The sequence below is a fragment of the Mauremys mutica genome, chromosome 9, assembly GCF_020497125.1.
Source record: "Mauremys mutica isolate MM-2020 ecotype Southern chromosome 9, ASM2049712v1, whole genome shotgun sequence".
NCBI classification, from domain to species: Eukaryota; Metazoa; Chordata; order Testudines; family Geoemydidae; genus Mauremys; species Mauremys mutica.
The window spans coordinates 100,061,746-100,172,207 of record NC_059080.1 but is presented as its reverse complement, the minus strand read 5'-3'; the positions used below and the strand labels follow the sequence as shown (position 1 = coordinate 100,172,207).

The following is a 110,462-nucleotide window of genomic DNA, read 5'->3' as shown; positions in this document are numbered from 1 at the left end:
TAGATGCCAGAACAGGACCGCCGGCCTCATGAAACATTGGGCAGGGAACAGCTACCAGCTCATCCCTGAGCCAGGCTAAATTCATATCTGTGACCATGGAAAAATGTTCTGCCAACCCTGTAAGCCATCCACTTCCCCCAAGCTGTGTGGGATTTGAACTCTAAAGGAGGTAAGGGGTGGGCACTCACTGAACTGCAGAGATGAAATGATCCTCGAAGTTCTAGAAAGGAAACAGAAGTGGGGGGGGAATAGACAGCTGTGCACTTCTGGTATGGGAACCCTACAAGCGAAACCCACAAAGACAAACATTAGTGCCTCCTCTAGGAAAGTAGGGATCTGGCTGCTCCCTCAAAGGCGGCACCCCTGTGAGATGTTCCATCCCTGGGGGACACCCCACTGAGACGTGCTTCCTTTCCAACCCCTGGAAGCTGCTGTATTTCCAGGAGAGCATACTGCTGGCCCAATTCAATCCAGCCACGTGCAGGCTGATTCCTCAGTACTTAGGAAGGAAGGAAGCCACAGAACAACGAGATGCCAGAGCAAACTCAAAGCAAAACTAGAGAAAGCAAAACTAGTCAACAGGGAGGAAATGCAGACTGAATGTAGCCATGAGGCACACTCAGTGAAAGGCAAAGTTCTCAAATGGGGAAAAGATGGAGGAGACTTTCTGACAGAGGGAAATTTGAGAGAGGGAAACTGGTTAGGAGGTGCCAGCTGACAGCATGAAGGTGAACATATCCATAGATCCGCTGATTATTACTGCATAGGGCCTTCCAGTTTACTGCTTGTCCGGGTGCAGGGACGGAAGCCTATTTCTCAACTCTAGGTCATCATCATAAGCCCAAGTGGCCTTCAGTCATTATCCCAGTGAGACCCTCCGGTCCATGGCTCATGCTTAGCCACCTAGGGACAGGCCCAGCTTCGGATCCCAATGGTCCCAGGATGCCTACTTTGTCCCTCCATCCACGGATCTCAAAGTCCTTTAGAAACATTAATGAAGGCTCACAGTACCCACTTGAGCAGGGACGTATCATGACCACCCCTGTTCACCGGCACACGACAGCAGATTCCCAATCAGGATGAAAGCAAATTTGGAAAACATGGAAACTTCTAAACGACCTGAAAGCCCCTTGTTTCAGACCCGTCTAATCAGGAATAACTCCGCTGAAGTCGGAGACGGGTCGCCCAGCCAGACAGCAAGAGCCAAAGGAGGGGAGCAGGCAATTTGGTCACCCCGTAGAGGAGACCCCCTGTACTGGAGATGGGTGTGATGGCTCCCCCTGAGACCTACCAATGTAGGAAAAACTGAAGGTGGGGAAAATGCAGGGAGGAGACTGGGGTCATGCTGGGAAGGGGAGGGGGAGTCTCTTAACAAAGTCTCAGCTCGTGTTTGGCCAAGGAGAAGAGGGAGGTTCGAGGGGTCTTCATTGCAGTGAACCTGTGAGCTCAGCCCTAGCTGGGGGAAGGTGTTTATTCCAGCCGGTGGGACAATGACGCAGCAAGACTGAGTGTGCCTGGAGCTGGCCCAGTTGTCAGAGCGGCGCCAGGTATTGGTGGTCGGAAGTGGTTGCTCTAACTGACAGCCCAAAGTACACAGGAAAAGGAGAGCTGCTCTGGAGACCACACTTACCACACTGATGCAAACCTGTGTGGCAATCAGCGAGAGGAAGAACCAAGCCTGCCATGGCCCTGTGTGGAGCCAGGGCCGGATTAATCTTTTGTGGGCCCGGCACCAAACATATTTGTGGGCCCCCATGTAGTTGTTGTGAGCCCCTTGTGAGCATGGGGCTGGTGTGGCAGTGCCACTGGCACCATAGTAAACCCAGAACTGAATCTCAGAGACAGTTTTCATTTTGATCACACACCTCTGCAAGACTATTTGTATTGCCATACACAGCTCCCTCGGGCCCCGGTTTTTCTCACTGAGCTGTACCCATGTGGGTTTACCAGTGTCTGCAGTGAGCAGAACTTCCATAGTGATCAGGGAAAACTCCCCAGATTTCTCTCCTTCCTCCTTCAGAAGTTTGGTAGCCATGTGTCCATTACCGCCCTATTTCACCACTCACTGTCTGTGGTCCTGGCCTCAGCTCAACAAAGTTCCACAGCCAGCAGATACCTGATCAGTTACCCCCAGCCCCCATCCTGCCATCTGCGCAAGCTGCTTGCAAACAACATTCTCCCAACCCTGGTTCAGTGAGCCCTGAGCCTCTGGGAACCTGAAGTCACCAGCCTTCCTCCCTCTGCTCCCATCGACATGCTATTCCACTACGTGGTCACCACCACCTCTCCCCACACTTCTTTCCCTTCTACCTTCGACATGCTGCCCAGCCAGCTGGTCCTATTCTCCCCCTGCAAGCCTGACCTGCTTCCTCTTTCCCTGCTCCCCTTGACATTCCTTTCCTACTGGTGAGTGGAGCACTCGGGAAACACGAGTAGCCATGTACCGCTCCAGGGACCCGCTGGCCAGCACAGGGACACCAGCAGCTTTCTGGTGGGTGGGTGGGTGTTATTAGGCGGTGCAATAGTCTCCTTTGGGAAGTGGTGGAATCCCGTCTGCTCCTGCACACTGGAGAACATACTGTCAGGAGCAGGGCTTAATTTGTAATGAAGGAGGTGCCAGTGCTCAAGCAATTTTTTTACTTTCACAACTGACACGGCAAGCCCAGAGTTGCCGGACTATGAACTGCCAGGCCCAGAGTTGCCGGACGATGAACTGCCAGGCCCAGAGGTGCCAGAGCTCTGAACTGCCAGGCCCAAAGGTTCCAGGGCTCTGTCCTGGCAAGTCTTGGCACAAATTAAGCACTGGTCAGGCACAATTTTGCTTTAGCTACTGGCATTGGCTGGAGTGAATTCAATGGGGCCTGATTCCCCACTGATGTACCCGGTGCTTAATTTGTGCCAGGGCTGAGCCCTGGCACCTCTGGGCTTGGCAGTTCATAGCCCCGGCACCTCCAGGCTTGTCACGTCAGTTATGCAAGTAAAAAAACTGCTTGAGCCGCGGCACTTCTGTCATTACAAATTAAGCACTGGATGTACCTTTCTGTAGACCAGAGGTCGGCAACCTTTCAGAAGTGCTGTGCCGAGTCTTCATTTATTCACTCTAATTTATGGTTTCGCGTGCCAGTCATACATTTTAATGTTTTTAGAAGGTGTGACATGGTCAGGCCAGATGGCTACAGGAGAGTGTTAGAAGGCAGATATATTAGTCCAGATTAAGTAGATCCCTTTTCCCTGGGTAAGGTAACGGGGCAGTTCCAGAACAAGCAGAAACTTGCTGGAACCAACTAAGGCAGGCAGGCTAATTAGGACACCTGGCGCCAATTAAGAAACTGCTAGAATCAATTAAGACAGGCTGGCTAATCAGGGCACCTGAGTTAAAAAGGACCTCACTTCAGTTTGTAGTGTGTATGCGAGGAGCTGGGAGCAAGAGGCACTAGGAGCTGAGAGTGAGTAGGCACTGCTGGAGGACTGAGAAGTACGAGCGTTATCAGACACCAGGAGGAAGGTCCTGTGGTGAGGACAAAGAAGGTATTGGGAGGAGGCCATGGGGAAGTAGCCCAGGGAGTTGTGGCCGTCACACAGCTGTTCCAGGAGGCACTATAGACAGCTGTGATCCACAGGGCCCTGGGCTGGAACCCGGAGTAGAGGGTGGGCCCGGGTTCCCCCCAAACCTCCCAACTCCTGATCAGACACAGGAGGAATTGACCTGGACTGTGGTTTCTACCAGAGGGGAAGGTCTCTGGGCTGTTTCCTGACCCACATGGCGAATCTCTGAGGTGAGCAAATCCGCCAATAAGCGCAGGACCCATCAAGGTAGAGGAGGAACTTTGTCACAAAGGTCTCTTTCTATAAGTCTAATATATAACTAAACTATTGTTGTAAATAAGGTTTTTTAAATGTTTAAGAAGTTTCATTTAAAATTTAATTAAAATGCAGAGCCCCCCGGACCGGTGGCCAGGACCCGAGCAGTGTGAGTGCCACTGAAAATCAGCTCGCGTGCCGCCTTCGGCACACGTGCCATAGGTTGCCTACCCCTACTGTAGACACTAGACTGAGCACAGGTATAAATGTTGACCCAAGGCGTTAGTGGCAGCAGTTCTCCAACTGCGGGTCGGGACCCCAAAGTGGGCACGACCCTGTTTTAATGAGGTCGCCAGGGCTGCCATTAGACTTGCTGGGGCCCGGAGCCGAAGCCCAACCCCCACCGCCTGAGAGTTTTAGTTCTGGGTGGCAGGGCTCAGGTTACAGGCCCCTCGTCTGGGGCTGAAGCCCTTAGGCTTCAGCTTTGGCCTCCCCGACCTGGGGCGGAGGGGCTCGGGTTGCCTCAGGCGCGCAGTGATTTTTGTTAGCAGAAGGGGGTTGTGGTGCAATGAACTCTGAGAGCCCTTACGCTAGCACAATGGACAATCAAATCCACTGCGTTGTCGCTACCTGTAATTTAATGTTGGTGGGCCCAATGCTCCTCTCACTTGACTTACATCGGTGTGAGTTGGGCATAACTCCTCAGGAGCAGCGCAGCAACACCGCTGTAAAACTGCAGTGAGGCCAGCCTCCGGCCCGGCTGGACCACTGCTGAAATCCGTGAGGTGACACCTCACAGAGCTGGAGGTCGGTGCAGTGATGACTTGGGTTAGTCATTCTAGATGCAAAACTCTTTCTCCACAGCCGAAACCTAATCCCACCAAAACCACAGAGCCCACCCTCTCTTATCTCTGCTCCTAGAAAGACCAACCAGCCAGTTCAGCAAAGTGAACTTTCCTGAAAGGCTACAGGTCTCCCTGCTACCAAACTGCAGCCTGCTGGCATCTTCGACCTTTGCATGGTCTGTAGGCAGCTTCTGTCCCCTGGGAAAGCCAAGCTGGTAAACGGGGGTGGGGAGGTGGCTTTGCAGCATTAGCCTTCCCCCTCTGGAGGATCCACGACCAAGCTTGCCTTAGGATCACAAGTGAAAATGAGTTTGTTAGGGCTCAGCTTAGTGCAGGGTGGACACTGCAACTATTACCTGGTGTTTCAATACCATTGGCAGCCTGGACTATAAAGACCTGCAGAACTGGAACAGCAGGGAGGCACTGCAGGTCAGGCGTGAGGACCACAGGACTAGGATAGCACTGGGGGCTGCCGGCCTATCGTGCAAGGGCAGAGCTGTAGAGGTCCAGGATTGGACCAGCAGGGGCTGCTGAGGAGCATCAGCAGTGTTCTGCTCCTTGTCTTCGGGTGCCCCACCTGTGCTGCGGTTGCAGGCTCTCCAAAGAGATGTTTGGTGTGGAACCTCCTGCTGAAGAGCCATGAACGGCCAGCAGCTCTGCAGACAAATGGCCCCTGGCCCTGGGGAGCCCGCATGGAAAATGACAATATGCCTGAACCTACCACACTGATTGATTTTCTCAGTTTTGTGTGAAGTGGAGCTGGAACTCCCTGAACTAACATCCTCCCCCGAACAAGGGGACCTGCTCCTGTTCTGAGAACGAGCAAAGCCCCGTCCCCACAACCCCCTTCCACCGCCTCGGCCCTTCCTTCCCTTCCTCTTTCTCTTGTTTCTTTCACAGCCTCAACGCCCAACTGCAGGTGCAGCCCATGGCCTGGGAAGGAAGATTATGGGCTCAGTGCACACCTGCGCTCAGCCTGAGCGGAGATCAAGTCTGGGTGAAAGCCTAGGGTCAGATTGTGGCCTGTGTCAGGCGCAGAGCCGCACCGGCCCAGGGGAGCTCTGGGAGAGATTACCCCATTGGCAGCCCTTCTGGAGCTCCCAGACATCCCATGAGCAACCTTCCCCTCCGCCCCCCAAATCCAGAGCCAGGCACAACTGCAGCCCTGAGCTCAGGGAATGGTCCTTCTGCGTGCGGGAAGGAGCCAGGTCTGTCCAGCGCCCAGCATAATGTGGCCTCCCATCCCAACTGGCACCCGGAAACGCCAAAGTCATAGAAATAAGAAACAAGGCCACGGGCCCCTCCCACCCGCACCAGCCAGCAGAGCCTGCAGGATGTGCAGTGGAGAGCAGGTGGGGCTCTCCTCGAGGCGCATCAGTGAGGCCATGGCCAGACCTCCAGCAAAGATGCTGCTACCGGCAGCAAGTTCTGGAAAGGAGAGACCGCTGTTCTGAATGACAGCAAGGAGCACTGCAGGACTTTACCTCCCTGGGTGTCTTACGCCATCCTGCCCTGTGCAAGCAGGTTGGCTGAGGAACCCCCTGTGAGGGGTTGGATCATAGAAATCGCCTTGGGGCTGCCAACTGATGGGCCAAGACTCCTTCTGCCCCTGCTTTCCTGCTCTGGCAGCTTGGGACTTCAGTGCCCTGCTTGGTTTGAGCCAGACCCAGAGCCTGCTGCAAACCCAGACCCAAGTCTGAACCACGTCCTCTAACAGCTGTGGGCTTAACTGAAAGCAGCTTGAGAAGTGTTCCTGCCTTTAACACTCACATGCCCAGCTCCCAATGGGGTCCAAACCCCAAATAAATCTGTTTTACCCTCTATAAAGCTTATACCAGGTAAACTCATAAATTGTTCACCCTTTATAACACTGACAGAGAGATATGCACAGCTGTTTGCTCCCCCAGGTATTAACACATACTGAGTTAATTAATAAGTAAAAAGTGATTTTATTAAATACAGAAAGTAGGATTTAAGTGGTTCCATGTAATAGCAGACAGAACAAAGTGAATTACCAAGCAAAATAAAACACACAAGTCTATGCCTAATACAGTAAGAAAACTGAATACAGATAAAACCTCACCCTCAAAGGTGTTCCAGTGAGCTTCCTTTTACAGACTTGTCTCAGTCCAGCAATCACTCACCCCCCCTGTGGTTACTGTCCTTTGTTCCAGTTTCTTTCAGGCAGGGGTCTCAAACACGCGGCTCGTGGGCTGCATGTGGCCCATGGAGTTATTTGCTGTGGCCTGCCAAGCTCCCTGCGGCCCCCCGCCCGAGTTATTTCCTGCGGCCACCAAGCTCCCTTCACCTGCCACCCCCCTCCCCCTCAGCGTGCTGCATCCCCGCTCCTCTGCTTACCTTCAGGTGCTTCCCGCTGCCAAACAGCTGTTTGGCGGCGCTTAGCGCTTTCCAGGAGGGAGGGGAGAGGAGCGGGGAGCCACATGCTCAGGGAAGAGGCGGGGTGGGGGCAGGGATTTGGGGAAGGGGTTGGAATAGGGGCAGGGAGGGGTCGGAGTTGGGGTGGGGACTTTGGGGAAGGGGTTGGAATGGGGGCGGGGAAGGGGTGGGAAGAGGCGAAGCTGGGCGGGGCCTCATGGAAGGAGTGGAGTGGGGGCGGGGCCGGGGGCAGCAGGGGGTTGTGATGTGGCCCTCGGGCCAATGTCCTAGTAATCATGTGGCCCGCGTGGTCATTTGAGTTTGAGATCCCTGGGTATCCTTTGGGGTGGAGCTGCTATCTCTTGAGCCAGCTGAAGACAAAATGGAGGGGTCTCCTACGGGCTTAAAGAGACTTTTTCTTGTGGGTGGAGACCCCCTCCTCTCTCCTATGAAAAGTTCAGCTCCAAGATGGAGTTTTGGAGTCACATGGGCAAGTCACATGTCCATGCATGACTCAGTTTTTACAGGCAGCAGCCATTGACCACGTGCTATCTTGAATGTCTCCAGGAAGACTTCTTATGTGGATTGGAGCCTTCCAAGATCCATTCTTCGTTAAGTGTTTCTTGATTGGGCACTTAATTTGCACAGTCCTTTCTCAGGAAGCTGACCAAATGCTTTACTAAGGCTACTTAAAAATCAAGCAAGTACACAGCCAATCTTCATAACTTCGAATACAACAATGACACACGCATACAAATAGGATGAATAGATTCAGTAGATCATAACTTTTACAGAGATATGTTATGGCATATGTAGCCTAAAACATACTCCAGTTATGTTATATATATATTCATAAGCATATTTCCATAAGGCTTTATGTGGTGCACCGTCACACCCCCTGTTCCGCTGCTGCTGAAAGCCACACAAGCCCAGTGTCCTGTCCCACGCTAGTGGCTTGTCTGTAAAGAGGATAAGAGCCTACTACTGCTATTACTAATGGAGTTTCTCCTTTAGCTGAAGTAGTTGAGGCTTGTGCTTTTAGCGTCAGGGGAGCCATGATACTAGCACTTCATTCCTTGTGCCCAGAATATGGCTCAAACTTCCTTAAACTACCCCTGAGCTCTTGCCAAACACCCTTGTTTTCCAGGAGGCCATTTCTTTCTGGCCTCAGCCCCACCAGGCTGTGTTTTCTTGGCAGGTAGAAAGCACAGTGAGATGTAAACAAGCACCTGGCAAGGTCCATCCACAAACACACGTGTGTGCTCAGCAAACCGCAGCACACGACCTGCGACTGCGCGGCCAGTGACACCTTGAAGCTCCGATTCCTCTCTCTGCTATGGAGGCAGAGTGGAAAAAGTGAACCAGTCCCGAGGCTGCATCTAGAAAGTGTCAGGTCTTACGGGAAAGCGAAAAACAAAACTGCTGACTGAGTTAGCACTTCACCCCCGCTGCCTCCACATCTTCTGTGCTGTTCTGATGCACTCAGCAAATATCGCCTGGGCTCGCTATTAAAAGCAAATGGCTGATGCTTATCAGAGCTCTTTCAGTTTGGTGACTTGGCTCCAGTCTTCAGGTCTGCGCCTACAGAGCTTAGCTCATGCAAGAAGCCCTTCGTGGCTTGGCTCCAAGGAGGCTGTTCACACACACTCAAGTGGGAGTGGAGCAGCGTCCTCAGTCCGGTTTGAGATCAGACCACACAATGTTGCAGGCACTTTGGAGGACAGGCTCAGGATTCAAAATGATCTTGACAAATCAGAGAATTGGTCTGAATTCATCTAGATGGAATTTGACGGAGACAAGTGCACTTAGGAAGGAAAAAGCAAATACACAGCTACAAAATGGGGACTAACTGGCTAGGCGGATCTGGGGTTCTAGTGGATCACAGATTGAATATGAGTCAACAGTGTGATGCAGTAGTGAGAGAGGCTGGTACCATTCTGAGGTGTATTAACAGGAGTGTTATGTAAGACCCAGGAGTAATTGTCCTGCTGAACTCAGGACTGGGGAGGTCCCAGCTGGGGTACTGTGCCCATTTCTGGGTACCACACGTTCAGAAAGCTGTGGATAAATTGGAGAGAGTCCAGAGAAGAGCAACACAAACGATAGAAGATTTAGAAAAGCTGACCTATGGGGAAAGGTTAAGAAAACAGGGCATGTTTAGTCTTGAGAAAAGAAGACTGATGGGGGATATGTTAAGGGCTGTTCTAAAGAGGATCAGCTTAGGCACCGCAAGCCTGGGAGGCGGGAGAAGTGAAGCAGCCACGGCGTGATCGGGGAGGAGGCAGGGCAGGGGTGAGCTGGGGCGGGGAGTTCCCCTGCGTGCTGCCCCCCCTTACTTGCTGCAGGTGGCCCTCCCCGTGCTCCCCTGCCCCAGCTCCCTCCGCCTAAATGCCAGCGGCAACCAGGGCGGCTGAAGATCCGGCCGCCGTGGTCGCTGCCGAAGAAAATGCCGCCCCCCAAATCCTAGCACCCTACGCAACCTCCTAGGTCGCCTAAATGGTTGCACCAGCCCTGAGAGCAGCCCATTGCAGCTAGCTGGTGGCCCCCCATCAGCTCCCCGCTCCCCTAAACTCCCTGTGCAGCAGCTGCCTGCGGTTCAGCTGTGTCCCTCCCCGCACTGCCATATGCTGCTCCTCCCCGAGACTCCTGCTTGCTGTGCCGGGGGAAGGGGGGAAGAGGAGGCTAATGTCAGGGTGTCTCCCCCTGCTCCTGTGCCCCACTTACCTCATCTTCCATAGAGCAGGGGAGACACACGACATAGCTGCGGTCTCAGGAGGTCTCAGCAGGCTGATTTAATGAACAAGGCAGTGTACTTAAGCCTGGGTCAGCTACTTAAAGGGGAAATGCGCATTTTTTCTCTCACGCACAGGGTGTGTGTCTCTGTCTGCCCTCCCTCCTTTCCTGCTGCCTCGTAGAGTGTTGTGAGAGTTAACCCTTGAAGGCTCAGTCAATTGCTAGTTCATTTAGCAGCAAGGCATTCCCTGGGAAATATCCCACCCTCTGACTCCTCCACCTCAACCAAGCTTCACAATCAGCATCGCTGTGTACCAGTATTATATACTTATATACATATATATAATACTGGTACACAGTGATGATGATTGTTATATATATTCTTTTGTCTGGTGAAAAAAAAATTCCCTGGAACCTAACCCCCTCATTTACATTAATTCTTATGGGGAAATTAGATTCGCTTAACATTGTTTCGCTTAAAGTCGCATTTTTCAGGAACAGAACTACAATGTTAAGTGAGGAGTTCCTGTATTAGTCCAGAAGCAATAAACAAAACTGAAGATAAAGTTAAAGCTTCTTTTTATTCACAAAGACCTTCGACCACTTCAGTGTAAACTCCTGGGGCCTGATCCCCCTGTTGCCGAAGCTAAGGGCAAAGCATCCACTCAACAGGATCAAGCCCTCAGGTTGACCGTGAACCCCAGGAGCGACACCTTCCTGCTCCGACAGCCCCATTGATTCCGGCAGGGCTGGTCGAGAAGGAAGCTGCTCCAGAGTGCGCGTCACAGCTTCACAGTCTCTGTGCCTCACTAGAATCGCTCGGTGTTCTTGCCCTCTCCTCCACCCGTGCACGGCTCGGATTTCCACCTGATTTGGTTTCAATCCGGCTCCATCCACCCGGAGCTCTTAAATTTCAAGTGCAATTATGTGACACTACAGAAGAAAAAAACCACATTACAGTACATTTCCCATTAGTCTTTTTAAATAAACACTTACATGCAATGCAGCTTCTCACACAAAGCTAGGAGAAGCCCCTAGCTCGGTACAGTACAGAAGGAGCAACCTTCTCCTGTCCACTGCACCCAAGAAGACCCACTGATTTCAGCTGGGTGCTGCAGCTCTCGTGACAATTAGAACCCACCAGAGCTGCAATCTGTTTCATAGTATCCTTTTACACTGCAGCCACTGGCGTGCATTCACAAATTTCTCCCAATGTTAAGATTTCTTAGTAGGGTCAAACCCAGCAGGAAGTCAAAAGAGGCAGGTTTGTGCTCCGTTTGGCATGGCTGGGGAGGCCAAGGACTGAAATGTCAGTGCTGCATTAGTTTATCTGTGAGGTGGCAGCTTGTATCCCTAGCCCGTAAGCAAGGCAGAACTGGGCTCTAACGGTCTGTGGTAGCGTATTCCAGCAGATGCCCCTGCATCCACCTTCTAGCCCTAAATATCCCATCCTTTCCCACCGGTTTACCTTCTCCCCATCCTTTAGACCCAGCTTTGCCATCACCATCCTAATGAATGAGGAGGACTGGCAAGGCTTCTCTTTGGAGCCCAGCATCACTGGCCAATAGGGTAACTGCTGAGTGACACACGACTCTACCTCTTTCCCTCGACCCCACCCCCAAGGGATGGATCATGCTGCCTCCTGCAGCGCAAGAAACCAAGGACCGGGAATGAACGTGGCTCTCCACCACGGCAGCACAGGGCTCAAACCACATGTCCGTTAGTCCAGACCCTCAAGCGTGTTCTGACTGCACGTCTTCCTTAGCCGCAAACAATTGCTTGCGACCTGCTGGAGGAGGGAAGGACCCCGAGGAAGGCTGCCGTAAAATGTCAGTCATTCGAGCGGCTGTCTGATACGGAGAAGAAGGAGAGTGGGGGCTGCCGTACAACCAGGCGCAGCGTGTACAAATAGTGCAGATGCTGCCACCAGGCCTTCCTGCCCGAAAGCCTCTGAGAAAGCTGTAGAGAGACGACAAAACAGAAGGAGAAGCACGATTGGCCTCCTGACCCATCAGCGGGGCTGCGCTCAGATTTGACAGGTCCTCTGGTGTTTCGTTTTCTTCCCCCTTTCTGGGGTGACAGGCTTCTCTTCAGGGAACACGATGACGGCATATTCTGTGTTGTCAGGTGGGTAACTCTCCACCGGAGCCTCGGTGTGCTCATCCTGCTGGAATTCCAACACGCCATAATCCACCGTGTACGTCGTCACCTGTTCTTTCTGCTGCGCAAACAACAGGAGGGAGCGTTTTTACTAAGAGTCACAGCCTCACACGCCTGGCTTCTCTATGTACCCCACACGCAGGCACACACAGGCACACACTGGCACACGCAGGTGCACTAACACAGATTCAGACCTTTTAAGGCCACTGTGACCGGCCATTCTGACCTCCCATAGAGCACAAGCCATAGGATCTCAACCAGTAATTCCTGCCTCAAGCCCAGAACTTCTCTTTGAGCAGGAGGGTATGTTTTTAAAAGCCTTGATTTACAGACACTCTGAGATGGAGAATCCACCACCTCCCCAGGTAGATGGCTCCAGTGGTTAATGACCCTGAATTAAAAACATGCACCTGGCTTCTGGTCTGGATTGGTCTAGCTTCAGCTAAGTAGGTACTTACAGACCGTGATCAAGTTACCTCTTAACCTCCTCTTGGATAAACTAAATAGACTGAGCTTCTTTAGTCTCTCGCTATAAGGCTTTACTAGAGAGCAACCAACTCTATGAAACCAGCATGGCCGCAGCCAAAGCACCTTGCCCTGTAATCCCATCAGCTCTCACCAACTCAGAGGATTGGACTTGGCTAGTAACTGGACGGGGCGTCTGCAAGGGACAGGGGGTGCTAGTGATTTCACAGGGAGCTCTCCTCTGCGCGTCAAGGCTGGCCCAGGTGCCCCAGCGTGGCAGTCGGACACACCGTGCACCGGGGGGTGCCACCCTTGGGGCCTGACATACAATCAAGGTCCACACACCCATGGCCCTTTCATCAAAAGGAGGGACGTTAATCCAGTTGTCTCGGCCCAGCTCCAGCTCAGAGAATTGCTTTCTCCCCTGGCTGTTTCCAATGCAATATTCTGCGCTGTGCTAGGGGGCTGCTGAGCACTGACACCACATTAGCGATCCGCATCAGAAGCGTTTGTGTCACTGCTCAGAGTGCGTGGGGGCTCTTTGGGGACAAAAGGGGCCATATAAATAGACAGTCAATCCATTACGATTATTGATATTAATGATACATTGGCTGCAAACCAACGTACTTTGGCTGCATCTAAGAGCCTTTCATTCTGTTTCTTTTCTCTCTCTCTCGTTTCTCCCGGTGGCACTGGCCCTTGAAGGACTCGGACTGGGCTGAGGAGCTGTGGCATTGTGCAGTTCTGCCTGCGGCCCTGGCATGGATCTGGGCACTTGCTACCAAAGACCTGACAAGCCCAGGTTCTTTCCCGCCTGGCGACACTCCACAGTAGTGCAGCCGCACGTGAGCGACGGGGAACTTACCAAGAGTGCGTTTTCACGTTGTGGTTTCTGCTGCCCTGCAAAGTAACACCTTTGGTTAGACCAGGCACAGGAGCTGGGCTGCAGTGAACATCACAGGGGGAGTGGGCGTCAGAGTTAGCTTCGCTTCCCGCAGCATTGCAGCTCCCTGCAATCGACTCTGGGGCTGCACAGACTCCACCCCACACCAGCCCCTTCCCCGAGCAAGATCCCACTGGAGGGTGTGCCAGCATCCACTGATCCAGACATAGGTCCCCAAAGCTCCCCTCAAAGCCAGCAGGAGAGTCACCAGCACACGGACTGCAGGGCTGGGCCCGGCGTTCTGGAGCAGAGGCCCACTGTGGGGAGAATCGTGCCCTGTTTTTCTACTCCAACGCTCCGATCATGAGCAACTGATCACTAGGGCCAGACCCTATTATGCTCTATTCAGGTTCTTATCCCATGAGCATGAGTGAGGGAGCTGAGCTCCTGGATCCCAGCCACCAGCCCAGGTATCCAGACGGGAAGAGCTTTGCTGGGACTGGCGGGCTGGAATCTCCTCACAGGTCTCCGGGAAGCAGCCGGGCATCTCCCTGGCCACACTACACCTTCAGTTTCTGGTAGCCAGCAGCCAGCGTTCTGCCTGCCACCAGCCGGTGGATACACAATAAATACGCCCCCGCTCTGCTAGCCAAGGCTGCAGCAGGCTCATCAAGTCCAGCCACCGCTGGACGGGGACAGAGCGCCGCACCGAGTGGCTGTGGGGCCGATGGACCGGCCAAGCCTTGCCTGGCTCTGGCTGAGCCGAACATCTTGGGAGCCTGCACTCAGACAGCCCTGCCCACCGTGGAAGGGGAGCATGGAGGGGAGCTCTGGGAGGCACGACCCCCACTCCAATGGGAGGGCACCCACCACACCTTCCCTTGGGACCACACAGCCAGCTTCATAGGCCACGGCCCCACCCAACCCAATCAGGGAGCCGGGCATGGGCCTGCGGGGCTGGGGGCTAACTGCCCTTTATACGGGGGCTCCAGGCAGGAGGAAGGCTCCTCAGACCCTCCGCCCCACTGGCCCTACAATGGGCCGAGCCAACCTAATGTGGGGCTGGGGGAATGTCAGAGATTTGGGGCCCAAGCCTGGGAGGCGCTGAGTGGAGCCAGGGGGAATTTCACCCGAGTTAACATCGTGGAAGGGCCTCAGCGTTCAGCCTGCCGAGCTCAATGGCACTCAGCACCTCTCGGGATGGAGGCAGAATGGCCGAGCTAGCCCTCCCGTCCACAGCGGCCCTGTCGGGTCCGTCTATACCAGCCTCTGCTCACCACAGGCCCTGAGCACCCCTCCTGTCCCCCACCCCTTTTTCTCCAGCTAGCCCTGGCTATCCCCCAATGGAGGCACCGGTGGGGAAGGGCTACCGACTGTCAGGGCCGCGCTCGCCCTGCCACGACGCACCTCCCGTCCGGCGCGTGATGATGAAGAGCACGTAGGTGATGAGCCCAAGCAGCACGGCCCCAGCGATGATCAGGCCAATGATGACTGGCACTTTAAAGTCGTCCACCGGGTCGTCAACAGTCACGCTGGGAACAGTGGTGGGAATTCCTTCTAGGGAATTGCAAAGAAAAAAGAAGAAACGCTACAGTCTCTGTAAAATACAAAGCAAACCAGGTCCTCTCCTCCAGCACGACAAGCCGCCCACTCTGCCTCCGCACAGAGGGGCCACGGCCCCGCCTCAGCACCACTGATGTGTCGCTTGCACCCGTGGCTGGAGTTAACAGCTCTTAGGGGAGCCCTACACCCGTTGAGTTTCAACCTGTGGCGTAAGCAGGACTTAACTGGTGTTCCCGGCTCGCACCAGCCGGCTGGACAGAGGTGAATTTCACAGTTTGTCAGACCTGGCACTGGTGCTGTCGTCACACCGTGGGGTTGTGTGACGGGACTGCCTGTGATAGCGGGGGAATGGACTCAATGACCCAGCGTCTCCCTTCCAATCCTGTCTTCCTAGATCTCTGATTCTCATCTGTACAGAGCCACCCAGTCAGTCCAGGCCCCCTGCTTAGCTCCAGCTTCTATTTCATTTGAGCAAAACAAAGGCAAGGGGAAACGTGTGTACTCAAAATAATGCAGTGCCCCCTCCCCCATTCGATCTGGTGGTTCGGGGTAATAGGGTCAGTGGGAAGAGGCTCTGGCTGAGTGTAAGACTGTGTAACAAACTGGTGGCCACATATGTACAGGCACCATCCGTCAATATTAGCAGCCAAACCCAGAACCTTTGCACCCAACACACATCTGTATCAGCTGAGATAAGAACATAAGAGCGGCCACACGGGGTCAGACCAAAGGTCCATCTAGCCCAGTATCCTGTCTGCCGACCGTGGCCAATGCCAGGTGCTTCAGATGGAATGAACAGAACAGGGCAATTATCAAGTGATCCATCCCCTGTCGTCCAGCTTCTGGCAGTCAGAGGCTTAGGACACCCACAGCATGGGATTACATCCCTGACCATCTTGACTAATAGCCATTGAGGGACCTCAGAGATACAGGTGTAAACCCATTAGCTGTGTGTAAGTAGGAGGCTGTCAGAGTCACTTGAGTTGTTTGCCAGAGGGGCACATAGTCACACGGACTAAGGCAATTACAACTGCTAGATTTGGGGAGTGGGGGTGGGGGATTTAATTCACAAAACAAATTGAAATGTTTCCATTTCGCAGGCTCCAAATGGCCTCTTCTCTCTCTCTCTCTCTCTTTTTTTTTTTTTTGCAAAAACTTTCATGACATTTTCAAATCAAAAAGATTCCTGAAGTGGTCGCTGACGTTGTTTACTGACAAACATGCTTTAGGTGAGCATAAAAGTCCCCCCATGTTTTGACAAACAAGAGAATGCTTATAACCATTTCAAAGACCGTTTCTATGTTTTCCATCAAAACCATCACCAAAAACGGTTTTTCACAACATTTTGCCTTTCTTAAACAGGCCACTTTTGACCCCAAAAAATGGGATTGAAAAGTTTCATCCAGCTCTAGAGTAAAGGTATTGCACTCTGACACGGCAGGGGGGCTGGAACAATTTGTACAGTGGAGGTGCTGAGAAACACTGAACCAAACTGTAAACCCTGTATATAATGGAAAGCATTTGAAGGCAGGGGGTGCAGGGGGGCTGCACACACACACCCCCGCAACCCTAGTTCCAGCACCTATGTTACATGGTGAGCTCTGTGGGGCAGGGACCAGCTTTTTGATCTGTGTCTGTACAGCACCTAGCACCATGGAGTCCTGGCCCATGATGGGGGCTCATCCGTGCTTCCATAATAGAATAATAGTCCCTGCTCATCCCATGCATCTTAGATCTCCAGGAGTTCAAACTCCACCTGCAGTACCCTTTTCTAGTACAGATGCATAAATACAGACATCAGGGTTGTCGGGGGCATGAGCCTTCGGCATCCAGAACATGCAACTTAAAGGAGCTGGGCTTTAGCGGAAGGGCGAGAGATGCTGACGGACTCGGGCTTCCACCTCCCTGGTGACTGTGCTGTCGGGAAGTATGCGGCCATGGGGGAGAGGCCCTTACAGCGGCAGCAGATAATTAGCTGGGGTGGGACAGTAAAATGAGAAAACAGCCCTGGCCGAGTGACCGCTGCCGGGGGAAATGCCACGGTTTATTATTTCTGCAGCACCGTCACTGTGCACCGGGTGCTTGATGTGGGTCAACTCTCCCGCACCAACTTGCTTTCAGTTACCCGCAGGGAGCGCAGTGGGGCCTGCCCCAGCGCAGATCTGGCCTTGATTCAGGTCAGCTGCTGGAAATGTGGCCGTGTGGTTTGTAAATGTCACACCAGAGACCGTTACTACTTTCACTCTGGCCAGGAAATCACATGTTAGTGTCTAGCCCTGGGGGCCGAGGTGCCTTTGGGTGCTACCGTAATATATTGGTTGGAAAGAGGAGCCCCGACGTAGGCCCTGCAGAGCAGCAGGCGAAGGCTCTGGCTGACCACCAGCAGAAGCGAACTCTGCAGCCAGAGATGCTGATTGATTTGAGCAGCTGGGAACCGCCCAGTCTAACCTAGCTCCTTAGGGCATCCGGGGCGGGGTGGGGGGGATTCTGGACTGGAAATATCAGTCAGCCCACAGGCCAACAGAGCATTGTAGCAAATCTTCAGCCCCTCCAGCAGAGGGCTGCAGCAGACACCCATACAAGCTTCAGAGGGGGAGCCGTGTTAGTCTGGTTCTGTAGAAGCAGCAAAGACTCCTGTGGCACCTTATAGACTAACCTGTAACTTTGAGCAGGGACGCATTGCTTTCCACCACTTTACTGGGCGAGGAGAAAGCGATCAGCCCGCAGAAGTACTCGCCGCTGTCATTCTCGTTGAGGTACCGAATCTTTATCTCAACAGAAGAGGTATGGTTGACAAGGAGGAATTTCTCTTGGTTTTTATGTTCATTCCCATTAAGCTCGGCAATTTTTTGTGTGTGACTGGAATTGATCTTTTTGTACCAGTTTAAACTATAATCAAACTGAGGGAAGTTCGCCGTGGAGATATTGCAGAAGAAGCTGGCTGTGTCGCCTGCGGGCATGGATAGGGTCTCCGGGGAAAACGTCACTGTTTCAGAGAAAGGAAAGAAACAAAGAACAGGACACGGTGATCAGCAGGAGCCAATGCACTGATGGGCCTCGCAGGCACATTGCACAACCATTATTATTTATTTATTCTTTGTATTACCGTCGCATCCAGCAGCCCTAGGGCTGAGCCAGGCCCCCCTGCACTGGGTGCCCTACAAACGCAGAACAGACAATGATTGATAGCCTGGTAGCCCCTAGAGGCTTCAGTCAAGGATCAGGGCCCTGTCGTGCAAGGTGCTGTACGAATGAGTAGAACAAAGGTCGTTCCTTCCCTGGAGTGTTTGGATCTTTGGCCTTTCCCAATCCCCCCACCACTAAAAGCAGAGGGAGGATCCAGCCCCAATGTATGTGCTTTCTGACAGCCTGAGGAACCGTTAACCATGGGTATGCTCCAGCGCAGCAAACATTGCTCCCCTTAGACAAAAGGAAATTCAACCCCTGTCCCTGTTGTGCCTGTCTCACAGGGACTGGGAAGGTCTGTGCAGTCCTTGCTGGGGATGCTGCATTCTCAGTCTATGCCTGAGCCTCCTACAGCAAAGGTGCACAGAGAGGCAGTGTGATTCAGTGGGTAGCGCTCTAGACTGGGACTCAGAAGAGCTGGGTTACATTCCTGGCTCTGCCACTAGTGGGTTGGGTGACCTTGGGCAAGTCACTTGCCTCAGTTTCCCCCTCTGTAAAATGGGAATAACGATCCCTCTTTTTAAAAGGGCTTTGACACCGACCGATAGAAGAGTGTTGTAAAGCCTCGGGAAGATGAAAAGTGCTGCACAGGTGTAATTAATTGGTTAATTTATTACTGACTCATTATTATCAGACAAAAAGGTGTAGTGAATCTAAGAGGTGATTACTGCTCTGTCTCCTCCATGCTGTGTGTGCAGAGCACAGAATTTAAAGCTAAAACATTTAGCATTGATTCTTTTCCTTGTTTGTCAGCAGTATGCGGCCCACGCAGAGTCTAGGAAATTTACAAGGGCTTCACCTTCCCCCGCCTCATTGGCAACTGGCTGTTCTGAAACCCTGTGGGCACGGAGGGCTTGGAAACCTCCCAGAGAGCTCCGTGTCCTGCGGAGTTCCCGATGAGTGGGGCACACTCGGGTGTCTCATGCCAGGCCCTCAAAATCTCTAGTCACTGTTGCAGATCTTTGCCAGAATTCAAAGGTATGTATTACCTGTTTGTTGTGTCTACCTTCTCAAGTGGAAGCTCTTTATCTGTATGTACCGCAAAGCCCTGCTGGCCTAAAGCCATTGAAATCAATGGGATCTTGACAGCAAAGGGTCTGGTATTGGTGCTAAATATCTAGCTAATGTTTGGTAATAACTGTTCTAATAAATGTTTATTCGGGGCCTGACTTGGCTCTCGGTTGCACCCACTTGACCGCAGAGGAACTTCCAGCTGTTTCATATGAAAATTAGGATCTATTTTTATACCAGGTTAGTCATCCTTTCTGTGGCTGATTTTGCCTCTGAAAGCCAGCAGGTGAAACTGACGCAGAGTCGATTTACGGGGTGGGATGGGGGCATAACTGATTGTGTGCCTGATTCAAATCAGGGTGCGTGAAGTTATCCTGCCTGCTCTGAGAAGCCCGCGTGGCTAGTTGGAAAGGTTCTCGTGTTGCCTCATTTGTCACTCTCTGTCACCTCTTCTCTTAGCCGGGTGTTGAAGGGGTAATAACACAATCAACTCTGTAGCAATGGACTGATGCCCTAACCTCCGAATTCTGGGTCGTAGCGTATCTGTGCTTGGCCCGTGGTCGTCAGCTGCATGGACTGGGCCAACGATTGAGGGGAGAGCGTGGCCTGTGGCGTCACCGCAGGACTGAGGCAAGTGATGACTCGAGGATGCAGAGAGGCAGACAGTGGACTCTAGATCATACCCACAGACCCCCTAGGGCCAAAGCTTTCTCAAGTGAATAGTTATTTTAGGCGCCCGACTATAGACACCTTCAAGGCACCTGATCTTCAAGTATGGAGCAGCCCGACGCAGAGAACTCTCATGCGGCTGGCCACGGCTGTGCCTCAGTTTCCCCCTCAGGTAACCCAAGTGCTCTACGCCAGGCTCTCTTGCTTCAACTATACCCGTCCTTGGGGACAGTTCATTAAAAAACATGATGCAAATAAGCCCATAACCTCCAGTCCCAATCACTATCCATTTCCAATACGCCGTATAAGCCGTCTTTAAAACTCAAGAGACCTTATCCCTCAATGGCCACCTAACCCCGGCCGGCATCTTGGACCATGGCCGGACTCTCTGTAAGTCCTTGTCTTTTCCTCTGGCCTGGGACAGCCACCCCAGTCCTTCTCATCAGACTGCAACCCTGCTCTTCCCAACGGGAACCCCTCCCTCTCCCAGCCGAGCATCCGTCACTCCCCCTGACCCTCTCCCAGTTCCTTAGGGTCCAGCGCTCTAGCCCTGGAGAGAGCAACAGTCACCTCCTCCGCTGTCTCCTGCCTTCTCCCAGGTCCCAAACACGCCGTCTCTGGCAGCTCCCATCTCCAGCCTTTCTTCTGCTGCCTCTGTCTCACCAGGTCTCTCTGGCACCGGGACCATCATGCCGCAGTCCCAGGGGGCTCTAGTAGTCACTCCCAGGGATCTTCCTGCTTCTGGCCTCTCTCTCTATACCCAGCGAGTACCCCACATCTGTTCTCTCCCTGCCCCCTTTCCAGACTGACTCTGTGCCCTGATTCACCCAGAGGCCCCACGGGCCTCCTCTTATAGCCCATTGGGGCCAGCACTGGCCCAGCACAGGTGCACTGGCCCTGCTTCTTAAAGTTGCACTGGCCCCTTCACCCCCTCCCCAGTCTTGGCCTGTATCCATTCCTGTCACCTTGCTTGCCTCACCCACCCACTGCTTCTTGCCTCAGCCTCAGTAGTGAAGTGTCTGGGGCAGGAGCTGTCTTTCCACTGAATATTTGCGTAGGGCCTAGCAGAAGGGGGACGTCTCTCTGACTGTGTGTTTCTAAGCACTACTGCAACCACAGCGACACCAATCGTAATCATCACAATCATTCTAAAATATCATTTTAAATAAAGTGTTAACTGGCCCCATCTGCCCCCGTCCCCTGCGATCATTAATAACCTGTCTCAAGTGCCTCAACCCTGGAGGGATCGCCCCAAAGAATCAGAGCAAGAGCTGAACCTCCCGGGGAACTGCAGTCCTCAGCCACTCCCCTGAGACTGCCGGCAACTGTGTCAGACGTGCCCGCCAGGCCCTGGACTGAGACCACCAGCTCCTTTCCCTGAGGCCACCCAGCTGCTGGCGGACAGTGACCAGCCTGTGACTTGAACTCACTGCCTAGCAGAGAAAGGCTCCATCCCTGTGGGAGCTCCCCTGTGACAAAGTGGGAATTTTTTGTAACATGAAGCCTATGTGTGCCTCAGTTTCCCCCTATGTTAGGCATTGCTACCCAGCAAAGGGGAAAGAATTAAGCTGGCTCTCAGGACAGACTTAGAGACATAGGTGTCGCTGAGCTGCCTGAACAAACTGCATGGCTCATTCAAAGAACTGGCCGAGGCCAAATCAGATCAATGGAAAATGCAAGAAGACAATGGAAAACCCCAATGGGCAGCATACTCACACCTAGCAATCAATGACCCAGATGCTCCTGTTCCCTAAATATGAGCGATACCCACCCGTGTGCCCATCTGCATAGAGGTGCCCATTCTGGTCTTGGCTCACTAGTGTTTATCGGCAGGGCATCCGTGCACAAGGGCTGTGAACTCAGCATGGCCTGGCCTGGAGAACAAAGGGCTGAGGGATGACTGGCAGGGAATAAAGAGCTGGTTTCTGGCTCTCTGCGATGCTGGCAGACCAGGTGCCAGCTCATGCCAGGATCCCCATGCCTGACAGGTACAGGGCTGGAACCATCACGCTCCCCTGTGTGTTAGGAGCGTTAAAATAGGTGTAAGAATTATAAGAATGTGTTTCGACTTTATTGTATGCTGGTGAGGCGCTGCCTGCATTAATCTCACTTATAACATCCGCACCCCATAGCGTAAGGCAATATTTGTGTTGTGAGCCTCTGGGGCTGTGTAAATCACCAGACAGGAAAGAGACATGAACTAGTATAAAGTGCTGATCTCTACAGAAGGTGTTATGCCCTGCCCAGCTTTTAGCATTAAAAAGGGCAAAAGACTCAGTTGTCCTGCTCTTCCCCCCACACCCTGCATGGCGAGGAGTCATGCAAGGGAATTCCTCCCACCAGCAGAGTTTGCAGCCCCGAGCTTATGGCAGGAGGGGGAGAAAAACCCCAAAGAGAAGGAACTGACTATCTCCATGCTGCTTGGGCTCTGGGGGACAAGGTTTTTAGGCACAAGCAAGAGATCCCCAGTGCTTAGCCTGGGGTAGCCATAAAGGACATAGACAGCTTGCTTTTACTATCTTTTGAAACTTAAGATCGTAACCCATTTGTGTATCTATGTTTGCCTGCTTTAGCCTTGTAAAAAACTCTCCTGTTTCCTTTACATGGTTAATAAATCTGTACGTAGTTTATTATGGGATTGTCTTTGGTGTAAGATCTAAGGTGCAATTCACCTGGGCTAAGTGACTGGCAGGGCCGGCTCCAGGCACCAGCCCAGCAAGCAGGTGCTTGGGGCGGCCAAGGGGAAGGGGTGGCACGTTGGGCTCTTCAGCGGCAAGTCCCTCTCGGAGGGAAGGACCGGCCGCCGAAGAAGAAAGCGGCGCGGTGCAGCTGCTGCCGATCGCGATCGCGGCTTTTCTTTTTTTTTTCCCACCGCTTGGGGCGACAAAAACCCTGGAGCCGGCCCTGGTGACGGGTCGTTTGGGTCAGAAAGTAACCTGAATGTTGCTGTGATTCTTGGTGTAAGGGACCATCCATCACAAAGGCAGGTTCACCTGGGTGGCGAGACAGATCGGAGAACCCCAGGGGACCGTCTGTGATTCCATGTTAAGGCTGTGATGGTGCCTGAGGAGTTTACACTTGGCACTTGGTTGGTGAAATCTAAATATAGAACTCACAGCCAGTTTGGGGTTGGGCCCTGCTTCCTGGCAGTCTGCCCTGAGGTTGATACTCACGCTCTCAAGTCATGGCAGGCAGCCCTACACTCTCTCCTGGGACTGACTAAGGAAGTCAGAAAGAGACAGAGCCTGAAAATGGAGCCCACTACAGCTTGGCTGGGGAATTGCTCTGGCTTGACCAGAATGGACGACACTTTCACCTCTATTTCTTTGCGCTAACCCAAGGATTTGGAGTGCTGTGTCCCAGGTGACTAATAAATCCTCCACTGCTTGAGCGTCCCTGCAAACACGAGGTGAGGTGACCTAGTCCCTGAGGAGGGGAGCAGTCCCAACCAGGTGGACTCACTGAGCAGAGTTCCTCAGTCTAGGAAGCAGTCAGGCAGCCTGGCCAACTCTGAAGGAAGAGTGGGACCCTTGGGGGGTCTGGCACATTAAAGGGGTCCCTCCCAGAGACTGTTCAGAAGCTGGGACAGCGTGTTCAACGCACTCATGCAAGGATGCCCAGCTGGTAAACACCAGTGAGCCAAGAACAGAACGGGCACCGCCTTGCAGACGGGCACACTGGTGGGCCGTGCTCGTATTTAGGCTACAGGAGTGTACAGGGCTGCAGCCATTTGCAGCATGTCTCTAGGGACATTAACGTTAACCCGGCCATTAATTAACATTTGACATGGCCTATTTTATGATCGTATTTTAACTGCTTATGAGCATCATTGGCAAAATGTTGGAGAGGCAATGGCTTTATATACACAAGTCCAGACTGTGAACCCTTTACTTCCATTGACTGAAGCCAATGGGGCTAAATTCATTGGGAGGAAGAGATTCACAGTCCACCCCACAATTATTGTCATTAATTACTGATAATAAACGTCTTGGGCGCTTTCCCCAATAAATCTCTCTATCCAGATTAGAGCCGGTCTTGAGCCTGTCTAGATGGCAGTGTTTGAAATCCAGATCTAAATCCAGATTTTTGACTCGAGTCTCTTACTCACACAGCTTGAGAGACAGACGTTAAATTAATGGTCTTTCTGATTTCCCAGGAAAAAGCAGTAACAGGGCGTTTCTCTCACAGATTACAAGAGCCAGTGATCCGATCTGACAATCCCCTTGAAAGCCCCAGAGATTAATAAATATATAAATCCCTTTTATTAAACACAGAAGATCAAAACTTCCTGGGTCCAATCCTGAATGCTGGCACACAATTCCCTCAGCTTCTATGGAAATTTCAGATAGGCAAGGAAGTTTACAGAAGTTATGAGGCTTCCTTATGAGATAGGAGATTAGAAGGACAATTGGTCTGTTGTGACACGGCCTATCCCCTGGTTATGAATAAATGACTAAAGACGTTCACATGAGAAGAGACAACTGCGGAATCATTGCAGATTCCCAGAGTTGCTCTTCGAGGCAAGGGCTGTCCTTTTGCTCTGTGACGGGATACTGGTCCAGGACTGTGCGCTAGTGCTACGGTAACACACACATCAGCAGGGGCGGCTCTAGGTATTTTGCCGCCCCAAACACAGCTGGCAGGCTGCCTTCGGCAGGCTGCCTTCGGCGGCTTGCCTGCGGGAGGTCCCCGATCCCGCGGATTCGGTGGCTTGCCTGCGGGAGGTCCACCGAAGCCACAACCTGCCTGCTGCTCTCACGGCAACTGGCAGAGCGCCCCCCATGGCTTGCCGCCCCAGGCACGCACTTGGCATGCTGGTACCTGGAGCCGCCCCTGCACATCATAATAATAATTAATAAGTAGGCAAAGGAGTTTGTTTGGGTTTTGCACGGGTCAGTGTGTTTTAATTTGTGTGGTTGGATTTTATTTGACTTAGAAAATATTAGGCAGGTTTGGGGTTGTTTTTTTTTACAAAATGCAGCTGTTTGTACTGAATGCAGCAGGCAGAGGACTTTATAACCCGACCCTGCTTTTTTTTTTACTAGTTCTAAAACAAAATCCAGAAAGTGCTTGTTTCCAGAACTCATTTTACCACATTTCGAACCCACTGGAGTTCATTTTGGCTCTGCCAGATGTGATTTCTGTGCTTTCGCATGCCTTTGATTTGATTTCTTTTTTCCTTAGCTCGGCCTCGAAGCCAGACAATGACTTTCAGGCCAGAGTCTTTATTGTTCCCGTAGCACAAGGTGCCAGTCACTTACACACGCAGATTTTTGTTTCATTTTTCTCCTCGTGGCATTTTGACTGGGCTTGTCACCTATGGATCTCAGAGTGCTTTACAAATGTGGGTACATCTCGTTAACCCCCTTTTACTGATGGGCCCCCCGGGGCACAGAGGCAGGACGCAGCCTGCCCACACATCAAGTCAGGGACAAAGCAGGCACAGAATCCCAGGTGTGCTGACTCTCAGCCCCATGCTCTGTACCAGCCCATGCCATGTTCCGTTTTCAGAAGATCCCCTGAACAACAATGGATTAAGGGCCTGAACCCCAGAGATCAGACCCTGAATGAAGGGGGCTGTGGGGGGCAGGGGCAGGGACACGGGGGGAAGCTCCAAAAGGTTTTGCCAAACCCAACTTTTAATATTATAACACATCCAGCCGTTCCATTGCCTCCCCTCCGACCATTTGCTTCCCCTTCCACTATTCTCAGGCTTCTCCCTTCAAACTGAACTGTGATGGGGGCCGGATCGGGGCCCCGCATCCACGCCAAACATTTGCGTTTGTTTCTACCCTGGGGGCTCTTCCCGGATGCTGGCAGCCTGGGCATTTCAGGTCCAGCATTTGGCTTTCCTGTCTTCTCGCTGCCAGGGCTGTTTCCACCACTCGCACGGCTCTAAGCCTAGCCGACGCTCCCCGCCGGGCGTAAGCCGCACCGCCTTTGTGTTCAGGAGCACCGTGAGCGTGTCACGCCGCCCAGATACATACCAAGCTGGGAGAGCAGCAGCACTGGCCTGCAGGTCAGCAGCAGCGCACAGATGCCGACCACGATAACGAGCATCGTCCCTGGCGTCGCCTTCGAGGGACCGGGAGCTCTCTGGGGGTCGGCTTCCTCCCCCGCACGTGCGACGCACCAATCAGGATCCAAGCTGCTATGCCTGTGCTGCGTGGCGGGAGGACGCTCCGGGGGCTTGCGTCCTGGCCAGGCCACCTCGTGCCTCGTGTCCCAGCGGCACTGTTCCCCCGGGGGCTGCACGGTAGCCGTCGACTGACTGCAGCCGAAGCAGAAGTGGAAATGAAACGTACCCATCTCGGCTTGAGAGGGAAACCCTCCTTGCCATCCGCCCCCGTCTTTCCCCTCCTCCTTCTCCGACACAGCTCGACAGCTGCGCCCAGCCCTGCTCCCCCTCTCTGCACCCAGGAGCCTCAGCAGGTTCCCACGCGCCATTCACCCGCACAGAAGAGAAAGCGGCATCAGCAGAACGTTAGGGGTCGGAGGCACGAGACCACAAGTGAAGGGGGAGGGGGCCCTGAGCCGCATTTCCTTTGCCACACACTTGACGTCACCCACAGGTTGCTCCTGCCAGGCAAACTGCTCTGCGTTTTCTGCTTGTGACTGGGGGAGCGCTTATCTCTGTATTATTTATTCTGACTTTTTATAGGGCTGGTGACAGCTCCTGGCCTGACAGCCCCAGAGACGGGACTCCTCTGTTTATCCAGACAGCAGATACATCACACTTCCCCTAAGCTCCCACCAGGTCCCCTCAGCCTTTGCCCTTAAGTGGTCACCTCTAGCGGAAAGGGTCTCTCGGACCCCCCGGTCTCCATTTACTCCTTGGCTTCTCCGCTGAGATTCCCAGCTGGGGCATTAGCTCGTGCCAATGGCTCGAGATGGGGACACTTGTCGACGGGGAACTGGAGTGAGGCCACCAGACTCAGTTCACGTAGGCCGAACAGCCATTCGATGGCAGCCATTTTGATTCATCACCCACCTGGCCTGGATTCAGACCTACAACCTACAGGCCATTGTCAGTCCTCTGAGTTATCCAGGGAAAGACAGGGACAGAAAGAGAGAGAGATTTTCATGACCTGAGACTGCCAACAAGAGTACCAGGCTGTGCCCACACTCAAGAGCTTGAAGAAGATGATGATGGTAGATTTTTCTGCCATCCCATCTCCCAGACTATAACTGTCTAAAATGAAGAGGACTAAAGATAAATGTTATATCTAGAAGAAGGTGCTTCCCCCACACACAAGGGAAGTGTATACAGAAAATCTTAAGGCCAGTTTGGCAAGGAAGAGGGCTAGAGGACAATTAGATACCACAGTGCGAGGGGCCTTAGAAAAACCTATGACAGATGATTAGATAGAGGATCTATAGCACATGGGTCTTTTCCACCTTGACCCACTTTGCTTCTATGTGGCTGCTGTGCTGACTAACATTTGCATAGGAAATCAACTATGATGAAACCGCCCCGTTCTATGGTTCTTCCTGCATCTCTTGAATGGAATCTCATTACCTCTAGAGAGTCTCGGGGGAAAATTCATGATTTGTTCTTGTTTGTCAATGTAATCTGAGAAATTTCCGTGCTTGCTGTTGTGCTCGGTGACAGCATTCAAATCCAGCAGCAGAGTGGTCTAGGTCAGTGGTTCTCAACCAAGGGTGCATGTATTCCTGGGGGTACACAGAGGTCTTCCCCGGGGGGTACATCAACTCACCTAGATATGTGCCTAGTTTTACAACAGGCTCCATAAAAAGCACCAGCGAAGTCAGTACAAACTAAAATTTCATACAGATAAAGACTTGTTTCTACTGCTCCTATATACTATACTCTGAAATGTAAGGACAATATTGATATTCCAATTGATTTATTTTATAATTATATGGTAAAAATGAGAAAGTCGGCCATTTTTCAGTAATAGTGTGCAGGGACACTTTTGTATTTTTTTATGTCTGATTTTGTAGGCAAGTAGTTTTTAAGTGAGGTGAAACTTGAGGGTACATGAGTCAAATCAGACTCTTGAAAAGGGTACAGTCGTCTGGAAAGGTTGGGAGCCACTGGTTTAGATGGCACAGGAGCCAGCCTGCTAATTAGAGATGGGACAAATGGTAAGATTTCAGACTGGGGCTGGAGTAGATCTAACGTAGGTCTGATGGGATGTTCACCCCACATCAGCCCTGAAAGGGTTAATGTGGCCCAGAAGAAGCTAATGAACCTTTACAGGTGCACCTGGGGGGAGGCCCAGGGGTTTATAAATTACTGATGAAGCTTGGGTGGGAGAGAAGTTGGGAAAGGATGATAAAGATCGGAAATTTGTAGTAGCAGGGAGCTGCAGGCAGTCTCTGGGCTTAGAGAGGAAAGGAGAGACCCAGGGGGTGAACAGAAGCCCTGGGCTCCTGTCCCTGAGAGAAGGGCGTACCAGAAGGGTGATGGATAAGGAAATGTGACAGAGACGAGTAGAAAGCAGTCCAGGGACACAGCAGCAAGGTTTGGGATGGAGCACACCTTGGCTGTGAGGGTCCCTGGGCTGGAACCCAGAGTAGCGGGCAGGCCAGGGTTCCCCCTAACAGCCACTGACAAAGTGGCATAGCCTTGAATTGGAGGACTGCCGGGAACAATACCTGCACAGCCAGTCCAGTCCAGTGAGACTCTGAAACCCCAGAAGGGGAAAACCTGTGGTGACCTGGCTGGAGGGAGGACCAAGCCACCAACAGGGGGCACTGCAGCTCCCGGGGCGTGAACGGGGACGCAGCACAAACGAGAGACAGAAGCAGGCGTCAGATCAGGCAGATTCCTTAGATGCCTGGCCAGGAGGAAGCGCACTCGCGGCGAAGGGAAACCCATTACGCCAGGGCTCTGGTTTAGACCTGAGGCTGAATCTGGGCTAGTGTTCTGAGACAGAACTTAATGGCAAGGAAATCTTGCGTTCTGCTTTCTTGAAAGGTCAGCCACCATCTGCCGCGGAAATGGTGCGCGCTCAGGTGAGCTTGTGAGATTTCTGCCATCTTGGGTCAAAATCTCACAAGAAAGAGCGTTCTTTGGAGATTTGGGGCCTCACCATAACCTTAAAAAAGAGGCTCCTTCTCTCTAGCATCTATCTAAGCGAGTTGGAGGGTTTCAAGTGTCAATCAAAAATCCAGCCTGTTTTTGTTCTAGGGGTTTGGGGCTTGGGGTTTTTATGAACACTTGAAAATTGGTCCTAAATGTGGACAATGCGCAAGACCTTAGTGATGGGTACGGCCTGCCTCACTCACACGCAGATGAGCTGCCGAAACCTGAGCAGGGCTAGAACCCTATGCACCAGGTCACAACCCCAGAGCAGGGACCCGGGCCCAGCCCCATGGGACAGGAGCCGCCACTATGGGGTGTGTGGGGCAGGCTCACTCGCCATCCGCCCCGGCTGGGAGAAGTGTCTATCTGCCTAGAGCCCAGGGATGGGTTAATCTGGCCCTGCTCCCAGCGCACTCGCTTGAAGATTCCAGCAACTGTTGCTCGTTCACGGGCCTCTCCAGCACCCCATTCTGCCTTCCCCCCACGCCCACCCCGATTCTGGAGTGCTGCCCCTCCACAAACCCCTCAGATATTCCCCTGCCTTCTCTCCCGCCCCAGTGCAGTCACACAGCAACACCCCAGCAGCAGCTTTCCGGTGGTTTGGCAACCCTTGCTGGTCGGTTTGATTTTTCCCTTGTCTTCTTTTCCTGCACGCATGGCAAAGAATGCCACTACAAGGGCATCTTCCTTTAGCACAAGGTAGAAACCTCTGAAATATCACAGAGGCCAGGCTCCCCGGGCACCAGCTTTCGGCTGCATTTTACCCCGTGCGGCTGCTGCCCACTCTAACCGGGCTTGTTCGATTAGATTTTACCAGCTGTGGAAAAAAAGTCTGATTGTACTAAACGCGAGGCCTTTGATCGCACGTGAGCGTGTGTGTCTGTGGGGGGAGGCACTGAATCAGCCGCTGAGTTTGGGGGGAAAGAGGCCAAAAAAGGGCTTGAAATGTCAAACCCGATCTGCGACTTTTCCCCACAACTTCTGCTTTTCTTGTGCCCCCAGCTGGGGGAGATGTTAACTGCAACCCTGCAGCCATTCCCGGCCCACTGGGTTTTACCACAGAGCTGAAGTGGTAGCCTGGGGCACTGGCTAGTTCTCAATTGGGGTAACTATATTCTGCTTCCCTAAAATCCTCCTGGAGCTCTACTACAGTGGCTCTCAACGAGGGCTAGCTGAGCTCAGCTCCCCGCTCCCCCTGGGCGTTGTGACCTCCGGGGTCACAGCGCCACTCAGGTTTGGCCTGGCCCCCAGCCCGAATTTGTGTGTGTGGCCATTACAACCTGGCACAAGGTAATATTGGGCTGTTAAGAAGGCTCCTGGCCTAACGGCACCCACCATCACCAGATAAACAAACAGATCTTAAGATGGTTAAAGAAAACTTAGTTTGACAGCATCCTGTCGGGCAAGAAATCACTTTTCAGTGGTTGTGGTTGTGAAATCCTCATTTCTTTACTGTTTTGTCATTATGGTCCCCACTTCTCCAGTGTTTATCTGTATGGTCTCTGTCTGGTTCTTTGATTGTTTCTGTCTGTTACATAATTAATTTTGCTAGGTGTAAATTAATTGAGCTGGTGGGGTATGATTGGTTGGAGAATTTTGTTACAATGTTAGGACTGGTTAGTAATATTTTAGTACAATGATTGGTTACAGTCCAGCTAAGCAAGGCTCAAGTTTCACTATATAAACTGGGGTCCAAAAAGTTTTTGGGACCCAACTCCAGGACACAGCCCCAGAACTGTCAGACCTCAACGCTCCGCCAATGACACCCTGCAGGAACTGGAATTCCCCAGGTGATCTGATCCTGACTGGCCATCAAGAAAAGTTCATCTGTCTTATTGAGACTGGGAGTGGTGAGCACTGTATGTTTAGTATATGTATTCTGTTGTTTTGGTAATAAAGAGAGGTTAAGAAGGGTACTACTGTGTAAGGCTCTTTCTCTGGTAAAAGACCCCGCAAACCCGCAGCTTGTAAGGTTACGCCCTGAGGCAACAGAAGGGTAAAGGTGGGTGCCCCTAGAGTGTTTGAGTAACAGAGAATTTTGTTGGCTGCCCTCCCGTCTCCACCCTCCCACCCCCCAGTCATCATGATAGAGGAGTGGATGGGCCAAACCTGAGTGGAACTACAGTCCTGTGCATCAGGTCACAACGCCCAGAGTGGGAGCTGAGCCCAGCCAGCTATGCAGGACTGGAGCTGCAGCAGCTGTCACTGCAGGGTGAGTGTGGAACGCCTGGGCTCTCCCAGGACCCCTAAGTCCACCTGGGCCAATCCAATCCACACCACTGGGCCTCCCATGCAAACTTTTGACTCATTCTGGCAGCCCAGATTTCATGATGATGGGCAACCTCAAAAAAACCCTTCTTCACTCTCCCACTCCTAAAATCAGTCCTGGAGGGATGCTAGTGCAATATGACTGCAACATTCCACCCCAGAGGTGGCTGCATTTCAAGGGTTGCTGTAATGGGTGGTCTTCCCCTTTTAAGGCCACCAGCTCTGTTCTGAGGTAGGGCCCTGTAGTGAGGCGGTGTGGTTCCCCGCCGCCCCGAAGAGGGACGAGACCTTCCGGACACCGGAGTGGGCGGAGCTAGGAGCTCTGAACCCACCCCTCAGAGGGTCAGGCGGTGCCCCAGAAGTATAAAGGCTCGGCCTCAGAACTCACTTGAGAGACAGCCGCCGGGGAGGCCAGACGCCTCTGGCCCAGACTGTGACTGGGAAACCCCCACGGTGCACCCAACTACTGGCCGACCTGCCCTGCACCCGCTACCAGGAGGAGTTGCCGGGCCTGTCCCGTACCAGCTACCGGGAGGAGCTGCCGGGCCTGTCCCGTACCAGGTACCGGGAGGAGCTGCCGGGCCTGTCCCGTACCAGCTACCGGGAGGAGTTGCCGGGCCTGTCCCGTACCAGCTACCGGGAGGAGTTGCCGGGCCTGTCCCGTACCAGGTGGAGCTGCCGGGCCTGTCCCGTACCAGCTACCGGGAGGAGGTGCCGGGCCTGTCCCGTACCAGCTACCGGGAGGAGCTGCCGGGCCTGTCCCGTACCAGCTACCGGGAGGAGTTGCCGGGCCTGTCCCGTACCAGCTACCGGGAGGAGTTGCCGGGCCTGTCCCGTACCAGCTACCGGGAGGAGTTGCCGGACCTGTCCCGTACCAGCTACCGGGAGGAGTTGCCGGGCCTGTCCCGTACCAGCTACCGGGAGGAGGTGCCGGGCCTGTCCCGTACCAGCTACCGGGAGGAGCTGCCGGGCCTGTCCCGTACCAGCTACCGGGAGGAGTTGCCGGGCCTGTCCCGTACCAGCTACCGGGAGGAGTTGCCGGGCCTGTCCCGTACCAGCTACCGGGAGGAGTTGCCGGGCCTGTCCCGTACCAGCTACGGGGAGGAGCTGCCGGGCCTGTCCCGTGCCAGCTACCGGGAGGAGCTGCCGGGCCTGTCCCGTACCAGCTACCGGGAGGAGCTGCCGGGCCTGTCCCGTGCCAGCTACCAGGAGGAGTTGCCGGGCCTGTCCCATGCCAGCTACCGGGAGGAGTTGCCGGGCCTGTCCCGTACCAGCTGCCGGGAGGAGTTGTCAGGCCTGCCTGTCACCAGCTACCCGGAGGAACCCCAGGTGCTGGACCCCCTGGAGGACACCACCCTGACCTAGGTACTACAAGAGGGGGAGGAAGGAAGTAGCCCGCGGGCAGCCGACCCGAGTCTGGCTGCAGCACTGCCAGAGCCCATGTCGGTGTGTTGCGGCCGGGATCCCCACTGACGGAGCAGCGGGTCGTCTACTGCTGCTAGGGCCCTGGGCTGGGATGCAGAGGAGTGGGAGGCCCTGTGTCCCCCCCACCACCCCACTCGCAGGTGACAGTCTCCCCCTCTCTCAGGCCCTTTGGAGGCCTGGGCTTATTGCTACCATTTGTATTGCTACTGCTCTGCCCTTGCCTGAGAGCCTGCGCGCCTGCCTCATTATCGCCCGCGCTGACCTAGGGCCCGGCTTACTGTGCTTATTTCTGCTTCCATATGGGCCGCGCCGGACTAATTCCCCCAAGACATCAACAGTGCGTAGTGAGGCGGTGTGGTTCCCCGCCGCCCTGGAGAGGGACAAGCCCCCGGCTAACCTCGCTACAGGCCCCTTTAAGAACAAGTGTTTGGGCCTGGTAGGCTTGTCAGACCCAGCTGGGGAGGGATCAGGTCATTCCTATAAAGGCTGAAAGAGCTCTGTTGCAGGGGAGTGCTCCAAGAAGCAGCTTGGCTGGAGCAGGGCTCTCCTGGGGAACTCCCTAGGAACCATGGCCAATGGGAGCGGCGCCTGCAGATGGAGCAGCATGCAGAGCTGCCTGGCCATGCCTCTGCGTAGGAGCCAGAGAGGGGACATGCTGCTGCTTCCAGGAGCTGCTTGAAGTAAGTGCCATCGAAGCCTCCAACCCGCCCTCCCCCGCCCCCACACCCCTTCCCTAGCTCTGATCCCCCTCTTACCGTCCAAACCCCTTGGTCCCAGCCTGGAGCATCCTCCTGCACCCCAAACCCCTCATCCCCAGATCCACCCCAGAGCCCGCACCCCCAGCCATAGCCCTCACCTCCCGCCCCACCCCAACACCGTGCCCCAGCCCTGATCCCCCTCCCGCCCTCCAAACCCCCTTAGTCCCAGCCTGGAGCACCCTCATACACCCCGAATCCCTCATCCTCAGGCCCGCCCCAGAGTCTGCACCCCCAGGTACTACCTCACACCACCTCACACCCAGAGCCCTCTCCCGCACTCTGAGCCCCTCATTTCTGGCCCCACCCCAGAACCTGCACCTCCAGCCCAGAGCCTGTACTCCCTCTTGTATCCCAACCCACTGCTTCAGCCCGGAGCCACCTCCCACACCCTGAACTCCTCATTTCTGGCTCCACCCTGGAGCCCGCACCCCCAACTGGAGCCCTCACCCCCTCCCACACCCCAACCCCATGAGCCAGCCCAATGAAAATGAGCAAGTGAGTGAGGGTGGGAAGAGCGAGCGACAGAGAGAAGGGGGGTGGTGTGAGTGGGGGCGGGGCCTCAGAGAAGGGGCAAAAGTGTTCAGTTTTGTGCGAGTAGAAAGTTGGCAACCCTAACAGACACCCACATCTGCATGTGAACAGGAGTGTGTGTTTGTTTGTTTGTTTCCTGTTTAAAAGTTTGCATCATCCAATCCGGAACCTAGAAGCAATACCATGTGATGTAAGGGACCAATCACCCAGCCTGAATAACGAACCAGTTGAAGTTCACAAACATTCCATAGCGCAGGTATTGTTGGACCAAACAAGGTAATGGACATTTATGGATAACAAAGACATTTGCATAATCAGGACTTGTTGGTGAATATTTGGCAATCAAACAGGGCTAACTGTGTCCAACAACTTATTCACAACAAATAATTCAACCAGTTCTAGTAATTAAATATCAGAGGTAAGACAATCTCATGGTCAAAGCCCAGGACTGGGAGTTAGGAGACCTGGTTCTATTCCTGACTCTTCCACAGACTTGTGTGGGATCTCTCTGTGCCTCAGTTTCACCACCTGTAAAATGGAGGTAATAACCTCCTGCATCTAATGGAGGTGGTGAGGGTTAATTAGTGCGTGGGTATCTGTAGATGCAAGATGCTCCAGAAGTACAAATCGTTACACTGTATCTCAGATAGGGCTCATCTCTATATACTGCTGCGTGCCCACATTATGACATTATAACTATGCATTGAAAGTCTGAGTCTGATTCAAACCATAGCACGATTGCTCAAACTTTCCAGCACATGCTCTAAAAATAAGGAGCAAGGGAATTGTTTTCGGCTGGGGTGGAGAAACTGCTGTATCCACTCAAAACTTAACAGCTTCTAAATTTAGACCAGAACTCAGAAATTTTGACGTGAGGGTTCCATTTGACTCAGGCAAAATTCATGCTCTGGGCTGTTACCTGTGTTTCGATTTTATTTCCTGTGGCCCTAGATGCCAGGGCAACAATTACTTGTAGAGAAGAATGTGTATGGTCTGTGTAGCAGGTTGCTGTTTGTTTAGAAATGCAGCTGATGTGCCCTAGTATGTATAACTTGTCTTTAACGAGCAATTAATTGAATGGCCAGTGCCTTTCTTCATCACAGCATCATATTTATCTGCAGACAAAATTATAGGCATTTTTACAGAAAAAATACGTAATTTCTACGCCGAGCTTTGTGGGAAATCATTTGAATAGAAAAGACAAGCAGATTGTCCAGGGCAAATCCAGACACATATCAACTCTTTTTCCCAGCGTAACATGTTTCCTTTTTCATCACAAAAGGAAGCTGGTCACTGTCCGGTGCCAGGACAGGAGGGACTTGTCTGCCTTAGCCGTGCAGCACCACCGACCGGACTTTTAACGGCCCGATGCTGACCAGAGCCGCCAGGGTCCATTTTCAACTGGGTCTTCTGGTCGAAAACCGGGACCCTATCGGAAGAACATTTTTCCCTGTTTAGTTTTAACAAATAAGATGGAGCTCGGTGGGCTGGAACAGCAGCAGGCATGGCCACGGGGGTGAGGGGGCGAGCAAGGGGCGAGGGGGCTGAGCAAGTGGTGGGCGTGTTTGCAAGAGAATAAAAAGCGCCTTTGCTACAAAACATGTTTCCGTTAGCAATAATATCATACGGTAAACTGGCTGGTGACTCCGGGCCTATCCCGAGCTCACTGTCATCGATGGAAAGACTTCAGTGGGCTTGGGGTCAGACCACGGGCTATCACTCCGCTCTGCTAGATGGAATCAGAACAGCTCAGCTGTGTGTCAAAGGCCTTATAGTGGCGAAAGAGATTTTCCTTCTGCTCAGGGGGCAGTGGCCTGCGCTTTTGGAAAAAGAAGGTCTGGGTTCTATCCTCACCATTTCTGTGAAATGCTCAGTGGCCGGAGAGTCCAGCACAGGGGCCACCATGAAGATCCTTCATGGCCATGGGCTTCTTACACCCTTTTCCCCTTCTCTAGCATCCACCCAACGTGCTTTGGAGGCATTTTGAAATCTAACCATTTGGCCGTCGCCACCAGGAGACAAGCAAGTATTCTTGTCCCCGCTTTACAGGGGAGGGGCCTGAAGTGCAATGTAATCAGCCCGTGTCCCCCTCTCTTGCAAACCCCAATGGGAAAAGGACAGCGCCACTCACTGCCTAGGACAGCCTGGCCATGGGCAATACTCTGTGCAGCGTCCGGACCCCACATCCAGAAGGGTTTTGGAGCAGATGCCAAGCGGCCGGTGTGCACGAGTATTGGCTGCACCTTGCCATAATGCAGCTCCGTGTTCGAGTCTAGCAGCTTTGCAGCGGTACCCAGAAGGAGCTGTAGTCAATCGATCCACGTGAGCTATAAACAAACGCCTACATGACTAATGCGGTAACTGCTAGCCTTGCAAATAGAGCACAAATAGCCAGGTATTATTCTAGCAGTGCTTTGATAACTATCACCCAGATGTAATTATTTTCCCTTTCAGAAATACCTGACATTTTTGGTAATGTCACATCTATTCAGTACATAACAGAAACTGCTCAAACCCCGCTGAACTCCTGGCAAACTTTCCTTATTAGGTCATCTCTCTCTAAGAGGAAGAAATAGCCAGTTGGTGCATGACCAAATGGCTGGATAGGCATGATTGTTGTTTTACACTTTTAATATGTATTTTTAAAAGGTGATTTGAGTCCTTCTGTCCATCACCACTGCACCATGAATCACCAGCTTAAAACAACCAGCTCAAAGGACTCACTCCAGGTTTTACACCAGCGCCTCTGAGATCAGAATTTGCCTTACCACCTCTTCCATTCTGAAACAGTAGCAACCAAAAACGGGTGAAAAACATGATTTTTGCTACATTTGGATAACTACAAATTGGCTAACCAGAAAGTTCTTCCTAAGCCACAACCATGGCATTTTTTTTTATTTTATTTTTTTTGCTGGAATCCTATGAAAACAGTAAGGCACAAAGAGATTACAAGGGTGGGCACAGTATAGAGCATAGAAAGGAAAGAAAGAATAGAGCTGGTCAAAAAATCAAAGCAAAGGTTTTGCAAAGTTTAGTTTGAAGTTTTCGAAAAGAACTTTCCCAACATTTCCATAGGGTTTTTAACGAAACTTTTCAGTACAGAACATTCTAAGTTATCAGTTCTTCTTTCCACCCCCGATTCCTCCCCTTCCCATGATTTCTCTCCTTGTTTTCACTTGGACTCTGAAAGATGGTAAAGGAAAAAGAGGAGGAGAGAGAAAAAGGAAGAGACGGGGGGAAGCAAAAAAATGAAAAAAAAATCAGCTTTCATCCAAAAGAGACAGGAAATGAATTTTTTTTTTTTTTGGTACCAAAAAAGGCCATTTTTCAGCAACAAAACCTGTGAACAATCTCAACCAGTTCAAACATACAAATAGATAAATAGCTAATATGACAATCCTATGATTCTATAATAATTCTGATGAGGCTGTCGTATTTCTGTACTAATCTAGGGACCCCACCCACCTACTGTGACCATACCCCGGAGCCCTAGCTGTCATTAGGAGAGTGAGTGGCTGGCGTTCTTCAGTCCCCTCCAGCAAGGAAAGTGTTAAACATGCAAGGTCTCCAGGGCACCCGATCCCCCCTCATGGAACTCCCAGGGGAAGACTCCGGCTGACGCCACTGGGAGTTGGAGCAGGCCCTAGGCTCTCTGTGAAATTGTTCAGCGCGGACTGTTGCACCCCATTGCCTGTATGCAAAGCTCACAGTCCCCCGTTGTGAGCAGGTCCCTCTGCCACCATTTCCACAGGCTTGGCATCAGGCCCAGAGTGGCTAAAAATGTCACAGATATTTTTTTAAGGAACATCAAAATTGGGGACTCTTGGGAGACCAACAAAAATGCAGCCTTCGTCACACCCCAGACGTTCTCGGTCACAGCTGGAATTTGCAGGCCCATGTGATGGATCTGCAAAGCAGGGGATCACAACTCTCCTCAGCCCTTTCCCCACTGCGCTTCCCCTTCCCCTGGCCAGGGAAAGGAAAAGGTCCTGAACCAGGAGGTGGCTGGGCTCTCTTTGGGAGAGGGAGCCACGTGGCATCAGGGAGCTGGAGAGAAGCCCTCGGAGTGGCGCACAGAGCTGCCTGTGGACTAGGCTGATTGCTGGACATCACCCGGCACTCATGGGGGAGCTCTTTAACTCTGTAACTCTTTAAGACTCTGTACCTATGGTACCTGCCCCCTTTCCTGCCAGCCCATCGATAAACCTGAGTGGTTATTAGGACCCATCAGGCCTTGTCTCCAAGACGTGGTACCCGGGTCCTTGGGGTACAGAGTAGCCCCAATGATGACAGTTGCTCCTGCATTCCATTTAGCTCCCTAGGAGGGCAAGAAGGACTTAGGGATTGTAAATTTCAGAGATAGAAATCTGCAGCCCTCTGAGAATCTTTTTTTCCGTTTACATTGGAGCCACTGAATGCACATTTGATCAGATGGCAGCAGCAGTGGCTGGCTGGGGCAGGAACAGGAAATGGTTAATAGTGTTTGCAAATAAAGGCACAGAATGCTTGCTGCTTTTCAAATATTTCTCAGAAATTATGAGGGTTTGTGCTGCTGATTTGCATGAAGCACAGCGGACCCTGCGGGGAAAGAGGGCCAGGCTGCTCAGAGCACAGCTGAGAGTAAGAAGCAGCAGGAGCCTGGGGGCATTTGTATATTTTAAAGGAGTAAACACCAAATACACAAAGAGATTTTGTATGACAAAAATCAGGGGAGTGCTAATGAATTAAACTGCTTATTGTCTTCACCCAGCAATGAATCTGCAGGACAGCAATAATACTAGTTAGTTATAATTTGTACTGCAATTGCACCTAGAGGCGACAACCAAGACTGAGCTCCAACAGGCCGGGGGCTGCACATTAGAGACAAGCCTTTCCCCAGAGAGCTTGCAGTCTACATCGACAAGCCAGACAAAGGAGAGATTATTAGCTGCCTTTAGGGTGACCAGATGTCCCAATTTTATAGGGACAGTGCCAATATTTGAGACTTTTTCTTCTTTAGGCTCCTATTACTCACAGCCCCCGTCCCGATTTTTCACACTTTCTGTCTGGTCACTCTAGCTCCGTTTGACAGACGGGTCACAGAGGCCCATCCCCAAGACATGCCGGGTAAGTCAAGGCTGCAACTGGGAGCGACCCTCTACCCGACGCAACAGATGCGCATGAGAGGGCTCAAGCTAAAGCGGCCGAAACAACAGTGTGGACGTGGCAGCTGGCACTGCAGCTTGGGCTAGCCCTGGGATCCTCGGGGTCTGAGCTTGGGGGACTGGCCCAAGTCCCCACCCAAGCTGCAACGTTCACTCGGCCATTTTTAACATGCTAGCGCGAGTCGGTCTACTTGGGCTGATAGACTCACTCTGAGCATTTGTAGCCACACCTTAAGTGACGTACCCAAGGTCACAATGGGTGTCTGTGGCAGAGCCGCAGACCTCCTTAGTTCCCATCCAGTGTTAACCCCCAAACCAGCCTTCCTGCTGGAAGCCCTTTTCAACCTTTCTCTGGCCTGCAGGACCCCAAGGCGCTGCAGAACTCTGTAGGCCTGTTCCTTCTCCCCTGACTCATGGGAATACCGACAGGGACTTCCCCCTCTCCGTTGATGTCAGTGGGGCTGCTTGTGTGAGTAAAACGATCAGGATTTGGCTTCTGGGATCACTTCACCACTGAAATGCAGCCACCTCTGGAGGAGAGAGCAGCAGCTGGGCGCTCGGTCGGTACACAGTGCGCAATGGGATAAGGGACAGGAGAGCAAGGCAAGCTTCCAGCACAGAAAAATTACACCGGGATCTTTAATGTCTCTGCAGGGCAGGACCACAAGGCTTCAAATCTAGCTAGACAGCCCTCCCCACCATCTCCTACCATCCAAGTTTATTCACAAATGCTGAGCATCCTTTATCTGCACCTAGCATAGGTTCCAGAATAAGGGCCCTACTCTGGAAGCTTTAATTAGGCAATTAATTAGACCACTCCTGTAAGGCCCACTTGTGTGAGCAGGGTTGGGCCCTGACGAGCTCCTTCCTCTAGCTTTATTGAGGTTATAACCATCCAATCCCTCCTGCAAAGTGAATGTTCCTGAGGTTCTGATGAGTGCAAGCTCAGGGCAGGCTGCTTCCTCTCTTCGGTTTGCGGTGATTGAAAGGGTTTCAGATGCGTAGTGTGTGGTCTCCATGTATGAGGGAAGGTGGCCTAGCTGTGACAACAGAGCCCTAGGAAGGCAGGCCCAGTGGGTTTAATCGTGGTGCTTCCAGAAACTGTGTCACAGGGGCCTGGCGTGTGCTCAGAAACCTAGCCCTGCTTCTCAGCAATGATGTGATTGCTCCGTGGTGGAGGCCCGGTCCCTTGGGACTGGTACTGTGTTGTTATGCATCTGTACAGCATCCAGCCCAGTGGGTCTTGACCTTTCCAGACGACTGTACCCCTTTCAGGGGTCTGATTTGTCTCGCGGACCCTCGAGTTTCACATCACTTAGAAACTACTTGCTTACAAACTCAGACATAAAATACAAGAGTGTTACAGCATACTAGTGATGAAAATGGCTGACTGTCTCCTTTTTACCCTATATAATAAAATAAATCAATTGGAATATAGATATTGTCCGTACATTTCAGTGTATGGTATATAAAGCCATATAAACAAGTCACTGTCTGTATGAAATTTTACTTTGTACCAACTTGGCCAGTGGAGCCTGTTGTAAAACTGGGCAAATATCTAGATAAGTTGATGTGCCCCCTGGAAGAGCTCTGTGTACCCCCAGGGGTACACGTACCCCTGGCTGAGAACCACTGACCTAGCACAACGGGGTGCAGCGATCAAGAGGCAAGAACCAGCCTGGCAGCGAGATCTGTTTGACTGTGGCCTCGTCTCCCTAAGGAAGTGGTAACTAACTGTCGCCCGGGGCTTTTCAGACTGGTCTAGACAAACTCCATAGTCCAGAATAATTCCTTTGGGCTGAACTCTCTCTGGCATGCGCTTAGCCCCAAACTGACCATTTCTGAAAAGGTTGGTAAAATCCCAGGTGGGCGTTTTTGGAGGGATCGACTTGAGAGCAAGCCATTGGCAAGTAGGAGCATCAGGGCTGTCACCATGCGGCAGATCACAGCTACAGAGGGAATATGTCAGCAGTAATAGAAATCAGATCCCCTGCTCCAAGCAATGCTGTCTGCTTAGCCCCACCCTATACCTATTCTCATGAGGGAGGGGGAAAATATCTATACAGGTCAGCAGTATGAGACCCATTGCCTAGAAAGGAGCAATTCTGAGTCTATGCAATAGGGGGCACTGGGGCTAGCCAGTTCATTACAATATGTTTTCAGATATAGACCCATAGAAATGTAGGGCTGGAAGGTACCCTGAAAAGTCCAACCTCCTGGACCATCCCTGACAAGTGTCTGTCCAACCTGTTCTTAAAAGCCTCCAGTGATGGGGATTCCACAAACTCCTTTGGTAGTCTGTTGTAGTGCATACTCTCTGTGCTTTGGTAACTCATGGACAAGTTATGCAGAAAACACCCCCTTTGCTGAAGGGGCTGTGCTGTTACAAGGAGATCAGACGTTTCGATCCATTGCTGCTAGAGGTAATAATTAGTCATTATTTGAAAAGGAAAGGCGTGGGTTTGAATGGGAAACATGAGATTGTACAGGCAGATGTCAAGCAAAGGCTGCCCGGCACACACAAAACACAGCAGCAATGTGCCGTAAGACACTGGAAAAAACAAACAGTCCCAGCCATTCAATCTGAACTATTCAAGGGAACTTCCCGCTGCAGTTAACTCCACTGCATTTGGAAAGTATAAGCAGTGATGCAAAAAAATGAAACACCTGACCTTTTACTATTTGCAGCCCCTCTCTATGGAGATAGGAGGAGCTGTTCAGTCAGTGGTACCATCTTTGACGCAATGCTAAGGTCTTGTCCATTTGTGGTTGCCAAAGATTCCCTGGCTCCTTTTGCAAGAGTCAGGGTGTGAACGTGCCCAGTGGCCAAACTCCAATCTGGGTAATATATTTGGCTTTCTTAAAATCCCTCTGCGGCTTCAGCTGGAGACAGTTTTTAACCTCCTATCCTCAGCTGTTGTTTAGCGCTGATGCAGTGCTCCACTCCAGAGATGGCTGAATTTCAGCAATGACTAAACCCGTTACACAAAGACTTTGAGACCCTTGTGGAGGCAAGGTGCCATGCACTGTACCCGCGAGATGTAGTCATGATGCTAGTTGTATCAAGATAAACAAAAAAGGAAGCAGGATGTGAGCTTCTCAGAAGAAGAGAGTGTCAGAAGCTCGGCTGTTTGCCAGCCTCCTTTGGGACACCTGCAAGGAGCTGCTGATCAAAAGCAACAGCGGGCACAAGAAAAGAAACAATCCCACATGACAAATCAAGCTAGAGAAAATCGGGACCTTTGAGGTGTCATATAAGGGGTTTAGGAAGAAACCCATGGGCCAAATCCTGCCCCTGATGCTGGCCTCACCGGCCCAGCGGGTAGTGTGGAAAGAATCTGCATAAGGGGCATGGGTGCAGTTGAGGAAGTCCTGTACCCTGGCATGCAGAGGAAGCCATTCCCCTTGCAGGTGCAGGGTGGCCACAACAGCACAGAATGGACATGGCTCTCTCTCCCCTCCCTGTTGGGGGAGAGGATTGGCCTGTTCCTCCTCCGAGCATACCCAGTTACTGAGGCTGCATGCAGGAGGGAGGATAGGGCCCTGTTAGAGAGAAGAACATGTGACTAGCTGGTCCCCCCGTGAAGATATGGCCCCACGGTGACACTGTGCACTGCAGATGTGGGTCTACTTGCACCTTCTGGTGGCCTGCGGCCTGGCAAGATGGAGCACGCAGCAGCAGTTCCCAACCGTGCCAGTTTAATCCGACTAAGACTTCGGCTGCACCAAGCCCCTTGTCTCCCCCTCCTCCCACTCCATTCTCTTCTCCCCGCTCTAACCCGCCATGGAACCTGGGCATCTTTTGGAGGCATTTAAAATTAAACAGGAAACCCCCCTCGGGAATGCACTGCTGGGAACAATCCTGCACGGGGGGGAGGGTCATTGGGAAATGAGCTAAGAAATCTCTTCCTGTAATTCTCTCATTGGGCTGCTCCTAATGCTTGTGAGTGCATTTTACATGGGCATACGTGCTTCTTCAGCTTAAGCAGCTGAGGTTCATGCTTTTAACTCCAGAGGTCCTGCCTTCAGCCCTGCAGAGGATGCTGGCCGGGGTTGTTGGATGTGTCCACACTGGGTGTGCACAGACCAAAGGGGAAATATAAAGGCCTCTGAGTATCTCTTCCTGGCTCACTCCTTAGCAAGGAGTCCTATCTCACACCATCACCACTTCAGCCACATTCACTTCCTCTTATATAAAAATAATCAAATGATTCATTTTTTAAAAAAAGAAAGTCGCGTGGAGCTGCTAAAAAACAACAACAACTAAACAAGTTCCGATAAGGTACATTACGGCCTTGCATTTCCAGTAAAACAGGTATAGGCCTGTGTTGGGAGGAGGAGGTGTGATGGAAAAGTGAGCTACTTATTATCATGGTTTGTTCCTTAATTACCACATAACTTATCAGGCTTCCTACCTGAATCTCACCCTTTGAAGCCTAACCAACCCCTGATGGTTTCCTCCAAGGGTTCTGGGACTGCAAGTCAAAACGTTCTCTTCCTAGAGCCTTCCTCTGACTCAGTGTCCTGGCCTGGAGCAAGCCACTTAGGCCAACATTTTAAAACACGGGCTGCCTAAAGTTCGATCCATCTTTAGCCACACCTCCCCCCCCCCCGCCCCCGGGTGTGAGCATATGCTCCTAAATGTACAGGGCAGGCAGCGTGTAAAGAATTGAAAGGAAAATGCCAGTGGGCAGGCGAGTTGTATAAATGATTTGCAACCCAGACCAGGAGGGGGAAGATTCTTCAGAGTAATGTTGCCACAGTCACTGCACTCTCCCCTCCTGTTCGCCCTGCAGGCTGGCTCCTTCTTTCTGGGTTCTCCAAGGTTCCATTGATGTGCAATACCCCTTGGAGGGGCCATCCTTTAAAAGCCGTATTTTATTGGTATGCTGTTTCCAAGGCACTACCTCAGTCTAGAATATTTCTACCAGATGGTGGCTAACGTTTATTTCTTACAAGTCTAATCCTGCAAGGTGCTGAGCGCTGTAAATTCCTATGGAAGTAGGTGGGAGCTAAATGCTCAGCACTATGGGGATTAGGCTCGAAGGTCTCTCTCTCTCTAGCCCCTCTGCGTATGGAACGGTCTGACATCCTGCCAGGCATCCCACATGGTTTCGGAGGCCCTACTTCGTTTAAGGTTTACAGTTATCCTACCCCATGTTTCATGTGTAGAGGGAAAGCAGAGAAATTCCCCCTATTTCTACTTCATAGGACCCAGGTCTCCTGACTCCCAGCCAGATACTCCCCATAGGTCTTTGCACTTCCAGTGCACTTCCCACACATCCTCCCAGCCCCCTTATGAAGCAGGTAAATATGGAATCTTAGCCCAAAGGTTCTCAACCTTTTTCTTTCTGAGCCCCCACCAACATTCTACAAAAAACTCCACGGCCCACCTGGGCCACAGTAACTGGTTTTCTGCACAGAAAAGCCAGGGCCGGCGTTAGGGAGTAGCAAGCAGGGCAATTGCCCGGGGTTCCACGCCACAGGGGCCCCCTTGAAGCTCAGGCTTCAGTTTCAACCCCAGGTGACGGGGCTCAGGGCCCCCGTCTTCAGCCCCATGCGGTGGGCTTCAGCTTTCTGCCCTGGGCCCCAGTGAGTCTAACGCTGTCCCTGTTTGGAGGCCCCCCTATCCCCTGCACAAGGCCCCCTAGGGGGCCCCAGACCCCTGGTTGAGAACCACTGTCTTAGACCCACTTCCCAGATGGCGAAACGTGAAGCACAGCGAGGGGATGGAGGCTGGGAAGGTCCAGCAGCCCGTCAGTGGGAGAGCTGGGAATGGAACCTAGGAGTCCTGACTTACAGGATGTGCTGCCTTCCCCCCTCCTTCCTCCGACCAGTCATGACTTCACGAGGAGGAAGATATGCTTATGTACCCACAACAAACTGCAGAGTAACTTCTCCTTGAGATGAGACCAGAAACAGATTTCTGATCTGCCAGATTATCATTTCCAGGTGATGCTTCACGCTGTAGTGAGAGAGGGGAAAAAAAGCTTAGAGTGGGTGTTCTGCATGTGAGTCTGCTGTGCAGCTTAACTGCAGCTCCCTGTAACCCACTTGGCTGTGAGATCATTTATCTTTAGACACTGTTTGTGACTTCTTCACCATGGCTCACAGGCTGGCAAAGCAAAGGCTGCTCTCATTGTTCTGTTCCTTCATAAGTAAGGTCCTGCATTTCCCTAGAGCATCTTTCACCCCACCAGATCCCATAGCAGAGAGCTCCCCTCATCAACCACTGAAGTGCAGCCCCTCCTGTTCCCGGATGGAACAGGGGCAGCTGGTTCACAAAGCACGGCTGTTTAGGACAGGAAGTAAAGAATAACACACTAGCTGAAATCGCAGGAGGAACTTAAATAGGCAAAAGGCAGCTACCCGAGCTGGATTTTGGTCAAGACACCTGAGTCAGCACTTTTATTTTTGCCAGTAGCACCATGGGATCTTTAATGATCACCAGCCCCACTTGCTATTTGTCCACAAGTGGGTCCTTCAACTCTTTAGCCCAAATATCTGCTTTTAAATGAATTTCATCACTACAAACTGTATCATGGGAAGGGATTTCTCTCCACTTCTCCTTCAGTCGTACGCATTTTGTTGCTGTTCACTGAATGCCCGCAGGCTTTGTCTGGGCCTAGACCAGAGAAACTGTTTGTCAGTCACATCTCTTCCCAGCCGGCTGCAGGCTGCCACGCAGGAGGGTAACCCAAAAATGATACCCTGTCGCTATAGGGCATCTTCCTACTACATGGGCACGGAGGTCCCCTGTCCAGATGTGCATGCTCCTTCGTAAGCACATGCCCCCGTCCAGATGTGTATCCTCCTCCAAGCCCTGGGCCCGAGCCCGCCCATCCAGATGTGCATCCTTCCCCTGCCCTGGGCGTATGCCCCCTCCCTCCAGATGTGAGGGCCTCCTCCCCCACACAAGGGCGCGTGCCCCGCCTGCAGGAGCCAGCGCCCCTTCCCGCCACGCCCTGCTCCTGCCCGCGCACGCGGAGGGGCGCCCGGCACCGCAGGGACGGCGGGGGGCGGGGCACTTGCTCGCGCCGCTCCTCCGTCACGTGCAGGGGCCAGAGGCCGGAAGCGAATAGCGTCGGCGGGGATGGGGGGGGGGTAGGGCCGGTTGCTATGGTAACGCGGCGAGGCCGGGGCCATGGGGGAGCCGCTGGACCGGCGAGGCCCCGAGAACACGTACAGCCTGCGGCCGGCCTTCCAGCACAAGTGAGCGGCCCGGCCGGCTGCGAGGGGCGGGGGCGAGCTGGGAGGCCCTGGGGGGATGGGGAGGTGTTGGGGGATGGAGTGGGGTGGCTGGGGGAGGGTGGGAAGCAGTGAGGGCCCTGGGGGGTGGGGACATGTTGGGGGATGGAGTGGGGTGGCTGGCGGGCCCTGGGAGGGAGGTGTTGGGGGATGGAGTGGGGAGAATGGGGAGCAGTGAGGGCCCCGGCAGGGGGGGAATCAAGGTTCTGGCTCTCAGATCTTCAGTCCTGTCCCTTCCCCCCCACACACCTCCCTGAACACCCTTTTTGTAGGTCCAGAGGAAAGGTGGGAGGCGGACATTGCCCCCCAGTGCCTGTCCCCTCAGCACTGTGTGGGGAAGGGAAGGTGGGTGTGGACCGTGACCCTTCTCCTCTATGCTTGGAGGTATGTGTAACAGGGTTGGCACCCCCCTCTCGGAAGTGCCCCCTTCTGGTTGGCTGTGTCTGCGTTCTTTAGGTCCAGAGACCCCTTTTGGTGGCTCTCAGGTGCAGTTTGGGTGACTCAGCCCTCCAGCCAAGGGACACTGCATGTTAGCCAGCCTAAACCCTTTCTGGGGTATACACTCCATGGGGGCCTCTCTCAGTACTGCTCTGGTGGTGTCTCTCTCTAGCCCCCCTTGGGCTTTAGTCTTTAAATAGGCCAGCCCTGGTATGGGGCCATATCCCCAAGACTTCCTCCCTGGAGACACTATCTTTCTGTAGCCTTCCTCAGGCCCAGTCCCTGCCAGCAGACTTGGCTGTCCATGGTCCTGCTGCTTGGCCAAACCTGCAATCTGCTCTTCTCCTGCTCTATGCAGCAGCTAACTGCTGTGCTGGTTTGCAGCTCCTTTTATATGGCCGTCCTGGGCCCAGATTGGCTGCTTCCCCCTGCGGCCACTCTAGGCTGCTAGGAGAACCTCTCTACTGCTCCTTTCCTGGGATGGCTGTGGCAGAACCCTGAGGTCTCCTGCCGGGGGCCTTTGGGCCTAGTCTACCCTGTCACAATATGACTATGATCTAATATTAGATTTTATTTGCCCATCTACCTGACTAGAATGTACAGTTGGTGGGTGTGTACAGTTTTGTGAGATTGGTTAACTAGCTTCCACTTTTGCTGCTCTTTTCATGCATTTCTACTTGCCAAGAATGAAAGGTGAAATTTTCCAACATAGCTACATTTCATCCTGTACTGTGAACTTTCTGAGATTTAGTATTTTTTTCCCCTGTTAGATTCCGATCTTCTGCAGTAAAAGAGTGCATCCATGCGATACTGAAAGAGAATCTAGCCAATGTGCAATACAACCCAGAGGAAACACCAGAGCTCACACGGTCCTTATCAGAGACAATTAAAGATAGACTGAAAGGTAATGAGGATTGGTGGGGAAACTGCCTCTTTCCTTACTGAATTTGTTCTTTTCATTTTGCAAATATTGATTCTCTCCTCTATTCTTTAAAACTCCTCATTCACAGATGACTGACCACAACCCAATATTATTTAATAAACTAGTATATATGTACATGGTGTTTCACGACTTGGTCTCAGCCCTCAGGATCTTAACATTTAATTCAGATCAATCTGATTACATATAGACTCACTGGTGAGAGAGATCAGCTTAGGAAGTATCATGGAAGAAATAGAATGCATGGAGCATGGGTAGCATGGAAGAAGGAGCATAACTGAGAGTTGGTGAGAGAGATCAGGACCTGATTCTGACCTCATTTCCATAAATGGAATCACTCCTGGTTTAGCCTGATGTAAATGAGATCAGAATCAGGTCCAAAGGCACCACCACACTGGGAATCAGACTCATTGGGAGCAGCTGAGCGAGAGGTAAGAGACTAGGGAGCAAGAGGCTGTGAGTCATGACATGGTCATGTACTGATGGCATGTTGCATCATGGCAGTGTTGTTTCAGAACACTGCTTTGCATGTTTTGGTTTCCAGAAGTTATTTCAGGACCCATTAAATGTTCCCCATGTCCAATTCTGGAATAACAACCCAGATGAGAGTCAGCATCATCATTTTGGGAATAGGGTTGTACTCCCTCGGCCGCCTGCCTTTGCAGCAAGAGAACCAAAATATCATGAGTTCCTGCATTAACAGTGTTTTAGATCTCCTTTACATATATGCTAATTTTAAAATAGATTATGTAGCATATGTAGTCCAGGGGCGGCTCTAGGCATTTCGCCGCCCCAAGCACGGCAGGCAGGCTGCGTTCGGCGGCTTGCCTGCGGGAGGTCCGCTGGTCCCACAGCTTCGGCAGACCTCCCGCAGCCGTGCCTGCGGGAGGTCCAGAAGCCGCGGGACCAGCGGACCCTCCGCAGGCTGCCTGCGGGAGGACCGCTGAAGCCACGGGACCAGCGGACCTCCCACAGGCAAGCCGCCGAAGGCACCCTGCCTGCCGCCCCCGCGGCGCCAGCAGAGTGCCCCCCGCGGCTTGCCGCCCCGAGCACGCGCTTAGTGTGCTGGGGCCTGGAGCCGCCCCGATGTAGTCTGAGCTAATATACCCAGGACCTGATTTCAGTGCTTTATAAATATATACATGATGCCCTGAGGCAGGAGAGGCCCAATACAGCCCACAGGATTTTGCCTGACTTCTGTGTCTGCTGTCATCTTGAATAAGGAATGACACTGTGAGCACTACCAAATCTAGCATGTCACGCTGCATCTTGCAGCTGAGATACAAATGGAGTGTAGCATGCTGGAGTCTTGCCTTATTGAAGATAGAGGCACTGGCATTTTTGTTCTATTTTAAGAAAATTTGTTTTAGCTCTTGCATTTCTGGCGAGTTGCCAGTTTCACCCCCTCTACCAAATTGGGTATCACCCATACCCTGACGGTATCTCTTTGCTGTTCTTTTGGAATAGAGCCAGACAGTTTGTAGTCATGTAGCTCAGATCTATGCATGCTCCTGAGAGGCTTCTACTACTAAAACAGGAACCTTAAAGATACTAGTAATACATGGCAGAAACAGCAATAAATTTCCTCAAGATTAGAACAATTTAAAATAATTCAGATTACCTGAAACTTCTGGGTTTCATGTAACAGCCTCACTTCTACTCTGACCCTTTGGTTTTTTTTTAACCCTGGAAAGTTGTCTAATTGGCATGGTTGGTGTTGAACGTATCTGTCTGAGAGTCTTTCCTCTCCCTAGCCTGTGTTTCAAAGGTGCTGAGCACCTGCAACTCCCATTTATTTGAATAGGATTCTGGTGCTTAACACTTATGAAAGTGAGGCCATTAGGCAGCTTATCCAGTGTACGCAGCATTCATTTCACTGCTCATTGGAAACTAAGGGTTTCTAGTTACAAAATAATAGCTCTCTCCCTGTGTCTTGTCTGACGATAATAAAATTCTGTACTCTTCCATTTTGAAACTGTTCATTTTTCTCCCTTTTACTCTGCAGCAGAGGGATTTCACCGATATAAAATGGTGGTGCAGGTTGTGATTGGAGAACAGAGAGGTGAAGGAGTGAAGTAAGTTCTGTGCATTTCAGGTGTCTTGCTTTTGTCATCCTCATCAAGAATTACTACAGCAACCCCCTTGCTTCTAATTATCAGAGACAGGCAAGTGTTATGCAGGAGGTCAGACTAGATAATCACTATCGTCCCTTCTGGACTTAAAATCTATAGAACATAGCTCATGTGAGAGGGTTCTCTCTGCGGTAGTTAGCAAAGCAAGGCTGGTCATGTCCTCTTGTTAGGCAGCAATTTACTAAGGGCCAGATTTTCAAAAGTGCCCAGTTCCCATTTAGGCCCCCAAATAGGTGTCTAGACTTTCAAAAGAGCTCTGCACCCAACACGTGGAATTCTCTTAAAAATCTGACCTCAATTGTGGGTGCTGAGCACTTGAAAATATGGCCCCAGATGCTGGTGATTAGAGAAGAATTCTTACATGTTGACACAGAAAGATTGTGGCTTCCAGTAGTGCTGAGCTAAGAAAAGAGCTGGTGTTGAACAACCCAGGAAGTAGGCAATCTGTATCTGCTGCGTCTATCTCCAGTATCTGTGTGCTCCTCAATGAGATCAATGCAACAGATAAGGGTAATCAGATCTCATACCCTTTGTGTAAGCTGATTAGAGGTCAGGAAAGAATATCTCATCCCTGCACTTTACAGCATTGTACGTTTGGCGAGATATAATGTGTGTGTGGTGGTCCCCTTCCGCTGAACCATCTCCATGCTGGCCACTGTCTGAGGCAGGATACCAAACTCGATGGACCAGTGATGTAATCCAGTCTGATGAATCCTGTGTTGTTGAGCTTGATGCAACATCACCAGAACTGGGGGACCAGGAGGCCATGGCCCCCCAACTTCTTAATACGGGAATAGTTTGGAGGGCAGTGGGGCAGTGCTGGATGAAGACTTGCAGTTTGGGGGAGCAGCGCCACTGCCAAGCACATCCCCTGCTGGTGCTGCTCCACGGCTGCCCAAGGCTTCCACTTGGGGGGGGGGCGGCAATGCAACCCCCTACTCCCCAAACTACAGCCATGTTAAAAAGTGGTTCCAGCACCGGTGGCCCTTTCACTTCTACAAATGTTCTGGCGCCCTTGAGTTGGTGTATAAACCATTGAAGGAAATCCTCTGGCCTGTTATGCGGGAGGATGGACTAGATTTATTATAATGGTCCCCTCTGGTCTTACAACCTGTGACCTTAAGTTCTTTGCTCTGGGATATCAAGTTGGCTCACCCTGTGTTCTTATTGACTCAGATAGTGTTTGAGGTGGGGAAATTGCAAATAATGCTCTCCCTAACTTCACCCAGCACAAAGACACATCCCCAAGTCCAAAAGAGCTGGTTATGTTCTTTAAAGAAAAACAACTCTTGGTTTTCAGGGAAAGTTAGTAGTGAGCAGATATGAATACCTCAGTTTACGCCCCAGGTGTAGCGTGTTAATGGCTTTGTCCCAATTCATTCGTTTAGCATGGCTGCACGATGTTTCTGGGATGCTGACACTGACAACTATGCACAGGATGTTTTTATGAATGTGAGTATTTGCAATTTTTGCAGGGGAAAATTGAGTGAATCTATTGTGTGTGTTTATATAGAGAGAGATTTTGATCACAGAATGTGGACTTGATACATTCACCTTGAGGCAATTTGTTAGTACTAAGTACCAAGACAATATTGAAAACAAATTCCAATAGTCAGAAGTGGAATTTGTATAGGCCCCGATTCAGCAGTCTGTCCCTGTTCAGCAAAGCACTTGATGATGATACTGTAATACTTAGATCTTACGTTGTGCTTTGCATCCAAGATCTCAAAGCACTTATAGCTCAGTGGTTTGAGCAGTAGCCTGCTAAACCCAGCATTGGGAGTTCAGTCCTTGAGGGGGCCATTTAGGGATCTGGGGTAAAAATCTGTCTGGGGATTGGTCCTGCTTTGAGAAGGGGGTTGGACTAGATGACCTCCTGAGGTCCCTTCCAACCCTGATATTCTATGATTTCTATAAAAGAGGTTGGTAGCCTTAGCTCCATTTTACAGCTCGGGAAACTGCAGCTCAGGGAGGTAAAGTTACCTACGGCCATGTTTAATGCTTTGCTAGTCGGAGTACAGGACTGGAAACCAGGATATCCTGAGCTTTGCCACTGACCATCCTCTGACCTTGAACTAGTCACTGAACCTCTCTGCAAAATGAAGATAATATTGGGGTGCTGAGAAGAAGAAGAAAAGCCCTGCTTACATTCTAAGTATTTAAGCAGTTAAAAGTGAATCAGGTACTAGAAGGATGTCTCCTGCAAAACTTGAACCTGTGTTGTTTATCATCTTTAACCAGTTAGTGAGACTTTGGGTGTATGCACCCCGCTCTCATTAGCAACACGCAAGCATCCAAAGGCAGAATTTGGCCCTTCATATGAAGTCGGTTTGTAACACAGGATAGCTGCAGCATCAGGATTTCTGAGTTTTTAGTGAATAATAAAATTACTTTAAAATAAAAGACAAAAACTTGGTGTGAAAGTTGTTTTAGTCTGTTTTAAAAAAACACTAAGTTCTCTTCTAGATTTTCTTTACACCAAATTAAGGACATAACAAAAATTTAATCTTTCAGCAAACCCGTTCCTCTGCCAAGAACAGGCTGTACTGAACAGCAAAACGTTCCTTTCACTTTGAACTTTTAGTTGGGCTTCAATATGACCACTTGTTTCAGTGAGAGGAGTGCACTTTTGTTAAAACTAATATGCTTCTCTATTGTTTTCTCAGGACAGTCTGTTCTGCGTGGTAGCTGCATTTGGCTGTTTCTACTACTGATGCCAGTGAAGACCGTAGAAAGGAACTACAGTAATTTAGAGAGGATTTTTAGTTTGGTTGGTTTTCTTCAATAATTTGTACTCATGTTTTCTCAAAGTAGCAGACTTACAATTGTACAAAGCATGCTCACTGTATCTGTATAATACACTGATGTGTCCACAACTTCCTCTTCTTCCCTGCTTGTATAAATATAGCTTTATAGCATATTGTTTTTCTTTTGTCCTTTTAATCATCCTTCCTGCTTTGTGCAAAATGGATTAATTAACTCCTAGGAGCCAGATATAGTGCCTGAAAAGGACTAGATTGCTTTTATTAGTAGTGACTTGTTTCCATAATGTAATAAATATTTATGCGCAATGTAATATAATAAATACAAATGTATATTATAGCTTTTCCCAGCTTTGTCCATCCCTATGTATCTGATCTTGTCTCTTCTAGTGCTAGCATCTGCTCCCTCCACTCCACCAAATACGCCAGCCTTGAATGTTCATATAGCTGCTTCTCCCACAAATGTCTCCATGTTTCCTGCTACGGCTAGAATGCCCTCTTTCAGCTAGGCCAGAAAGCCACTATTCTGTCCTCTTGTAAATCCCTCCTCAAGACCACCTATGGCTGTGATGCCTATACGAAACCACGGTTCAATCTAGCTAATGTTAATTGGCCAATCTGGGAGAGCTGATATTTAGGAAGAAAAACAATTAAAATGATTCAGAGCCATTAAGGCGGACTCATTATTAGCCTGTGTGACTAATGATTCTATTACTGTTACCCTCATCCTTCCTTCCTGTCATTTGCTAAACTCACTGGTTGTGTCTTGTTTCACATTAGGCCCAGATCCTGCAAGCACTGACAACTCATATGCTTAACTTTAGCATGTGAGTTATCTCATTGCCAAGTTAAGCATGTGCTTAAGTGGCTGCAGGATTGTGGCCTCAGTTTCTAAGCACTATGGGGCAGGGACACAGTCTACTTATTTGTCCATGCAGAGCCCATCACAGTAGGACTCCAATGCTGAGTGGGATCGCTGGATGCTACCACAGTATAAGTTAGCAAACAAAACCTACGTTTAGTGACAATTAAGGTTGCAGCAGGGCATGTTCCTCCATCCAAACCCTTAAAAACAGGGAAATTAAGGGGAAAGACGTGTGCATTCCTTTCCAACTTCATATCGCCTGCAACAGTGGAGCGAACATGCTCCAGCGTGCCATACCGCTTCACTCCCATCTCCAACAGCTACCCAAAAGCCAGATGTTCCCTGGCTTCATCCAGCTTGAACTCTGCTACAGAACCTTGGCAGTGACCAATCAGCACATCTGACTGTCACCCATTCATGCATTTGGGAATTTATTTTGTTTAATGCTGCAAGCTGGCTGAAGTTGAGGTACAAAGAAAAGTGAGACAATCCAGTGAAAAGGCACCAGAAGAGGTGATTTTTAAACTCTTATTCTTTCTATACCAATTCAGTTTTTACCAAACCACTGTGGAAAAATTTGATTTCTCATGAAAATGAGATTTTTACAAAAGAAAGGTTTAAAGCTCCTGTTAAACTGAACTCCGTAACACAACCCTACTATAACCTACCCAAGCTAACTGACGGTATCTTCCCCCTTTTTCAAGAAAAATGTAACAGCTCATGCTCAAGAGAAAACTTGTATTAGCAGAAAACATACTGCAGCACAGTACTTTGCCCCAACTATGCTAGTTGCTCGGATAAGTTCATGTACAAGTTGTGATGAAGCATCCTCACATTTCTAGGTTTTGTTTTGTTTGCTAAGAGAATCCATTAACACACAAAGGGTCTCCCAGGCCTCAAGGCAAAGCAATGGGCTTCTAGCCCCAAGGCAGACATTTGGGTGTAATATGAGGCCTAGTGCATGTGGTTGTCTCCCTCTAGTGGCTGGCCCCAGCAATGGTAAGAACCTGTCACTTCCTGACACACGCAGTCCTCCACAAATGGGCTATGTCTCCCCCTTGTGGATCTCAGAGGCCCCACAGCACTATTGCCTGGGAATCCTGCCCCACACCAAGCCCCGCCCCTCACTTCCAACCCTTCTTCCAGCAATGGGACTACTGCAGCTGCCTTTGTTTTAAATCTTGTCTCTCTTCCTCCCTTCTGGTGGATCGCTGAGGTTTTCATCCCTCTCACCCTTCTGGCACCCACCTTGTCAGGCTCCTGCACCCTCAGAATGGCAGATCACCCGCGAAAGCACCACAGCAAATCCAAAAGGTGCTCAGTGTGTGAGGCTCCCTTTCCAGGAACATCGGAGGGAGAACTGTGTCCTATGTGCTGCCAGCCTGCCTCCCCCTTCTCTGTCACAGGGTTGGACTTTGAGTCAAAATGGCGTGATCGGACCGTATCTCCTGCACGTAGCCAGGACTCCACCAGGGAGCCGTGGGACTCACAGGAGGAAACTCCTCCACCATTGCCACGCTGGGTAAGTTAAGCAAAGCCCCGCTTATGAAGGGAAGGAGTTTCATAGGCTCCTACTCCAGCTCCTCAGGCAGGTGCTTTCCTCCCTGATCTCAAAGTCAGTTAATCGAGATTTTCCATCCACTTCAAAGATGATGCCCCTGTCAACTGCCTACATCAGGGCCTCGACAGACGCTATGCAGTTTGTTGTGAGTAACTGATACGTGCCACACCTTTTCTATGTGTGATATGCCACAACTGCTAAGAATCGGACACTGATTAAAATGCTGGAGCTGTGTTTATGTTGCAGTGGGTGCAGAGCTTGAAACATGCAGCCCTGAGCTGATATTAAGTATGCAAATAACGCACCTCACGAGGAACCCAGGTTGGCAAACAAACCTAGTAGGTGGCTCAGCGCTCACAGGTCAAACATGGTCAACCTGTGGAACTCATTGCCAAGGGATGTTGTGAAGGCCAAAAGTATAACTGGGTTCAAAAACTAATTAGATCAGTTCATGGGGGATAGGTCTGCACCTGGCTATTAGCCAAAATGGTCAGGAATGCACCCCTAAGCCCTTAGAGGTTCCTAAACCCCTGACTGCCAGAATTTGGGACTGGATGATGGGGGATGGATCACTAGATAATTGCCCTTTTCTGTCCATTTTCTCTGAAGCATCTGGCCCCAGGCACTGTCAGAGACAGGACACCACTGATCTGAGCCAGTATGGCCGTTCTTATGATGCACATGATCCAGTGCTTAGGAATAACTCAGACATAACAGACTCAGCCTGGGCATCTTGCGATCATGAGTGTGACCCTCCACTCTAATCTGTGCCTGCACAGCCTGAGAATTAGAGTGACCCTAAAATGTGGGGGGGGGTCCCTGGACTACTAGCAACCCTAGGATAACCAATCTAGTCTGCAGAACCCAGAGCCCACCAGCAACCCTTTCATAAAACTGGGCCCCTCAGAATCCCAGCAATAATAAACATGGAACCCATCAGCAACCCTACAATAACAAACCTAGTGCACAGGGCCTGCGACCCATAAGTGATCCTCCTATAGCAAACCCAGCTCACGTGGCTCTGGGTTGAGGGTGACCAGATGTCCCCATTTTATAGGGACAGTCCTGATTTTGGGGGCTTTTTCTTACATAGGCATCTATTGCCCCCCACCCCCTGTCCTGATTTTTTAATACTTGCTGTCTGGTCACCCTACCTGGGTGTGCAGTGACCCCAACACCACCAAATGCGGGGCCCACTGCTAACGCTACCACAACAACTTGGCAGGTCAGGGCCGGGGTCCGCTGGCGACCCTACAATAACAAGCGCGGTGCACTAACCCCGGGCAGCCAGTGACCCTACAAAACCAAGAAAGCCCTACGACAACCCGCCCGGCGACCCTACAATAACAAGCCCAGGCCGCAGGGGCCGGAACGCTGGTGCCGGCTGCGGTTTCCCGGGGCCCCGCTGGAGCCGCTGCGCGCGGCTGGTCCCTTCCCGTGCGGTCCGGCCCGACACGCAGCGTCCTGGGCTGCCGCCCCGCTGGCGTGCGAGGGAGCCGGGAGCGGCCGCGCCCAGCCCCGCCTCGGCCGGCGAGTGAGCGCGGAGCGGCCCGGCAGGTCAGAGCGGGGGGCCCGGGCGGGGGGGACATTCGGCTGGGAGGGGTTCGGGGGGGGCGACACTGGGCTGGGGGGTGTCCGGTTTTGGGGGGGACACGGGCTAGGAGGGGTGCCCTGTTTGGGGGAGACCATGGAAGGGGGTAACCGGTTTCGGGGGGCACACGGACTAGGAGGGGTGCCCTACTTGGGGGGGTCGCTGGCTCACGGGATTGACTTGGGGGGGTGCTCGGTTGGGAGGGGGCACTGGCTGGGGGGTGTCCGGTTTCGGGGGGCACACGGGCTAGGAGGGGTGCCCTGTTTGGGGGGGACACTGGCTGGGGGTACCCGGTTTCGGGGGGCACACGGGCTAGGAGGGGTGCCCTGTTTGGGGGGTCGCTGGCTCACGGGATTGATTTGGGGGGTGCTCGGTTGGGAGGGGGCACTGGCTGGGGGTACCCTGTTCAGGGGGGCATTGGCTGGGAGGCACTTGGCTGGGGGGGTTAAAGGGACACTGGTTTGAGTGGGTGTGGGGGGCACTTGGCTCTGGGGGCCTATTGGCTGGGGACCATGGGGGGCACTGGCTGGGGGGTACTCGGCTCTGGGGGTTAAGGAGACACTGCCTTGGGTGGGTGGGTGAGTACTAGGCTCTGGAAGGGCTGTGGCTGGGGGCACTCTGGGGAGGGATGGGTAGGTACGGGGGCACTTAGTTATGGGGGCATGGTGGGGGGGTTAAGGGGACACTGGTTTGGGTAAGCAAAGGAGGCATGTAGTTCTGGGGGGGCTATTGCCTGGGGAGCATGGGGGCACTGGCTATGGGGTACAGGGGGCAATCAGTTCTGGGGACCTGGGGGTACCAGGCTTGAGGATGTTGAGGGGACACTGTCTTGGGTAAGTACAGGAGGCATTTAGTTTGGGGGGAGGGGGCTATTGGATGGGGACCATGGGGGTACTTTGCTCTGGAGGCATTGTGGGACCCTGGCTTGGATGGCTGGGGGGGGCACTGGCGGGGGATACTTGGCTTGCGGGGGGCACTGGTTGGGAATGTGTGGGGTGTAATGGGTGATATAATGAGATTTGGCTTCCTCCCTTAGGTCAGTGGCTCTCAAACTTTTGTACTGGTGACCCTTTTCACATAGCAAGCCTCTGAGTGCGACCCCCCCCTTATAAATTAAGAACATTTTTTTTATATATTTAACACCATTATAAATGCTGGAGGCAAAGCAGGGTTTGGGGTGGAGGATGGCAGCTCGTGACCCCCCCCCATGTAATAACCTCATGGCCCCCAGTTTGAGAACCCCTGCCTTAGTTCATGCTCCTCTCCTGGATAATCTAACATGGCTTCCTCCTCAGCTTGCTCATCTCAGTGCCCATTCTTGTGTCCAGACAGGTCTGCTAAGGGTGCCCCATGACAGTATTTGCTTTTGCATGTCCTTCCTTTTGTTCAGTCTCCTTATCTCTGATAGTAATGACAGAAGCAGAGTCCACACCCTCCCCCATACCTCCCACCCATATGTGCTCCACTTCCCTGTGGCTTGTGACAGAGATTAGGGTTGAGTGAATTGAAGCAGAGTATGCAGATGAGTTATTTTATCTAGTTGTGTGATAGGGAGGATTATTTTTTTGATTTCTGTGCTAATGTGGGCACCATGTTTATGTCTCAAATCCAGACCAAAAAAGTCTGCCCTATACACCTGCAGATGTGTGCGGTATGTCACGGAGTTGTTGAATGTGTGGATTTAAAACTACATTGATCTGGTGTCTGGAATTTATTATTCTCAGTGCTGGACTGTGGCCAAGAAATTGTTATAGCATGACGAATCAGTGACAGTTTGAAGGTGTAATTTTGCAAACCACTAGAGCTAACCACCTACTTGTTTAGATTTAAATGTACGAAAATAAGAGTAATAAAAAACCCCTGGCCTCTCGGGGCTCTGTTATCAATTTAGAAAAACAAATCCAAAATCCATTACCAAACCAAAACCACAGCACACCTCCCTATCCCTCATATGAAGTGCCAGTCAGCAAACAGAGGTAAGAAATAAAAATCTCCCCTCCTACTCCCTATACCAGGGGTCCCCAAGCTTCACTGCACCTCGACCCCCCCCCTTCTGACAATGAAGTTACTACATGACTCCAGGGGTGTCAGTCAGAGCCCTGCTCCTCAGGGTTGGGGGGAAAGAGGGCCGCAGCCCAAGCCCCACTGCCCCAGGTGCGGGTGGAGCTTGGGCTTCAGTGGTCCCAGCAAGTCTAATGCTGGCCCTGGCAACCCCATTAAAATGAGGTCACGGCCCACTTTGGGGTCCCAACTCGCAGTTTGAGAACCGCTGCCCTATACAACCTACCCCTATCACCTCTCTCCTTTCCTTTTTCCTGCTTCAGCAGATCGGCTGTGTGGCATGTATGGCCCATCAACACCACATTGGGGTTATTTTGGACCAAGGAGGGGTGTGAATTTCAAAGATAAAAGGCCTTTATGGAGAATGCCCTACCCACAGCTCTCTTAAATACCAAAAAAGCTCCCACTGAGGTGCCTTTGCTGATTTCAGATGTGGTGCTCTTTTGGGGGGTAAGGGGGAGACTCTGATAGGACAGTCTCAGACCATTTAGGGCTTTACAGGTGAAAACCAACACACTGAACTCCACAGATCTCAGAGTGCTGGTGTAATTTTAACAAACAAGGCCTGCTTTAGCCTTAAAAAGTTTAACCAGCTAACTATGGTAGTTAAGGGATGTGAATTTTTTTTTTTAAACTAACATTGTTATGCAGGTAAAAGCCTCAGTGTAGAAGCTGTTACACTGGTATAAGACACTAGTATACGGCTGGTATAGCTTGTTTTGCTCTGCCAACCTGGAACTGGTAGAAGCTCTTTCATCCCAGCATAACTGAATTTGCAGTATTGTAGCTTACTGCTTTAACTACACCAGAATAGCTAAAGCAGCAAAACTTTTTAAGATGGACAAGGCCAAAATCATCATGTCCTGCACTAGCTTTTGTCTTCCAAATGGAGTGAAGGTGTAGCCCCAGCTAGAGCACATTGCCGTCCAATCTAGACATCACATAGGCCTGATCTATGCTTAATTTTTGCCAGCATGGCTGTCAGACAAGGGTCTGACTTTATGCCAGTGTAGCTGTGCTGACCAAAGCCCTAATGGAGAAGCAAAAAGTATTCCGGTAAGAATACTTCGAGAAACAGTCAAAAGAAAAAAAGTCCCATTCAATTACATCATGTAATGGCAGACAGCTAAAAAGTGAAAAGTTTTGAAAGAGTTTTTATACCAATGCTAGAAGTCTAAATAATAAAATGGACGAACTAATGCCTTGTATTAAATGAGGATATTGATATAATAGGCATCACAGAAACTTGGTGGAATGGGACCAGACTGTACTATAGAATCTCATAGATAGTGATTTCATGCTTGAATAAGAAGAATATAGCCATAGGGATATATTACAGACCACCTGACCAGGATGATGATAGTGACTGTGAAATGCTCAGGGAGATTAGAGAGGCTATTAAAATAAAAAACTCAATAATAATGGGGGATTTCAACTATCCCCATATTGCCTGAGTACATGTCACCTCAAGAAGGGATGCAGAAATAAAGTTTCTTGACACCTTAAATGACTGCTTCTTGGAGCAGCTAGTCCTGGAACCCACCAGAGGAGAGGCAATTCTTGATTTAGTACTAAGTGGAGCACAGGATCAGGTCCAAGAGGTGAATATAGCTGGACCACATGGTAACGGCTGCCATACGAGGAGAGATTAATAAGACTGCAGCTTTTTAGCTTGGAAAAGAGATGACTAAGGGGGGGGATATGATAAAGGTCTATAAAATCATGACTGGTATGGAGAGAGTAAATAAGGAAGTGTTGTTTACTCATAACACAAGAACTAGGGTTCACCAAATGAAATGAATAGACAGCAGGTTTAAAACAAACAAAAGGAAGTATTTTTTTCACACAACGCACAGTCAACCTGTGGAACTTCTTGTCAGAGGATGTTGTGAAGGCCCAGACTATAACAGGGTTCAAAAAAGAACTAGATAAATTCATAGAACATAAGTCCATCAATGGCTATTAGCCAGGATGGGCAGGGATGGTGTCCCTAGCCTCTGTTTGCCAGAAGCTGGGAATGGGCGACAGGGGATGGATCACTTGATCATTACCTGTTCTGTTCATTCCCTCTGGGGCACCTGGCATTGGTCACCGTTGGAAGACAGGATACTGGGCTAGATGGACCTTTGGTCTGACCCAATATGGTCGCTCTTATGTAAAAAAGTCCTTTTGCTGTTATCAGTTCCCTGAGTGAAATAAACTGTATATGTTATACTAGCAAAAAGACCTTTTTTTCTAGAATAAACTGTTTCAATTAAGGTGGGTTTGCTTCTACACCAGCAAACCTTTTATGTGAAGACAAGGCCAAATGCCCTGATTATGGTTTGAAGATCCACATCTGAGAGAGAAGATGGGTCAGGAGGTTGCAGATACAAAAAGCAGTCTGGATCACTGCTGCTGTTTGGTCATGTAAAAGTCGTGGGGAATCTAAATAATCATCAAAGCTCCCAACCAAGAGAGTCGAGAGAGTCCCCACAAACTCCTCTGGTTGCTTCTGCTGTACAACCAATACATCAGTTAATATGCTGATGTAATCTGTATACACATCCTATCACAGATAATGAAGGTAGAAGAAACATTCACTCTAGAATGTCTGTTCCACCTCATCCTACCCCAGCAGTGCTCAGTGTTTCTAGTAATTTGCCCAGTCTAGCTTTTAACGTCTTTGGTGACAGGACTTGTCTGTAGCTCTCACTACATGTTCTCTCTCAGGGTCAATCTCCCTAATGGGTGGCTGGTCGAGTGCAAACCTAGTAGTAGTTGTCTGCGTATGAGTCAGCGGAGGAGACATTGCAGTATACTGGAATAATCTTGTAGGCAGGGCAGCACATGACTGCAGGCATCTGACTGTGCTAACGCCTCCAAGGTTTAGAGAGATGGCACAGAAGAAAGAAAGCCGACTGTGTTATGCAGGGAAACCTTGAGGTTCTGGCATTCAATTCCTTTGGTACCTGTCTCAGTAAAATCATGGTGACTTCAGACCAGGGCTGGAGGACAGTTCCAGAGCGGCATTGACTGAAGGTATTCTCACTTGAGCCTCTTGCTTTGTGCAGGCCTCATGATGAAGCAGTGGAATTTATTCTCTTCCCCTCCCTGTTCATCTGCAAACAAAATTTTTCTCTTAATGAAACTCTTCTGGTGGAATGCAGTTTGGCCAGTTCCTCATTCCATTGCTGTGTTTCGATGGCATATATTCAAAATTATAGGGTCTGTTTCTCAGCAGTACTACAACACCTGGCTAACAAAACATTGAAACTCTCATCAAGAAATATACATCTCTCCCTTGAGATCAGCCGTCAATTTAGCAACAAGAATTGCCCCTCGTGGTTACTAAAGTGGAGGTGTTAATCCTCATGTCCTGGCCAAATTCCAACTCAGCTAATTGTGTCCCATAATCTCAGTTGTCTACCGTATTCTTCACTCCCATCCTCAAATGTTTGTGTAGTGTTTCTGTGTACTGTGAAATGCCTACCACTTTCCACCCCAGAGGTGGCTGTGTTTCTGTGGTGGGTGACTTGAGTTCTGTAGCATTTGTATCAGTAATGGACTTGGGCATCCTTTAAGGGTGTTTTCAACAGTTTAGAGAGGATTCCCTTTTTTCCCCCCTTGTCTTGCACCGTTCAAGACGCAGAATGCCGTGTTTTCGTTGTACAGTGGGGGCTGAATAGTCCTGCCATCAGATATTCAACTTCTTGTAGATCCCATCAAACTATTTTGCCAGGAGAAGCCTTGTTGAAAAGCAATGCAAGACTGTCCCATGCCCTCAACCTGAAGCTGAACATGCTGCTAGCCCAGCAGACGAGATTGCTTGTCCTGCGGGGCTTGCGTTATTAGGGTATGCCTACACTACGAAATTAGGTTGATTTTATAGAAGTTGTTTTTTAGAAATTGATTTTATACAGTTGATTGCGTATGTCCATACTAAGCGCATTAAGTCGGCAGAGTGCGGCCTCACTACCATGCCTAGCATCGACTTACGGAGCAGTGCACTGTGGGTAGCTATCCCACAGTTCCTGCAGTCTCCGCCACCCATTGGAATTCTGAGTTAAGCTCCCAATGCCTAATAGGACAAAAAACATTGTTGCGGGTGGTTTGGGGTACATTTTGTCAGTCGCCTCTCCCTCTGTGACAGCAACGGCAGACAATCGTTTTTGCACCAGACACCAGGGCGATTAGAAGAGCACAGCCAGGCGCGCTGCGCATCAGAGAGGCTTTGAAAACCAGTTTCATGACTGGCCAGGCTTCCGTGTGACAATTCTGTGTGTTTCTCCTTGAGGCAAACCCACCCACTTTGTTGATTTTAATTCCCTGTAAGCCACCCACCCTCCCCTCTTCGAAATATAGTAACTATTATTTTGAAACCAGGCATTCTTTCTTTATTAATTAAAAAAAATGAGATAACAGACAATGTAGCCCAGTTGGAGTGGGGGAGGAGGGAAGGACAAGGCCACACTGCTTATTGTAGCCACACCAAAAATCAGATTGTTTGAATGACAGCCTGCTGTTGCTTGGGCCATCCTCTGCAGTGGAGTGGCTGGGTGCCCAGAACCCCCCGCCCATCAATGCGGGAGGACTGCATGAGCTCGGAAAACAGGTCATCGCGAGTGTGGGGTTTTTTCACCTTCTAATCTGTGATAACCTCAGGGACAGAGATGATGGGGGGGGGGAGTGTAGCAACATTCTACACTCTACCATTCTGGGGGGACTGCACGGTCACCTGTGCTGCTGAGTTTGCCACACTGACCAAACAGGAAATGAAATTCAGAAGTTCTCAGAGCTTTTCCTGTGTACCTGGCTAGTGCATTGGAATTCAAAGTGCTCTCCAGAGCGGTCACAATGGAGCACTCTGGGATAGCTCCTGGAGGCCAATACTGTCAATTTGCATCCTCACTGCCCCAAATTCAACCCGGCAAAGTCGATTTTAGCGCTACTCCCCTCGCAGGGGAGGAGTACAGAAGTCGTTTTTAAGAGCCCTTTAGGTCGACAGAACAGGGTTGGTTGTGTGGACGCATTCCTTTTTAAATCGACCTAACACAGCTAAATTCGACCTAACCCCGTAGTGTAGACCAGGCCTTAGAGTGGTTTCTAACCTCCCTCCTAATGAGCCGGTTCTCTTGCCTAATATGGAGCAAATGATGCAGTGGGGGTTTTTTTAACTAGAAATTTGTTCATAAAACAGAACAGTATTAAAACTTTGCAAAAGGGCTTTTCCTTTTGATCATACCTGATCTGATCCAAAAAGAATTTAAAATGAAGCTTTGAAAGGAAAGCCCCTATCCACCATGAGTATAATTAATTGTAGAACATTGAAGCATTCCAAGAATAACGAGAGAGAGCATGGGCTAAGCTGTGATACAGATGTTGGATCCAGTCAGCGTTAACTGATGAATCATGGTGTTATTTTAGTCCTTCGTGTCTAAATAAATGCTGTAAGATTAGTAACTGCATCACAGTGACTCCTTTTAGTGCAAGATCTTCCCGGTTCTTAAGAACGCTAATACAGAGCTTGAATATTCACCATAAACCTGCTAGCCAGAGGCACCCATGAAGATTGGGGAGGAGAGACCCAGCAGGACACTGCTGCAAACATAGCTGTTGGAGAGAGGGAGGCTGCCAGGACTTCTGTGGGTGCTGCTGTCTCTAAATCCCAGTAGGGGAAACATCATCAGCCTCTGGCCAGTGTCTCACCAGCTGACATTCCCACCCCATTCTAGCTGCTGGATGAAAGGCGTTTCTTCCCTGGCTGCTGAGCGGGGGGCAGATCTTCATTATGGAGACTAAACTGCTGTAACACTGCCCAAGGCTAGCTGTGAGGTGAAGTTAACTAAATGCTGCTGTCAACCCTGCGGATGTGTGTCTTTAGGGTCAGAGATTACACAGCATCCACTGGTCCTGATCCATGACAAGGGCTCCTATGCGCTGCGATGATATAAATAATAATTTGTTCACGTTTGGATGGCTTTCTTTGCAGCCAGAAGAGCAAGAACCTTTTTTTCAAGGGAAGCTTAAATTCTGCCAAAATTAGTTGCTAAAAGGTCTCACTCACTGGGGAAGCTTCTCACCCACCACAGGCAAGTCGAGTTCTGACGCCTGGAATATTGCAAAATTTGCTTTGTCAGATAGCTGCATTCATGTCTGTGTCTGCAGGAATTGTGCTTGCTCTTTGAGTGTCCAGTTCAGTTCTTCTGAAAGTGACTGGAAAGGCTCCCTCTGATTTCCAGTGAGAGTTGGATCTGGTGCTTGGCATTGGTGCAGCTAGTGCATACTTGAATCGTTGTCTGAGGCCATACCTACACTTCCATGTAGGTCGACAAAACTTACGTAGACATGGCCTTAGGCTACGTCTACACTGCCGTTAAAAACCCGCAGCTGTCCCATGCCAGCTGACTCGGGCTGAGGAGCTGTTTAATTACAGTGTAGCCATTTGAGCTCAGGCAGCCTGATCTCTAGGACCCTCCAGCTTGCAGGGTCCTAGCGCCAAGGCTCCAGCCCAATCCAGAATATTTACACCACAATTAATCCTGCCCTTAGCCCGAGCCTGAGTCAGCTGGCACAGGCCAGCCGCAGGTTTTTAATTGTAGTGTAGACATACCCTAAAGCAGGTTTTTCCCTAAGCGGTGTGGATGTGTGGCCATTTCCCCTGCTGACCCACCCCATCACCCAGGGGTGCTGCTCCCCACCGAGCTCCCTTAGCCAAAGTGGGAGGGAGGAGAAGGATGTGCACCAAAAGAGAGGAGTCAGGCGGGCACCGGGATGAGTGTAAGTGGGGAGGAAACACAAAAGGGAGAGTGAGTGGTGAAGAGGCGCTGACAGACGTGGGAGATGGGCTAGGCAGGTTTAGCCCTGAACGCAGGCAGTCCCTCATTCCACATGCAGAAATAAATCAAACAGCATTGCCCATTGGAGGAACCTCAGTTCTTTGCCTTGTGGTAGCCTTTACATCGGGCAGCACCCCACTGGCAGTATCACAGCAAGGAGCGCGTGTGCACTCATACGCGCACTGGTTTAAATACAGTGAGTGGAAATCTGAGTCACTCTGAGATCACTCCTAGGCAGGCTGCTGTGTTAAGCAGAGCACATTCTGTTCAGAAACTGAGAGGGGTTAATAATACCTATGGTTAGATACAGCCTGAGGTTTGTGAGCTTAAAGCAGCACAGGCCAACTCAGTGGACTTTTAATGTTGTACTCAGTAGGGACTATTGTATCAGCTGCTGGGGTTGATGGAGATGAAGAAAGTGACAGGCCAGAGAATGGGATGATTAAACACAGTGTCAGATCGTTCTGCCCAAAGCCATAAAAGAAAGTATGACGTCAGTTCTCCAGTCATGTTAATGAATATTCAAGTTATTTGAAAAACTGACCCAGGTCGCTTTGTTTTTCATGAACTGGGCACTGGTTGGTGGACCAGTGAAGTGAGTAGCTGGTATGAAGGACATACGCAGCTGGTAATGTGCTCCGCCTGTGTTTCACAGTGCTTGTGTTTCACAGTGACTGTAGGTGGGGAATATTGTGTTTACAGCATCCTGACGTGTCCTAGCCACTTCAAGTTAAGCGCATGCAGAATCAGGGCTTGGGCTGTAAACTCTTTGAGGCTGGGGCTGTCTTGGTACATCTTCTCTAGCACCCTACTGCACTTGTGGGTGCTATAAAATAATATCCACTCCAGTAATGGGATGCTCTCCAAAAATCACTCCTAAGCATTGTCAGATGAATGTTAAAATGGAATGAACGCTAGAGTAGAGATATTAGCAGATCTGGTCCATCTTCCTCTTGGCACAGGACTGATCCTTACAGCACGCTTCCAAGTGCCTCATCCAGTCCCAGGTACCAGGGCTTCCATCGCTTCCTAGAGACTGTCCCACAATCTAATAATCTCAGCATTATGAATTTCACCCCTGACATTCTGCTTAGATTCCCCTCAATTTGATTCCATTGCTCCTTGCTTTGCCCCCTTGCACCGCTCGAAATGATTTCTGTCCCTGCTTGGTATTTACTCTCCCTCCTGTACTTGCAGACAGCTTTGTTCCCTGTTAGCCATCTTTTTTTTTTTTTTTTATTCCTCCAGTCTCCTGAGATCTCAGGTTCTCTTCTCTGAACTCCCTTTCTGATATCGAGCTGCCTAGAGCTGAACATAGTGGTCCAGGTGCAATCCTGAGGGAGAGTTTAGTCTCTCTGTTGAGCTACATGCTGTTACGCGTTCAGCCCAAAACTAGAGCTGGTCAGAACATTTCCGACGCAGACTTTGTCTAAAAGATTTTTGGTTCTGGAAGGAGGGAGACTGACACTAAGACTGTGTCACGCTGTAATCTGTTGGTTTGGGCACTGATGCCGGATGTGAGAAACCTGATTCAGAGCAGAGTTTTTCATCCCAGAGCACTCGCAATCAGGCAGACCCAGGACATGAACCTGTGTGTCCCACATCCACACCAGTGGCCTGACTGCCTGGCTGGCACATTGTCACTCGCACGCTTTCCCCGAAACGGTGAGAAAGTTTATAGTTTTGTTCCAGCGTGGAATGAAAAAACATCTCTACGTTGCCACAAACCAGAATCGTCACCCTCCAATCAGCCCTACCCAAAACCACAGAGGCCATTTTTGCTGACATAGCATTGCGTAAGGCCATGTTGAATCTAAATTGGGAATGTTATAAAGTACAGCTCCAGTCTCCATGTCCTAAGTAGTCTTTTATCTTTGCTTGATTCATTACTCTGGAACTTTCCCAAACAGAGTCATCTGTGCTCCTGAAGTGCCCACCAATAGTTGTCCCTGTCAAAGCCCGCCTTTCGAAAAGCTCTTGTAGGATCTGGCTGATGGCACTTCATCCAACACCGCTTGGTGTCATTGAGCAGTGATACTCTGCAGCGATAGCTAATATATAATCACATGCTTCACGGGGGGACGGGGTAGCGTTCAAGACATGGTGTAGCCCGCTCTCTTCCTGCAGTAGGTTCACCATCAGTCCAGACACTCCCTACAAAGAGTTTCAGGACACCCACTGCATGTGAGGGGGCAGAGTCCTAAATCCACAGAGCATTTATTACTCGGGTTTCTAGACTTGGGTGTGAACCATATTTCCTGGACATGCCAGTCTTCTCTGACGAGAAGCGATACAGAAATGTAAATGACCATGTTGGGGTCTGCATATAGCTGATTTAGTAAAGGGAAAAGCTTCAACTTAGTCTTTAGTCACAAATTTGCAAATCCAGCATCTGCTTTTAAATCTTGTGGCAGTTGGAGCTGAGATTTTCCAGTGTTACCCGTTCATGTAAACGCCTAGTTCCACTTCACCAGCAAGCAATGTGGGGCTTCCTTGCATTCCTGGCTTATGGGAAGTTAACAGCTGAGAGCTCACTGCAAACAGCTCAGTCATGATTTAGTTCATGGGCAAGGTTCTCCCCCCTCCCACCCCCCCAAAGGAAATCCAGCTTTACTCATCAGCTGTCTTGTTGTGTGGGGGTTCTTTTTGTGCATCCAGTTTATCATTGAAACGAGTGCTGGGAAATTGTACACAGTTACCCTTCAGACATGTGGACTGGGCATATTTTAATCTTTGGCCTGCCACTCAGATACTAAAATAGCATAACTAGCTTCATGCTAATGATATCACCACTCATATTGCAACTCCTACGTGAGGGAGTTTCTCTCCAGCCAGCTGAGTTTTACCCTCTCGTCATTCCTGTGACTAGGAGCTGCTCTGCAGAGAGAAATTATTCAGTGTTCCCATCAAGCACGGTTTGTCAAGAAGTTTTGGCACCTGATGCCACGTGCAACTGGCTAGGCCTCCTGTTCAGGTGCTTTTGGGCAGATCTTTTATACACGGGGCCTCTTGGCCGGTTTCTTAGGCCTTCTGGAGTGAAATACCTCTTATTTCTTGTTCTTTATTTCATTCTTCTAGTCTGCTGGAAAGCCCTTGCCAAGCACCTCTCCTGTGATGGAGCCACCAAGCTCGTCCAGGCTGAATTCCCGGAAGAGAAGAAAAGATGGGTCAGGACCCAACGGGGCAACCGAGCTGGATGGAATCCCTCCGAAAATGTCCCGTCACTCGTTTGTAAGTAAGCAGGGCTTTTGATCAGAAACGTTTCCCTTTTGGAAAGCAGCTGAATGATACTGATGTTGCAACATTGATTAGGGCAAAGTAAAATGTCCTCTGTGCCCTGGGAAAGAGGTGGAGTAGTGTAGCCCGGCTTGTGCTGTTTGCTTCTTGCAAAGCTGGTTCGAAATCTTCCTTTGCTCACGCTAATGTACATACTTACAACTCAGGCACAAAAAAAATCCGAGTCCAAAGCCAGCTGAGGTAAGCTGCTTTGTGGTATTTATGGTGGTTTACTCTGGGTGTGGATGTGTACAGACTTGAAATAAATCAGCTTTTCACATTCGAATTTCTTTAGTGACGTGGGTGAGATTTTAAACAACATTTATACTAGTTCCTTAGACCCACTTGTGGCCATGTTCCTACAGCTACTCATGTGGTTAAGCACCTGAATAATGCCACTGAAATCAATGGAACTATGTGTGGGTTTAAAGTCGCATGCATGAGTGTTTGGGGGCTAAATTATTAAAACCAAAATAATGTTAATTAACATCTTGCCTTGAGGCAGATTGATTTAAATGAGCAAGCAGGAAACCTTGGTTTAAATAATCGATTTGAATCTTGTTTTGCATTTGAACTTTGTTATTTTCCTAAAGTGAGGTTGATCCTTATTGGTTGGTAATAGTTAAGACATGTTGATTTGCAACTAGATGTAGCCTTTATGCTAAACTTGGTACTATCTTTTGCTAACCCGAGGATACGCTATATCTATATACATTTATTTAAGCAATTATATAGCTTAACATGCTTATTTAGCTTCTGAATTTTTACATTTTGATCATGTTAGAAAATGGTGAGTGATGCATTGTTGTTTACCAGGTTGTTGATTTGTGTGTGGTGATTTGTGTCAGGCTGCGTTTGGATGGAGATTTGAATTGCGTTAAAAATGCAGTATTTACAAAACCAGTATTTTCAATTTTTTAATTAGTTAAATAAAATGAAATGTGCTGGTTCCACACCTGGTTTACATTTAAAACTGGTTTTATTAAACCAGGGAAGCGTTGGCTGAGCTGATTTTTTTTTTTTTTTTTTTTTTTTTCTGGTCACCATGTCCTTCAGAATTTTAGAACAAGTAGTTCTCATCTGCCCAAACCTCCATTTTTATTCACAGATTGGAAAAGGAAAACGAGCTTTCCTGCTCTTTCAGCTCCCAATTGGTTTCTCAACTTTGCATGAACCTAGTCATTGAACTAAAATAGTTGAATAAACTGAAATGAGGAAGATATTCTCTCTGAACCTGCAAAAGAGGCTGCTGCAGTCAAAAGCTTGTTTAGCACTTCAACAAACTCTGGTTCCAGGTGCTTAGCCAGTGACTGCCACCAGTTCACTGGTTTGAGTTTCTTTAAAACTTCCACAGCAAATACATACTGCTTGACGATTATATTTTTATTTAAATTAAATGACGTTAATAGAATATAGCAGGTTTAGGCTTTTAATATAGGTTATCTTTTCAAATTTAATTTTAAATAGGTTTATTTAAAAAAAAATTACGCTGAATAAAATCTGATTTTTTATTTTTTTTTAAATCTATTTTTATGCACCCTGGTTTGCCTTCTGTGGTGATGGTAGACTGGTTAGTCTCATTGTGTGTTTAATGGGTTTCACTTTCTGGTTCTGGTGCATTTAGCAGGAAGCTGTATTTGTGTTCCCAGCACTGCAGGGGAGTTTTCAAACAATCCATGTGAACATTTCTTGTCCGTACTGGGCTCAGTGCAGCCTTGTTTTACAAAACTAAAATGCTGGGGCCTCCCTTCAGCTGATGGTGTCTCTCGAAGAGTCTCTCGGGCTGATTTCTTGTATTTTTAAATCATTAACACTGCTAAAACTATAACTCGGTTGCTTTCCCTCCCTCTCAAAAGCCCATTGTTTTCACTCACTGCTAGTGCCAGACCCTGATCTGCTTTCTCCTGCCACCTCCCAAGTAGACCTGAAGGGTGCGTTTATTGGGATCACAATTGTCAAAATCTCTGCCTGTTTCCAGAGCTTGCCTTGACTTCGTACTGCCCTTGCTGTAACACTGTAGATTTGTCCTTATGTGGCAGCTCTCTGCCTCCCCCTCCATGGGGCTCGTGTGTATCGCACACTCTGGAGTTGTTCCTTCCTGACCTTTCTGTCAGAGCTGGCTGCCGTCCATTCCCCCATCACTGTGGGGTCAAAGTCACTCGTAAAAATACCTGCAGTGTACTTCAGCTTCACCTTTTACCTTCCCAAATTTACGGACAACACTTTTCCCTTCCGTTGGAGGATCTCAAATTGCTTTACAAACCTGAATGGGTAAGAATTAGTGTCTCTGTTTTACAGATGGGGAAACTGAGGCACAGAATGGTGATGCGACTTGCCAAACCAGCTGTGCCAGAGCTGGGCGTAGAACCCAGATCTCCTTGACTTCAATGCCTGTGCTTTAAACAGCAGACCTTGTAACATATCCTCTAAAGATGGGGAGGGGACATGTGCGCCCCCACCCCCTTGCTACGCTCAGAGCCCTGCAAGGGCTTCTGACCACCGATAGCCCAAAGCGAGCTGTGCTTCTGCTTCTTCCTCATGCTGCCTATGTAACCAGCCCTCTTCAGAATTCCTCCGCCTCTTTGAGGTGCAGACTCGTGATGAGTTCACTTCTTTTCTTTCATGAAAGGTTTTATTCCTAGGAGTTTATAGCAGGGCTCCCTGTTCCTGCAAGGGCAAAAATGTCACCCAGATACTTTACACTCTCTTGGCACAGACTTATAACTGAAGAGCTGATTGCTCATTTAGAGGATTGCAGTGCTAGAGTTCCCCAGCAGACAGTAATAAAAAGCCCAGTTGACTTATAGCCCTGCTCTGCTCATGTATTGTATTCAGTATTTCAGGGTGTGTACCCCGACCCTGTTACATGGTGGAAAGACTGGGGTTGGTTTGTTTTTTATCTAGAGAGGAAGGTTTGGTATGATCCGTTACCTAAGGCACGGTAAGAACAGAGGCAAGCATGGAAGTATTAAAAAAAACCAAAGGGGGATTGATTGAGTGTTAAGTAGGAAATCTGAAAGCTGTATGGGAGAATGGATTTTGGCCTCGTTAAATGTAAGAGTTTAATTAAGAACCCCTGAAGTGAGGAGGTGCATGCCCCGGGCTACAAATTTAGAGCTAGGAATGAGGTTTCAAAGGGCATTAGCTCACTGCAGCATAGCAGAAGGTCTGCCAGGGCACACCGCAGTGTGCAGGAGGAAATTGCTGAGGAGTCTCTTGCAGCTGTAGTTTGGCTTAAGTCAGGACATTAATGTAATGATTAGCGAGATTGAGGGTATGGCTACACTTACGGTTTGCAGCGCTGGTAGTTTGCAGCGCTGGTCATCCAGCTGTGCAGGGCCAGCGCTGCAGTGTGGCCACACTGACAGCTACCAGCGCTGCAGTGTGGCCACATTGGCAGCATTTCCAGCGCTGTACTGAGAGGTGCATTGTGGGCAGCTATCCCACAGAGCACCTCATCCCGTTTTGGCGCCGTTTTGGCGCTCAGTATTGTGGGAAGGGGAAGGAAGTGTGTGGGTCATTCCGCTTCCTGTTCCAACGCCCCGTGGTGCATCGCTTCACTTCCCAGCAATCTCAGTTTCGCCGTCCACGTTTCTTGCCATTGTGAGTTCAGCACGCTGTGAAATGGAGCCTGAGCTGCTGAGGAATTTGCTGCTGACTGTCGCCAGCACATCACGTTTGGCAGTTGAGCTACTCCTTCAGCTCCAAAGTGACAGTGAGGATTCCGATGATGATATGGATTTTCCTAAAGCGGGTGACATGAAATTGCTTGTGGCGGTAACGGAAATGCTCAGCACCGTGGAACGCCGCTTTTGGGCTCGTGAGACAAGCAGTGAGTGGTGGGATCACATTGTCATGGAAGTCTGGGATGACGAGCAGTGGCTGCAGAACTTTCGTATGAGAAAAGCCACTTTCATGGGACTGTGTGCTGAGCTCGCCCCCACCCTGCGGCGCAAGGACACAAGATTGAGAGCTGCCCTGACGGTGGAAAAGCGGGTGGCTATTGCAATGTGGAAGCTGGCAACTCCAGACAGCTACCGGTCGGTCGGGAACCAGTTTGGGGTGGGAAAGTCGACCGTTGGAATCGTGTTGATGCAAGTTTGCAGGGCCATTAATCGCATCCTGCTGAGGAGAACCGTGACTGTGGGGAACGTGCAGGACATTGTGGATGGCTTTTCAGAAATGGGTTTCCCTAACTGTGGAGGAGCAATAGATGGGACGCATATTCCTATTCTGGCACCACCCCACCTAGCCTACGAGTACATTAATCGCAAGGGGTATTTCTCTATGGTTCTCCAGGCGCTTGTGGATCACCGTGGGCGTTTCATTGATATTTACACAGGCTGGCCTGGAAAAGTGCATGATGCACGCATCTTTCGGAACAGTGGCCTGTTCAGGAAGATGCAGGAAGGTACATTTTTCCCAGACCGAAAGATCACAGTAAGGGACGTTGAAATGCCCATTGTGATCCTTGGGGACCCCGCTTACCCATTAATGCCTTGGCTCATGAAACCATATACAGGGAAGCTGAACAGGAGCCAGGACCGTTTCAACTACAGGCTGAGCCGATGCCGAATGACTGTGGAGTGTGCTTTTGGCCGTTTAAAAGCTCGCTGGAGATGTCTCTATGGGAAGCTAGACTTGGGGGAAAGCAGCATCCCCGCGGTTCTATCCGCGTGCTGTACCCTCCATAATATTTGTGAAGGGAAGGGTGAAGCATTCAGCCAGGCATGGACCAACGAGGTGCAAGTCCTGGAGGCTGAATTTGCACAGCCAGACAGCAGGGCTACTAGAGACGCCCACCACAGGGCAACAAGGATTAGGGATGCCTTGAGGGAGAAATTTGAGGCTGAAAGCCAACAGTAATGTTTTTTTGCCTTGACCAGGAGTGACGTGCACTGGTTACAGTGCTTTTCAGTGCCTGTGTTTTCCTTGATGTTTGTTACCTGTGTTTTCATTGGGGTTTGTTATCTTTCAGTTTATGCAATAATAAAAACTGATTCATAATCAAAGAAATCATTTATTTAAAAAAAATGAAGTACACGGGCAGGGGGGTTGGTTGTTGAACTGTACATTCATAGTTTCTCATATGTACTGCCAGGAGTGCTGTGCACTTCAGGATTGTACTGTTGCATGGTGATGGGGGTTGAGTGCAGAGGGTAAGGGTCGTAGTTCTCTGGGCTCATAGGTGACCGTACAGGTGTCGGGGGCAGCTGGTGATGGTGTAGGTAAGAACCTGGATGCTGGGGAACGGGACTTGGAGCTGACATTGGGGCATAGGGGAAAGAGGTTTGGGAGGGTGGGGGTTTGGCACGGTAGTGCTCTGCCTGCATTGCTACCATTGACTGCATACAGTCTGTTTGGCGCGCAATGAGGTTTATAAGCTGCCTCGTGGTTTTCTTCAGCGTCAACGCCTTTCTCCTGCTTTCTGTTTGCCTCCAGTGATGCATCTTTTCTCTCCATTCCTGCGCATTTTTATTCTCTGTTGCACACTGGTTCATAACTGCCTTCACCAGTTCTTCTTTGCTCTTGTTCGGTTTCCTCCTCAGGTTTTGCAGCTTTCTTTCAGTCACTGATAAGACTGGCCCAGGACTACTCAAGGTCACTGTAAAAAAACAGCAAATGATACATTTTAAGAGAGCTTCCATTGTGTATAATCTGAAGTTATTTTAAAGTCTCACAAGCATTCCTCACACATTTCAGCAACTACTCGAGAATTCACAGCCTCCCAGAAATGGTAATGGAAATTAACCCTGGGCTTTCCTTCCGCGGTCTGCTCGAGCAGGGGGGGTGCTTTGTTAAACGCAGCACCTCCATCTCCCTCAGGAATTAACCCTGGGCTTTCCTTCCGCGGTCTGCTCGAGCAGGGGGGGTGCTTTGTTAAACGCAGCACCTCCATCTCCCTCAGGAATTAACCCTGGGCTTTCCTTACGCGGTCTGCTCGAGCAGGGGGGGTGCTTTGTTAAACGCAGCACCTCCATCTCCCTCAGGAATTAACCCTGGGCTTTCCTTCCGCGGTCTGCTCGAGCAGGGGGCTTCTTGCTTCATGGCTAGACTGCCTGTTTCGGGGCTTTGTTAACCCTGGGGTTCCTGGGGTTCCTGCCTGCCGCGCTATGCAGTTGGGGAAACCAGCACTGAAACACTCCCTCCATTTCCCACAGGACTTAATACTGGAAGATATCTCCCTTCTGCGGGTTACCAAAGAAGCAAGGGAGGGTTTCCTACAACAATGCGGATTCCGCCCGGGTCCTTATGCAGCGTGCCTCTGTGCAAGCATGGTTCCCCCACCCGTTCTGGAACAGTGGCGCGGACGCGTTAGCCTGAATGGGACAGGGACCACAATGGCTCTCCCTTTAAATTTGGTCACGCGAATTGCCTATGCTCTTGCAGAAACTTTTGAAGAGATTACAGAGGCAGATTACTGCGACGTGATAGACCACATCAATGGGATATTCCATGTCTAGGCATGCAGGCATGCAGCCATACCATCCCCCCGAATCTCCCCAAACCTTTGCATTGCAATAAAAGCTGCTTACCTGGGACCTGCTCCTGTGATTCTTCTGCACCAAGTTCCAGGGGCTGCGACTGGCTAGCTTCCTCCTGGCTTGAGAAGAGCTCCTGACTGCATGCCTCCTCCGGGCTGGCTTCCCCCACCACAGTAGCCTCACTGTCTGCCTCCCCCTCCCCCTCCCCCTCCTCTACCGGCTCTGAACTGTCCATCGTGGTCCTTGGATTTACAGAGGGGTCACCCCCATAAATCGCATCCAGCTCCTTGTAAAAGCGGCAGGTCGTGGGGGCACTGCCGGATCTGCGGTTTCCCTCGCGTGCTTTGCAATAGGCACTCCGCAGCTCCTTTACTTTTACCCTGCACTGCACCGCGTCACGCTCATGGCCCCTTTCCATCATGGCTCTCGATACCTGGGCAAAGGTATCATAATTCTTACGGCTAGAGCGCAGCTGTGCCTGCACAGATTCCTCCCCCCAAACACTGATGAGGTCCATCAGCTCGCCATTGCTCCATGCTGGGGCTCGTTTGCCACGTGGAGGCATGGTCACCTGTAAAGATTCACTGATTGCATTCCATACCTGGCTGAGCAAACAGGAAGGGGATTTTTAAAATTCCCGGGGCATTTAAAGGGCGGGTCACCTGAGGCCAGGGAAGTAGAGTCTGACCTGATGAGCAGAGTGGCTGAACAGGCATTCTGGGATACATCCTTATACCCTGGAGGCCAATCACAGCGCTGGTGTGTGGCCACACTTGATGACCAGCGCTGCAGCACCAGCGCTGGAATCCTTATTCCCCATGCCGAGAGGGGTGTTCGGCCAGCGCTGCAGCCAGGGAGTTGCAGCGCTGGAAGTGCCTTGCAGGTGTGGCCACTTACTAATTGCAGCGCTGGTGGAGGCTTTCCAGCGCTGCAAATCGCCAGTGTAGCCATACCCTCAGTCTTAATCATCTGCCTTGGGGAAGGGCAATCTTCTGCCGTGCCACACTTTCCTGCTAAAAGAGAAAGTTAGTCTGTTAACAGTCACGATCATTCAGCTGAAACTGAACTGGCTGCTTATTGGAGGGTAAGATGCTTTGTTCTGGTCCAGAAGAGATCAGCCCCACAGTAGCTATAATTGGACTTTATGCCTCCTAATTCTCACTCTGAACTGTACCAACGTGGTGTTTTTGCAGGTACTTTCAAAGGGGGGGGGGTGTTCCTGTAATGTCCCATCAGATTTCTGTGCTTCCCCCAGAACGTGACTGGTTTCCCACCTTCTAGGGCTTACAAATCGGTGCTCATAAACACTTTCCCTGGAGAGTCAGACCAACTGTACGCAGCTTCTCTTTAGGTGGTAATAGCTTCAGTGTTCTGATACCTGTAGCCACTGGTTCGTTACAACACTAGAGCCTACGCAAGGGGAGATTTGTTTCAAGGTATGGTCCAGCTGAGGCAGTTTGATTAGATCTGAGGACTTGGGAGTAAAGGAGTCATGGGGCAGATCCTCAGCTGGTGTGAACTGTCATAGCTTCACTGAAGTCCATTCACACCAGCTGGGAGTCTGTGCCCTGGGCTCTGCTGAGCCTTTCCCTTGATTCCGTGTGTAACTTAACCTCAGCTCACCTCAGTTCTCTCCATCCGTAAGTTAGGGATAATTACCCCCCAGGACGGTGTTCGGACTTAACATCCCTGGGTAAATCTCATTAGCACCTTTTGTACATGGCTCCCGCGTGTCTGCCATTGAATCGCTGGGCTAGCATCATTCCCCTGCCATCCCTGTCTGCTTGTGCGGTGTAATATGCTGAACCTTAGGGGGTTTGCAAGCTATTTTTCTCTCTGATTATTTAGGGCTTGAGGGAGCCAGCTCCGTTTTCGGATGAAATTGAGGTGGACTACAGTAAGCCGTATGTCAGACTAACGTTGGAAGAGGCGACCCGCGGCACCCCCTGTAAGTACTGTAAAACCAAATGAGAAGGCAGTTACCGAAGCACGTGCGCTGTCCTAGGACTTCTCCTGGCTCAATTAAAGAGTTTCATCCTCCCTTGTGTCAGGTTGGAAGGAGCCCTGCTTAGCTATTTAGGAGCGTTGTGTCCACCTTGGGGACTAAGACTATCATTACTTGTATTGCATGACTGCTGGAGACTGGGGCCTCTGTTCTGGGAGCCGTACATACACATCCTACCAAAGAGCTTACATTCTCCTCAGTACTAACATTGCTCGTAGCCGCCCTCCGGAGTTGCTGCAGAGCAGTATCAGTGCTAACCCTCTTCTTCGCGGCAACTGAGAACTTAAACAGCTAGACGAGTAAAGAAGCCAAAAGGCATTAAAAAAAAAAAATCACTTGTCTTGTGCCAAGCATAAGATGTGTGAACAAAACAAATACCCGTAACGGTGTCAGCGTTGTGAGGTGCCCCGCCTGCACGCTGGAGGATACAACAGCGTTCGTTCGATAGCCGATTTCAGTATGCTCAGCAGATCTGTCCCAGGGAAGAGGAGGGCGCCGATTTCTACAGTCACTTCTCTGAGTAGAATGGTACATTACTCACTGGTCAAGGTTTTGTTCAGAAGCAAGAGAATGGCAGTGCTAGTAACCCCTGCTAGAGGCCGCATTCCTCTGCTGCTGCTCCTATGCTGACTGTTCAAAGTACATGATCGTACCCAGCCCTTCATGGTGCCAGCTTCGTAGCTGTAATGAACACTGCACTTCTTTCTGTAAATAGCAGTAAAGTCATTAAAGGAGATTTACTCATCTCGTGACCTGTCAGGGCCTATTGAACAGTCTCCCAAGGGAATTTCTGGAAGCCCCATGGCTTTGCACAGTCAAATCTAGACTGGCCTAAACACTAGTGCACAGATTTCCAATGTGTTGTCTGTGATCCATGTTTTGAGAAAGTTCAAGATGCTCATTCTCGCATACATACGCAAGGGCCCAGGCCTGTGCTGGCCCACAGATGGGGATTAGCGGTCTTGAATCTCTGATTCCTCGGTTTCCCTATGGAACCATGTAACACATTCAGGATCAATCAGATTGGCTCTGCAAGTAATAAATTCTTACTGTCTTTTAGCATTCGCTATACAGCTTGTCTACATCATCTAACATCTGTCCCTTCCCAGCAAAACTCATATTATTGCCTTAATTGACTGCCTCTGTGTCACCTTCAACGCCCTATAAGTGTCCCCAACTACTGTACATCTGTGTTCTTCCCCCACACTGGCCCCCTAGTCCCCTCTGCCTGCTGCTCCCTTTATCTGCTTCTCCCATCCTCAGCTTCAGACCTGCTTGAATGCTGCCCTCTATGCATGAAGCAGTCTCACTTCCTATCGGCCAAGTGCCCTCCCTCTGGCTCAGACTTGTCTGTCTGGCTTAGATTGGCCCAGAGAGTCATGTGTCTGACTTCCGAGATGGCTGAAGTGTCCCACAGCTGGGAGCGAGAGTCCTGTGTTGGCCCGGCAAAGTGGAAGTTAAGAAGTCTGTTGTGGTTTTAGTAGTAGATGGGCTCCCGAATATCCTTTAGGCTGAATGTGAAACAGTGGGCAGAAGTTAAGCATGTGTGAGCTCAAGTATCAAAATAAACGAGCTGCTCTTTACTAAGAGATGGAGTAACCATCAATCTGAATGGGGCTGAAACATCTGGCCCCGTCCAGGGAGAGCTTTATTCAGCACTAGCTTCTCCATGAAATTATCTGACGGCCCCAAGACCTAGCAGGACTGGCTTGTGCTGCTTCAAGATGATTTTCAGTGCAGCTTGGCATTTCTTGGAAGCAGGAACTAAAGGTTGGCTCAATAATAGCGCTGCCTGGTCGATTTAGGAGTCATACTGAGCAGGAATTCTCATTGGCCCTTCTTTCAGAATCGGAGGACAGTAGCTATAGTAGTGAGGTTCACCATGGAGTGTGGGGGGAATTGGGCAGATGTCAGGTTTTCCTCCAGGAGCCTGCTAGGCAAACGTAACACAAACCCATGCTAGTTGGTTGCTGGACAGAACATTGACATGTTGCATTTTGATTCCTGTAGGATCGCAGTGTTGGATTCATAGACTTTAAGGTCAGAAGGGACCATTATGATCATCTAGTCTGACCTCCTGCACAAAGCAGGCCACAGAATCTCACCCACCCACTCCTGTAACAAACCCCTAACCTATGTCTGAGTTACTGAAGTCCTCAAATCGGGGTTTGAAGACCTCAAGGTGCAGAGAATCCTCCAGCAAGTGACCCATGCCCCATGCTGCAGAGGAAGGCGAAAAACCTCCAGGGCCTCTGCCAATCTGCCCCGGAGGAAAATTCCTTCCCAATCCTAAATATGGTGATCAGCTAAACCCTGAGCATGTGGGCAAGACTCACCCGCCAGCACCCAGGAAAGAATTCTCTGTAGTAACTCAGATCCCACCCCATCTAACATTCCATCCCAGACCACTGGGCATACTTACCTGCTGATAATCAAAGATCAGTTAATTTCCAAAATTAGGCTGTCCCATGTTTGCATTTTCCCCTGGTTTCCCTTTTTGCTGTGTGCACCTTCTCCCAGGGCAGCTGCACGTAGCCCCATGAGCGCACCACGCAGGGCGCTTTCGGTTTTAAGTCTGTCTGTGAGTGTCATTCCACCCTTAGTCTGGGCACCCCCATGCGCTGACTCCTAATGGAAACAAACCAGCAATTTCCCTTCTCAAACCTTTTCTGGCTACAGCGCCACATTCTGACGATTGTTTCTATAACAACACGTACAACCAAATCCCTCCCACAAGGATCCCACGGCTCACTAGGTCTTCAAACCCACCCAGTAAGGCGCAGCCAGCGAATGCTTTCCCCAGGAATGGCTCTCCGTGAATAACGTCTGTTTGTTTTTGTGCTCAGTGGATCGACCAGTCAGGGTTTACGCTGATGGGATATTTGACTTGTTTCACTCTGGACATGCCCGGGCCTTGATGCAGGCAAAGAACCTCTTCCCGAACACGTATCTCATTGTGGGAGGTAAGGAGACGTCTCTGACTTGGCAGCCTTACAGGAATAGTTTACCTTGCCAAAGGTAGGATTGTAACCCGTAGTTCCCTCAGCGTCTTACGCTGTGCCTGGCAGCTCAAAGGGCAGCCACGTCGTAATCTCGTCCTCTTCAGTATTGAATTGGCTACAGTACAAATGAGCCTGGCTATAAAAATGGAACTCCAGAATTGATTTTTTTATTATTTTTTTTAAAGGTGAGAACTACTTTCTATTCTGACCGAGTTTGTCTAACCTTTGATCTAAATTTGAGTGTCAAGAAATGCTGCCAGAATATAAAGGGACGTTCTGAGCATCCGTTTGGAGAACAGGAGCAGTTGAAGAATAAGGAACTGTCCCTCTGTGTGCTGGGAGTGATTTCATCCTCCCTATATCAGCTGTTCGGCTGGAGCAGCAATATATCAGTTGAGATTGGCCTGTTCCCAAATTATTACATAGAGTTAATAAAAAAATGTTGATTTTATTTCACGTGGTTTAATCAGCCTGGTAATTGGACTAATTGGATGATTTGCTATGAACCCATTCTGTTCTAGTCTGATTTGGTCAGATGGGTTTTGGCTTCGTTTGTAAATTTGGAAACCTGTTTGGTTCTGATGTTTTTGCTAGATGTCAGGGTTCTGGACCCGAGTCATCCCCTGTGTAAATGAGGCACTTCTGTGCCCCACCTAGTGGTGGTCCATAGAGCTGCCCTGTGCTCCCAGTGCTGATGCCCAAAGAGGAAGAACACTGGTAGCTTTTGAAGGAAAGTTGACTTTTCTGTATTCATCATTTCTTTCTCCAAGCAGCATGAGTTCCAGAGCCCTTGAGGGTCTGGGGTGAAGAGTTATCAGCCAGTCCACTGACCAGTTTCGCATAATAATGCTGTGTTCTTCACCATGTGTGGAAATCAGTGGACTTGATTTGAGAGGCTTCCTCGCCTCCGTAAAGCTCTCTCTTCCCCCCTCCACCTCCAAGCCTTTCACACCTGTGCTTTACTGCAGCAGTTCTCAAGCTGTGGGTCGGACGCCATTTTAATGGGGTCGCCAGGGCTGGCGTTAGACTTGCTGGGCCCCAGGGCCAAAGCCCCAGGGCTTCCGCCCTGGGCGGTGGGGCTCAGGTTACAGGCCCCCCACCTGTGGCCGAGGCCCTTGGGCTTCAGCTTTGGCTCCCCCGCCTGGAGCAACGGGGCTTGGGCAGGCGCAGGCTTTGATCCACCCTCCTGGGGTCATGTAATAATTTTTGTTCTCAGAGGAGAGTCGCAAAGCAGGGGGTGGGACGAGATCCCTCCTGAGGTCCCTCCCAACCCTGAGATTCTGTGATTCTAAGTTTGCGAACCCTCGCCTTACTGATTAGAGCTGGAGACTGGGAGTTGAACGCTGGGTTCTGTTCCTGAATCGCCAACACCTCTTGTGGCACTTGAGCTGTAACTGCTGAGCCCGCTTAGCTTGGAAGATCTGCCAGGGTCTTGGCACAGAGTTCTCCCGTGCTGCACGGGGCAGACGGTGGAGTCAGGTAGTGGAGGGGGTCAGGGTAGCTATTCAGGAGACTAACAGAACTCACCTTTGCTCTGTGCCCGTGTCTGCAGTCTGCAGCGATGAGCTGACCCATAATCTCAAAGGCTTCACGGTGATGAACGAAAGCGAGCGTTATGACGCGGTGCAGCACTGCCGCTACGTGGATGAAGTGGTGAGAAACGCACCGTGGACCCTCACCCCGGAGTTCCTGGCAGAGCACCAGGTAAGACACCGCAGTAGAGCTGCCAGGGGCTTTCAGACAATCAGGCGATTGTGCTGCGTGTGCGCTTGTAACTACCATGCTCCTGCCACACACCTGCAGTACAGGATTCCGAGTAACTGCTGTATTTCCCTCTGGTCATTCGTACCAGCACGGCCTGTGGTAGAGCAGCCCTCTTGTGTTACACGTCCTAGTGTGTGCAATGAGTTGGTGTAACGGGCCACGTTTGTTTCTAAGGAGGTTAGGGGCCTGAGCAGAACTAGCCTGTAATGGCCGGTACTGTCAGAATCTGAGGAGGCCAGATCCATGGCGGGTCAGTCATAGTGAGGCCTCCTTTTTTCTGTTCCCTAGTATGAGAACAAGGCGTCACTCAAAGTTAGTGGCAGGTAAATGCAAAACAAGTAACAGGCCCGTGGGTGAAATTCCACTAGCAGGAGGTTAGAGAGGCAAATACCATGGTTGGCTTTAAAAAGGGGCTGTAGTAGCCGGTAGTAACACTTATTGGTTGTGTAGATTGAGAGAAGGTGAATCAAATCTCCTGCTTCAGGACACTTGCTTATTTGCTGCAGGGGTCAGGAAGGAATTTACGGCCAGATGCACTAAGGAGCTTTCTCGCCTTCCTCTGGACATCAGATATTGCCTCTGCTGGCACCAGGCTGCTGCTCACGGGCCAACAGTTCACTCTGTTTATGACACTGTTTGAAGCTTGAAACTGCCGTTTGCTTCTTACTCCAGTTGTCTTCTCCTTGGCATGCACTTACAGGCTTGTCTAGGGCTACTCAGGAGGGCTCAGCTGTGGAGGGTCAACCTTGTTTCAAAAGTAAAGCCCATTGACATTCCTCATTGCTTTGCTAGCCCCATACCTGTACACAGGTGCTAAGCAGTAAGTAATTAACCATAACTTGGTCATTGGATAAAAAGGTACCTTCTGTGGATTCAAGGAAAGATTTATTCTAACTCTTTTCTTCAACTCCCAGATTGATTTTGTTGCCCATGATGACATCCCATATTCTTCTGCTGGGAGTGACGATGTTTATAAACACATAAAAGAAGCAGGTGAGGCATAAGTCGTGGTGGTGACCTGTAACCTTTACCATCTAGCACTAGCTGGTGGGTCTTGAGGCAGAGGTGATGGCAAAAACGTTGTTATGGTTACTGTCCAGCTTGGCAAGGATTGAGTGTCTAGGGAGACGGATCTCACTTCTGTCCAGGTTCTTTTACTGCTCCCTTTGCCGCGGGATCGGAGTGCCAAAAAGTTTGATTCTTCCAGGCTAGGCTTGCACCACATTGGCAGGGCTCTTCCTGTGACACATGGAGTGAACAGAAGCCCTGGGTCTCAAAGGTCTAATCCAGCACCTCTAATACCATGATCACTCTTAGTTCATTAGTCCTGGTATGATGGATCTGCTCTTTCCTGATGCATCCTTTAGGTAACAATGACCGCAGGCTTGTTGTCTAATAGCTAGCAAAATAAGTGACCCACAGTTGTATCCCCCAGTCTCCATTCTAGAAATAGCAAGTGCGCCTTGTCTCTTGGTTAAAAATGGCACCGGTCTAAAAAAGCAAAATGCAGGGTACAGTTTTCACATCCGTTGGGCTTAAATTAATGTAAACCTCTCGTACTGCAATATTTTCGTGCTCGGGGTCATGGGTAGGACTGCAAATTTGTCTTGGCATTTTTGTCTCAAAGCACAGAGCAGTCACGGTGAATTTAGTAAGAAGCCTGGGTGACTGCGCCTTGTTTGTGTTTTTTTTTTTATTATTTTAAAAAAGAAATGCCCCTCTTCGTGCCCTGCCCCGGGAGCACCAACAACCCAGAGCAACACCGATAGCTTAATCCTGGCTGGGTGAGGAGAGGAGGACCCGCTTGGAGAGAGAGCCCACCCCACGCTCACCCTGCAGTTCCTGTCCTGCGGGACTGGGGCCAACACCCTGTTGGGACAGAGGGTTGGATGGGCCCAACTGGAGCAGCGCTGCAGCCTGGTGTGCCAGGCTGCGATGCCCACTTCAGGGCACAGGAAAAGGAGCCGCCACAGTAGCGAGAAAAGAGAAGAGTCATGGACCAATGAGAAAATCACGCTATCCTTGACTCTTGTCCTACTGTGACAAACCTCCAGCCACAAACATGGCTACCGGTGCTGTTTGTATTCAGACAAAGGCAGCATCCTCTCAGTCTTTCTCCCTTTGCCACGTCTCGGCCCATTCCATGAGGATGGGCTGGTATCCTAAGCACAGTATCCTAAATTCAGTGCCGGAGACTCCCTGACTAAAACGCATCTCTGGCAATATCAAAGAGAACCGAGTACAAACCAGCCAGCCAAGTACCTTTCTTAGAAACATTCTCCCTTCCAGGTGATTGTTACCCTTTAGTCTCTAACTCGGCCTCGTAGCCCAGTAACAAGGCGCCTCTTCATTTAGAGTCCAGCTTTTGATCAGCTTCCCCCCTCGGTTTTATACTAAATAACTGCAGAGATCCAATGTAGGTGGAGAATCTGAGCCCACCTTCCAGCAAGCTACTTAGCACTCAGGGGTCACTCGGTCAGTGACAAACCCAGATTCCCGTCCAGTCAGCTGGCTGCACAATACGCTTTGGTGGGTCATTTTCATGGGAAGGAAAATAAAGTTTTTGCTGCCAGCAACCTGACCTTTTATTAGATGTTAGGTTCTCCAAGGCTGAAGGTCATATTTTTTTTTGAGTGCATTAAGTGATATGTATTGGAGACATGGCTTAGTCTCCCTACGTCCTTTATGGAATCGGTACCTTTGGGCAAGCGAGGAGTCAACCTGCACAAGGAAAAAGAAACCCATGGAAACGTACCCTTGACTTGCACTCTGCAGCCTTGGTCCAGCCACTGTAGCTGGCTGACTCTGACGTCTACGGGTGGCGTGACTGGCTCACTCGGCAGGTGCCTCTGAGTGCAGGTTTCAGGCCTGGTGGTATTGCTGAGCTGTTTGCGTAGATGAGCCCAGATGGGACCACTGTGATCATCTAGCCTGGATTCCTCCAGAACACAGGCCAGAGGACTCCCCTGAATTAATTCCTACTTCAAGTGCAGTCGCTGTGGTTGAACAAGAGCAGATCTTTTAGAAAAACATCCCATCTTGATTTTAAAATTGCCAGGGATGGAAAATCCCCCACACTCCTTGGTGAATTGTTCCAGTGGTTAATTCCTCTCACTGTTAAAAAAAAAAAATTCACTTTAGTTCTAGTCTCTCTCTCGCTTCAGCTTCAGCCATTGGATCTTGTCTGCTAGACTGAAGAGCCATTTACAGTCAGATTTCTGTTCCCCATGTAGGTACTTGGACTGATCAAATCGCCCCTGAACTTGCTTTGATAAGTTACATAGCTTGAGCTCCTTCAGCCCCTCAGTATGAGGTTTACTTTCCAATCCTTCAAACCTTCTCGTGCCTCTTTTCTGAACCCTCTCCAGTTTTTGACCATTCTTCGTGAATTGTGGACACCAGAACTGGACAGTTTTCAAGGGTCAAAATATAGAACAAGGCCAATTGGGAAATATATATTTTTCCCAATTGGCTTGTGCTATATTTTGTAACTATCTATGTATGTATTTTTTAATATATATAAATAAAAGTAGGGTATGATCTTTAAGAGCCTGTGAAATACCCCAGCCTGTGTACTGAGAGTCAGTAGCAGCTCCACACTTCCATCTGACCTACACCTGTCCTGGGTTCTATTCCCCTGCTCTCAGGCATGTTTGCACCAACTCAGAGGACGGAAGGGATCTCCACATCAGATATCATCACCCGGATTGTACGAGACTATGATGTCTATGCCCGACGGAACCTGCAGAGGGGATACACTGCCAAGGAGCTGAACGTCAGCTTCATAAACGTGAGTCTCAATGCGTTAGACTGTAAATCCCCCCGGGCAGGGACTCTCTCTTACTGCGTGCGTGTGCAGCACCCAGCACAGTGGGAGCCTGATCCTGACCCAGGCCTCGGGGAGTGGCTGCAATATAAATCTGCAGGGCTAACCAGTCACACACACTGTGCCAGTATTTGCTCATAGGATCTTGTCAGCTCATTTTCCCCCTTGAAATTCTGCACAGAAGACTCAACGCCCAACAAAGTGGCAATCAAAATCTTTCTGTGAAATTGTCTGTTTCCGCCAGCCAGCCACGTAACTGCATCAGAACAGCTCCTGGTTGCGTACTGGGCTGTGAACGCTGCAGACGCAGGTTGCAGGGTGTCGTTTTGTATTTTTGATTGAAACATCATCCATTCCCAGCCGTAGCTACTAGTGTGTGTCCAGGAGCCTCTGGCTGCTCAGCAATACGGCCAGTGCTGTTCACTTATACTATTACCAGCAAATTATCTTCACCTCTTTAAATCCTAAAAAGTAAGAGTAATTACCTGTGGGACAGGTGAAAATCTAAGCGCTCAATGCCCTAATCCTTCCCCCTGCGTCGTTTGCTTCTGCAGGAGAAGAAATATCACCTGCAGGAACGTGTGGACAAGGTGAAAAAGAGGGTAAAGGACGTGGAGGAGAAATCGAAGGAGTTTGTCCAGAAAGTAGAGGAAAAGAGCATTGACCTCATTCAAAAATGGGAGGAGAAATCCCGGGAATTCATCGGCAACTTCCTGGAGATGTTTGGACCGGAAGGAGCACTGGTAACAAGCTCACCCTGGAGATGGGGGAATAAAAACGGGGTGGGAGGGGGATTTCAGAAAGCGTCCTGGTAAACTTTAACGCTTTGGGGAGCTGCTGTTGCGATAGCCCTGCAAAGGGAAGTCCTCTAGCTAACCACAGCACTGGGTGCAGTGCCAGCTTCCTTCCCAGACCATCTCCATCAGCCCTGTGCTAAGGGAGGGCCCTGCTAGAGGCAGAGGTAGCTCAGTCTTCAAGGATCACTTATCCTTGGCCTGTGTGAGAGATGACCAACCTGGATGCCACTTAGTGCCAGCTGCAGTGGTGGGTTTGTGTTCAGAACACCGATTTCCCCGAGAGTGGGACTGACACCTCCAACTTGTTTTACGCACGTCACCAAGTAGCCATGGGAGGGTGGTAACTTTCAGCCATTGATTTGAACTTAGCGCCTAGTGGTGAAATTGCTCCCTGTTCTGTTACCCAGCCCCCTACGGCTGTGGGCTGTAGGTGCTCGAACTGATGTGACACTGAGCCTGTCCAACTACAGCTACGTTTGTGCCCATGCAAGTGGAGTTTTTCCCATAGGGTTCATATAACTATCACCCATTCCCATCGCCTTCAAACATGCCACCCGCCACATGGTTAATCTCCCTCCTGTTTCCCTCCCCTCGTTAGAAACACATGCTGAAGGAGGGCAAAGGCCGGATGTTGCAGGCTATCAGCCCAAAGCAGAGCCCTAGCAGCAGCCCGACGCATGAGCGCTCCCCCTCTCCCTCCTTCCGCTGGCCCTTCTCCACCAAGACCCCTCCTTCCTCGCCGGCCAACCTCTCCAGGAGCCAATCCGCCGTCGCCTATGACATCAGCGAGGACGAGGAGGACTAGTCACTGAATCACTGATTGCCGAATTCCAGCTCCTAACCCACGGGGAACTTTAAACGCGAGAGCAATGGTAACGTGGCTGCTGACGACCCTCCAAGAGGCACCATCCGCTCTGCGCAAGGGCTACTGTCTGGGAAGCACACGCTAACGTTCTCCCTATCCCCAGCCCCTTTTTATTGTTTACGTTCCAATGGTTTCCAAGAGAAAAGAGGGTTTTATTTTTTTTTTTTTTTTAAATTTTTAAAGAGAGTGGCACTGAAGCCCTTGCCCTGAAACCTCAGCCAGACAGGTGGGCGTGGGGAGAACAGTTAATCAGACCCTTTTGTCTGTCTGCTGCTTTGACCCACTGCAGCCTTCATTGCCCCAAGGCAGGATTCTCCATTGCTGCTGAACCTCTTGAATGATGGACGTGCCAGTTCCTCAGATGGTGCGAACTCGAGACAGTGCAGGAAGCGGTCGGTAGAGGAGCTGTTTTTTAATTCTAAAGAGACGCCCGTACTGTACTGGAAATAATAAGAACCTGCCCAGCTCTGTGTGTCTTGATCTTGCTTCTTTTAGCTGAGGTTCCCAGTGTTTCATAGTGGAAAGATGCCTCGTGTCTCCTGTGTGGGAAATCCGCCATCTGAGAAGCCGCACCAGCGTAGAATGGATCATGCGCTGTTCTGTAAAGTCTGGTAAACCTGCACAGCAGATACAACTCTATACCTGATTCTGTCTTAGAGTGTTCTATCTGCCACACGGGCATCTAGGAGCATCGCTAAATCTCAGACGAAGAACCTCATTTTGCCCAGCAGCTGCTGTTTGAGGGAAGAGTATCACCTCTTCTTTCCAGACGTGGGTTGTGTGTTTGTGTGCACGTACGCTCAGCTAGGCAATAACAAATATGCCTGCTCCTTCAGAAAGGTCCTCTTCCTGCCTTCACACCGCCCCCCAGTCTCTGGTGTGCCACACATTACTGTCTGTCCAAACGTCCACGCTGGGTGCTCTGCTTTGCACGGGTCCGTATTGGTTTACATTATTGTGCTAAGGGATGGAGAGCTGAGACCTCTCTCCTATCGGGGAGGTGAAGACCCTGCTAAGAGAGCTGGGCAGAATGTTCGTGGCCAATTCTCTGTCCGTTTTGATGTGCAGGTGGATAGATGCTGCGGTATGTTACCCTAGCGAAGAGTGATGTTCTCACATAGGTGTCAAATCATTTGTGCATTAATTGCAGGTACCTCTGTCCGTTAGCTGTTTGTTGAGGGCGCAGAAATCGCATAAAAGGAAACTGCCACTGTTTTTAATTTTAACCGATAACCCCGTTCGTTTGAAATTGTGGTCCAATGACACTTTGCTATTAACTATGTAATAAATGTTTATATTGCGCTTTAAGCGCCCCTCGGTAAGATCTGTAGCACAGCGTCAAACATTGAGTCCCTGCACAGCCCGTGCCCAAGGGAAGTCCTTTGGGCAGGCAGGTTGTGGGTCTTGTTGGAACGCACTCTCTCGTGGAAGCCAGCATCCAGGGGGTGGAGCTGCCGTATCTACAGCTGTGAAACTCCCAACGTTGCTTTGGCGCTCGAGCTCGCCTTGCCATCTCCTGTTTAGAAAGCGCTACCTTGAATGTTGCAAACAGACAGCAAGGTCAGATTAAGAATCGCATGGGCAAAGTCTGCGGGTGTTAAAACCCACGACATACAATCCAGGGCAACAATGATTCTGTGCAGACTAAAAGGCAGATGCCAGAGCCATCCTATGCAGTGACACACAGCTATCAAACGTGACCACCCTGTACGTAAAAGGGGCTGCTACTTCCTCAGAGTTCTGTCAACTGTTCTGTGAAACGCCACCTTTGGGGCTGGGCATAGACTCTCGACCTCCACCAGGCTTGGTCAAACTGATTCTTCCCCCACTCCTATATTTCCCATGAGGCCAGAGCTGGCAAAGGGGAAGGAAAGCTTTAGTTTCCCAATGTGAGTGATTCCTCCCAGCAGGGATGGCCATGGCTCTGGGAAGGTTTTAGCAGCTGTAGGGGGAGCACTTGCGTTGTTCTGAGGTGGCACCACAATGGTGAGATGCAAACGATTCTTAATTTCTCGGCATCTAAGTGGTGACAGACATCTGTAACACTCCCGCTCACTGTCAGTCCCTGTAGACACACCCTCCTTTGGCAGATACTTAAGTCTATTTCCTGACCTGATCGCAAACTGTAGGCAGGGCAGCACAGAGCACCGACAGTCATGTTAGACACAGGGTGTGAATGGTATTCTGTAGCTTTGGATAATAACAGTATTTATGGTGTCCAATCACTCCTAAATCCTGCACAGGGAAGCTACTGCATGGTCTCTCTGCATGGGGTGGGGTCACTTCTGCAGCCACGGCATGTTGTTGGCCTGTAACTAGGAATATCAAAACTGTTTCTTGTACCTAGCAATCCCTGCTTCCTCCTTGCACTTTGCAAATTAAAATGGAAGCTCCAATCCCAAATCAGTGTGTTTATCATGGCTTTTAGAGAGACGGCATCATCGCATGGAGCCCACTGTCTGGCACACTTCACGTCTGTTGCCGTGCATAGCTGAGTGCCAGAAATCCTTCATCTGCACAGTGTAATGTACCCTCAGCATTGCAAAGTTCCCTCTGATGATTGGTGAGGGACAGGCTGGGTTTCCCTGGGTGTTACCTCATCATAATCACTTGACTGTTTCATTCCGTGCATCTCTACTGAGCCTCACCTACACATTGGAACAGCTGCGAATAAGTGTCGGATGGGGCTGGTTAGAATCAATCCCTACGGAGGAAGTGGCAGCATAGAGGAATGGGAGAAGTTTGTGTTTCTCCCCCACTACAAGATCAATCTCCGTGGAGAATTTGCCGCATTAAATGGAACTTGGTACCACTAGATCCATATGGGTCAATTTCTGCAAAACCATATGAGATGCGGCTTCGAGCGATCTCTGACCTCATGCATATGGCGGCTGGCTTTGAAGGCAAGCCATTGCAAATGCCTTTGCACGTGGGACAGGAAGGATGGCGGAGGAGTGACGCTAAAAGGTGAAGCAGCAGATAGGAGCAGGCAAAGGCTGGGCGTGAGCAGCACTTCTGGTGCGATTGGTTGGACTCTAAGAAGCTGTGATAGTGACGTTCAACAGCACGTGAGTGGGAGCTTCAGAAGAAAGTCATTCAGGCTCCTGGAGGGAAAGAGGAACATGGCTGTTAAAGAGTTTAACCCCATAAAACTTCTTAACAAAATCATTTAAACCCTGGCCCACTGTAGAAGGTGTGATTAGGGTCCATCTGTAACTCGAAGCATGTGCTAGTGCAGTTAATGCTTCTAACATATTCTTTCCGTCCTCTTTTTGTAACAATATGTATGGAACATGCTGGGGTGGGGACCTTGTCCAGGAAGCCTGTATGCAGACCCCCCAGTAGGGGTTGTTTCTTGTGACTTTTAACGGTGTTCAGATCCCCTGCCTTCCTTTCCTATACAGAATGGGGTGTAGCTTGTCCAGCAAGTGGACAGAACCTGTCTTTTCAACTCTTCGTTTGTGTCAGGCCCATGGAGCACGTGTTCACCTTGCTGCTGTTTGACTCCTAGAAAACCATAGAGAGAGAGAGAGAGAGAGAAGGAAGGAGAATGTTCTCAGCAATATGTTGTCTGTCACAAAAGTGTAACCAACTGTGTAAAACTGGACAGTTTTGTAACTCATCTAAAATGCTGCCACTTGCGTAAAGCTTGACCGAAGCAGTTGTTTTGTTTTGTTTCTTCTTGGGACGAGATCAATGCTTAGATTTTTCCAACTCAAATAAATGGAACAATGTGTTTTGGGAAATTGGTTTTAAATTCCAGATTTTCTTTTAGTTTTTCCGTTCACTGAAACGTCACTTACCTTGTTACGAAAACGCTGCGGAATAAGGTTTTATGCTGGGATACGAATTGAGCTAAAGGGTGCGGTGGCTCAGATTGCTAGGGGGAAAGTGGGGCTTTTCATCAATGCTATCCCAAGTTGGGTGACGCTCTAGGGCACTGAGATGGGAGTCACGTGAGTTTTGTTGTCTTAGCAGGACGGGGTGCTATCGTACTTGACACACACCGGGGTGGTGCATTGCTCCTCTCACTAGGGTGCCTCGGGATGTCTCCTCTCAATCAATGTTAACTGTATTGGTTTCTCTGTGTGTGTGTGTGTGTGCGCACACGCGCGTTACTGGCTTGTTCGGAGTTGGTTTTTGGTTTTTATGTTTAGCCAAATAAATGCAAAGTCATTTTACCCAACCCTTGTCAAACTGTGCCCGATATTTTCTTTTTTCTTAATTTAAGCCTTTTAATCTCCCTTGATCTGCCGTCCCTTATTGGAAAGATGATGTAAAAACCTGCCCAGAGAACTCCTGAAGTCATAGCCTTTCTTAACAGATTTCCCACCAATTCCCCTTCTCCGTGCGAAACTAGCCCTGAGCTACTGACCAAACGTGCCCTGTATAGCGCTGGTTAATGCCGCTTTCCTTTACCAGATTCTTACTTCAGACTGTATTCTACAGCTCTGGTAGTGCTAGGCACCTTTTTCTTTCTTTAATTCCAGCCTGGCAGCTGATTCGGTTCTGCCAAAGCAGAGGGGACGTGCAGTCTGTGCCATGCTTGCTCTGCAGTCAGAAAAGTGGCAGCAGCTTCCAGTGGAAAATAGACCTCTCTAGGAGTAGGATGCCTGGGTTCTCTGTTCCACCATTGTGACCGTAGACAACTCACTTAGCCCCTCTGTGGGTTTGCTTTCCCCATAGTGTAACTGGAATACTAATACCCATCTTTGTGAAGACTGTTGGGGCCTCTGAATGAGCGGTGCTGTAGCTGTGACTGGTACTGATGTTTCCATAATTAAAGCTGGGACCACTAGTTTGTATAAAGGGGCCTGGTTTTTCACACGTCCCCTGACTGCATGAGCCCATAGACTCACCCCAGTGTTAGACTACCCCCATTCGTCTAAACCAGTGGAAGTGGTAGCCAAGCCCGCAGCTCTCTGAGACCAGAGCAGGCAGAGTTCTGGCCCCCACTTTCCCCCTCAAAGGGATGTTGAAATGCAGCGGAGTAGCAGTGTTCGTGCCAACAGCAATGAGCCCAGTCTAAGTGCATGGATTGATTTATTTTTATTCTGTATTTATACGGCACCTGAGGGGTGCTGGGCACTTTACAGATTAGGCCCATGCACTAAGAAGCTGGTTTACAGAAACTTTGGTTCGTCTCCTTTGGATTTCAGACCCATCTGCCATCTGGATGCAAGTTGTTTCCCTCCGATATGTCACTTGCCAAAAGAAGCTTCAAACAGCTGCCTAGGGAAATATTCTGCCCCTGTGACATTGCAGAGGGGACGTGTTTTGGCAGCGTGGGAGGAACTCCTTGAGCCATGGCTCTGTGCTGTCAGAAGCTCCTTTCCGGTCACCGCTCCTTCCTGTCTAGGCTTTGCTATCAATGTCCCCATCCGGCGGGCAGAAAGGTTGGTATCCTGGCTTGTCGTCCTGTTTTCTGTAGTACATCCTGGTCACCACCGTGATGATGAAGGTCTCCAGGATAAGCAACTGCACGCTCATGTCTGAAAACAAACCGTGAAAGAGGGGTTAGTTGGCGTGTCTTTCATTAGCGTTCTTCCCCATTCGCTCACCAGCCAGAACGGTACAGCTGTTTAAAGAAGGATGTTACGAGAGTAAGGGGAAATCAGGATTCACTAGATCCCAGCAGTTACCAAATGGGGGCTGATGATATTTCCCTCTGGGCGAAGGATTAATTCGCTTTTTAGAGCAGCAGAATTTCACTTCCATGCAAGTGAACAGTGCCTATGTCTGGCTAGTGAGTAAGGCCTAGTTCTGCCTTGTCCCTCACCAAGGCAGGGGCCTCGTCACGCACAGTGTGGTCTACTTCACTGTTACAAGAGTGCTGAAGACAAGCTGGCCTGGAAAGTTCCCGGGAGGAAGGGCTGGAACAAAAATACAGCAGCCGCTGGATTGACTAAATTGACAGTTTCCACTTCAACACAGGCTGTTTTTCATGGGTGAGCAAACGTGTAGATGCCCCTAGTCTCTTGCTGCTTCACGGCCTCAACAATTACAGCTGTCTCTGCTGCAGTGGAGCGCCGTGGTGGCAGGATTGTATAGTTTTTGGTGGTGCCCAGAACAGGTCCAAGTCCTGGCCCCCACCCCCACACACCCCTGCCTTGTAAGCTGATGTCTATATTTTAAATAATGTAAAAATGGACTCGAAAAAGTAAGCTTTTAAGTTTCCCGATATTGCACAATATCACTATTGTAAGAAAAAAATATTTAACTAAGAATATCAACTTTATTAATACTCTTTGAATATGGAAACAACCCAGCACTCTTGGATCAATAACCCTCCAAAGCAAAAAGCTCTAATTCACTATTGGACTCCAGTAGCCAAGCTCTGCCTAATTCATAAGAATGGCCGTACCGGGTCAGACCAAAGGTCCATCTAGCCCAGTATCCTGTCTACCGACAGCGGCCAATGCCAGGTGCCCCAGAGGGAATGAACAGAACAGGTAATGATCAAGTGATCTCTCTCTTGCCATCCATCTCCATCTTCTGACGAACAGAGGCTAGGGACCCCATTCCTTACCCATCCTGGCTAATAGCCATTTATGGACTTAACCACCATGAATTTATCTAGTTCTCTTTTAAACGCTGTTATAGTCCTAGCCTTCACAACCTCCTCAGGCAAGGAGTTCCACAGATTGACTGTGCGCTGCGTGAAGAAGAACTTCCTTTTATTTGTTTTAAACCTGCTGCCCATTAATTTCATTTGGTGAGCCCTAGTTCTTACATTATGGGAACACATAAATAACTTTTCCTTATTCACTTTCTCCACACCACTCATGCTTTTATATACCTCTATCATATCCCACCTTAGTCTCCTCTTTTCCAAGCTGAAGAGTCCTAGCCTCTTTAAACTCTCCTCATATGGGACCCTCTCCAAACCCCTAATCATTTTAGTTGCCCTTTTCTGAACTTTTTCTAATGCCAGTAAATCTTTTTTGAGATAAGGAGACCACACCTGTACACACTATTCAAGCTGTGGGTGTACCTATAGCTCAGTGGTTTGAGCATTGGCTTGCTAAACCCAGGGTTATGAGTTCAATCCTTGAGGAGGCCATTGGGGATTGGTCCTGCTTTGAGCAGGGGGTTGGACTAGATGACCTCCTAAGGTCCCTTCCAACCCTAATAATCTGATTCCCCAGAGCCTTCTCCCCACTGGCAGCCACGAGCTCCCAGGGAGGAGTTCCCCCTCTGCCCTGGCACAACACTCACCCAAGCCCCAGGCTGCTACTCCGGAGGTCCAGACAGGACAAGCCCCCTCGGAGTTGGGAAGCTGCCATGCTGCTGCGCCGCCTCCTTGCCCAGGCGCAGCAGTCAGCCGGACGCTGGCACCGCTCCCTTAGCCAGTAGCGGCGAGGGAGTGCAGGGCAGAGCTGCAGGGGGCAGCTGCTCGCTACCCGGGGCAGGCAGGGACACTCGGGGGAGGTGCGTGGGGGTGGCAGGCGGGGCCAGGGGAGGGACCCGGCCCTGAACATAGGTGGAGCTGGGCCCCTGAATTTGCTGGAGCCCGGCACCATGGGTCCATACAACTCGCCGCCCTGGTGGAGATGCAGAGAAGGCAGTTACACTTCCCTTCAGGGAGTGCAGTAAAAGGAGCTTCCCCTTTCCTTTCAAAAGAAACAAAATTATTTGTGAAAATATTCCTGCCCCTCTGTGCCATGGAGGGAGAGGCTGACTTCGATCCTTGGCCAGTTTTCGTCCTTAAATTAAGCCAGGCCGGAGCCTCTTGCTACTCACACTGTGACCTCGTCTTGGAGGACAATGGCGGGGCGCAGGCGATCTGGCCGCTGCTTGCCAGGATGCTCAGGATGGAGGGCTGGAGCGCAGTCAGGATGAGGAGCACCTGCACCCAGAAGAAGTGGGGATGAGAGAGCTGATTGCAAATGGAGGGACCCCTAACAGGTGCTGTGTTGGGGTATCCAAGGCCTACCCCCTTCCTTATTGATAACTTCTCATTCTAGCGGCTAGTCACCTTCTTCCATACACTTGGCCTCCCCAGGCCGCTGCAGCAAGCTCCAGCTCTGCTCTGAATACACGTCCTCTGAGCAGCCTTGCTGCTGCTTTATGATGGAGACTCATCCGCTGAGTCTGTCACCACCTGCCATATTCCTCAGCCGTTCATGCCACTACACTGTTACCCTGCTCTTTAGCCTTAAAAACAGGAGTGGAGGTTTTTTAATGTTAGCCCACTTTCCTGATACTTAAAGCAGCTGAATTCTTTCCTGGGAATACTCCCTGCATTCCCGTATCAGGTGATGAACTGTGTCTGGAACCCTGCAGGGGTTACACAGCCCAGCTGTGTGTCTAGTGCGGGGGTCCCCAGTGTGGCGCCCGCGGGGACGTCTAAGTGCGCCCGCGTACTGGCCAGCGGACGAGCATCCGCCAAAATGCTGCTGACAAGCTGCGTCATCCAGAGGCGCCGCTGCTGAAATGCCACCGATTTTCAGCGGTGTTTTGGCGACACCTCTGGATGACGTTGCTTGTCGGAGGTGTTTTGGCGGCAACGCCTATTAACATTGCCGCTTGTCAATGGAATTTCGTCAGATGCTCGTCCGCCGCCACGGTCCTCCGTGGCTCGTCGTCTGGCGCCCGCCAGGCGAAAAAGGTTGGGGACCACTGGTGTAGTCAATAACATATTCAGACTACGGTGACCAGTTAAGTCTAAATATGAGCCCTTCACTGATCCTGCCGTAACTTGGGAGTAGCACAGTCTCCTCTCTTTTGGGGCCGACTTCAGAGGATCTTCTTCCTCTTTTTCCTTGGTCCACAATTCCTGCCCTTCCCTCGCCGCCCCCCCATTTTTTTAATTAAACTTTCACATCCCTGCTTACTCAAAGGAATCTTTACATCGATTTCTCCATTTTAAAATAATTTTCCCCTTCCGTGTCTGCCGTTTCAATGCCAGGTATCCTAGCGTGGCTGGAATCCTTTTTTGTCTGGATCCACCCTCCTATGCACTGCTGCTGCTCACTCACCGCATAGGGCAGGGGTACGTGTGGGAAACCAGGGTCGGTTTTAGGCATTGAGCTGGTCTGTTGCACATTGCACACCTGAAGCCCCTCGTGCTCCTTGAAAGGACGAGGTGGTTTCAAGGCAGCAGGTGTGTGTAGAAAGGCAGCCAGCTCTGGGGTGAGGGGTATCCCCAGCCAGAACATGGTATGCTGCACATATGGGGTGAGTGGCATTTTGAAGAACCCGGTTTACAGGTGCAAAGGCCAATGAAAGCCCCTTTATGGCCAGGAAAATGCTAACGATCGCTAATCACCCTGAGCAGTGTTACCTGGAAACAAACGAACTTGGCCCCCATGTTCTGCTCTGCCAAATGCACCCTGGCCTGGCGGAACATGATCCCAAGGGCCCACAGAGCAAAGATGGTGGAGAACCCGAGGCAGGTGTTGATCCAGAGGGCCACACTCTCAGCGGAGATCTGGGCGGGACGGAAGAAAAGGAAGCAGTGCTGTGATTTCCAGGCCAGAGTAGGAGAGCGGAGCATTGTCTAGGGGCGGGCACGGCAGTGCTGCCCTGATACCTATGGGCACCGGGGAGAGCTGGAGAATCCGAGCAAGACAGTCATCCCCACAAGTTGCTATGGTGGTCCCCTCCCACCGCACAGCCAGGGAAGAAGTCCCCCTGCTACTGCTGGGACTAAATCAGTACCTAACCCCTCTGCCTTCGATGGGTGAAGGGTTATGACTTACATCAGCCGGATCGTAGTTTCCATCTGCAGCCAGGACCAGCCCAACAAAGACACAGGCTGTCTTGAAGAAGGCGAATTGGAAAGTGCCCAGAAGAAAGAGTTTAAGATTTCTCCTACGATGGCAACAGAGCGAGACGTCAGGGACCGAGCCCGAGACAGGAGTCTGCTTTTTACCCAGCCTTCCACCACTTGCCACCATGCTTTGGGGCCTGCAGAACGGACTATACCAAGAGACTGGAATGCCCTGCAAGCCAGAGACCAAAGCTGCCTCGTGCAAGTCACGGGGATTTCTGGTACAGCCCTTCCCTGCCGCTGGCCACGCACAGCGGCCAGCAAACTCTGAGGAGCAGAGACCTGGCCTTGTGGGGCTGATGTGTAAATCGTCCTGCGTCTTTCGCTTGGCTTGTGGGAGCACCTGGGAGCCCTAGTCATAGACCCTGCCCCCATGGTGCGAGGTGCCGGACAGGCACCAAACAAAAAGACAGGCCCCAGCCCCAGAGCGCTGCCCGGTTCTGCGTAAGACGAGACGACAGCTGGATCCAGACGGACCGGGGAGTAGAAGGAAACAATTAGCCAAGACTGGCTCAGCTCATCCTCAGCCTCACTGGTCGAGCTTGTTGTCGGGCTCAGGGCAACGGAGAGTATGAGGGAGGATGATGCAGATGTTTATGGGGGGCTCCTCCCCAACAGGAGGGGCAGCCCCCCCATTCTCCACCTACCAGACTGGGGGAGGGGAGTAGAGCCTTGCAGCATAGTCGGGGGGAAGGGGCTTCTGGCCAGCAGGGAGGGGGGTCTCAGGGCTTGAGCCCTGTGGGGCACACCTGCCGGGACTTAGGCCTTCAGCAGAAGCAGGGCTGAACCCCCAAGCCCCGTCAGGCACCTCCTGTGGGGCTGGAGCTCCAGCAGGCGGGCCCCAGCTCTCGAACTTCTGAAGATGGTCGTATGTGGCTCAGAGGCCAGTACGTTTGGCCACCCCCCAACCCCGGTCTCTGTGGATCTACATGGGGAACAAATATTGGATAATGGGCTGCTCAGGCTGGCGGAGAGAAGTCTACCACCCCCCCTTGGCTGCCAGGCAGAGCTAGAAACATTCAGCCTGGGAACAAGGTGCCCATTTTTAAGGGTGAGAAAGGAACCATTTTGGAACAATGTCTGCAGTCGTAGATGCCAAGGCCACGAGAGCCTATTGTGAGCATCTAGGCCAGTGGTTCTCATTGCGGGCCATGGATGCAGCTCTCGATGGGTTACGAGGGCCGCAGCCACTCACTAGATCTACTGCCTGTATGGCCCTGAGGATGTCGCACGAGCCCCAGCTGTGTGCTGACTGGGCCGCGGGTTGAGAACCACTGGTCTGACCTCCTGTATAGCACAGGGAGCTTCCCCAAAGAATTCCTCCAGCGGATCTTTTAGAAAAACACTCAACCTAGATTTTAAAAGTGCCAGCGCTGGAGCGTCCCCCACGAGCCTGGTGCATTTACCCATGTTGTGGGGGGTTCCCCATCACTGACATTTGGGGGGCAGGTCTCTGGTCTGTGTTACACAGGGGGTCAGACTTGATGGGCACAGTGGTCCCTGCTGGCCTTGGCATCTGTCAGTCAGTTGAGGTGTCTAGGATTGTGCAATGGCCCAAGGGGGCTGTATGTTGGCTGGCTCTGGCCCCGGGGAAACCCTTGCTGTAAGAGGATTCCCGGGCTGACAGAGAGCTGCCACCTCCGTTTGTGTCAGCTTGAGCAGGGGGTGAGCCGGGCAGAAGGGGGCATAGCCAGGCAGCCCCTGCAATCTGGCTATGCGCCGCTGTGGCTAATTCCCTGCGTGCCCTGTGGAGCAGCCTTGGGGCTGCTCTAGATTGCACCAGGGTCAAACCAATGGTCCCAGGAGCCCATAAGTGGAGAGAAGCCAATTGTCGCCCCTTCCCTCCATGGGGTGCTGCGCAAGCAGAGCTCAGCCGCTCCCGTGCATCTGCCCGGGCACCGTCAGAGGGAGTTATAGACGTCAATGCACGTCTTGGGAGAAGCTGCACTGATCAATATCTGGCTTCTCGTAAAGGGCGGGGCTAAGGAACCAGCCTTCCTCCCTGCCACTGCTGTCCCTGTATAGCGCCCGATGGCCCAAGCCCCACGGCCCCCCTCGCTGCCCATGGCCGGCAGCCTTACTTGGTCATGGTGATGCGCGGGCAGCAGGGGCAGCAGCAGCAGCAGGGGCCTGTGCTGATCACCATGGGCGTGTCCCTCAGGGCTTTGAGCAGGGCCTCCTTCCCGCCGAAGCCTTCCACCATCACCAGCATCAGCAGGTAGAAGCACATGCTGAAGTACCTGCGGGCAGCAGAGGCAGAGAGAGAATTCAGCCCGGGGCGGTGCACGCGCCGCGGCACGGAGTCCTTTGCTCCGCACTGGGCCACACCACCCTCCTGCGAGGCGCAGGGGCAGATTAACACACGGGTGCCCAGGGGCCCTGGCCAATTTGGCGACCCCTGGAAAAATCGCATGAGGCTGGGGCAGCAGGATTTAGCTGCGGCATCCTCTGCTCTGCTGGCCAGGCTGGATGTGCTTGGGGCAAGGCTTCTTGGATGAGCCAGTGAGGGGGATCAGCCAGCGGGAGGCTCCTGCGTCTGGCTGGGCAGCCGGGGCTAGGCGGCGAAGACCGAAGGGAGACGGGGAACGCCGCCTCCTGCTGTGTCTCCTCCAGTCCCGGCTGGAGCCCTACTGCCCCGAGCCCAAGGGGACAGGCTCCAACCTGCAGCACATCAGCGACTGGGAGAACATAGGTGGTAAGAGGGGTGGGGGCCTGCTTGGATAGGTAGCTCCCTGCAGCCAGGGGAGCTGGTGAAATCCCCCCTACCTCAACCCACCAGTGAGCCCCCAGGGAAATGCAGCCCCACAAGCACACGGGGAGCCGAGGCGGGGGGGGTTCTCTGCTGTCCTGCTCAATGCGGGAAATATGGAAACCTCCAACCCTCCCCTGCGCGCACCCCCGTGGCCTCTTTCTTGGCTCGCCTCAATATTCAATCACTTCTCTCCCTCCAGGCATGACCTGTTCTCTCTCCTCCTCTTCCAGTTTTTCCCTGTGTCTTTTGGTGATTGCAAAATACATGGTGAGAGGGAGGCTTTGCGTGGGGTTTTCATGCCTCCAGCGAGACCTTTGCCTGCCCCTATCCTGATATGTCATGATGTAGCCGTGTTCACCCCCACCTGAGACCTTTGTGGATCCCACCTCCCCAGGCACATGGTTTGCAGCCTCGGGATCTTAGTGGGGGTTCTTACCATGTCCATTGTGATAGGGCCCTATTCACCCCCTGCCCAGGTGATACGAGGCCTTCCAAGGTTCAGTTCTTCCACTTCGGCAGTGGATGAACGACCTAGTGCTGGTTACCCCCGACTGTACGTTTAAGCTCTTGTGTTTCCTCCTCACCCAGCATGAACTGATGTGGCTCTGTTTACACGGGGCCCCAGACTCCAGCCCCAACTCGCTCACTTCACAAATGAATGGTGACCCACCCAAATTTACTTCACGAAGGTGGCCAGTGGAATCAACGGCTGTCCTAGGCTAATGGCCATCTGTTGCTATGGGAATGCCAAAGCCAAGCCAGGCTGGGGCATAAAACATAAAGGACAAACCCAGCAGGTTACAGAAATGGGAGAAATGTGTCTTGGGCCCTTCAGTTCCAGTGACTTATTTCCCTCCATTACACCGATGATGAGGCATTAGCAGGAGGGAGCGATGAATATTCTCTCTCTCTGGGATTATTGGACAAACTCTAGTCTCATTGGCTTAGTAATGACCGAACATGCTGTTGTGTGCTCTGGCTAATCAGAACCTGGCCTGTTCTTCAAAGTGTGATTTAATGTATACGTACACGCTAGTTTCTGATTAAGTTTTAGGACTAACTATTTCAGCTAATTGGTAAAATGTCACCTTGCTCATGGTTTGACCTGAACTGCCTTTGGCAGAAAGCCATGAGGCACCGTGGCACCGATCGATTCTTTCAGCATTTCTTCATAGCTTAAGTGATCAATTGCAAACTTTGCTTTAAAGGAGTTCTCACCATTGGCTGAAACTTACAGTTCTGAATAACAGTAATTTTACCTCAGGTTTGGATTATTTCTTTTAATTAAGTTACTTTCTGGAATGGTGCCTGTTGTCTTTCAGACAGTAGAAAAACTGAACGGTAACACGATCAATAGGTGGGGAAAATGCATAATGGTCGCCTTTAAGAAAACTGGGTGTGATGAAAGAACCGCTTGTTGGTCTGTGAACAACTGATTCTTGTAACCCCAGGGTTGTCCAGCTTAGCAGAGTGATGGTATGGATAATATCTAGCTAGATTCATTTTCTATGTGGAAAAACTGAGCAGTTTCTAGAGGCATAAGGAACCAGGATAGGATTTGCTTCATTTGTAACGCCGTGTGTAAACACTGCATGGAGTCGTCGTGTTAGCACAGTTTGATACATCTGTGTTTTCACGGGGGGCAAACGTTCAGTCCGAGCTCCCCAGGGCTGCCGCGGGGCAGGTGTTAGCAATACTCACATGCCAATAGCCATCTCCACCACCATCATGGAGCGTGGTATCCAGAGCCCAACGCAGCAGAACACGGAGACCATCTGGAGAGGAAGAGGGGCAGGCCCAGCATGAACAGGAGGTAGCCGGCCATGCTCCAGACTGGTTCCCCTGCAGGCGCTGGGGTAGGCGGGTGAGCGGATGGCAGAGATGGGCTCACAGCAGAACTCTGGAGCTCCACAGGCCGGGCTGTTTACAATCCAAGCTCCGTGGAGCTGGATTTTGCACTTGGTCCCTGGCTCTAGAGGGGTCTCAGCATCTCATCACCCCCGCAGCTTGGGGGAGCTCAGAGCCCGGCCATGATCCCAGCCCCCCCTGGGATATTTACAGTGCCATCAGCACAGCAGGACCCCGCAGCGTGGCTGCGAACGCCTGCCAGGGTCCTGTTGCCATCCCCTCCCGCACAGCGAAGGCTGGGGCTCACCGTGGGGGCCGAGCTGCTCCAGATGAGGGTTTTCATCTTGACCAGGCAGCGGATCTTCTTTGACAAGTAGATGGCTTCTTCGAGGAAGATGGCGACCGACACCAGCGTCAGGAAGGTCATGAGGCCCAGGATGGAGAGCTCGATGGGGTCCAGCTCTGCAGGGGAGGGAGGGGATGAGAGAGGCCTCATGGCCATCTCTCCCATGCAGTGCAAGAGCCCCCTGGAAATCCAGGCTGGGGCCCCCTAGCATGAGATGTGAACACGCCCCGGAGAGGGTGAGTGAGTGGTTGGCCAGCCTTCCCTCTGCCTTTTCTCCCCCGTCCTCTGAGCTGGGTCCCTGCCCCTCCCCACTCTCTCCCTCAGCCCCACACCCAGGAGCCCTTTCCCCCGCCCCAGCACAGGGGCTGAGACCCAGGAGCTGGCAGGCTGGAGGGCGGGGCTGCTCTGCGACACAGCCAAGATTCAGTCCCGGCTCAGTCTAACTCCTGCCCCCCCGGCCCCACCCGCACCCATGGGGCAACGCCCCCCACGTACGGTGCACCAGCTGCAGTGAGGTGGGCGGCTGGGAGACGCAGGCCAGGGGGACGCTAAAATTCTTCATCAGCAGCTCGATCAGCTCAGGTGGGATCCTGCAGGAAAACCAGGCCCCCGGTTAGCTCCGCACTGCGCTGGAGAGGGAGCCGAGGAGTGCGAAGCAACCATGGCTCATCTCGGCCAGCAGCTTGCACTGGCCACCGTAAGATCTGCCCATCTGCAACGGGCCATCGGCCAAGCTCGCCCAGCCCAGCCATGCGAGCGCTAATCGTGCGACTTTCGCCCTAAGCCCCATGGCCACTGGGAGCGCTGCTGGCCTCCCTGGGTGGAAAGCGCTCGATGGGCAGCCCTGATCCATAACCCCCCCATAACCCCTGATCCAGGCAACAGCACCCGACCAGGGGCAGCAAAGGGGCTAGCGGCCATGGAGTGACTCCTGTGAAATGAGCGTGGCAGGTCTCAGCCCGGTTCCCCTGGAGCAGGTGCCCGAATGACTAATCCCCCTTCACCCGTGGGGCCTGGGCTAGGCATTTCTGGGGGGGGCTGTCATCGTGGTAGGAGGTGACCAGCACTAACCGCCCCAGAGCTGTGCTGGAAGGAGCTCTCCTGGGGGACCCCCCGTGGAGGCGCAGGGTGACACGTCCTGCCTCCCTGGGTACTCAGCCCTCCGTGACAGCTGGGACCTGCACCCCCGGCTTATAAAAAATGACACTTGGCAGGGAGCAGATTGCACCAAGTGTCTGGACATTTCCTGAGGGCTTTGGGGGGGGGAATTCACCCTCATCCTTCACACAGTCTTCAGACCCTCCCGCCCCCTCAGTGCACAACCAGGCAGCTGCCGGCTGAGCCAGCGAGGAGCTGCTCTGGCCACAGCCTCGACGTCCCCTACCTGGGGTCTGGTAAGAGCTCTGCTGAGGACTCCATGCTGCCCCTTTCCCCGGCGATCCGGCGGGCTCCTGCTGCTCGCTGGCGAAAGGCTCCAGCAGCGTTTGCCAGGCAGGGGCAGAGTCCCAAAGGTCAGCGCTCACGGGCAGGGCTCCTGCAGCCAAGCGCGCCGGGCCTCGTGCAATGGTAACGCGTCTCCCTCGGGGGGATGGGGGACGGATCGGCGGTCACGACGCGTCCCCTGTAGGTAACAAGCGGCGGCTTGTCTGGGAACACGGACGCTCCAACTAGCAGATCAAATTCAAGGGTTACCACGAATCTCAGTCAACCGGTTTGAGCTGCCCCGGCTATCAGCTGCCAGGTTATTGACCTGGGGCCCGCCAGCAGTAACCAGCCAGGATTGGGGGACTTTGCATCCGCAGCAGGGAGGGGACGGCTTTCCGGCGTGGAGAAAGCGGAGTTAATGCAGTGCGTGCATGGACAGGCGTGTGTTTTGTGGGGTGAACTCCAGCCCCCCCGCTCAGTCGTTCAGAGAGCCCTGGGGGTGACAGTAGAGGGCAAAGCAGACAGGAGTCTGCCGTGGGACGTGGCTGTGCACCAGGCCAGTTCAGCTCTGGGCTTTGCAGCGGTGAGCCCATGTGGGCCCTGCTCCGTGGGGCTGGGCAAAATGGAAAGAGTTCAGCAAAGAGCGGGAGTCAAGGGGGAACAACCGAGAAGGGAAACCGAAAGGAGCAGAATGTGCTGAAACAGGCTGAGCAGCAGCTCCGGGCGTAGGGGATGAATTGGAGGCCTGAGGGGGGTGCACTCGCTGCCATGGAGTGGAGTTAAGAAAGAGAAAACAGGGGAAAGTGTCCGGAGAGTGAATAGTTCCCCCGGAGCGGCCCTGTGCTTGGGGCATTTAAGACTAGACTGGATGAACTGGCAGCAAACGGGCCAGGGAACAGCCCCGCCCCGGCCCCAGGAGACGAACCAGAGCCGCGAGTGGGTCATTTCCGTCTCTCACGTCCAGTCCTACCGATGGAATCACAATTAACCTTCCTGCCACCACCACCGCCCTGGGCTCCCAGCTGGCCTCTGGCTTCCCCTCCCTGGGTGCTGAGCAAAGTCTCAGTGAAATCTTCTCCCAGGGACGCGTCGTGGTCTCTCGCACCAAGGTTTGGCCACCACCCCAGGGCAGTTTTGCAGTGTGGGGTGTCGGAACCAACCAGCCCCCAGGCTGGGCTTCGCTCTGAATTGCACCAGAGCCGAGCTCCGAGTAGGGGCCTGGCCTGAAGGCCCGTGGGGATGGGCTTGGAGCTGCCAGGGACGATGCATGACTAGTGTGTGTTAACCAGGCTGCCCTTGGAGCAGGGCTGTCAGGAGACGCACCCAGGAAGGGGCGGGCGGTGGATCCTCAGACGCTGGAGAACAACGCACGAGCCTTCACCTTGATTCACTGGGCCTGTCAGGCTGGTTCCCCCGGGAGCGAACTGGTCCCTGTGGAGTGGGGTCGGGGCCTGGGAATCGAAAGATGTGGGGGAGTTTGAGACACTGAGGCAACGCTGGGGGCTGGGGGCGGGGGAGGGGTGTCACGTGCCCAGCCGGATTTCTACCTTCCCTATCGCAACAGCAGCAGGAGGACGTTGGACGCCAGGTGTGACAGCCGTGCACAGGGGTTGGGTTAAAGCCCTTTGCTCCGAAGCGCTCTGCTCCTGGGGTTAAACAAACGGTGCTGGCTGGAGAAAGGCTCTTTCGGGTCAGTGGCAGCCACAGGTCACGGCTAGGGCTGCCAAGTTTCTAACCGCACAAAACCAAACCCTGTTACCCCGCCCCTGCCCTTAGGCCCTGCCCCCCACTCACGCCTTCCTCACTCCCTCTGTCACTCACTCCCCTGCTCACTTTCACCGGACTGGGGCAGGAGGTTGGGGTGCAGGAGGGGGTGAGGGCTCCGGCTGGGGATGCAGGCTCCAGGGTGGGGCCAGAAATGAGGGGTTCAGGGCACGGGAGGGGGTTCCAGGCTGGGGCAAGGGGTTGGGGTGCGGGCTCTGGGGTGGGCCAGGGATGAGGAGTTTGGGGTGAAGGAGGAGGGTCCAGGCTGGGGGTGGCACTGAGGGGTTTGGAGTGTGGGAGGTGGTGCCAGACTGAGGAAGGGGGTTGGGGTGCGGGAGGGGGTGAGGGCTCTGGGCTGGGGTTTGGGCTCCGGGGTCGGGCTATAAATGAGGGGTTTGGGGTGTGGCAGGGGGCTCCCAGCTGGGGCAGGGGCTTGGGGTGCAGGCTCCGGGAGGGAGTTTGGATGTGGGAGGGGGCTCAGGGCTGGGGCAGAGGGTTGCGGTACAGGAGAGGGCGAAGGATGTGGGAGGCACCTCAGTGCCACCCCTGCAGCTCCCATTGGCTGCAGTTCCCGGCCAATGGGCGCTGCGGAGCCGGAGCTTGGGGTGAGGACAGCACATGGAGCTCCCCTGGCAGTGCCTCCGCCTAGGAGCCAGAGGGACATGTCGCCACTTGCAGGAGCCGCATGGAGCCGGGTGGGGAGCCTGCCAGCCCCACACCAACCACGCTTTTAACAGCCCAGTTGGCGGTGCTGACCAGAGCCGCCAGGGTCCCTTTTCGACTGGGTGTTCCAGTCAAAAACCAGACACCTGGCAAGCTTAGTCACAGCTCCTGAAGGGAAAAACCGCAGCTGCTGATCCAGCTGGACCTGCTGCAGGGCCAGAACGGTCGGCACTCGGGGGCTCCTGTCTGAGCATGAGCAAGTCGAGTCCACGATGAGCGCGGTGGAGCGGAGGCCTGAGGTCCGAGCCCGGTGGGGTGCACTCAGAGAGGACTCAGCGGTGCAGCCAGCCCCTGCACCGCGGAACAGTGACGGTTTCGCTCTAAGGGTGCAGAAGAGACGTGAGTGACACATTGTCTGCCAGCTCCACTTACACGCTCGAGGTTGCCTGAGCTAAACAGCCCTGCCCAGGGGCTGCGCGATGCCCGTGTTTGCACCACCGGCCGTTCAGATTGTGCATCGTTAGCGAGAACAAACGTACCTGTTCTTTAGGCCGTGCGGCCATGTGTCAGAGCTAGACGTCCCCAGCCAGCAGTGCCACCCGACAGCCCTGTCACGGGGAACTCAGGGTTTGGTGGTGTAAGAAGATTGTCACAATTAAAGGTTTCTGTGTCCGGCTTGGATCCGAAGAGAGCCTCGCTCAGGGTCCTGCACTCAGAGCTCAGCAGCCCGGGAGCGCTGCCGCACTCAGCTGTCAGCGTGTGCTCGAAGACATACCTGGGGTCTCCTAGCAAGGAGACGGTCACACTTTCCTTCACCGCTAGAGGGCGGCCCTGACAAGCTACACAGGAGTTTGGGTACTTGGATCAAGGTTACTTCTGTCTACACGGCAATCAGCCAGCCCCGAGCCGCAGCCCCCTGGCCCGGGCCAGCCGCGGGGCTCTGATTGCAGCTCACCCGCAGCCTCGCCCTTGGCAAGATCTGGGCACAGGAGACGTATGTCGGGGTGGAAAGAGACCACGGGCACCGGGACCTTGATAGACGTGGGGGGGCACTGAGAGGGCCAGGCCCCCCACTTTGTCACATGGGTGTAGTTTAGGGGGCAGGGGTAGCACTGCCCCCCCCCAAACTGCGAGCCTCAGGCAGGTTCGGAGTGATACCGGCAGGGGCTGCGCCTCACGCTGCCTGGCATTGGGGGGGTGCATGGCCCCCTAACCTCCCCCCCGTTCCAGCACCATTGACGAGACCCTGCAGTCAGATGGGTCTGCGCACGGCTTGGGGACAAAGCAGAGGAGGCAGCTGTGCCCAGTGCTGGGGTTTCGCCTCGTGCGCAGGCTCTTTGATTCCGCACAAATGCCGGAAATAGGGAAACGTAACCAACGGGCGAGTCCTGATCTGGGCCCCCGCCCGCCAGCAGCTCAAGGTCCCATCACAGCAGGGGGACCAGCTCTACCTGCCCCCTTGCGGCCTTCCCCTGCTGCTCAGGGCCATATTTCATTTTAACGCCCCCACCCCCGGGCCTCACTTATATCTCCCAGCTGGGGTTCAGAGCCAATCACTCGCTGGTGGCGCTGGATCAGCTGGGTCCCAACGCCCGCCTGCTGGGCTGCTCCCTAGGCCAGGGCTTGCTGCTCCCCGGCTCTGCGGGGCCTTAAAGGGGCAGAGATCGGGGAGCTGCACATAAACAGAGCAAGAGACAGGCCCTGCCCCCAAACAGACAAGACAGACAATGAGTGGGGAGGGGAAATGAACTGTCCAGGATCCCACCCTGCCTCCTAGGCCTGCGTGCGCCCCGCGCTGCCTCCCTCTGCTACCCACCTAGCGCCCTTTCCCTCTGGGTTTGCTGCTTTGTTCCACAGTAGCAGGGGGAGGGCCGGCAGGCCAGTGTGAACGTGACTGTTTAGACACAGGATGATTAGAACCCCTGTGGACGCTGGCAGGGAAAGGGTTAACCTTATCCCCAAAGGATGGAGCCCAGCTGGCTGCCCTGAGTGCTGGGATCAGGGTTGGGCCAGCAGAGTGAGGCCCCCACCTCCCACACAGTACAAAAGGGGTGTGGGGCAGGGGGCTGGCTTTGGCTGTGAGGGGCAGGCAGACAGGGCTGTAGGCAGGGAGCTAAGAGGAGAATAAGGAAAGGAAAGAGATCTTTTATCCTCTCTCGGGCTTGGCTGAAGCTAAGGAGGTGTGAGACAGGTACCTATTGGCTGAGATAAATCAGCTGCCCCAGGGAACTTGCGCAAAGCTGGCTCAGGAGATCTCTGGCCCCCTGATGCTCATTTTGAATAAATTGTGGCATGCTAGGGAAATTCCAGAAGACTGAGAGAGTGCTCATGTTGTGCCAGTATTCAGAAAAGGCAAGTGGGCCACCCAGGGTAACTAGGCTGGTTAGTGTTACATTTCAAGGCACTCAGAGAGAAGTTAGATACAACCATAACTCCTCTTGCTGGAAGGCTGCAACATAACACAACTTTAGTGCTTAGGATCCAGAACAATGACACAAGCCAAAACCAGAGAGAGACAAAGCAGGCTGCTCCCTACAAACAGAAAGGTGCAACTCCCCCCACTTTTCTCTAGGCAGTCAGTCTGCAGACAGGCACTGATCACCTACTTCTCGACAGAGCCCTCTAACCTGGAAGGACCAGGAAAACCTCTGAGAATTTAAAGTGACGATTGCTATTTTAACACAGTTTTCAATACATGACAGCTTGACATCAATCAATCCCAGGGGAAATAATGGAAAAGCTGATACAGGATTTAATCAATAAAGAATCCAAGCTAGGAATGCAGTGCATGCCAGTCAACGTGGGTTCATGGAAAATAGGTCTTGTCAGACAAACCCGATTGCATTCTTCGGGGAGGTTACAAGTTTGGTGGTTAAAGGGCACTGCATAGGTGTAAGAGATTTTTGTCAGGTGTTTGACTCAGTGCCACAGGACATTAACACTCTGCAATATCAGCGGAGGACACGGTCAGTGGATTAGGAGCTGGCTAAGAGAGATCTCAAAGGAGCTGCCGACCATTACGTGCGGGGGTTTCTAGCGGGTGTCTGCAGCAGGGATCAGGGCGAGGCCCGCTACTGTTCAGTACTTTCATCGATGGTCTGGAACTAAACACAGAGCCAGTGCTGGCAAAGGGTGGGGCGGACAAAGATGGCGGAGGGGGGATAATGATGCGGATGAAGCTGTCAGGCAGGGCGAGGGATCACTTGGGAAGCCGGGCCCTTCCAGCAAAATGCATTTGAACCCAGCCACGCACATCTGGGTCCAAGGAGCGTGGCCAGACCTCCAGACTGGGGGCCAGCCTCCGGGCCAGCTGTGCCTCTGAGGGGGCAGAGTGGCCACACACCCTCCCAGAGCCATGCTGCTGCAATGGGGCTAAAGAGCTCCTCAGAGTATAAACGGGGAGGGGTGAGCAGGCACAGGGGGGATCCAGCCCCGCTCAGTGCTCCTGCAGGAATACTGCAGCCAGTCCTGGGCCCCACCGCTTAAAAAGCCTGTTGAAAAACTGATGCAGAGAAGAGCCCAAAAAATGAGTTGAGAGCTGGAGAAAATGCCTGGAGTGGGAGACTGCAAGCGCTCAATGTGTTTCACTTCGCCAAAGGGGGCTCGAGCGGCGACTGGGTCACCCTGTGCCCGTTCCCTCCCAGCGAGGACGTCCCCGGCGCTAGTGGGCTCTTTGAGGGGCAGAGAACGGTCTAACAGGCGCCGCCGGCTGGGAGCGGAAGCCAGACGCGCTGAAATCAGAACTAGGGCCCACGCTTTGAAGAGTGAGGGTGGCAAACTGCCCAGGGAAGCGGTGGGTTCTCCTGGGTGGCTTCCAGTCCAGCCCTGCTGTGTTAGCCAGACACAAGTTCCGGGGTTCGATCCAGGGGTCCCTGGGGGAAAGTTAAGGGCCTGTGCCGCACCGGAGGCCGGACTAGAGGCAGATGGCACAGGCGGGACACAGGCAGATGGTTCTGGGTGCTTGCACATCTCTAGAGCCTGGCAGAGACCATCTGAACTCCCCCGGGGCAGGTACGTTCCTGCCACAACGACCGGGACTAACCCCATGGCCGTCTCGTCCCTAGGGGTGTCGGGACCCTGGCTCTCGGGCCTTGTTGAGTGCACAGAGTGAACTCGATGGCTCCTGCGTGGGGGAGGACGCTCACCCCAGCGCTCACGGCTCTGCTCTGGCCCCCTGCTTGTGTCTAGGCTGGCGGGGAGGCCCTGTGTGCCCGCTGGCACAGCCCAGCCCACGCGGCACTGACAGCGGGCGCTGCAGGAGAGGCGGCTGAGGGTCTGTTCTGCCAGCCCGTCGCGGCCCCGAGGCAGCCTCCCTCACCAGGGGGGCATTGCAGCTCTTACCCTGCCAGATCCTGCAGAGTGCGGGTAGGGCCGGAGCCACGGTCAGGCCTGAATGCTGGTGCCCTCTGCTCCCCAGCCTAGCCATGGCCCCTGGGAGCCAGGGCTGGCGCTGTCAGTGGGGCAGTGATTGCTGTTTGCTCAGCTGGGTGCTAAAGCCGGGGGTTAGAGCAGGGATCGGTGCCACCCCCGCCCCCGGTCCCTGGGTGGGCAAGGAGAGAGCCGTTGGGTTGTGGCCTCCCCAG

General features: G+C 51.5%; 4 protein-coding genes across 8 annotated transcripts; 2 read left to right on the top strand and 2 right to left on the bottom strand.

The window, feature by feature from the left end:
• Nucleotides 1-10,337: 10,337 nt before the first annotated feature.
• Nucleotides 10,338-25,812, bottom strand: LOC123377816 (programmed cell death protein 1-like). 2 transcript variants are annotated; one of them, XM_045031113.1, is made up of 5 exons: nucleotides 25,680-25,812; nucleotides 17,483-17,812; nucleotides 14,671-14,820; nucleotides 13,246-13,280; nucleotides 10,338-11,976 (listed from the first exon to the last, which is right to left on the bottom strand). In XM_045031113.1, the coding sequence occupies exons 1-5, from the start codon at nucleotides 25,750-25,752 to the stop codon at nucleotides 11,782-11,784; spliced, it is 783 nt and encodes a 260-aa protein (XP_044887048.1). In that variant the 5' UTR covers nucleotides 25,753-25,812; the 3' UTR covers nucleotides 10,338-11,781. The 2 variants fall into 2 exon arrangements, with proteins under 2 accessions (XP_044887048.1, XP_044887049.1); XM_045031114.1 differs by having other exon boundaries at nucleotides 10,338-11,973.
• A 20,153-nt stretch (nucleotides 25,813-45,965) lies between these two features.
• DYNLT2B (dynein light chain Tctex-type 2B) lies at nucleotides 45,966-52,730 on the top strand. The gene is made up of 5 exons (XM_045029155.1): nucleotides 45,966-46,082; nucleotides 47,327-47,460; nucleotides 49,502-49,571; nucleotides 51,017-51,080; nucleotides 52,295-52,730. The coding sequence occupies exons 1-5, from the start codon at nucleotides 46,015-46,017 to the stop codon at nucleotides 52,340-52,342; spliced, it is 384 nt and encodes a 127-aa protein (XP_044885090.1). The 5' UTR covers nucleotides 45,966-46,014; the 3' UTR covers nucleotides 52,343-52,730.
• A 3,431-nt stretch (nucleotides 52,731-56,161) lies between these two features.
• PCYT1A (phosphate cytidylyltransferase 1A, choline) lies at nucleotides 56,162-91,492 on the top strand. 4 transcript variants are annotated; one of them, XM_045030113.1, is made up of 9 exons: nucleotides 56,162-56,373; nucleotides 68,365-68,517; nucleotides 76,896-76,995; nucleotides 79,899-80,015; nucleotides 81,607-81,758; nucleotides 82,733-82,811; nucleotides 85,466-85,608; nucleotides 86,199-86,387; nucleotides 87,040-91,492. In XM_045030113.1, the coding sequence occupies exons 2-9, from the start codon at nucleotides 68,401-68,403 to the stop codon at nucleotides 87,244-87,246; spliced, it is 1,104 nt and encodes a 367-aa protein (XP_044886048.1). In that variant the 5' UTR covers nucleotides 56,162-56,373; nucleotides 68,365-68,400; the 3' UTR covers nucleotides 87,247-91,492. The 4 variants fall into 4 exon arrangements, with proteins under 4 accessions (XP_044886048.1, XP_044886049.1, XP_044886047.1 ...); XM_045030114.1 differs by lacking the exon at nucleotides 56,162-56,373 and adding an exon at nucleotides 68,239-68,260; XM_045030112.1 differs by lacking the exon at nucleotides 56,162-56,373 and having other exon boundaries at nucleotides 90,711-91,492.
• An 848-nt stretch (nucleotides 91,493-92,340) lies between these two features.
• Nucleotides 92,341-105,201, bottom strand: SLC51A (solute carrier family 51 subunit alpha). Its single transcript, XM_045031594.1, has 11 exons — nucleotides 105,000-105,201; nucleotides 104,776-104,903; nucleotides 103,412-103,694; nucleotides 102,523-102,617; nucleotides 101,989-102,143; nucleotides 101,535-101,608; nucleotides 99,163-99,321; nucleotides 97,011-97,122; nucleotides 96,593-96,739; nucleotides 95,050-95,155; nucleotides 92,341-92,798 (listed from the first exon to the last, which is right to left on the bottom strand). Exons 3-11 carry the CDS (start codon nucleotides 103,444-103,446, stop codon nucleotides 92,662-92,664), a joined length of 1,020 nt encoding a protein of 339 aa, XP_044887529.1. The 5' UTR covers nucleotides 103,447-103,694; nucleotides 104,776-104,903; nucleotides 105,000-105,201; the 3' UTR covers nucleotides 92,341-92,661.
• Nucleotides 105,202-110,462: the final 5,261 nt, after the last annotated feature.

Coding starts and splice junctions, on each gene's coding strand:
- LOC123377816 (XM_045031113.1), bottom strand. CDS start 25,752: ATGCTCGTTATCGTGGTCGGCATCTGTGCGCTGCTGCTGACCTGCAGG. Junction 17,813..25,679: donor GCTGCTGCTCTCCCAGCTTG/GTATGTATCTGG, acceptor TCTCTGAAACAG/TGACGTTTTCCCCGGAGACC. Junction 11,977..13,245: donor AACGTGAAAACGCACTCTTG/GTAAGTTCCCCG, acceptor TTGTTTGCGCAG/CAGAAAGAACAGGTGACGAC.
- DYNLT2B (XM_045029155.1), top strand. CDS start 46,015: ATGGGGGAGCCGCTGGACCGGCGAGGCCCCGAGAACACGTACAGCCTG. Junction 47,461..49,501: donor AATTAAAGATAGACTGAAAG/GTAATGAGGATT, acceptor TTTACTCTGCAG/CAGAGGGATTTCACCGATAT. Junction 51,081..52,294: donor CACAGGATGTTTTTATGAAT/GTGAGTATTTGC, acceptor TTGTTTTCTCAG/GACAGTCTGTTCTGCGTGGT.
- PCYT1A (XM_045030113.1), top strand. CDS start 68,401: ATGGAGCCACCAAGCTCGTCCAGGCTGAATTCCCGGAAGAGAAGAAAA. Junction 81,759..82,732: donor AGTTCCTGGCAGAGCACCAG/GTAAGACACCGC, acceptor TTCAACTCCCAG/ATTGATTTTGTTGCCCATGA. Junction 86,388..87,039: donor TTGGACCGGAAGGAGCACTG/GTAACAAGCTCA, acceptor TCCCCTCGTTAG/AAACACATGCTGAAGGAGGG.
- SLC51A (XM_045031594.1), bottom strand. CDS start 103,446: ATGGAGTCCTCAGCAGAGCTCTTACCAGACCCCAG. Junction 102,144..102,522: donor CTCACTGCAGCTGGTGCACC/GTACGTGGGGGG, acceptor CCTCCCCTGCAG/AGCTGGACCCCATCGAGCTC. Junction 92,799..95,049: donor CTCCAAGACGAGGTCACAGT/GTGAGTAGCAAG, acceptor GTTTGTTTTCAG/ACATGAGCGTGCAGTTGCTT.